The 127,882-nt window shown below is 40.6% G+C and overlaps 1 protein-coding gene across 4 annotated transcripts; it reads right to left on the bottom strand.

The window, feature by feature from the left end:
* Positions 1-21,520: 21,520 nt before the first annotated feature.
* Positions 21,521-96,364, bottom strand: SGK1 (serum/glucocorticoid regulated kinase 1; the record flags this gene model as incomplete). Of its 4 annotated transcripts, XM_079532564.1 has the most annotated exons (14): positions 21,521-21,688; positions 22,172-22,261; positions 22,373-22,528; positions 22,642-22,737; positions 23,040-23,163; positions 23,333-23,445; positions 23,740-23,871; positions 23,975-24,058; positions 24,524-24,628; positions 25,059-25,134; positions 25,768-25,843; positions 47,707-47,782; positions 71,337-71,552; positions 96,296-96,364. In XM_079532564.1, the coding sequence occupies 14 exons, from the start codon at positions 96,362-96,364 to the stop codon at positions 21,521-21,523; spliced, it is 1,581 nt and encodes a 526-aa protein (XP_079388690.1). The 4 variants fall into 4 exon arrangements, with proteins under 4 accessions (XP_079388690.1, XP_079388692.1, XP_079388691.1 ...); XM_079532566.1 differs by lacking the exons at positions 47,707-47,782; positions 71,337-71,552; positions 96,296-96,364 and adding an exon at positions 27,624-27,657; XM_079532565.1 differs by lacking the exons at positions 47,707-47,782; positions 71,337-71,552; positions 96,296-96,364 and adding an exon at positions 25,976-26,054.
* Positions 96,365-127,882: the final 31,518 nt, after the last annotated feature.

Here is a 127,882-nt window from a genome sequence, read left to right as displayed (position 1 = left end):
CACAATCCCAAATGCTGGAGTTCAAGCAGCTTTTGGTCACCACTCTCAGACATAGGGTTTGAATTTTGGGTAGTGCTGTGTGGAGCCAGGAGTTGCATCCTCCTTGTGGGTTTCTTCCAACATGGAATATTCTGTGATTCTATGATCTTGCGGAGGCACCAGGGAGTCTTCAAGGCTTTGACTTGCTCCCTCAGCAATACCACATGCAAAACACATTACATGAGGATGATAAACACTTTCCTATAAGAGGTCTTGGGGGAAAATGTATCCAGCAAGTAGAAATGTGAAATACTTTATTTTGAGATCTGCTGTGTGAAATTGACAGGAGGGATTTTTTTAATCATCGTTGGTAGCCCTCTGATAATGAAGAGCTGCAGCTCAGCAGGTGCAGGAGTCTTGTTTCACAATTATGCCTGGAAAGCTGAGATATTAATATTTTTGGTATTAACTGGCATCCCATAAAATGGACTGCAAATAGGTTGGTTGTAGCCAACAAAAGCAGACAGTAGGAAGGAAAGCAAACAGCTTACGCTGGTCCTATAGCCAAGGCAATTGCACAGGGATCTTGAGACACAGCAGTGGTGAAACACTTACTGGTAGTCTCCAGCACTGTGGTTCCTGAGCCCCACTCTATTTTCTAGTAGGAACAAACAAGCAAACAGCCAAGCAAAAGTTCAGCACAACAGCTACAAACAGAATAAGGTGGCAAGGGGCTGCTAGAAGATTTGCAAAGTGAGAACATCCATCATGACACCACTCTGTCCCTCTCATTGCTGCATGGATAAGGAGTCCTGATGAAATAGGGACTGTGGAATACTCCAGAAAGATTCCAAACACCAGGAGAGACCAACAGTGACACTCCAAGCAGTACATAAGCAGCTGTTCCACAACTGTGCAGTTTGAAGCTGAGAAGAAGGTCACACCATTCAGAATAAAAGAGTGGAAAAGATAAAACAGCCTAAAACATGAGAGAGTCAGGAGACAGTCCAGTAATGTGAGTGTAACATTGTCATGAGATTCCTCTGTTTGTTTTATCCAAATGCATTTGGCAAGAAATCATCTTTCTGATATTCGTAGAATTCCTTGCTTTCAAAACTGATTTAAAAGTTTATGATTAGAAACATGATGAGGCTGAAAAATGAATTCACATTAAATTACTGAATAATCTGCCCAGAAAACATATGAGGCTAAAGTCTGCCTTTTTTTCTAAATTCTCTGGTCCTCATCTGTGTTTGTCTGCATTTCCAGTGAACTAATACTTCAAATTTGGGATGGTGGAGAGATGGAAAAGTCAGTGTTTAGCCAATGGGAATGTGCCAACTGCTGAACAGCTTTCTAAATCAATTTTTCTCAGGCCATTTTTGTAAGTGGTGGAATAAGGAATATCATCTTAGTTCTCTGTAGATTTTATGACTCATGAAAAGAAGATAATGGAAGTCTTCCAATTCATTTCTTCTTAAATATGGAAGTAGAGATTAGGAGCAGAACTGTGAAAGAGATTTAGTTGACGTATCAGCTGAAGTTATGTTTCCTGAATCTGTGGTTTCTGGACTTTCTTCTCAGGATAGATAGTTCAGTGTTTACAAATGAGTTTCCTAGGTTAGTCAGCAAGTGACAGTGTGGGCTGGGCTGGGAGGAAGAAAGGAGGAAAAAGACACAAAGCAGAAAAGGAAGCAAAAGAGCAAATAAACAAACAAACAAAAAAATTCCATTTATTCCAGGAAAAAAAAAGGACTAATCTGAAAGTGGTCTTCCCATTAGTTGTGTTGACACATGGACACTCACACACAAGGGAGAAAAATTACCAACATTTCAGTCACAAAGAAATGGAAAACTGATTAAAGAGATAGAGAGAACAATCTTCAGAAAATGAAATGATCAGTCTTAAGATGTTTTGAATATAGAAAAGATAAGTATTGTCACTATTATGCAGTAAACAAATTGCAATTCAGAGTTGGCAGTGCAAAGAGCCTTTTTTATAAATGTAAGATAGATTTCATAAATGTGATAATATGTTCTTTAATTTGCCTCATTTTACAAAAGAATGAGCTCAAAATATATCAATAAATGGATAGTGTTAAGGAAATAAATGAATGAAATAGCCTGATGGCATACAGTGAGTTCATGTCAGAGCTGAGAGCACAAACTTCTTCGTTCCCAGCTCCATATTTTACTTACTATCACAGAACTACAGAATAGCAGGGGTTGGAGGGGATCTCAAGAGATCATTGAGTACCCCCCAAGGGTAGGTCATTCTCTTTATGTTTGGTCCTTACTTTTTGAGAGGCACTGATTTTTACCAACATATTTTTATCTAACAAGAAAAGTCTTTTTAAAAAGTTCTTGATTTCTTCTGATAGCACAAACAATGAATACAGTCCAGAGCTCATTGCACTTCACAACTCCCTCCAGTGCTTCAAGAACACCTACTGATTTGTTCCACAACTATTTATTCCTGCTATTCTTCTGTTAACATCTTCTTTAAAAGTACTCTGTAGAAGTGCAATATGACCAGGGCCAGCAACTTTAAGAATTATGTTTTGGCAAAGGCTTAAAATTAAACTGAAGTTATGAGTGGGAGGTTGACAAGTACAATACAAAAAAAAAATGAGATGGGGAAAAGGGAAGGGAGGGGAGGGGAGAGGAGAGGAGAGGAGAGGAGAGGAGAGGAGAGGAGAGGAGAGGAGAGGAGAGGAGAGGAGAGGAGAGGAGAGGAGAGGAGAGGAGAGGAGAGGAGAGGAGAGGAGAGGAGAGGAGAGGAGAGGAGAGGAGAGGAGAGGAGAGGAGAGGAGAGGAGAGGAGAGGAGAGGAGAGGAGAGGAGAGGAGAGGAGAGGAGAGGAGAGGAGAGGAGAGGAGAGAAATAAAAAGAGATTTTTACTTCAGATTTTTACTTTCACAGCAGTGAAGATTTCCCACCATAAATAAATAAATAAACAAAGTTTATTTATGTCATGCTACAAACTCAGGTTACAGATAGTGTGAATGGAAAGACCATTATGAAATATGTCTATTTTTAGAGTTAGGGGGATTTTGAAATTTTTCCAGCTCCATGGGAAAAGGATATTTCTGCTTCCTCATGTGAGGAATTGTTAAAAATGTGCAACCTATAGTTCAATTTGCCTGTTTTGGTTAGGGAAAAAATTGTGTATTGAGAAATGTGAGCCACTATAATGTATTTCTGGTTGCTGAGAAACATTTTATCCCGCGTGGTCTGTGTCAGTCACATAGGAAATGCAGTCATTTTCATGGTTTTAATTATTTCTGCTGAGAAAGTGTTGTGTTTTCTCCTGCAAATTTTGTTGTTGCAAAAATAAACAATAAAATGTCATTAATGCCTCAATTCTTTAATGTCTTGCTGTTTTTTTACCACAGTTGGCAGCCCAAAAGGAGTCTTACAGGCATTAATTAATACCATATGTCCGAGTAAAGCTTTCGAAAGCCCAGCAAAACACTGAGACCATCACAGGCAGATGGGGAATGAGACCAACTCCCAGCGTGCTTTGCCAAGATGTTACCATGAGTTGTCAGTTGTGCTTTGAAGGAGGTGAGTTCCTGGGGCATTTTCCTCACCACACAAAAAGAAAATAGCTCTGGCAGCTCCTATAGACAAACATGTGGCTGCTGAAGAAAGTTGCATTGGGTTCGTCTTTTAGCATCCTCACCCACAGCAGGAGAAACTTAAAGCTCAGAAGATGGGCTGACAGCTCTGGTATCTGCCAGGACAACAAACCAGGGACGACTGAGAACTAATTGACGCTTCTGTCCCAGTATCCTTCTCTGCATCTTCACCCACAGAAATTTGGTCTTTTCAGTGCCAGTTGGGGAGGCAAGAGCCTGTCAGGGCTTTAACAGGGGGTGGCCCCATGGAGAGTTCCTGTCCCTGCTGCCCAGGTATGTATATATGTATATATACATATATACCTGCACCAGGTATACATTTGACTAGCTTGGGAGGAGCAGGGAAACTGTGGCCTCATTTCTCAATTTAAAAATAAAAGGATTCCTCTTGGTAGATGCAAGAAATAATGAAGGTCAAATGCCCAGCCCCGTGACCTGATCAGTATAGGTGTAGAGCTGGTTGCTCAGGAGCTTGCTTTTTATTTGGTTTTCTAAAAGCTGCAGGCCCATGCCACCTCTGGGACAGCTGATGTAGTTACCTTTGGGGTAGAAGCAAGCTCTGTCCAGAGAATATTACAGTAATTTTCCCTTTGCTTTAATGATGTGACTTCTACAAACAGTGCCCTTGAGGTGCTCTGGACTTCCTCCCAGGCACCTGGGCACTGCTCCCCCCCCCCACCACAAGCGCAAAGCTATGCCCAAGGATTGTGCAATGAGACATCAGTGCTGAGGCTGGAACTTCCCCTCAGGCTGCAGCAGTCCTGGTGCACCCATTTGGCTTCTCCTTGTCTTGGTCTGCCAGCCTGTGATAAACCTCATCTATAAGAAACCTTCCTCTCTCATATCTTGTTCAAATTCAGATTCTGTGCTGCTAAATTTGGCTTTAGGCTCCCTGTTTCAGGTTAATCACTGAAAATTTATCGTTAAGTGTTTAAATTAACGTGGAAGAAATTAGCAAAGGCCAGCAGACTATCAGTGGTACAAAGTGTTGCACAAGATGTGTGGTGCTTTGAACAGACACAAGGCTCAGGAAAGCATTTGTGCACATGGAGTCAATAGGCAGGGATTACTTCACTCAGCTGAAGGTTATTTTCTCATTACAAAAAGCAATCATAAACCAGTGCAGCAGTAGGGTGGCTGCTTACTTGTAGCTGCCTTTATTAGAGCATGGGAACATGAGAGGCTTTTCCTAGCTTCTTTGGATCAGCAAAGCAACACTTTTCCTTCTCCAGTATCATCACAGAGAGATGATGCAAATCTTGCTGACTTCTGGGGAAGCCTGTGAGGAGTTTTGGCACTACCTTCACATTCTCCCTTGTTAGACAATGAAACTTGGAGCGTTTTCCTCAAGCTCTGCCTTCTTCATATCTTTCTCTTTCCTAGGTAATGACAAATACATACTATCCTGACCAAAAGAAATGTCCTTTTTTCCATGTTTGTGACTCCTGAATTGCACCTGGTCTTTCTGCAGTGGGTGTCTGTTCTCTCCTGACAGACAGCTCTGAAATTTCAGTTATGCTTCAGTGAAGACACCTTCACTCCCACAAGCACACACTCAGGCTTTCTGACTCCCAGTTCTCTATGTCTTCTTATATCTATCATTGTAGGATTTAGCTCCCTTGCAAATTCTAAAAACAAATGCACTTGGGCCAGCTCTCAAACATGCCACTGAGAACATAACCAACATGCTGAAGTGCCTAATTTCTGCAGTCTTATGGTTGTCACACTTATGCAACCCAACCCACTCTCTCAGTGGTAAAATCTTCAAAGCCTGAGCTAGTTTAATTTCATTCAATAGACACTCAAAAATGAGACTATGATCATAAAGAATTCAGGTTTTTTGTTTGTTTGTTTGTTTTTTCATTTTTTACAGCCAAGTTGTGTAGGTCAGTCCTTTGATTTTGGCTTTCAGAAAGGTATATAAAAAGTTTAACAATTCATCTTTAGCTTGAATATATATGACATTAAAATTGAGGATAAGCAAATCCATAGCTAGAAGAGATTTAATCCTTCAGAATTATGGCTGCAGGTGGTCAGGTGCAACACATGATATTAACTGTCTACGAGGCTCTACAGCCTGGGGTAGCTGCAGAGGTTGCACAGACTCTTGTATTTGCTGTGGCTGCTTTCTGAGGCCTCTTGTGTCATTCCATTCCTCTGCTTCTTCCCTGAGTGACTGTGTACGAAAAGAGGTTTGGCAGCTCTAAGTTCAGAGAGGAGAGATCTTTGAGTAGCCCCCGACATGGATGTGGTTCCTGACCGGGTTGCACAGCCCTCTGCACATTGTCTCCTGTTCTGGGAGATGGGGAACGTAGGGAACAGCGTTGCAGCTGTCTCAACAACAATTGTGTTGTGCTGCTCTTTGGGCCCCTTCATCTGAGCAGGAGAAAGAAGTAAATATTTCCTGTCTAGGCTGCCTAGTGATGAAAAGGCAGGTCTCTCAATAAATCTTGTGTATCTGTTCTTTATGTTCAAGTACTGCTTAGGTTTATTCCATGCACTCAGATACCTAGAAAGATTATTATAAAAGGCAGTTATGCAGAAGTTAGGAAATCCCAAACTTAGAGAGTATTCATGCCTCTGTACTTCAACTGTTCTGTGCATATGCACAGTACATTGTTTAATAGCTTTACTGCTTATGATTTCTTTCATACACCCTTACCCTGTTTACTACGTAGAGCAGATAGCAATTAGCTAATAATTGTGTTACATCAGAACTCAGACTGCAAAATCACAATGATTTCTGCTGCCCTTATAATGTGCAGTGTTACTCACTATTTTGATTCTATTTGTTCTGCCATATGGTCCTAAGCTGTCAAATGAGGATAATCCATCATGGAGTTATGATTAACAGCTTCCCTATAAAATCCTATATGGTGCTGTAATATACGTAAAAAAAATAATAATAATTAAAAAATCCTAAGCCTGAACTAATCTGTCTTCACAACATGCTATTAAGATGAGTAGACAGCATTATCTCAGTTTTGGGGTTGGGGAACTGAGACATATTATTAAAATACAAAAACATGCCTTAAATTTAGGTGCTCAGTCTGAAAACCTAGAGTCTGCTCTTGTCATTGAGCACTAAGCAAGTCTTAATAGGCTCAAAGGCAGTGTGCACTGACTTTCTTTGCACTTGAGAGTCTCAAACAAAGCTGAAAAATAAAGCTTCAGAATGTCAGCTCTTACAAAGAGAAAAGGATCCACTGTAGGCCACCTAGCCCATCCTCCTGCCTTAAGAAAAGGTCAGCTAAAGCTGTCTTCCCTGGATATTCCCATAGTTAAATTGTTCCTGCATAACCTGTTCTTAAAAAATCCTAAAAATAGACATTTAACTGACTTCTGAGGCAGGTCTCTTCCAGTTCCTAATTATGCTTCTTGTTAGACTGGTGTTTAGACAAAACCCTCTGTACAATATCCAGTCCATCTTTTCTTGCTCTGTCTGCAGGGAACATACAGAACTGCATGTTCCTCTGCTCTTTGAACACACTGAGGATCTGCTGCTGGCCCCTGGAGTGCTTGCTGGCTCACACCTCTCCTTGGGGAATGCTGCCCAGAGCTGGACACAAAGCACCAGGGGCTCATGGTGCTGTGTAAGACAGAAAGATTTCTTTGTGCCTCTTTCCTGCTACTTCTGTTTATATGACCCAGAAGTGATCTCCACTTCTCTTTCAACAGTATCATGTTCTTGCTCATGAATAACTTGGGGTACACTGTAACCCCTGATCTTTATTAGCAGAACTATTATCCATCCCATCAGGTCCCTTTTTATAATTTGAAAATCAATTACTCTTACTTAAATGTAAATCTCTGTGGTCTTCCTACCTGAATTATTTCTTCCTTTCAACTCGCTGCAGTCTGCTTCCTGCCCTCCCATGTGCCTGCGGCTCCTCTCCCAGTCGTATGTTCTTTGTTGTCTCCCACACAATTTCAATACGTGCATCTTTTAATGACATAAGCAGTGGAACAGAAAGCAGGAAAGAGAAGCAGATTCAGGACAGTCCACGGTGGAAGCTGAAAAAGGTTTTTGTACATTTTGATGATGATTTGTCAGTATTTCCTCAAGTAGTGATCCTACTATCATTACTAACTGTGCATTTAAGAAACGAGGCACTTGGAAATAAACTCCTGCAGAAAGCTTGGCATTACTTCTTCTTCATCACATTGCAACTCCATGCCACAGGCTGTGGTCAGATCTCAACTTCTATCCACCTCCAGGCTAAGGCACCTCTTGGCCTTGTTTGCTGGGCAGCTGGACAGGGGCAGCTCTCCCTTCCAGACAGAGACATGGGCAAGGTGCAGCTGGGATGGAAGGGTGCAATTATTTGTTCTCTATAGCACCCTGAGAGACTTCAGCCTGTAAGCTCTTGCACACCTGTACATGTCCGAACTCCTAATGTGACCAAATCCAAACAGCTTTTTGCAGGAAACCATGCATTCTTGATACAAAAGTTACTTTTGCTAAATTTCAAATAGTTGGTATGTGGCAGGATGGGGGAGGAGGACGTGGCAGTCATGCTTTTCTAAGTAAACATATTTTCTATCATTGGCAAACACATTTCTTTCCCTAGCACTGCTTGTGGAGAGAACATTGTTATACCGTGAGCAGATCTTAAGTGTACATACTGATCACCAGGGCTTCATTTGTGCAGGGAAGTCAGATGGTGCTCCAGGCTGCCACTCTGCCCAGGAAACTTGGAAAAGACTTGGGCAGGCAATCAAGGAGCCCGGACAGGATGCTTAGCCAGAAGGAAAGAGTAGGAACAGAAAATCACTGCTCAAAGGCCTCAAACAAAACAAGGCATAATTGTACAGTTACAGCCAAATAACATTTACAATAGCCATTGGCAGCCTCTGAGGTAATGGACGGAAAAAGGTAACTAACTCTTTCTGTTAAGTATATTAATTGGGTTGCTACCAGAAAGCTTGCAGTTGGCTCTCAACAGCAGCTGAGTTGTTTGCAGTGCCTCGCCTGCTATCAGTTGTGAGAGGGAAACCACGAGTTCTCCACCGTCTGGCCATAGAGAAGAACAACAGCAAGCACCTAAAGGCTTTGAGGGAATCATCCTCTGTGAATTCCTTCTTTTTACCCAGAGTTTAAATGTGCTTTATAAATGTCACATACCTCCTTTGTATTAATAATAACACCGTGATCTTACCAGTAACATGAATCACTTGGGATTATGAGCTCCCAAGAGCAGTTTCATAGTGTTGATTTGAGTTTTTTAAACACAAAAGAAGTGAAATAAATTCTGATTTTATGGTGTTCAGATTAATAAAGCTTGGGAAAAAAAATCACTGTTTTTAATATGGATTTTAGGGTCTGTCTTAAAGGATCAAAAGGTATCTATATATTTTTTTTATTCCACTAGATGTCACCAGCACAATATTTTTGCAAAGAAGGCTGTGGGAAAGACCGGAATTGTTTCAGTTTAAGAAATTCACTTAAGACTCTATGATGAATATGGCCAAGGAATCATTCTGGAACAATTGTTCAAACCCGGCTTTGAGTTTATCCCCAAGATCACTTTGAGGCCTGCAGCAGTACAGAGTTGTCTCAATAATCTGACCCCTAGGGGCAAACTCAATCAGATACCATTTTTACTGTTGTGCCTCTTCTGTGAGGCTGGGGGCTGTGCTCAGCTCATGATCATCACAACTCTGTTGCTGGTGGTTTTGCAGCTGGCTAATACCAAATTTATGTGATATGCTATGCAACACAGGGGTGATCAGATCAAGAGCTGGCAGTAGCAGTTCTTAAATCAACCCCATGTCTCTAACACATCTAGCAACAAGAGCATCGCACTGGGAGCACCAAACCTGCCTGCTGCTCCCTGCAGCAGCCTGAGGCCACCCATGGTTCTCCACCTGTTGCAACACAGAAATACTGCAGTGTTCTTTCCCCACAGCTGCATGGCACAGTTATCTCTTTTGGTGTCGTAACAGTGTCAGGTTCAAGCCTGATTTAACCTGTTATCTCAAGACTTGAACATAGCCTCGCCTTGACACCTCATCCTATAAAAGGATCAGGTCATTATGCAGAGCCACAGGCTATGTAGGTTGGTTTGGTTACTAGGAGGTTGTATTTTTCCATGAACAATGAAATTTCAGGCCTTGGCATGCTTTTCTGGGGGGAGCAGGCCATCACACATCATGCTGCAGCAGGAGATGATGGCATACAGTATCCCACAGTCCTGGTAACAGCCCTGAGTGCACCATTGCTGCCAGACTGTGTCACAGGCCATGCAATTTGAAACAAAATGAGTCTTTTCCCAGAAATTGTGTATTGCTCATGTATCACCTGATATCAATGGCAAACACTGCTGCCAAACTTTGTACAGTTCCTTGAGCAATGGCTTGCACAGAATGTTTAATGAGTTCATAAGCATCATTGCAGATATTTCCCTCTTCCATGTTTTGCCTTCAACTCTTTGCAAAGACTTAACCCCATTAATTTCCTGTTTGTTAGTCTATTTTGGGGTCTACCATCCTCATCCCCTCTGTGGGCATTGCCCTGGCCATGCTCCACCAAGAAGGCAAAGAGACAAGGGGTTATCTGTCTGCCTGAAACTGTTAGTCACCACAGATCCTGTGACTGTGGAGCAGTTCAACTTCTGCCTGCAGGAAAGTGAGAGTGTCAAGTAATAGTGGGTCATGATATGGTACCAAATGTTCTGACTGTATTGCCTCTGGTTATACTGTTTGCCAGAATGTAGAAAATCTCACTCCCTGCAGTTTGCAGCTCCGAGGGGAGCATGGCAGAGAACTAAAGAAGGTAGCTGCAGGACTTCCAGGCATTTCTGGCACCAAGCAGTGGTTCAGAGTTGACAGGAACGGCAAACCCCCACCTGCTTAGCTGGGCCACTCACGATTGGAACAGCTGAAGAAGGAATTGAAGCAGACTCTTTCCAGTGCTGCACTGTGCACTACATTTTTTGTATTGAACAGCTAAGCCACTGTGAATGTGAATAACTTTATTATTTACAGCACTTGACAGATATCAGTTGCCTTTAACCAATGGCAGCTAACACTTGTCAGCAGCAGTATCTCTGAAATGTAGTCTGTGTAGTTCAGGAAAAACCTGCTAAAGAGCATGACACTCCTTCCATTCTCTCAGTCCTTGCCAACATCATTTTTGCCCTTGTTCAGAGGCAAAAGAAAAAAAAACAAAACAAAGTAGTGTACATGGCTAAAGACTCTGGGATGGAGAAAAATTGGCCTCTCACGAAACTGTGGATGTTCACCCCCTTGGTAATTGCTTTTTCTCACCTTTAGCTGGTTGCCTATAAATCACAAGTGACGCTGAGAGGGATAGCAGGGACTGATCATTCACTATTTCCTTAATGTGACAACTCTAAGGTCATCGAGGAGAAGAGAGATACAAAGGAAGTCCAGGAGCGGAGACAGTCTGTGGCCACAGTCCAGCTCCCATACTGTCCTCTTGTGGCAGGAACTGGCATGAAGACATGAATTGTGAGGTATGACCTGGCACCCCTCTTTCTTATGAATCAGCAAAAGTGAGAAGTCTGCTGCCAGATGAAGGTAGGATGACAGAACAGTGAAATGTACTTGGTTAAAACCTTTCATCTAGTCAACTTTAATATATACAGAAGTGAAGAACAACACACGTGTTTTCCGCACAGGCTCATCGCTGAAGCAAGCATTGCATGTCCCCTGTAGGTTTGCTGAGCCCACACTGAAAGCCAGGCTGTCACGCCTTGCTTGCAGTTCCTGTCAGAGTTGTGTAGGATAAACATCAATCAAGTTAGCAATGTTCCCACGGCAGAATTTAATTCAGACTGCCAAACCCAGTTTAGAAGCAGAATACGTATTTGAGCAGTCAAGCAGCCTGCTATCAGAAAGAGCAGCCTGCAGGTACCTTAAATCTAGTTCAAGGATGCCTATACACTCGTGCAGTCACATCCCAGCTGCAGGGTATACATGCTCCCAGAGTGAGGCTCAAGTAAGAGGTTAGGAAACAGGACTTCCTATTTCTATGATGCAATACCATGCCTATTCCTAAATAAATAACTGAGAGTTTTGTCATGTAGTGTTGGGTGAACTCCATGAGGTAGAGTCTTCTCATCTCAGTTTCTTGGAGTGGAGAAAAACTGTCTGGTTGTGTGGCTCTGAATATTGCTGAGATATGAAGGCAGAAGACCAAACTCCTATGCTGAGAATGAGAAAATATTAGAGTACATCTGCAATGATTTCATATGTGTATTGAAAAATTCTCTTTCATTAATTTAGGAACATGAATTAACTTGTCATTCAAGTTATTACGGAGATGTCATTAAGGGGCTTTAATTTGGGAAAGCCAATACACAGTATTTTAAACAAATAGAATAAAAATGCCTTTTTGATCAAGAATTTATAGTGTGAAAAATCAATAATCCTCACTCGAGAATATATTGGCAGGCTGACACTGTGCAAAGGAAGAAAGTGGATGATGTCATCAGATTGGTTCTGAAGTAATTTTTCATTTTCGTAACAGTCCTTTTCCAGCTGCTTTTTTGGAGTGCAGATTTCAATAACAAAAAGAAGACACAGTATAGACAGCTAAGCTTCCTGGAAATACCACACTTACAATCAAAAGATTCTTGACATCCTTTTTATATCCTGATCATGTAATTGGTGTATTTTTGTCCTTAGGCAGTGAGTAATTTAGCATTAGAGCCTCACTTTATTTAGGGCTGTTGCAAAACAATCCTGTTCTATGGCAAGCATAAGAAAAGACTTTAAACCTGTAAAGACAGATATTCTAAATTTAGGATGGATAATGGAAAGCATTGTACTTAGAGCTAAAAACAAAAGCACATAGCATCGTGGGAACAGATTACTGTTGGGCTATTTTGTTCTTCAGCAGGACTCAGTTATTAAGTAGTAATGACCATGATGGCCAAACCTTGCTTTCAGTTTCAGTTGTGTAACCTCAGGTAAGCTCTGATGACTCGTTGGGGTCACTATAATTCAAGTGGGCGTAAATTACAAGATTTTTCCCCACCTTTTTTTTTTTTTTTTTTTTCTTTTTTAATGTCTACCTTTTTAAAAACTGGCCAGTTAAAAAATGACTGAAACAAAGTTTGTAGTCTTTCACATAGGAATAAGTTCCTGTTTGGATTTAAAGCTTTCTGGACTAATGTGGAACTTAATGATTCTACAGCAAGTAACTACCAGTTTCATGAAATTTCAAGCAGGATAAAATCTTTCCTATAAGTAAAAAGTGAAAGGATGTGGGAAAAGCTGTTTTGACCATGAAAATATATGAGTTCCTACTTCACATATCTGGCAGCATATTGTTTAAAATGTTGTCTACAGCTTAAAGAAAACAAACAAACAAACAAACAAAAAACAGGCTGTTAGGGCTTGCTGTGCCATGCATGATCAGTGGAGGACCTGAATCAAAAGCCTCGGAAAGAAACCTATCTGCAGTACACTGTAATGTGTAAGAAACTACAGCACTATCTATGAGAAGACATGATATTTCCTTGCACCATAGACATAACCTTGCCTGAATCTGAGGATTCAGAGAGACTGGGATCTGACACACAAAAGACTGTGCAGAGGGTCACAGACAGCTGGGCCAATGGGGTTTTAGTTGTAATCTTTGTGAAACAAAATTGTAATTGCAGTTTCATAGAATAATTTGCTACTAGATGCTGGATAAATAGAGAGATAAAATAGGTCCTGTTTTTAATATGTGGTCACATAGATAGCTGTTGCATTTTAAACTATAGGCATATTTTATCTCCACATGTAATGGCTTTGGGTACTCTGTGTAGCTGCATGAATAATACAGTATATGTGAATGTCATCCATCAGCCATGAGTACAGTACCAGGAGTACAACAGCGGTGAAAATTGAGTTCTTGAAACACTCATCCAGAGAAGGGTATTGATGTCTGTTTTTAAATGGTCTCTACAAAAAGAAAATTCTGGAACCTGTTCACTTTTTTTTTTTTTTTTAACTTGAAAAGGACTCATAAAATGACAAGATAATATGAAGGTATACTTGCTGCAACGTATGAAAGAGCATAACTGAAATGGAAGAAACACATAGAGACTAGATACTTTGCTACATGTGAGGAAAAAAACCTACCACTTGGTTCAAATCCACTCATAAAATAGATGCAAGTAGCCTGTTTGCAATTCCTCACACTTCACAGAGGTTTGGCATTTGTCTCCTTTAAAACTACGATCTGTCACATAAAACTGTCTCTAGCAGAAAAAGGTAAGTATATCTTGTCAAAATTTATTCTCACTATAACAACCTGCATGAAATTTTAAAAGAGTTGTAGGTCTATTTTTTTATTGCACAGCAGAATCTCATATTAATTTCAGAAGAGTCACCCTTGCTGTGCCAGAATCAAACTATCAGAAAGAGAAGCAAGAATTAAGCTCATTTGCTGTTGTGGGCTTTTTTTCTCCTTATTTCGTTATCATTGAGGTTTTCAAAATAATTTTGGCAAATTAAAATGCATACCAACACTTAATTTGAGCATTCCTAGATTTCTGGAGTGACCCAAGGCCTCACTGCGTAATGGAAAGGAAAAAAAACTCAGATGCATGAACACACTTAAGAGATTATCTAAATTCAATTTATACTTATTTAGAAGATCATAGAGTTTCCCCAAGGGCCCTCATGTGAGGACTACAGCTCAAACATGGGAACCCATTAAAAATGTTGCATCAGAATTGCAAGTATGTGCTGCAAAATTGCTGTCATAGTCCACAGCCTGGAGCCTGATATGTGGGCTCATAAATGAAACAAGGAAAGGCCTGCTGCTGCCCACAGCTGGCACCCACCAAATCCCATATTTGCCACCTGTAATCTCAAGTCACAGTCACAGAATTCAAAGGGATCAGTTTTCCATAGCCTATGGAAAACCATCAGTAGCAGACCCATGAGAATGGTGAGCCAATTTAAAAACTTTCGCTAAAATGGAGCCTGGGCTCTGCATTACAGCTTCCCTTCCCCACCTCTATGCTGGCCCCAGGGTATGACAGAAAGGAGGACTTACAGGAGTCCTCCCATTTTGGTTAAATGAACTGTTAAAGAACCCTCTAACGTTCACCATGCAGCTTCTAGCAAGACAGAGTGTAGGTTACCACAGCTCTTTTGATAGGCAATACTTAATTAAGGCAAAGTAATTCGCAAGTTCTGTCACCAAATGTTTCCTTTCAGACAGTTGCAATCAAAGTGACATGAAAATCAATAGTTGTCCAGCTTATCCATTATCACACATAGTTGAGATGGAATGTGGAAAAGCATTGAATCACACACGAAAAAAGGTTATTTGAATACATCAGCCAGTGCTATCAAATGTTCAGTGATGGGGCAGGTACTCACTGATGTTAACTTCTGTTCATGTAAACAGCTTCACTGAAACCAAAGGCAGAACTGGAGTGAGTGCTTTGTGTGCGTGATACATTGGCAACCTCTATAATCTGGCTAGTAGTAATTACTCAAGCATTTTATTAAGAACAGCTGGTAATTTATTTTTGACCCAGATGGTAATAACATGCCCTCATCAAACGTTTGGTTTGATTAGTTTGATTGGTGTTAGCAGTATGGCTTCTCTAACAACACTGTTATGTTGTATGAAAAAAGTAGCAGGAAGAAGTTTAAATGTTTGCACACACTTTTGGACATAATTTCACTTCTCCATGGAAAGCTCTGCAAATGATTTTCTAATGGAGTGTTGCAGTATCTTATTTATTTCCAGCATCTTACCTATTTCCAGCACTCTCCCATTATCTGTCACAATATTTTCCATGATGGAAACATGCTAAAAGATGTAGCGTCATGTGATTAATTTTTGATTTATCACATATATTTCAGGGCAGGCAGCTAACGTGCTTTAGAAAGTTCAAAAATATATTTTCCCCGTGTTTTCATATTTCTTGTTCTCCAGCACTTTTCATTTTGTAGAACACTTGTTCCCCTTCTTTCCTGGTTCTCAGCTGCTGACATTTCATTTTAGTGACCATGGAATAAGGAGTAATATATTACTAGTTACCTATAAACCAGAATTTAAAAACCCATGCTTTTCCAGTATGTTCATAGTCACATTTGATGCGACTTCTACTGGCTTGCAGTGATGTTTTAAATAAATGTAGCTTTTCTTTGTTAATTTTGTTTCAATGACTTACAAGACTTGCAAGCAACTGAAATGGTAAAATACTTCAGCTCCCTAGTGAGTTTCATGATTTCCAGTCCTGTGTCTTTTTTATATCAGTCTACCTCTATAGCTTCTAGTCACCAATGATAGTGGGTGAATTGCTTATAACTATACTACCCTCTTCTGGTTGTTGAGTTTAAGGATGACATCTACCCCAGGATACGCAGTGTGCTCCTAACCCTGACGCCAAGTGATCCTGGAGCACTGAGCAACTTTGTGCCCAAATTTGGAAACATGTCACATCTGAGACCCTCTTTACCATTATTCACTGAAGCATCTCCCATTATTCACTGAAGCATCTCCCATAGCTTGTTGTGTGACTGTTGATTAAAAGAAGTCAGCATGTTATTTTGTCCCTTTGGAAAAGCTGAGTCCCTATATACTCACACATAGGCTCTATTTCTTATTTCAGTGTGCCTTAGTACAGTCAGTCTTCAACTATGGCTGTATGGCATCTATTACTTCTGTTCAAATCCACTTAAAGGCTATTTTTGGCATATACAATGCAATTGATACAGCACGGTTCTCAGCAGGAAACTTCACTGAATAGCATATACTTTGTACTTGGAGATATCTACTCAGCTGTCATCACAGCAACATATTCATTTACCTGAACTAATGAACTGATCTCCTTGGGAACAGCAAAAAAAGTAACTGACTTAGAATATATTTTTGAAACAGTTTGATCTCTGTACTACATCTCCAATATACTAATGTTAATTCTGTGTTTTCAAACTCAAAAGACCAGAAAATCTCAGTATCAAACCAACGGAGAACAGTTATTATTATAGATCATAAGAAGCAGGAGGATGTTTATGAGTACTGAAAAAAAAGGATAAAGTTGAAGTAGTCTTAGGCCTTATCCTAATAACAACTTAATCGTGTGTTTCATACATTACATTCATAAGAGATAGTCTGAGCAGTGGGATATTTTCTCTTCATAAATGAGAGGCCTTGCATAAACCACTGGGTTCCTCATATTCCCCTGCACAGCGGAGAGGACCAAAACAGATCCTCCCTGAACAAACCAGTGCAGGCTATAGCCCATTCACTGAACAGTTCAGTTGTCCCACACAGGAGCTGCTGAAGGAGTCCATTGGCATAGTGCATGTTGTTTTCCTGTCACAGCTTGGGCCTACCTGCTAGAGGACAGGGAGGGAGGCAATAAATAAACAGTTTTTGTAGCAGTTGACAGTCTATGTACCAAAACACTAAAATGCGGGAAACACTTGGGAGTAATTAAATAAATGGAGGGAACACTTGTGTCAGATGGGAGCATTTCAAAGGCTGGTGGATCTACAGAGGGGTATTAGGTATTACAGAGGGGACGGCACCTGATTGAGGGAGGGGTTTGTCTGGGCAGACTGCAGCCTGCCCAGCTTCAGGAAAGAAAACAGTTTGTCATCAGAAGATGAAGCCCCTGTGGAACAAGGTCTGGAGTTCCGAGACCACTCTCATCTCTTGATAGCAAGTTAAAGCAATTGATGAGCCAGGTGCAGAATGACAGCAATCTCGAGATAGACAAGCTAACAGAGTGCTTACGGGAGATAGACAAGCTAACAGAGTGCTTACGGCCACTCAGAATCTAGACACTACACGACCTGACCACATGATGTCACCCTTGGTCCAGACTTATGTTGAGCCCAGACCACCTCCCTGCACCGAGACCCAAAAGAGCCCATAGCAGGGCAGCATGGCTTGAAGAGAGGCCTCCAGCTGTGTGCAGAAGCAAATATTGGCATAAGTGGTGAGATAAGTCAAAGGATTTCCCATTGAGGTACAGCTAAGCACTTACAAGAAAGTTCCACCATCACCGTTCTCATGGTACCATGTACAAAGACCAGAGACTGAATGGATGTGGATGCTGACCGCCTTCTCCAGACATGGCTATGGACCTTTGATATTCGTGCAAAGGCCGTTTGGCAGTGCAGCACAAGGTGAGAGCAGGTTGGGTTCTTTAGGCTGTGCTTACTCTGTAGAGAACAACAGAGGTTCACTCTTCCTTTTTTCCCTCTCATCACTTTTATATATTCAAACACATGGGAGGAAACTGCTGAATAAACAATAGACCCCATCTCTCTTCTGGGTTTCCAAAGAGCAAAGCTGGAAAACTTATTTCACAACTGCAGGTGATCGAGTGGAAATTTGTAGTCATTATATAAGAGTATTGTAGAGTACCTACCCTACCTTCACAGTGAGGAAATAAATTACTTAGCTTCAATCTCTTGAAGAAAAAAACTTTTATCTAATGCCTTACCTGACAATAAAAGAATCTGCTGACCAGATTGCCTCTAATTCAAAACTTAAGTGCGGCACTTATCTGCTTTTTTTTTAAAAAAAAAAAAAGTTTTGGAAGCATTTCCATGAAAACTTTCCAGAGACAGTCCCAGCCAACATGGAAAATTTTATCCCAATCTTTATGTGTTGGCTTTGACATAAAAAAAATAGTAGGTGTGGGGAGTGTCAGAAACTGCAATTAACATAAACTATTTTACTGTCTCTACTGGGGAAAACTGTCCACATGGTATCACAAAAGTATCTGTAGAGCTAGTGCTACAGCAAAATAGGAGAGTAATGTTGAATACTGCAGATGGGCCCTGATCCATGTCATCATGCTTTAAGTACCCCAGCCTAATTAGGACCACCATCAAATCTCTTTTCTGAGCCATGTCCCTCAATTTTTTTTCTAGTATTTGTAAAAAATTTTCACTTCAGGTACAAAGCTATACAGAAGTCTTGTTCTTAATTATTTTCTGGAAGATCTTTAAAATAAGTGAATGGCAGATGGTTATAAACTACTTTATAACAGCATTTGAAACATGTAGAGGCATCTCCTGCTTTAACTTAAGATACAGATAGCTCTCCAGAAGTGCCTGCCACTCTGCTGATTGCAGAGAGAGTATACGAAGAACGCCCTCATCACCAATAAGTTTCAATTAACTCCCTAAGGTTCATGAAATGAAACAAGGCTTGTAATGCATTGGGACAAACCATACAGAAAGGACTGTGTAAAATATCTGAACCTGTGCATTTTTATGTTTGTATTACCATCAGTACACACTGTCCAATGAGTGTAGAAGGACCCTACCATGCTCACTACTTGGGATATAATATGATATTTTGTTTCAGGTTATTTCTCTCAATTGCCCTGCTAACTAAAGCTTCCCAAGCCGATGGCAGTTATAGCACAGCTGACTCCAGTAGACTATCTCCTTTCAGGCATGCCTTTAGTATGTTAGATTCAGGCAGATTGAAAACACAGGCAAATTACTCACCCTTCCTACGCTAAAAAATGGAGGCGGTGTGTTGAATATTCATTGCTAACAGTCACAGACTTTTGCACAAAGCAGTAGCAATGTAATGAGTTTATACATGGTAGAATACTTAAAATTACAATCAGACCATTTTTAAAATGTAACCCATTAAAATTATACTATGTACTTGGCAAAGATTAAATGCACACAGTGTACATCTCTGAGTCACTGAAGTTCCGTTTCTTCATTATTAATGCCTCCAGTGGTTTGTTTTTTTTCTTGAATACAGTAGAAAGTATATTTTGTGTTGTTACATTTGGGCTGCACTTCTCTGCTTGCATATCTACATGCAGCACCTTGCCAGTGAGACGGAAACGGAAGGCAAAGATAGAACATATCACAGTTTCATGGCTTACCAAGTCCAGTTTCATTTTCTCTTGGTCTTTCAAGAGACCTAGGAACCATCAACACAAAAGATGTCTCAGGCACTATATAGCTGTGCACACACAGCTATATAGCTGTGGAAACTTTGCAAGGCCCATCAGAACACTATTCAAAGAATTACTGATGACATGAATTCAAGGGTTGTTGAATTTAAGGGGGAAGGTGGCTGCATCCCTTTCCTATCTTAACATGCTCTGAAAGGAGAGGGGTTTCCTGGCTGATATAAATTAGCATTTTCAACTTTGAGTGTGATCTCCCAAACACACAGTTCATAGCTGAAGCAACACACTGCTTTTCTCTCCTATATCCAATAATGAAAGATGGAAAGTTACTGCACACTTGTATCTCAGGAACATAGTGAACAGAAATATCACCCCTGTGAAACTATTGCAATGACCTGAGCTACAGCAGACTCTATCCAGGTTTTTCCAAGCAATTGCTTATTTTGATTATCCAAATTGCAAGGAACACCAACTGCAGTAACCAGAGGAAATAGAAACTGTAAACAAGGTGCAAGCACTCAATCCATCCAGAAAAAAAAAGAAATTGAATGGGATCACTCCAAAAGCTATCTTCATTCTTAGCTGAAAGTTGATAGCAGGTCCCTCTTGCAAGCCACCCAGCAGTAGTCAGTAATAAAAGTTAGTATTTAACAGCTGTTTTAAATTCAGATATACCCCATTCAAGTAAGCATATAGTCACTTGGTGAAATCTGCCCTTGTGGTAGCTTTTGTCACCACTGACAAGCTCAAGGCACCATGCACCCTACCATACTCTGCAGCAATGTTTGATGCTCCAAAACAGATGACTAGATAAGGAATTTCCACTGGCCTCAGTAAAATCTGCGTTAGCATACAACTGCAGCACAGTGGCAAAATAAATCTAGTCTTTGCTATGCAATTGGCTTAGTGACTTAGTTCTTGAAGTGTAGTTATGCTTTGTCTACATCAGAGACCAACTCAGGGATGTATTTTTTCAATATTTTACTGCAAACCAATGGGTTTGGTCACAAAAAAATATGATACATATAACCATGTTAATTATATTACATAACAATGATGGTATACATTACAAGTTAAGTCTTTAAGTTTAAATATACATCTAGAGTTACAACTGAATGTACAGATATTTTTTACAATACATACAACCAGGAATGAAAAACCCCCAAAACCATAAATAATGCCCATTTTACAGATGACATCTTTTAAACAAGAAAAAAAAAAAGAAAGAGAAACCAACAGCTTCGACTGACTGCAGCTGGGGCATTTTGGTCCATAAAAACCCTTTCTAAAAATAGAAATCTGTTCATAGCAGCAATGCTTTCTTCAAGCATTTGGATACAAGTAATTGAGAGCCCATTTCAATAATTTCAGTTGACTGTATAGATTTACAAAAAAAAATTTCAAAATTACACTTAATTTATCTTCCAAATATGGAAGAAACAAACAGTGCCCCACATTGTGGTATCCTGCAAGTGTCACATTGATGCATTACACTAAGTCCATCTGTAATACGCAGACCACACGCATACCATTTGTTCACATAGTAAACCCACATAAATGAACTGAGAAACACACTCTGCAACAGGGAAAGCTTTGGAGCTAACAAGATCTCATCAGAAAAAGGCACATTTCATAAAATCCTTATCACATTCAGAAAGATCTTCAGGCAAGGCTTTTCAGAGCTCGATTTCAAAACTGCTCATTCTTACTCTATAATCTGCCATAGCAGTCTATCGCAGCAGTCACTTTTGTTTTTCTTTCCCAAGGAGACAGCACCACTTTGGGGGAAGAAAAAAAAATGGAAATGAAAAGCCTGCAAAGCTCATTCAGAGAGTGATGTGCTCTTCAAAAAAGCTTCCAGCAAACAGTGTAGTTGAAATTAAGGCTGCAAAGCTGCCATGGTGGAAATGTGCAAATTCTGTTTCAAGGTGACCGGTCAACTGGCAATTCCACCAGAAGGCCAAACAAAAATAAAAATAATAGTTATTATTATTATAAAGAAAGAAAGAAAGAAAAATGTTCACAAGAAAGAGTCCACAGGTGGGGCATATGAGAAGCCTAAAAAAGCCTCAGCAGCTTCTTTGACGCTGGCGGTGATGAGGATGCTGTCTGGAGACTGGCCAATAGAGCTGGGGACTGGCTCATCCGTAAATTCAGGATCAAAGTGCCGCAGGTCATTGGGGCCACTCTGGTGAAGGAGACAAAAGGAAAAACACACTATTTAGACCAGACCTTCCTATTTTCTGGAGAAAAATAAATGCTCAAACAGTAAAAGACAACCACCTTCACAACCAGATGCCTGCACTTAGTTACTAGCTGACAAGCCAAATTTTGCTCTATGCATGGGAATCTACCAACTTTCTGCACCTTACCTTCCCCTTTGGTAACATGGGGATTAGTTTAAAATAGCCACACGAATTAAGTACTTATTTGTCAGAGAGCCCCTCCTCCCCCCCCCCCCCCCCCCAAAAAAAAAAGGCATCTAAATTTAGAAAATCCATCAGCAAAAAGTCAGCTACTGCTTGCTTTTAATCTTGTCTGGATGGCCATGAGGAAAGCTGTGCTGCACAACCACACCTCCATGTGGCCAGTTTCCTCTAGCTTCTGGGCACCCCATGAAGATGTGGGAAGACACTTCCTTACACATTCTATAATTAGAAGTGATACGTACCACATTTGGGTTAAAAGGGGGGGTAATCTTCTTATTAATGAGATCATCCCAGTTAATTGGGGAGAAGAAGATGTGATTCTTAATCTCCGTCTGTTAGGGAGAGAAAAAAATAGATTAATTCAGACCCCAGCTAATGTAAGTAATATGACCTAGTCATCTTCCTGTAGCGCACACAGGAAGAACTGCTCGTTTGGCACTTACAAAGTCTTCCTTGGCACCAAGCCTCTTTGTCCTGTCTTTCTGCAGAAGGCCTTCCAAGAGATGTCTGGCAGAGTTGGTAATATTTGGCTTCAGTTGCAATGGTTTGTTCAAGATGTTATCATACATTTCTGCCGTGTTTCTGCTGTAGAAAGGCGGCTGTGGGGACAGCAATGGAGAGATCAAGGTTACGGGGCTGACTCATGAGTATGCGCCTTCTGAGAGCGCAACAGTGAGCTTGTTTGATCTGTCAGTGAGGATACACTGCTTACCAGTCCATAAAGCATCTCGTACAAGACTGCTCCAAGGCACCACCAGTCCACAGTCCTGTCGTAGGGCTGCTTGTGAAGAACTTCAGGAGCAAGATACTGTGGAAGAGAAGGAAAAGAAGCACATTAGTAAAAGGGATCTGTTTAGTTAGTACAGTCCCCCCCCCCATTTCCGATTGAAAACAGCTCACTGAATCCCAACAGTATCTAAGCTACCAGGAAGATGCAAGTACTTTTAAAAACAGCAGCGGGCTTGATAGCCACTCTCCCCTCATCAACAAGCTGTCACAGGTCCTCGCAGTCTGATATCACAAGACCCATCCTAACCCCCACGTGTCCCACCCACAAGAAAAGCACATGGGAATGATGGGCTGTGACCGCAGGTTGAGGACTGGACGTACCTCAGGTGTGCCACAGAAGGTGGAGGTTGTGCCATTGTGCTCTATGTTTTCCTTGCAGAGTCCAAAGTCAGTCAAGACAATGTGCCCCTGCGAATCAAGCAGAATATTCTCCGGCTTCAAGTCACTGTAGGAAAAGATGAAAGAAAAGACGTTCATTAGAAGAGCTGGAGTCAGAAGATTGTTTACTCATTAAGTCATAAAAAATGATAAACTCTAGGCTAATATTGATGTAAACTTTTTAATGCTTATTAAACAAAAGGCATGGTTTGTTTTAGTCCAACAACATTGCTTACCGATAGACAATGTTCAAGGAGTGCAGGTAGCCCAGCGCACTGGCAATTTCAGCAGCATAAAATCGGGCCCTTGGCTCCAGGAAGCAACGCTCCCTCTGGAGATGGTAGAACAACTGCAGGAGACAGAAAGAACAAAGTTCTGTAAAGCGGCGCCAGAGCCTGTTAACAATGAGCTTAATTAGACTCAACATATATAGCCAGGGAGAACAATGGCAGGAAATGGCCTAACGATCCTTTGGTAGTCCAAAACTTGGCAGGCCGGAAACATTAATTCTAGTAACTTTTCCCCATGTTTTTTTCGCCTTGGAGCAATTTTTATTTAAAAGGAAGGGTGGAAAAAAAAAAAAAAATCTACCATATCACTGCACACATGATAGGAAATACTACCTGATTTTCTTACTGCTTACCTCTCCACCATTGATGTAGTCCAGGACAAAATACAGTTTGTCTGCAGTTTGGAAGGAGAAGTGAAGTCCGACCAGGAAGGGGTGTTTCACATTTTTCAGCAGGACATTGCGCTCTGACATGATGTGCTTTTCCTGAACACACGGAAATCAATGTTTAGTAACAGTATTTGCTGAGCAACAGCAGTAAAAATCAATCTGACAAACATCACAACAAAAACACTAAGAAGCAGCTCACCTCCTTCTTCTTCAGGATCGCTTTTTTCTGTAGGACTTTAACAGCATAAAACTGCTCTTCTGCCTTATGCCGTGCAAGAAGAACCTGAAAGAAGACAGATTCCCAGAAGTGAGAAATGCTAAACTACAAAACAGAGTAAACACAACAGAAAACAATCCCTTCTGTTAACGGCTGAACACTGCTCCACTCCTCTGGCTCATCATGCAAGCCCTGTGCTGGCAGCGCCTAAAGCTGTCAGCACTCCCACAGAAAAATCTAGTTTTTACTGTTAGTGGCCTCCCCTTCCAGAAGGGAAACACATACCCTCCCGAGCTGAAGAACCCCCACCCCTGCCTACTCTCTCCCTTGCTCTACTGTGACTCACAGAAATGCAGCACCCTGCTTCCCTTCCCTGCAGCCCAGAAGAGCCAGGCGCTGGGCAGCAGCACTGCCCATATCTGCTATAAATGACTGCCATTCACCAAAGGCAGCACAAACACAGCCCATATGCATCACCACATACACGAGCTGAAGAGCAATTCAATTACAGTAAAAAGAAGTTATGCTTACCTTTCCAAAGCTTCCTTTTCCAATAACTTTTAAGAAATGAAAGTCTGATGGCTTGGCATGTGGGTTGGATGATGGGCCAAGATTTATCTGCTGTGATGGACTGGGCTAGACAAACAAACACACAGAAAACAGTTTTCATAAAACAGTGAGACTTTTTTTTTTTTTTTTAATAAAGTAACTTTGAAAGTAAGAACAAACACTCTGCTCATCACTAAAATTTTAAACTAGACATCTACCAGATGACTTACACTCTTTGGTACTACTCAAGAGAAGTATAACAGCAATAGCCAATCCAAGAATTCTTTCTGAGGTCTTAGTCACATTGCATAATGAAGCTACAACTAATAAAAGTTAGTTTAAGAATTTTCTTCTCCACGTTGAAAACAAGTTCCAGGCTAACTTGATCACCTTTTCCCCCACCTACATCATTGCACTATAAACTGAAGTAACACTCGTGATGCTAATTTTGCTACGCTTCTATTATCAGCTCATTTGATGTTCTAAAAATGCTTCATGGAGCGTAAAATCTGCTTACCGGAGGAGAAGGATTAGCATTCATAAGTTCAGGCTCTTGAGGCTGGGAGATTTTCAAGATAGATTGAACTTCAGGGCTGTAATGATGAGAGTATGTGTTAGTCATTACCAAAAACATCAGGTGGATTTTTCCACCAGAGGGCAAGCAAGGACTACACTGGGGAAAGATGAGTTTGGGCTTGGTCTGTTACAGAAAGCAACAATCTGTTTGGCTTAAGGATTAAAACTAATTTACAGAATGTAAATTCTGCCATAAAAAGAAATGCATTTATGCCGTATGTACGGATCACAACAGAAATTCCATCCAACCAATTTCACCCAAACCCTGCTCAGGAAGATTTGCCGCAAGGTGACTAATACCGCGAAGAGCAATTAACTCTTCTGTAACAGTCATGTCAGAAGCACTACAGTAAACAATATTTTTAACCAACTGTGGGGTTTGTTAGAATCATAGAATATCCCAAATTGGAAGGGACCCACAAGGACCACAGAATCCAACTCCTGGCTCCACACAAGACCACCCAAAAATCAGATCGTATGGCTGAGAGTGCTGTCCAAAAGCTTCTTGAACTCGGCAAGCTCACTACCACGACCACTGCCCTGGGGAGCCTGCTCCACTGCCCAACCACCCTCTAAGGAAGAACCTTTTCCTGAAACCCAACCTGACCCTCCCTTGTCACTGAAACCCGTCTTAAATTGCTAATACTTACTGCTTGCATGCATAGGAGTTGGTGGCTATCTTCTGAATGAAATCATTAAGCCCCATTCTTCTCTGTTTCATGAAAGCTATAAAACAACAACAACAAAAAAGACGGGGAGTGTTAAAAAACAAAAAGCATTTAGCCATCTGCTTGCCCTGCCGAAAAAAAAGAAAAAAAAAAAAAAAAGCAGCCCGCGAGCATCCTTCCTCCCGCTCACCGATGAGAATGGCAACCATTCCCCTCATCTTCGAATAAGTCAAAGCGGGACCCGAAGCTTCGGCCGCCTTCACTGTCATTGCGCTGGGAGGGGGCTGCGGAGCCACCGAGAGCTCTGCTGCCAGCACCGCACTGCCCGGGAGCAGCACCCGACGGCGCTTAAGTGGCGGCGGAGCGGGGCGGGATCGGGGCGGGGCGGCTTCTCTTGTCCCCCCCACCCCCCACCCCCACCCCCACCCTCGCAACGTCCTCAGAGGCTGCCGGCCTCCGATAACGTCGCGGCGGGGGGGAGGGATCGAGCGGAGTCGCTCCGTGCTCGCTGCCTTCTCTGGCCGGGTGCAGGAGCCCTAAAGAGGCGCTTCGGAAAGTCGCCGGCCCCGGGGAGCTGCGATAAAGGCGGCGTTTGACGTTTCCTTGAAGGAGCCACAGTGAGTCAGGAGAAGGAGATTTCCTGCCCCGGGTTTTCAATAAAACAAACAAATGGCCCTACGCCCGGTTGCTCGGTCGGGACATTACTGAAAGGGAAAAGGGAATAAAATAAAATTAAAAAAAAAAAAAAAAAAAAAAAAGCACACGTTTCTTCTTTGTGCCAGAAAGGGAAATGTAGGGGAAAAAAAAAATCCCAGTTCCCTGAACTTGGGAGGAGGAGAGGGCCGAGTTTTACTGCTGGAAAAAGCCGGGGAGATGACGAAGAACCGCACGAGCCAAAAATTAACAGAAATGGGGGACCGTCCCTCCACTCAGTTTGTTTCCCTGTGCACCCGCCTCATCCGCTGCCCCGCGGGCGCTCCGAGCCTGGTCGGGGCATCTCCCCCCGGCTCCCCCGTGGGTACTCTCCGCCCGGCGGGCACTACGCACGCACTCATTTCATATCAGATCTCCAGGGCTGCCGCCAGCGGCTCCAGCTGCGCCGTGCTCCCACCACCCCCCCCCCCCCCATCTCCCGCCTGGGGCTCCTTTCGCCCCCCCCCCCCCCGTCCCGTCCCGAAACCCCAGGCGGCCGCTGGGCGGCATCCCTCGGCTGCTTCCTCGGGGCCGGGAACGGGGAGCAAGCCCGGCACAGCACGGCCCGCGGCGGGGAGGACCGACCCTGCGGGACGGTCACGGCTCTCGCAAACCGTTTTACAACGATAGAGAAAAGAGCGAACAGAGCCGGGAGGGCGGCAGTCGCGCTCCGGGGGACGGAGGAGACCCGGCGCCAGGGCAGGAAGGGGCGACAGGGAGCAGCACGGAAGGCTGAGTGCAGCCGTCGGGGCTCTGTCTTCTCCTACTTGTTGCCGTCCTCCCTCTGTTGCTAAAACTGCCGCTTTCAGTAGTAGAAAACAAATAAACAAAAAGACAGAAAAAAAAAAAAAAAAAAAGCCGGGTGGACAGCAGCAGGAGCGCTCCCCTCCGGGGCTGCGACAAGACCAATGCTCTACACTACCACCGTTCGGGCGGCCGCCGTTCCGCAGCCCCCGGGTACTGCCCCCCTCCGCACAACCGGCACCCCCTCCCTTTAACCCCCTTCCGCTGCCGCCTCTTCGCGTCCTGCTTGTGCCACTGCTCCTGACCCCTTCCCGTGCTCCAGCCCTGCGCACGACACTGGGTTTTATTTCTCCGTCGAGAGCGCTTTGCAAAAAGCCCCCACGGAGCGCAGCGGAGCCCACCTTTCAGTGAAGATTTCTCCTCTTTGCCCCTCATCGCCGCGGGGATGCGGGCTCTGCGCGGAGCCGTGCGCTGCAGCTGCGTGCGGGCTGCCGTAATCCCGACTGCGCGCCCTTCCTGGCCGGCTCCGGGACTGGAGGGAGGCGGCGAGCAGGGGGAGGCCGGCACCGTTCCTGCTGTCCCGCTTATGAGCGCAGCGCCGAGGGCGATTTACATGAGGCAGCGTTATAAAGTTCACGGGCCGCCCCGCACTCTCTGCCCCATTGCAACATCGCCGTCAAAATTACTGTCATCAGCGGGAGCCCGAGACGCGCGCACAAACCCCGGCAGCGCGGGGGGGCGGCCCTGCCCTCCCGGACTCACGGAAGCGGGCGCTGCCCTCCCGACCCCCCTCCGAAAAAAAAAAAGAAAAGAAAAAAAAGATGGCAGGGATCCAACGCAGGCGCTGCTCCTGCGGGGGGGGGGGGGGGGGGCAGCGGCCGGATAGCGCCGAGGCGGGCCGGGCCCCGCTCCCAGTTGGCACCCAGCGCCTTCCGCCGGCAGCGCCCCGGCGGCGCCCCCCTCCCGCCCGGCCCGGCGCCGCGCACCCCGGCCGCGCCCCGCTGCGGAAAGCCTGCTGTCCGCCCGCCCGTGCCGGCGCCCACCTGCGCGGCCCCGTGGGATGGGTCCGGGTACCACTCCTCGCCCCCTCCCCGCCGGCGGGAAGCGGCCCGTGCATCACCGAGTGGGTGTGTTTAATGCGATTCCTTCGCATGGAACGCGTTGCTGTTATTTCTCTGAAGTCGTAAACTGCGTTCTTAGAAGCTCGAGTGCCCCGAAGATGCATTCTACAACTTTTCTCTACAGCGATGTCAGCAAAACATCTTCCATTGAAATGGAAGATAGAGCATAGAGGAGCGAGAAGTAGCCAAGAGGTACATTACTCAAGAGCTGAGTTTTATGGAAAAGCATCAGGAGTTCTGGGAGCATCAATAAACTGCAATGGTCTGCACCAATGACTTATGCAGGTGGTGGGTCAGGAGTGTGCTGATAAGTACACGCAAGGGAAGAATCCAACAGTTACAATGATGTTTCACACTGTGTTTTTCTCTGGGACTGAACTTTTTGTCTATCTTCCTGAACTTCTAAATTAATACTTTTCTTTCTTTTTTCTTTTCTTTCTTTAAAATAATAATAATAATAATAATAATAATAATAATTAATGAAGTATTAGTACATTCAAAATTAAAAAGGAAATGGTGTATGAAAAGTTGCAGAGCTACAGAGCTGCACAAGAATGGCTGCACAAATTTAACAGAAAAAAAACTATTTGAATGCTGTAAGCTGCCAGGGCAGCATGTCTGACCCACCGTATTCCTGAACTACAAACTCCTGGGAGTCAGGGATGCTTCAGGGGCACATCACAGAGCAGTTGTCCAATCATAGAATCATTAAGATTGGAAAAGATCCCCAAGATCATCTAGTCCAACCATCAGCCCATCACCACCATGCCCACTAACCATGTCCCTAAAAGCCACATCCACATGTTTCTCGAGCACTTCAGGGATGATGAGTCCACCACCTCCTTGGGCATCCTGTTTCATTGCTTCACCATTCCTTCAGATAAGAATTTTTTCCTAGTATCCAGCCTGAATCTCCCCTGGTGCAACGTGGGGCCATTACCTCTTGTACTATCACTGTTAGCTGGGAGAAGCGGTCCTACCTTGCCACAACCTCCTTTCAGGCAGTTACAGAGAGCAATAAGACCTCCCCTGAGCCTCTTTTTCTCCAGTCTAAACAATCCCAATTCCCTCAGCTCAATTCCCCATAAGGCTTGTGCTCCAGACCCCTCACCAGCCTTGCCGTCCTTCTCTGGACATGCTCCAGAGCCCTTGGAAGTGCTGGTGTTTGCTGGTGCAGGTAACCCCATACACCGACTTTCATGGACTCAGTTCCACACCTTCATTATGATTCTCCCATTCCCCTTCTGAGAGACACTGTTCTCTGTCTGTGCTCACAATTTAACCCACTTACACAACCTGGAAACTGCTGCTTGCTGGCAAGAAGGCAAGTAACTGATTCAATTTTGTAACCTAGTACAAAGCATGACTGCTGAGTAACTCTGCTGCATGTAAGAGTATCAGCGGCTAAGCAAACTCTCGTCACCCCTCACACCATGCCAGCATCCAAGTCAGAGCCCAGCTGTGGGGCTGGCAGAAATGCAGGAAGGCACAGCCCTGCTGCAGCCATGGGTTTCCCAGACATCAAGGCAGAGCTAGCGCAGTGTGTCCTTGCCCATATGTGGCATCTATGGGTAACCCTAGGTCCTGTTACATAGAGGCTGGGACTTGCTCAAGGTAAAACTTATGGGGAATGTGGTTCAATTTATCTTAAAGGACAAACAACACAACACTGGTGGGATTCTGTGTTGGAAACACCTTCAGCAGATGCTGCCTGTGGAAACGTGTCTCCCTTGAGAAGTCTTGCTGGAGGAATCTCATCTGCAGTGAATGGATGCTTGTCCTGCTCAACTGTACTCGTGAGCACAGAAGCTTTTCCCTCTTGTCCTTCAGGAAGGTCAGATGCTCCCATAGCCCACTCAGTAATTGGATTCTGTGAACTCTCTTCCTCTGATTATGTCCCGGTGCTCATTGTGTGCTGTGGAATGATTTACGCCTGTCCTTCATGCCTCCATCCTTCAGGAATTAGATTCTCAGATAGCTTCTGAACTTCAATTTGGCAATGAGTTCAGTGCTAAGGGAATGAATTCCTGCATCTTATCTTGCTGGATCTCAACTTTAGGATGTGGCAGGTTGAGCTGTTCCTAGAATTTCTTGGCTGACTGAGCGGAAGCTTCACAAAATTCTGCAAATATTTTCAGCGACAATTGAGTTCAGGTTAATTAAACAAAGATGGGATTCAGGCCTTGGACTGCAGGAATGACACTATCCCGGATGCAAAAGGAGGCTGTGCTCCTGACAGCATCTGAGCTCAGAACCAAATACTCTCAAAAATAGCTTTTGCTTTCCTCCTGTAAATCCCCAACAAATGAGTCTATGACCCTGTAACTAATGTTCATGCAGAACAGCCAAAGCATTCAGTCAAGATTTTCAGGCTGTCCCCACAAATGGTGTCTATGAGTAGCAACAAATAGATAAGAATTGAATAAAAGCCTTAATAATAACCCAAATAGAGATTTTAAATCAGAAGGTTCTGAGTGCTGTCAACAGGTCTGCTGGCATTATTCTGAAAGGAGAGTTATTGACTGAAGCTCCTATTGATCTGGAAATATCTAGCTGATTTCAATGTCATGTTTTGCCAAACCCAAATTGGGAACATCTTTTATTTCCCTTTTCTGATGCTTGTAGAGCAGGTTTACTGCATTGTCAATAAGAGGCTTTAGTGTCAAGGGATTATGCTCACAGGATCACAGAGTGGAGCAGAGCTGTACTGAGAAAAAAGTAATTCCCGTCCTTGCAGAAAGCAGTGGAAAATTACAGCATCCTCTAGATGCACTGACCTCTAGCTAAAATAGCTGATAAATGATGCCCCTTGCTTCCATTTTAACTTCAGCACAGTGATTCCAATCTAACATAGATGTCCCTACCACTTTATGAGCCAATGTTGCCACTATTTGTTTGCCTTCCTTAGAATGTGCCCCCCTCGCAGCCCAGATTAGTGTAAGTCCTTGCATTGTTGTGCAGCCTCTCTGACTTACAGTCATTAAAACAGGTTGGGTGACAGAAACTTGAATTCATTATTGTTATTATGAACTTAAAATAATGTGCTGTGATGGTCTCATCAGAAATGAGCAAGGCCAGTATGGCAATTGAGGTGAAAATATAGGATGGGAAGGTGATAAAAAAGGGCTTGTGAGGAAGATTAAGATTCTTAATGCTGCTGCTCTCCTTTGGTCACAAGGCAGCCTGATGTGAGCAGCTGGTACATGCTCCAGAACGAAGAGTATAAGCATGCATTGTCTGCTCAATCTGAGAGATTTTTCCTTGAAAACTTCAGCTATTGAAAGATGATAGCAAAGATGGATTTAGGCATTTTCTTCTGAGAGCGCAAGTTGAACAAGTTTCCCTATGCCTCTCACTTAAATACATGTGCTAAAATACAAATGATATCCAGACTAACTGAATGATCATCTGACTTTCCCCTATCTCTTCATCTCGTGTTCCACAAGGTGTTTTCTACCATGATATCTCAGTCCCTTTTATGTGTATACAACACCCATCATCACCATTGTTGTTCATTATCTTAAAAGAAAGATCTCTTCAAGCCTGTAAGCCCTCCAGCAGCCTTGGAGTTAAGGTACCATAAATAGTGAGCAAATCAGACAAAGGGAGGAATTTTTGCTAGAGAGAGGCTCATTTAGCTGATAACTTGAAGCAGCAACGTGGATTCTCAGAGGTGAGCAGGACATGAAAACTGAGGCGTGCTAAAGTCAGGCTTACACTTTCAGGTCTTAATCTTTTCTCCTTGGTGATACCACTGTGTCTCTTGCCATCATGTCAACTGCTTTCTTATTCCTTACTGTTTCTGTGAGATTTTATTTTGGAAGGCATGAGGGGCTTCCTGGGCAGAAGAATGTTCAACATGTATGTTAAACAGGCCTTTATTTGGGGGGATTTATCTCCTGTGATCTATAGTTTCAGGACATAGTTATTACCTGGTTACTTGGTTTTGTTGCTTTTAGTGGGGTTACAGCAGTATTCCTGAGGGTAGAATAGTTAGTTTAAACTAGAGTATTAGAGAAGAAGTGTTAATTTTGCCCTAGGCAAGTGGTCCAAAGTAGAGTCAAAATATCTATTTATATATTAATTCACTGTACCTTCCTTAAGTTTTGGCACTTTAAGCGGGCATATAGTCACCAAAGGTACCCTCCTTGGTCAGAAGAGAAAATAAGCTCCCCAGAGGTGACTTCGTGAATATATGGCATGAGTTAGGCAATGCCTAATATTTAGTTGAAATAATTTGGGCTTGAAACTGACAGGTAGGTAGAGGTACTTTTGAATCATAATCAATAACAATATTTTTGTTATTTCTGAAATTTCACATGTAAAAGGTGCACAATTACTTCAGAGGATCATGTTTTCAACATACCAGGGGAGAGCTGAGACTCTGGCCATTTTTTCCCTATTGCTTACATATTTATATAAAAAGGTGAAAGCTTAGGGCAAGTACTATACATTATAAATTCCTGACATGCCTCAGTTCAGTCTAGCTATGAACCTGGAAGAAGCCTTGTAACATAAGTATAGCTCTCCACAGTGCTCCTCAAGGATCAATTACACATCTTGGTTTCAAGTTAGTATCCCTGTATGTTCTCTATTGTGCTGGGTAGACAAGACGTACCAGCTCTCTCAAACGTAATTGACATATCTTGCCTTATGCCATTCTTGATAACATGTCAGTGAGATCTGAAAGCATTAGTTATATTTTATATCAGCAGGAATTAAATCACAGGGAAGACAAGGTGCCTCATCCCAGGGAAGTCTGTGGCAGAACCAAAAATTAAATGCGAAGTTAACTTTATCCCACTGCAATAAACAGATTAAGATTGGGCTTGATGACTTCCAGAGGTCCCTTCAAACGTAAATCATTATGTAATTTTATGATTGCTGTGCAGCAATATCTATTCCATATCTGCCAACCTCATTTGCGCAATTACACATATTGTAAATAGACAGTTTAGGATGGTAAGATCACCATCAGCCAGTGCAGGCACTGTGAGTACATGCTGCACCTTTCTGGATCCCGCCTAGGTATCTGTCTAGCATTACTGTAGCCCTGGATCCCATCCCAGCAAGAAAACTGACAACAAAGAAATATGTGGGACTTAGAAACACTGTCACTTAAAAACTTTTCTTGTTATTAGATAGTTACTTGAATCCAGATTTGTGGTGAAGAGAAGCCTCCATAATTACACATACATTCAACTGGCAAATGGCAACATCACCTGTCACTGTTGAACGTGGGGAAACACCCCTTTTGCAGCACAGGATCAACACAAAAAATATCATAAGACAGAAAAGTCCCACAGCCTTTGTCACAGGCAGATGCAGAAAGAACAAGCCGCAAACTTCTGCATCATGACTTTCTTTCACTTCCAGATGCTATTTTCAAACCGCTCAGCCATTCACTGCACTCTGTATCTCTTTGTAGTACTCCAATTAGTCCAAATCTTTTTAACGTCTTAAGCCCTAAAGTAAGTAAGTAGGAAGCTTTGATATTGGTTTCACTTACTTTGATAGAAGCTGCTTTTATTTTTATTTTTTTTAAGTGGTTTACATGACTCCACAAAGAAGACCTTAACTTCAGGCATCCGAGCTTGAATGTTTTGGCCATAAGTTTACTACCCTTGAGGACCAAAAGGATCTACTAGGACATCTGGCCTGACTATCTGCATAATGCTGGCTTGTGTTTGCTACAATGTATATCAGGTCCAGGCTTCTTGCCTCTTCCCCTTAATGCAAGCTTGTCTATCTCAAAATTTTCTTCCAGTTCCAGGATAATAATCAGGAGATTTTGACAAGCATAGACACCCACGCATGCATAATCATGCAATGAACACCAAGCTGAGAGTACATGACCCTTTCAGCTTCCACCAAGGTCTTCCTCATCCCAGCACACCTGCAGCTTCTCATCAGCACCCAGGTGCTGGGCGGATCAGCTGGCAGGTCTCTACGTGCAACCTCCCACTCAGGTGCCTGAGTCAGCCAGGCACATCTGGGCACAGCCACTTCAGCTGGCACAGCTGGAGCTGGAGGCAGGCCTGCATCCCATCCTGCTCAGACAGCGCGTGACCTGAGCAGGGAGCATAAAATCTACTGATCTAAAGCACATTGGCTGCTCTGTCATTTTAGCTTCATTAAAAAAGGATGCAGATTTGGAAGGGTGCTGCTCCAAGTAGTTACTGATACTTCTGCAGCAGTTCCCATAAGAACCTTATAGCACTTTGATATTTTTGGAAAATATTTGCATTTAGGAACAAGGAAGAGCATGTCTGGAAGACAGAATTACTGCCAAATGCTGTGTGGTTGGTATATAATTCTCAGTGTGACGCTGAGATCTATACCTGCAGAGAGGTGCACACAGCCTTTCTCTCCTCTACCTTGCTGAATAATCACATGCTGATCTTTCATACAAGACAGATTTAATAAAGGGAAGGGAAGGGAAGGGAAGGGAAGGGAAGGGAAGGAAAAAGGAAAGGAGAAAGTGAAGGAAAAAGGGAAGGGAAGGGAAAAGGAAAGAAGAAAGTGAAGGAAAAAGGGAAGGGAAGGGAAGGAAAAAGATAATCAACTGTAATCTTGTATTTTTAACAGAACGTCAGAAAAATTAACCCCCGGAACTCAGGAAAATTCCAAACATGTCTCAGTCTACTCCAATAGAAAATATTACCAAGCAGTTCAGAAGTACAGATGAAGTGTCACGTGAGGAAACAGAAAAAAAAAAAAACAAAAAAAAAAACCAAACCAAACCAAACCAAACCAAACAAACAAAAAAAAAAAAAAAAAAAAAAAAAAAAAGCTAAGCAAATTACTGTGCAGAGAGACAGGGGATTGAAAGCAAGATTTTTAGCCTTCGGTATTGTACCACTTATACTGACAAGTTCACAACTGAGGGTGAATACACAGTTTAAATACAGAAAGGCTATGCCCAGTGTAGCTACAAGTGGCAGCTTCACTTACTTCCAAAGTATAATGCTGAAGAGTTTTCTACAATTACATGAAATTGTGCTGCTAGTGCTGATATTAACAATTCTTACTTTGCAATGATATTCACTTATGTGTGTTATGTGTGTTTTTATCTAAAGATCTTAAAGCCCTCACACAGTCAAATACTAACAGTGACGTTTCAAAGCATGAAGACATGGGGAAGTTGGATTACTTGGGTCACTGTCATATGATGAGCCCAAAATAGAATAAGCATCTTGTAGGGCATGTGACTTTTGGTCCTATGCTCCACACACAAAGCCCACCTCTTGCAAGACGCAGAATTAAACTGGCAGTAGTTTTGCTCATTTAGTGACTGAATCAGCTTGACTGACTCAAAACAGTCACTGAAGTTCCAATTATTGAACACTGAATCAATTTAATGCTGTTCTCTCTCACTCTCCCTCAGGTTTACAAATAAAGCTCCAGCTTTGACTTGTCCCCTAGTTTTGAAATTCTTAGCACCTTTCACAGAATTTCCATACAGGAAAGAGCAAAGAAAGCAAGCCAATTTCTCAGAAAGGAAGAAAATGTATTTGTGCCAGTGTTTGAGATATGAAAATATAAAATACGCAGAGCTGCGTACACCAGGTTCAAGTGAGTAGTAGTTCTGTATCTGCATAATCCTTTTTTGATTTCATTTTATCTACTTCAACATGGATAGTACGTGGTAGTAAAATATGCTCAGTTTTGTCTGGAAACAGCATTCTAAACTATTTTTTACAGAATACATTTTTCACATCTTTAGTTTTATGCAGTACGTTATAGCTGTGATCATTTTTTTTCAATTAATATGCACGTATTCTGTCTTGTTTAGGATAGAATAAACACAGAACTTCTAACTCTTTCATCCATTCTCAGATCACCATGATAGAAGATCTGTAATCAGTCAAACAGTCATCCTGACCCAAATGTTTTTGTCTTTGGTGCTGCAACCACAACTAGCAAGCTTCCAAATTGCTTAGGCTGTGTGACCTGAGTCATAGAATAATATAAAAGAACTTTTATTCATGCTCTTGTGTTCCCTGAAACGTACTCATATGTACAATAATGACTAATGAACAAGTGAAAGTGTTTGTTGAAGGGAGCTTAATAGGAAAGTGTGATTTGTTCTTGGAGATGTAGCTGTTACAGTGTTAGAAACAGTGGGAATCAACACTGATTCACTAATATAACGAGTTTGGGTTTTATTTCTTAATTCACACATTTATCCTCACATGTGGTGTTTTTAAATACAAAAGAATTTTATGTGACTGAGACGTCACATCCAATTTTGTTGTATATATCTATTTCTGGCTGTCAGGACAGGAAAAAACTTCTGAGTGTTTCTGAGTTTCTTGTATGTTCCCTTTTAACAGTGTCTCTGCAGTTCTCTTAGTTCATGTGTTCACTTAGGTTTGGGGAAAGGTATTTGCATGATAAATCTGTACATCTGTACAAACATTTAAATACAGCTACAATTAAGCCAAGCTTTAAGCGTTCACTCACTTTGCTTTTTCAGAAAAGTTTTGGAAATGTTATTACTTTGATTTCCTTGTTACCTTTGCTTGACTGATTACTTAGAAAAAAAAATTGTGACTGCTTTTCAGGTCACCATCTGATGTTTAATGGACTGCCAGCACTGCAAAGGCCACAGGCTGAGAAACACCTGTCAGTGACATTGCTGGAGATAGATCCTGGGCCAAGTGGGACTTTGATTGGATTGAAAAGGTAATTCAAATGTTTTTAAAGCAATTTAAGGATGCTAAACCAATTAAAAACTTTTTTTTTTTTTCACTTTTATCAGTATATTGCAGCTATTGGCTTGCAAAAAGTCCTCTTTCATCATTCATTATCATTTTCTCAGAGGATCTTTAAAAGCTTTCAAAATTGAATTTTACTTCAAGTTGGCTCTGCAGGAATTAAAACAGGCTTTCAGGCTGAATGCCATCATTTACCAGCATGGCTCTGCATCCTGGGCAGCCATCTTACAAGAAATGTGAAACTACTGAGATACTAAATTCTTTTCACAACCCAAAATATTTGGACTGGAAGAAAAACAGAAAGAAAAGATTTTTTTTAAAAAAAGAACTTGTGTGGGAGTGAATGGGAAACTCCGTATAGAAGCAGGAAGTATCATGCAGTGGATTAGGAAACAGGCACAAAGCATCTGTTTTGGTAGTATTTTCACTTGTTTGGGGGTATTTCCATAGTGAACTGGAAATTGGCCCTGTACATAGGTATTACTTCACTCCTGGGCAAGAGGAAGGCACTAATTTGGAGCGCAGCACAGCAGCTGTCAGCATTACCACATAGCAATAGCGCACAACAGCTGAAAGCTGGACATCTAAAACACAACATCCCATAGAAACTGATGATTGCTGTAGAGTTGCTCTGAACTGCCATAAACAGCCCCTCTGGTTTCTACAAAAAGAGAAAGCTGTCTTTCAGGCTGCCTTTTCTGATTGGAACTGCTTCACTTCTGCCTCTACAACTGCTGCGGTACTGCCCCATCTGCACTACAAAAACTGCAAGTCAGCAAGGTTTGAACATGATGAAACCACTTTCTGACCCTGTCTGGCAAAGCTCTTCTCTATCAGTTGTAGATTTGACAGGAGAGAAGTGTAGCCTTTCTTCTTCCACAGACATCGGCTGGTGGCTGATTTGGAGTCTCAAGACCTGTGGTGTCAGGGCTGTTTTCTCTTTCAGTTTTGTCATGAGATTGATTTTTTTTCACAGGAGTTGAGTCCAAAAATATGACTGTTTTTCTTGCGAAGTTTTGCCAAGGCCAAACTTGTTCTAGAGCTGATGGTTATTCATCAGGTCTTTGCAGAGTTGTGGGGAAGTTAGCATACTTCCCTCAACATGATGAAGTCATTTCTAGAGGAAGTCCTTTCATGGGGAATTTGTTCATTGCTTTGGAAAACTGTAAGTGGCATTTCCAGCAGGACTAATTCCTATTCCAGATCAGATTCTTCCTATTCAGGCATTCTTCAGTTAGCTGGGAGGTGGAGCTCAGCTTGGATATGCTGATGAGTGTGGGCAGCACCGAAAACAGACAAAATCCCTGACAGAAGGGTATTTTGGGGGTGTCATACTTTTACAGAGTTATACAGGGATTGAAATAAAGGAAAGGTATATTTCAGTGACTGTCATGGTAAAGCTCCTGGGCAACGTATTCAGTGAAATATGGAGCAATGCAATTATTTGGAAGACTCTTGCCATTGGCTTTCCTCTCTCAGGAGAATGAAACTTGCTGGCTTAAATGATTTCAAATATGGTCCATCCCTATCTGCTAAGTAGATCACATTAATCTATTTTTATCCTGGATCACAATGTAACAGTAGTGACATGGCATAAATTAGGTACTTCACTATTCTTTCCAGTATGACCATGTCTCTCATGTACTGGGGAGCCCAGAATCTGAACATTGATCTGGAAAGACTACCTCTCTCAACCTGCTGGCAATACTTTTCCTAATGCAGCCCAGGATATCGTCCACCCTCTTTCCTACAAGGGCACATTGCTGGCTTGTGTTCAACTTTGTCCTCATCTACCAAGCTGCTTTCCAGATGGGCAGCCCCCACCTCCTCCTCCAAATAATATTTCTTACCTAACTTGTTCCGGTATTTCACTTTGTCTCCTTTTCTCAGATCCCTCTTTCTTTTCTATTTCTTGCTGAAAACAGGACTCTAAAAGCTGCAGTCACCTTCAAAGGAACACTGTTATCTCAAAGTCATTTTCAAAATCCTTTCAAGTGAAAAGGTCATTTTCACATGTTCCATAAGCTGAGACAATTGTAATATGAAAACTGCCTCCAGCTCAAAATGTCAAGAAAATGGAGATATTTCAGTGAAGGACTATGAGAATGGTCACTTGGTCTACTGCACGGTATCACAGAGGAGACGCTAAAGATCTGGCTTTGTTTAATCTGATGAAGAGGAGGTTAAAGGCTGTTGAACAGCAGCCTACACCTACCAGATCTTGAAGAACTACAGTGACGCCAGAGCCAAAATTTTCTCAGTAACAAAATGTGCAAAAGGGGGTTATGGCAATGATAGGAGTATTCAGTCTGGATGTTAGGGAATGAAATCATCATGAGAGTAGCACAGCCCTGGAACAGACTTGCTCAAGAGGCAAAAGAATACATGTTTACAAACCTCAGCTAGGCAAGGCCATGTGGACCTGCTCCAGTGTTGATCATAGGCTGACCTTAGGATGGGATGGCTGCTCTAAACAGCACTATAACTTTGCAAAATGATGTACTTATCCTCTCAGATCACTTCAGCTAGCCAGTCCCTTCTGAACTATCTTCCCTTCCCTCATCTGGAAGAGGAGGAATTCTATTTTCTTTTGACGGGAAGGTAATCCAATCTAAAAAGTTTTGTTAATTCTGGGATTAGTGGGATTAGTTATTACTTACGAATACTTCTACATCTTTTTTTAAACCAAATGTACTATATGCAAGCAGTGTCCTTTTAGTTTTCACTTCCCTTCAGAACATTTGTATGTGCCAAAAGATGTTCAAACACAGAGCAATGCTGAGAGACCAGCAAACAAGTGCCCAGCATATCAGAACCTGTAGTTTTTGTGGTTAAAACTGTCTTGAAATTCTGATGGATCTGTCATGTAACAGCAAATGTAAGAGAAAAAAGATTGTGTGAATGCAGACTCTCCCATCTTGCAGTCAGGCTTCTGCTTCAGCCTGATTCTAAATGTAGTATTGCACATGATGTTATACTTCATATTAAAAGATACGTATAGACCTCAGTTCTTGGTAGGTTGTCCTGTATTAGAACTTACCTACTCTCAGATCTACAAACCAGTGTCTTTGTTTTTAGGAGGCAAGTAGCAACCTCAGTTATAATGGGATGATTCACATCCATGTGATGATGCATAAATACGTGTGCTTATGGAGTAAAAGTTCTTTATTTGTTGTTTCAATATTTATGACTTTTCTCCAAATTATTCTCATGAAATCTATGTTCAAGTAATTGTGTTCTTTTGTTTTCTGGGATTGTCCACAGGCATTCGATGCTTCCTGTGGGGAGGTGTTTGTTTTACAGTTTCTAATTTCTTCTTACATATAAATCTATTTATTTTAACTGGGATGCCTTAAATATTTGTTCAGAACATAAGCTGTAAGCCACAACCTTGCATTTGCTGCAATTGCTTTTAGCATACCAGTAAAACTCATTCTTTTTGTGCAACTATATTAAAAGTGGCAACAATTTTCCATGTTTTAATTTGCAGCAAATAAGTTTATGGTGCTCTGTTTTAGGCAGACAATGGAGATTGTCTTCTTCAATAATTATCTCCAGACAATGCTGGTTGAACAATGTGATAGGCTAAATGAAAATGATATGTATCTCAGGTAAACTAAGCAATTTTATTCCAACATATTAAAGCCTGATTACAATGAAAGGTTTTGAATTCATTTCCCTAACTACTGAAATGGTATTTACTAATTGCATTCTCAAGTGTGCAGTAACAATGAGGATATAAATATCTCTTTTAGACAGAGGATGTCAAGAAAGAAAATTATTGTTGACATAATTTAAAATAAGTCATTTTTTCCAACTGGCTGCTGGAATCACTTCCTTCTCCCCTAGTTCTGGGAAGTGGGAAGTATAGATATTGATACTTTTTAGGTTAAAAAATTGCCAACCCGTGTCTCCATCACATGAACAAAAGCATTCCATCTCCTGAAGATGACTTGCTGTGTAGGAAGTGGGAAAACAGCAGGTTTCTTTGAGGAAGGCATCGGGCAATCAATCTGCGTACAGCCATCTCTCTGTGTAGGGCCTTGACAAATACTAGGGGATAACAAACAGTAAACCTTAGATAGCCCTTCTCTCTTCTAAAATATCTTTACTTCAGAATCTTTGCATCTGTAGGAAAAGAGTTATATCCTCAGTCAGGTTTTTCTGTTGAAACATCAATTCTGCTGCTTGATGTTTGATGAATATCAACATGCTGGTATGCAGTGTCTGACCTTAGTTATGTTCTTCCTCTTGAACAAACCTCACGCTTTATGAAGTGTGATTGCACAGACTTATCTTGAAAAATATGTTGCAGAGAAATATAATACATAAAGTTCTGACACTTGTACTACAAAATGCTGTGCTTTTTTTTTTTTTTTTTTTTTGCCTGTTTATTGTAAGGAAGAAACGGGCACATTCCCAATTTCAAAGTCACCTTTAGAAACAACAATAAAAATACAGAAAAAAAATAAAACAACTGATTATTTTCATTTTTCTGTGGGGGTATCATTCGGTATGGCCTTTTTATGATTTTTGTTTTTGAAGTTTCCTTCGATGTCTATAAAATACATAACAATAATTCTCTTTGAGCAAGAGCCAAGCAATCCAAATAAATACCCAGGAGACTCCTGATACTCAGCTTCTCTTCTGCGCCACGTTTTCCTACAGCTATTATTCTCTATTACTCTTGCAATAACCCATGTTTCTGTGTGATTTATTGCTTATCTGAATAGCTGCACAAAAGGTTTGTGGATTATGCCCCTCATATTTCTCTTTAAAAACATAACATTTTTATATAAGGCCTAGGGTTTTCTCACTGGCAAGACTCCAGATAAAAGGCTTTCCATGACGTCTTGCAAGCCAACATGTGGGTCCCTGCAGCATAAACAGGATCTCAGACAGGAGAGAGCTGCAGTTTAGATACTGGTTTGAAAGCACAACTTGGTGAAGGAAATGTTAGGACAAGAGGAAATGGCAGATCTGGATATCCTGCTGGTACGTGGGAGAGTGGTGGAAGTGCCATCTCCTTGTCACTCTGCTATTTTCCCTGGTGGCCTCTTTTCTATTCTCCTGCCTTTCCTCACCTTTGTCCCACGCTACTGTGCCAATGCAGTAGTTTCTCTAGAAATCTCTGCCACAGTCTGGAAGAAACAGAAACACATTTGGGGCCCTATTTTGGCTAATTTGAATCTCATTTCCTTCACCATATTCTCTAATAAATCAGACCCTAGATTTACAATTCAATAGAATAAGAAGTTGGGAAAAAAAAAAAAGAAAAAAAAAAGAAAAAGGATAAAAATATAAATACTTAGTTCTGTATTACATCTCACAAGGTTTCCAAGAAAATGGGACTTCAAGGACAATAAAAATACTTGAAGGAGGAAAGAAAGGAGTAGAAGTACTGAGAAATCCTCACCCCTGAAGCATTTTAAGAAGCTAAACCCAGCTTGTCTAGCCTTCCTTCATTGTGTATGTAGAAAAAAGGACACAGATAGGAACTGATTCATTTTCTCCTCAGATAGTAGATCTCTCGCAGGTCAGAAAAACTATGGTTGTTCTCTATGCATTGCCATAAAAGACAGAATAACAACCTGTGACATCAAAATCCACTTTGCAGAGTTCTGAAGACTGGTGGTGAAATGGTTTTGGTTTATATGTGGGAAAAATTATTCAGAGCTAGGAGTACTGGGAACACAATTTTTTCACCAAAAATTTCAAATGGGCAGTCACTACAAATATTTCAAATTGCAATATTCAAGCCACAGAACTCTTCCTGCTACCTGCTGCTGGTGGCTGTTGATTGGCTCGGGGCTGTCCTACTGGTAAATCTGGAATGACTTCACATGCCTTCAACCTGGACTGTTACATTTCTTTTTTGGTGCCAGTTCAGTATGACACACAGAGAGACATTTATATTAACTGCAATTAAACTCTATTAGACCTTTGATCTGCTAACATGTTGCAGTGTCTAAACGAATACATTAAAGGAAAAGAAAATGTGAAATAATTATCTTCTGTAAGTTGCAGAGCTGAATTTCAAGCTGTGCTTTTAGATCAGTTTCATCACATTTTTAATTATTCTAGCTATTGTGTCAGGGTAAAGAGCTTTATTGGAAAAGATGAAGGGAAAATAGAACAAAAGCTGATGTTTCATTAAGCTGAGAGATGCCATGAGCTTGAAATTGTAACCTTCACAACTTTTGAATGAAGAAATCAAATTCCTCAATTGTTGTGTTTGAGTAACTAAACTCTTACTTTTCTTGAAGAGACCCATATTGGCAAGAACAATACCAAGGCTGGTTTGAAGATCAATTTTTAAGATATTGCTCTGAAAAGACAAAGTTAAACATGTATTATGATCAGCTGATGTTGGAAAGTGAGACAAAAATGACCACTCTGATAATCACTCTGAAAAACAATTAGTGTCCAGAGTGAGCTGAATGAGACCGAGAATTTCTTGCAGTGGTGTTATTACTCAAAGGGCAGCCACAGCAGATTGCCAAGGAGGAGAAAGAGTGGGTGCGAAATGCTGGGTTGGTGGGCGCTCCTCTTTCATTCAGGTGAGATCAGGGAGCTTCATAGAAGGACAGTGGGGAAAATGCTGTGCTTCTCCATTTTGAACACAATTTTTGGGGGGAATTAGGATTCTACTGCCAGTCCTCATGGGCAGTAAAGAATGATGGTTAGGAACTCCCAAATGGAGATAGAAGCCCAGTTTTCTTTAGAGCAAACTCCACAGGTGTAAAGTGAATCTTTTGGGTATTTCCAGACAGGAATATTGACATGAGTCTTCAGAGGACTTTTTTGTGCTCAAAATCTACACTGTATTGTAGAATAGCATTGTGTAGGTCAAGTAAACAACAGACCTTGGTGGAGGCTTTTTTTAGCTTCTCAAGGGGAAGAGAGGAGAAACAACGGCTTTCACTGCCCCTTCAGTATTTTGTGCACACAGAAGTGGAGTTATTTACTCTTTGTGGATACTGCACATCATGTTCTGCAGTGCAAGATGGAGCTACAATGTGAGGTGTAGCACTAGGGAAAATTTCTAGCAAGTACTCCAATTTTTATGTCTCTGTCTTTCTGGCTGCAGTTCCCCAGATGTACCATATGTTTTCATTGCAGAAGGAAACAGTTCATCCATCTCTATGGCAAATGTGGATCTCCCCATGCATGCACTCTGTAGATAAATTGACAAATAAGGGAACTACACCTCAGCCACTTACATCTCTCTTCCCACTCTGTTCATGGGAATGTTAACTTCAAAGTGCATTTGAGAGCATAAAGTTATCAATGTTATCAAGCGTGTTAACCAAACAGACATTATCTGTTGCTTCGCTTCTTGGATATGCACTGATAACTGCCAGAGTGAGCACCAAGGTATGTGCAAAATGTTATCAAATCTAAGCAGTAGCATTCTGCAGAGCTTTGGGCTACTCAGAAGAGAATCAGTCCCCGAAGGTGTGAATATATGCGAAAGTCTCATAAAAATCTCTTTTCCATTGTTCCTTCCTTATTTCCTTTGTCCCTTCCTTCCTTCCTCCCTTCCTCTCTGCCTGCCTCCTTCCCTCTTTCTGAGCTGAGCTCATGAACTGCATTATTTTGGGCCACCAGGAGCACCTGATTTCCTCCTGTGTGACACAAGTAAGTGTCCACTTCTCAGACCACAGCAAACCTGTGCTAGATATGCAGTTGGCACTCCCATCTCAGTTGCAAAATGAATTAAATTGAGTAGGCAGGAGCAGAGAACTGTAAATGAGATGGTCAGTGTGAGAACGGTGCTGCCAACATAAAGCATTCCAAAATCATGAGTCCAGTTACTCTGCCCAAGTTATAAAACTAGATTATACATCATTTTTTAATAAAATCAACAAGAGGTATGTTTGTTTTTCTTGATCTCTGTTTTCAGAGCTTCCAGGTGCTTCAATATCTCACATTTTTCTCTTCAGCCACAGGTATTAAATGTCTAAATACAAACAGGTAGGGATATGCAAAAGAAACTTGAAACATTGTGAGACTCATCATCTAGTTGCAAGGATTGTCAAGATTTCTGTAAGGCTGAAAATGCAAACTAGAGGCATTAAATATCACTCATTTTTTAGCTTTATTTAATAGGCACTTCAGATCCAAATTATTAAGAATAATTTGAGGTAAATGATGTAGAAAACTAAGAGCTGTTTCTTGCTAATAAGCATGTATTTGAGGTTGATGAATATGCGTGGAAATGCAAGGCACTGTAGGGACTCTCCCTCAGCTCCTGCAGCATTGGCACTGATGTGGTGAGGGCATTTACCCTCTGTGGTTCACGAGCTGGTAGAGCTCTAAAGAAGGCAGAGATATCAGTGAAGCAATGTCTTTTTTGCTGTCCTACTGTTTAGCGTTACACACAGCAATTACAGATTATCTAGTCATGGAAATCATAGCTGGTAGGTCTTTGTTTCTGTTTCCTTTGAAAAGCTTTCCTTTGAAAGCTCAAGAGATACATATACTTTTATAAGATAAATAATGGGAGAATACTGTAAATGTTAGCTGTGGTTTGAATCTGCCAGCAATTCACACACTTCTTTGAAAGGCTACAGTAGTCTTAGAACTGCTTTTCATTAAGACGGATAGATCTTTTATAAAGCTTTTAAAGATCATTTTGAGAAATTACAAAATTTCATGGTTATACGTTGCTCTTCTTTGCTCCTCATCCTTTGGCCAAGGAATTACTTCACCTGTTGCAATCATACTCAGGGGCATCAAACTTCACCATGTGAACACAGCACAAAATTTAAGAACAACTTCTAAGACATTCCACTTTGGGCTTAGAATCTGAGAATTCATGTTTTTTGCTTAAAAGCAGTTAAAGTCCTCTGGCATAACCAAGAGCCAATATGAAAGCAGAGTAAAAACATACAACTTTAGTCCTAACCAAAGGGATTGTGCAGATGCTAAGAAAGATTTCCTCAGACTGCTCTTGCAGAAGCTTTGAAAGAAATACTGCTATAGTCCTCTAATGTCATTCTTACAAGTGCCCAAGAATTGGCTGTAAGGTTTGTTATGGTGAAGTAGTTGAGTTTTAATTAAGTTTAATTGATTGATACAGTGAGGTACATGTTAAATGCTTCTTAAGCGGAACCATTGGAAAATATTAAAAATCAAAGGTGACTTAATGTGCTGTACTAAGTGTCCCCAGCCAGCCAGTTAGTGCAAGCTAACATTGAAGGTTTAAGGCAGCTGGGTCATGGTAGAAAGGTTCTTAAAATTCTGAGAGACTAGTTTCTAGAGCAGTAAACTATAAGAGCTATTTCTGCTTTAACTGAATTTATCCCAGATGCTTAAACAATCCAGGTAAGAGAAAGAACAGTACCCAACACTGTCAAGAAACTCCCCCTAAATACTGCATTTTTAACCAGGTCAATTTAATGTGTTGCCAGCATTTGATCTGAGGGGACAGCTTTTGTTACAGAAGAACGACCATGAGCAAGCGAGAAGGGCAATGCCAGCCCTTGCACTGCTCGTGCTGCTGACAGAGGAGCCAGGCAGACCCCTGCTTTTCAGACAGAAGAAAGCACCAGTTTAGTGAAATCAGCAGAGCTATCCAGTGTGGGATCCCATATTTTAGAAAAAGTGTTATGAGTATAGCTAAAGTTGGCTAGGAATCAACGCAGTCTGCAACATTCACATACCACAATAACATCACACACAGGACAGAGTGCTTACTTAAATGTATTTCTAAATTTTTTTCATAAAATATATCACCTAGATTGGCATTTCTTTTGTATGCATAGAAGCCTAGACTGGTTATAGGTCAAGGGAATTATCCAGGACCATTAAGCACTCAAAATCAGAATGAGGAAGTGAAAGATTTCCTCCTAATGGGGACAGAGGCTGCTGGGATGTTTCCCAGGGGGACAGTTGGAAAAGTGGCAGAGAGAGCAGGAAGAAAATCCCCAAATAGTTCAAGTGAAATCTGACTCAGGATCTGTCAGATACTTGTCATGCTGGGGCAGTGCTTGTTTATCAGGACATTTGCAGCCTGTAGCCACCACAATTTTTCCTTGGTTAAAATGCAATTCTATATTTCTGACATGCCGTTTAACCACAATACCAAGTATAAGTTAATCTGCTGCACTTTTAACTTCTAAATAATATCTATGCTTATGATAAGGCAAAGAGAAATTTTTAAAAAAGCACAAGAATCAACCAGACAAAACCAGCATTCCCCAAAGAAACAAAATCCCCAAAACAGAAATGAGACAGAGTAAAAAGTAATGTGGCCCCTTGTTGCACAGTACCCATATCCCCGGTTCCTGTGCACCTGCCAGGCAGCAATGAGAGCTCTGCCCACACTGCAGGTTGACGATAAAGCAAGGCTGATGGTTTACTCGAGGGATTTACCATAATACTTTTGTTTCTCCTCATGCCATGGCAGAATTCCTCAGGAGCTCTTGTGCAGCACATTGTGCACTTCAGCCATCCCACGCAAAAGCAGTGGTTGTTGTTGCTGTTCTCTGGAAAACGGTGGGCGATAGCCCATGCCTCATTTCAATGAGAAAAACAACTTCCACTGAAGCCTGGCTTTGGAAAAAAGCACTGCAACCCAAAATGAAGCTGTGGCCAAAACAGCCCCTTACAGCCCCCGCGTGCAGCCTGGTCCCTACCTGTGTCATCGCCACCCCAGAGGGGCAGAGGCTCAGGCCTGGGCAGCAGCTCTCCTCTTCCATGGAACTCCTTCACCTGCAAAACAGGAGGAACACATTGCATCACCAGAGCTGCCTTGTACACTGGGTTGTTGTTTTACAGCACTGAAGATCAAAATTAATTTCCATACCAAGCAAATGTGTCAGCTGGAAATGCAAGTCCCTACTCCAGCTGTTCTTGTAATCAGGGGCAGACTTATGAGGTGTCGGGTTCTACAATCTTCCAAAAAGGAGCTTCATTATGCTTTGAATTGCATTTTCCACACAAAGCATACATGTGGACCTTATGTTTGTGGACTACGAAGGTGGTCCTGCTCTCCTGCCTTCGTTCTGCTGAGGTGTGGAAGGGGTGAAGAAATGGCAAGTCCTGAAGGAGTTGTTTTCTGACATGGGGCTGTTTTCTGACATGGGGCTGCTTGCAGAGAGCTGCTCTATCACACAGGACTGATATGGCCTTAGTGGGGACAGGTTAGGGTGAGACACAGGAGCCCTTGGATATGTTCAGCCTGGGATCTACAGGCTCCTGTTCCTTTCTTAATTAACACATCCTCACCTCATCCTCATCCCTGCAAGTATGGTAGATCAAATTGTTTCTCCTCTGTACTTCCCTTACTCATACTTGAATAAGAGCTGCACAAGATTTTGGGAAAACTGAGAGCTGTAATGTCCCTCAGTAACACCTTTGCAAGAGCATTTGTCACTGACCTCAGTGCTCCAGTTTCTAGAAAACAGTCTGAGTGTGGAGACAGACAGTAGGACCTAACTGTCTATGCCAAAGTGCCTCACATGTTCTCCACCCCACTGAATTGCTGCATCAGGATGGAAAGCGGAATCTAAAGAGCAAATAATTTCCTACAGAAAAACAAGGTAAAGAATTTTCACTGTGATCATAGATCACATTTAGTATCCAAAGACAGTTTAATTTTTCTTGCTAACACAAAATTTAGATGTGTCTTCATACAGATACAATGTTCTCTAAGTCTGCAGTCCTGAGGATTAAAAGAGATTGTCAGTATGGATTTGAGGCAAAGGTGAGTCAGTCAAGTAGATGCTCTTCACATTGTTTAGTTTAAGAAATGCTTTAATTCAAAAGATTCCCAGCTCAAATGGCAACTTCAACTACTGTTACACACACTCCAAAAGTGAAGCTGGCGGGAGGGTGCCCCAGGCTGTGAAGAATTGAAGAGGTGGCTCACTTTTCTGATAACATATTTCTGACTATCTTTACTCTGGAGATTAAGAACTTCATGAATAACAAGGAAGAAGCAGTCATTTGAGGCAGCCTCTGTTACTGCCACTGCAAAGCTCTGTGAAGTTGAGCACCAGCGGGACAGTAGGACTGAAGTTGCATGGGAGTAGAAAATAAGTATGGGATGAAGGGAGAGACAAAGTGCTTAATTTGACATATTCCAGGCAGAACTGTGATTACAACCTAGAAGAACACCAGTTCAGAAAACTTGGTGAAAAATATTTGAGAGAAACCACACATCAGGCATGAATTGGTCCCTACAGGCAGATGTACACCTTTACATATGTGCAAAATGATATATGCAAAAAGATATTGCGAAGTTATGACAAGGACAGAAGTGTAATTTGTGCAGTATCCATTAGTAATAGAAGACTGAGTGCTGAAAGCTACAAACCCTGAACTCTGTCCATTAATGAAGTCCAGTTAAAAGGTAAACTCTCTCGGTCACCCTGACATGAAACAAGAGATACTGCAGTCAAAACTGTGCAAAGGTGGGGTACTGGAAAGCTGTACAGAGTATTTCCTGACTGAATGTGCAAATATCAGTGATATCGTTAAGGCCCTAGAGATATGCTGATAGCCACCATTCTCTAAATATTTCATATGAAGTATAAGCATTGTTGATTCTTATGCATTAACATGACAAAAAGTACAATGTCACCAGAACTGTAGAATAAAAAAGTATTTTTCAGGTACTTGATTTTTATTACTTTTCCCCTTAAAAATATTTGCAGATTTGAAGCTTTGCTTTTTTTTTCCCCATGACTTAATGAATATTAATGTATATACTTATAATAGTCTTGGAAAATGCTAGCTTGCCTGCTTCCCAGCCGACCTTGCTCAAGCCTAGACTTCAGAGAGGAGACAGAGTGGCCAAGCCTTTGTGCTAGATAAGTACACATAAGCCACAGTAGATAAGACCTAAACAAATAAAATATTTTTAAAAAAATCTATACAATAGTGACTAACTGTAGAAAACAGCATATTCTTTCATCTCATGAAGCAAAACTTCTCCCTTACCACTTTTCATGTTCTCAGAGAATGTGACCATGAAAAGCCAATCTCCCCGGTGAATGGCACAGCTCCCTCAAAGCCGTGCCTTAGGAGTCAGCTGTACTGAAGCCTCCAATTTGTAAGGGATAAACCACATTAGAAGATTTGTCTCTGAACCAGAGTTTAAAGGTGCTAATCTAAGTTTCAGGATTGCTGTGATCTCAGTGCCACTGGGAGAAGATACAGAGAAGTAGAGGTCAGAAGTTCATACGTCAATGCAAGCAACACTTGACTGATTTTTCAGCAATTTTCAGTCCTTTATATAATCGGTGCAAACGTGATGTTAATGGCAAAATCCTGCTTTGTTGTATTTTAGAAAGAGCAAAAAGACAGCAATCTTTCTGACACAACAGTAGCAACTACACCTGAAACGGTAGCAACTACACCTCCTTCTCTAGTCTTTTTTACTTAGCCACACTGTTGTCTTCAGCTGCAGCATCTTTTAGTATTTTCTAAGTCTGGAGGCTGCCTGGAAAAGAAAGATGAAAAAGAGGCAAGGTAGGCATAGATATTGCCTGTTCTTGCAAGTGCTTTTAGTGGGAGTACTGCTATATTTAGCATATAGCAAGTCCTTATCTCCTCTGCTGAACAGTTAGACAAATGTGATCTGCCTTATTAATCTAAATGGCAATTAAAAATCTGAAGCCTAATTTACACATCAGCGTTGTTAATTATTTCATTGCTGAACATCTTAACAGAAAGAGCTCATTAATGGCTACATATTCTGTATACTTGAAAGGACATCAGTACCAACAGTGGAAGAAGAATACATTATCTAGACTGAAAACCATAGCCACTTTGTATTTCAAAGGGAAAATTTTGCTCACAGATACCAAATGATACTCATTTATTAAAGTTATCTGTCTTTACTGGTGCTTTGTGGAGGGCTGTAGAAAATCCACTCTGTTGAGCAATACACAGTCTTTGGATCTAAAACGTTTCTACTGTGGGACGACAGTGCTTTCACTTCTTACTCAAATAAGCCACTGAATCCTGGGTGGCACATAGTATATCGAGATTTACAGCTTAATTCCTAGAGACAGTGCCTTCAAATGAAGAGAATGACAGGATGTGACAAAGATGAGCACATATTATCTCTTTGTGTTGTGCTTAACAAGTGCTAACCTAAAGTGAAAAGATTCATAATGTTTGTGACACTAAAATGTCTATAATTAGACTTTAAAGCTAATTACCCATTAAAATGAATGGAAGCCATCCACATTTCTCTTTGTGCAACTCCTTCAGCACTTCTGAAGTCTCAGCGGTGTCATCCTTCCCAGATACCGCTGTCTGTAGCCAAGACATGTTGCTACAGATCCTAAGCAGCTACCAAAACACCACCACTGTGCCCAGTGCCCAGAAGGGCCGCTACCACTTCAAGTGACTGCAGTTCAGCCACAGATTCTGAAATGAGAGTGGCCCAGACTGCTTTGTGCTGTGTTCAAAGCAGGAACCCCAAGGTGAGTCTGAGATCTTGCTTGTTAGATTAGGATATGGCTATTGTTGCATCTTTGCACATGTGCAAAGGTTTACATAGGTGGTGCTCTACCTGTGGGTGGAAGAAGCAGTAATGCAGATTTCCATAAAATAACCATAACTTGCAGTAGGATTGTCAAGCCAACTTGAAGGGGCATAATTAAGTGAGCTGAGAGATGTGAGAAGCCTGTTACCTATATTCCAGGTGTTACAATGCTGTTTCTCCAGCCACAATATTGTTTCTCTGCACAGCATTCTGCAGGCTTGTACTGCATCTGTACATGGGGCCCATGTCCTAAGCCTAATGGAGTTAGGCTTAGCACAGCTTTCCAGTCTGTTACAACCATAAATACATAACACTTGTGCTGATTAAGACACCTATCTACAATTCTATTTTCCTTTTCTGGACTAAGAAGGATTCAAGCCTATACAAAGTCTCATGCTTGTTTTGTAAAGGTCAGAAACTACATGCTTTTTAGACAGGCTTCTCCTCGTGTCCTCGTGGAAATCATCATTTCTGAAGAGCTATGCAGACAAAGTGACAAATCAGAAGCCTCACTGTCCTGGTGCTGTGCCATGGATGAAGAGGGAGTGAATTTATACTTTTTTACTTCTTTTGTTTCTCTCACCTCCAGCTTTCAGCTTCTCTCCTGCTGTATGATTTTGCAGAAGGGCTGAACTTTCTTTTTATGGGGAGTGTAATTTTTCAAGAGATGGAGATAAGATTACATTGATTCAATGAAAAAGGACTCTCTTAGTAAAATGGGAAGAAGCCTGGGCTAGAGCAGCATACACAGGAGGTGAAATTATTCATATCTGAGGAAAAGAGAGTTACCTAGCTTTTCAAAATACCTTTCTTTTTCTTTTTTTTTTTTTCCAGAATAGCTATTATACAGATCTGAAGGATTCTCTTTCAAGGAGAAACACCAACAATAGCAAGAATAATGTTCTTCAACTTCATTACTTATTTACTCAATCATTTCCCATCACGTCTTTGCTATATAACAAAAAAGCATTTGGCACAGGATCTTGTTATTGAAAAATGTCTTCATTCATAAAAAGGAATCTTTTATTCAGGCCACAAATTTTATTTCCAATAAATATATTGGCTTCACACTGGCAATTGTCAAATTTTGGATGATCATATTTATGACAACATTTTTTCCTTCAAAATTATCAGAGAAAGGAGAAACAGAAGTTATTGCTGCCCTAATAACTTATTTAAAGTTCAACATGAATGTCTAGCTTTTGATCTAATAGGAGAATTGCTGATAGCACAGGGTTTTGTAAAACTTGTGAATATTGCTACAAGCCTAAGCAATTTCTGAGTGGCTCCCACTTCACCTGCAAAAATGTCACCTTCCAAGACTTGCCTCACAGGACAGAGATGGTTAAATGTGTTTTCCATTTGTTTCTGAACGGAGGAAATCACATCCCAGTCAAAAGCCAAGCTCAGGGACATAACAAAACTTCATGAATCATAGGTTTTGTGATTCATTGCCTTCAACAATGCAAAACAGAGCTGTATTTAATGCTGCTGGGAAATAGATCTGTTTGAAGGGGATCAGTTGATGTAACATGTGGAAGGACTGTGTTGTATCCTTCAAGACAGTCACCCAGGGAACGAAGTTGTGAACCTGCAGAGCACTGCAAACACTGCCTTAAAGTAACTAAGGATTCATACTGATGTACATCATGCTGTATTTACATCACTAGCTTGGTTACTGAAAGAGTTCTTCCTCAGATATAAAAAAAGCCATGCGGGAGCATCAGCGAAAAGCTGGCTCTCAATTTTGATGAACTTGAAATCTTTCACTGAGAGCAAAACAATCTGGAATTTAGCACATGGAAAAAGCTGATGACCAGTTATGTGGTGATGCATGTCTTCCACAAATATCATGCCCACGGATTAATCACAGAATCACAGAATTGTAGGGGTTGGAAAGGACCTCCAGAGATCATCGAGTCCAACCCCCGAGCATCAAGTCCAATCTAATTATTATCACCATTTTATAGATGGAAAATCTAAATAAAAAATAGGTTGAAGACTTGTTCAAACTTAAATCTCTGTTCAAAAGATCTGGAATAGACTCTATTTTTCAGTTCTCCAACTATTTCTGACAGTTAACTGATACCCTACAATTCATTCCTATGTAAGTATGACAATCAGCTAACATACACAGTGGGTTTTATGCCAATGGAGAAAGTATTTTTCTTCTCCATATTTTCTAGATGCTCATCAAGCACATGGGAATCCTTTTTTCCAAGGCCTGTGCTTCTGTAGTATTCAAATAACATGAAACTGAATTCAGTTAAGAGAGAAGGGGTTCTCATAAATTTTCTTAAAATGACTAACAAACCATTTATGTGTATAGAGTCTGTTTTGAAAATGGGGTGAATTACTCAGGAACAGAGCTAAATTTGTCTCTGAATGATTACTTCTGTTGCAGCACATCTCCAGGTCTTTGCTGCTTAGTGAGAAGAGGTGAAAGATAACAGCTCCAATTGTGTGCTGGGCCCACACTGAGACAGCTGTGGTTTGCAGCTGTTGGGATAAACAGAAACAAGTTATATAAGGGTGCTGTGGGTCATACAAGTCTTCTTTTTGGCTGGTAGTGGCTAGGCTTCTAATTCTGGCCCTGGATGCCACCATAACCTAATGACGCCTAGTCCTCTGCAATGCCTATAAGAGCAGTGGTAGAGACCTCTCTGCAGAGATGCCTGCATATAAAGACATTGGCTGTTTTGAAGGGAGAAAAATCCTAGAATCTTCATGGAAAGGAAAATTTGTCTATATTGAATGAGAAGTACAGAAGGAGAGTAGAGGGGCAGACAAGTACTTTGGCCCACCAGGACCAAGAGCACAGTGCACCCATTGGTTATCCTGCTGGATCCAGACTTTTATTTACATTGCCAGAAACATACCTATTCTGAGAATACCTATAGAACTTTGGTACATGAACATCTTAGATGATCTATTAATTTTGAAAAGTTGATGTTTTCATAAAGATTTAGTTCAGCGCAATGACAACAAATTAAACTTGCATTTTCATAACAAAAGTCTATCTGTTGTGCATAACAGACCATAGTATATCTAATCCTTTTTTCTTAGTACTTGATTGTTCTTCCCTTCACTTTTCCTGCTAAGGAATCATTTGACCTGAAAATAAAAAATGAAATGAAGCTGGTTAGAAGCAATGAGTTTTTGGAGGATGACTTTCTACCTGTGCCATACTTTAAATCATATTTTCATTAATTTCTGACAGCTCAAGGACATAGCGAAGAACTGATCTGGTTCTCTGTTTAAGACAATGGAAAATACCATGCAGTCCTACAGGACAGAAAGATCGTCTCTTGGGGAAAAGAAAAATGAAAGAACACATTCTAGCTGGCATGAGCTATATTTTTATTCATGTTAAACATGAAAAATCAATTGATATTTTAGCTGATGGACCTCTGTTACAAACATCTGCAGAGAAGGAAAGCAAATTAGCAAAATGTGTCCTTTTTAATGCTTGGGTTCATTTAAGGTTGCAGTGTCAGTTGTATGTATGTGCAGAGAAAGAAGTGAAGTAAAGCTTTATTTCTGCCATTACAGTCAAGCTGTATATGGGATATAAATGGAGGTCTTCATAATGTCAGAGAAGTCTGTTGCGTGTAAAACTAGAAATGGAATTGCATGCAACTAGTGTAAGCCTATGTTATCCTACACCCACATTTTGCAAGAGGTGGTGGAGCTGGAGTGATACTGGCTTGGAATTGAGGGCAGTGATTGTTGTTTGCTATTTAAAAACAGGAACAGAAACTGAAATAACTTGAGCAAATAAAAGTGGTCAATGCCTACGTCAGAAGGGTGATTAGCTCTTATCAACCTGTTTCTTCTAGCTCTCATGACAAAAGTGGCTAGGTCACTCATGTAGATTAGAGTTAGATAGATAAATTTTGATGAGCTTTAAGGTGGGAGTGAATAGGTCCTGTGTTCTTCACCATGGTCCTTGCAGTCTGGATTTGTGTTTGCAAAGAATCTTTTTTTTTTCTGAACACTTCATGGTTTGATACTTGATAATGTAATTATTAACAGGACTTGATCTTGCACAAAATGACTGTCAAATAACATAAAAGTTTGGGAGTATTTAATATTCAAGTTCCTGCAAGTTTACTGACCATAGATGTTGGTCCCTAACCTCTGCTGCCGTGGGCTGGCTCTAGCCATGGGTCTTTAAGAGAAGAATAAGGGACATAAACTTAACTGTTTATTGCAATAAATAAAAGCATTAAATAGGTCTTTTGGATGTGCTTATACTTTGTCTTCCAATTCTATCTCTAGTACTAGCGCCAAGAAAAAGGAGACTTGTTACAGTGAAAAATACTTATCACACTAATAGGTGTAAACAGTTTTGCAGCTCTGGAAGGCAGTTTCTCCCGCTTTCACAGTACAAGTATTTGCTTGCATTCAGAGTTACATAATCAGATAAGCGAGTAAGGACTGCCTGTGTATTTTTTCATAGCTTTTCATTTCATCTCTCTGATTCAAAAGAAGGTCTCCAATTGTGCTTGGAGAGTCAGATTCAGGTTTTTTTATGTTCCTTCAACAATGTAGATAGTCTACGGATGGTTTTCAGTAGACATTGTACAACTTTGATCATTATGGAGACTTCCACCAGAATTAATTAGTTTGTGAATTGTGGCTTTGCTCTGAGAAAAGTCTGTATTCTCTCCCAAAATAAATGAAACAGTGAAAGGATAAAATGTGATCCTAAACCACCCAAATACGGCAACAGTTAAGCTGGAGCTGAACAGATTTTGAGTGAAAATGTGACAGGATTGAACAACTCAGTTATCATCAGCCTCACCACAAGGCTGTTGCCAAGACACAGAGGATTCAATGTTAACATGCACTGCAGTTTCACTGAAAGAAAAAGAAAGAAAATACAAATAAACTGTAAAGGTACCAGGCACAAATATTTTTTTTCCTTAAAGTTCCTTACAAAACTGAGAAGTGGTCAATAGACATAGTGACATCTGGCTAGGGAAATTGGCATGGACATCCATATCTACAAATATTCCCATAGGTTTTATTTCCAATATTCTTGATATTACTGGAATGTCATGAATGAAAGAATCGAGCTCTGAATGAAAATCGGGATGGTCAGTGGGCAGAATGATGATATATTGGCTTTTGAACTAGGTGATGATAGTGGTCTTTCTTCAACCTTAACGATTCTATGATACAAATATAGTTTTGTCCTGAGAGACTTGGGAGTGTCCAAATTTTTTTCCATCCTTCTATGGTTTAGGCAATGTGGTTTAGGACAAGTGGTAAATTCAACATAGTCTTCAGTATGTGCAAATGTACAAATAGATTCACAGTCTTTAGGACCCTGTAGATTTGAAAGGATGAAGGGACTAAAGACTGAAAACACTGTCATCAAAGGCAAGCCTGGAAGGACAGGCAGGATGCAAATCTGTCTGTAGAGTATCTTCTGAATTGGGTGCAAAAAGCCCCTTCAATGCAGAAGCAAAACAATGCAAGTAGCTCAGGAAATGGCCAATCTGCCCTTGAGTTTCATATTCCAGTTATGTCTGTAATGCAGAGATGGTCCTACCGGAGCCATACTTTGAAGGGGTAACAAGTTTAGAGTAACAATTTTTTATTGACTATTATCCATATCTTCGAAGCACTGTGTCCAGTCACTTGTTTTCAAAGAATCCACCTGAAACTGTAGTGTGGAAAATCACTGCCAGTTGAAATGTGAAGTGATATCCTGAATGTGTGATGTGTCAACAGCCACATAACCTGTGATAAGAACCTTGTTTTCTGAACTGTTATGTCAGCCCCTTTTCACATGGCTTTTGGAAGCTGGTGTGGTAACAAATCTCTGGTCTTGCACGTGGAACAGTCCTGCACATTAGCAGGGTTTTTTTTCATTTTCATTTCCTCTTCAGGACAAAATTGCCCTAATCAAAATGGAAATATTTGCAAAGCCATTTGTCCCCCCAGAATACAGGTACTATATTATCTAAAAGGAGCACAAACCAAAAGAAGTCAGTGAAAACCAGTTATAACTAAGTAACTTCAGAACACTCTCTTTTCATATTATTTCTCTGTGCATATCCAGGGAGGAGATGATATGAAGAAAAAAAAAAAAGTATAAACCTTGGACATCACCACCAATTAGCTTCAATTCCACCTTTTAAAAAGAGGATATTATGAGATCTAATAAGCAACAGTTCCTGAAAGAAATAACAGGTCCGAGTGCCTCAATTTCTAAGATCCTGGCTTGGGATCCAACAAAGATCCCTGGCACATAAGCAGTGTGTTTTTTACTCACTTTGTGTGATGGTTTTAGAGCTCAGAGCATGTGTGTCCAAGAGTAAAATCACCAAAAACTACTGATCTCTTCTTACAAATTAGCCAGTATCATTGAACATAAATCAAACATTTATATAAAAGGCTGCTTTGATGTGTTATGTACATAATAAGCTGGCAAACTGATGTTTCTTAAAAAAACAAACAAACAAAACAAAACAAAAAAACACCACCTTCAGAGAGAACTGGAAAGCTTTTAGCACTTTGGAAAAGTGAAATCTAAGCTAAATAGAAAAATAGTGGAAATTTTAGAGATTCAATTATGAAAAAGAATACCTGGTGGCTGAAAAAAAGGCACACAGATTTCTGAAATTCTTCCAGCTACAGTAAGCCGATTTTAAAGATACTTTTCTTTTTAGATATATGATATTTATCTTGACAGAGTCTTACTCAACAGATTCATTGTTCCATGCATTTCCCTTTAGTCCTTTGAAAAGAAAGCAGGTTTGTGCTTTTCATTTGTAGCCATTCCCTCTGTGGCTGTCACTTATTATCTAAAATATAAAAAGGATTTTATTATTTCTGTATGCATTTGGCTGTGCATGCAGCTATATTCTCCTTTCAGTTCATGTATCTTGGGGTTTGGAGATTTGCTTTGACAAGAATGTAGCTTTTCAAGCTGAAATAGCTCTCTCATAAAGCCTGGGTTACTGTTGGCTCAATTTAAACACCGACAAAACTTTAGAAAAAAATTATCATCTCAATAATGCTGCTGTTAGATATCTGTTTTCAAAGATGGAATCTGTGTTGGTAACTACACAAGTACCTTTCCAGATGCATTAGGTGCTTCATAGTAGGAATAACAACAACAGAAACACTGTCAGGGTAGAGGGAAAATCTCTTGGCATTAGTTATCTAAATTTTCCCTTTTGAGAGTGTTTTTTGAAAGCACTTCATAGACATCAATCCCTCTTTTAATCTAATAACTCACAGAACTGAATGTTCCAGTTGTGACAGATCTTGGTTTAGTGTCTCTCCAACAGACAGAAATCAAATCTGTTTCTCTCACTCCCCATGAGACTACTTACCTGTTGTTAAAACCCTGACCAGACTAAAAAGCAGACCTTTGAGAAGTAGACAGGAGACATAGGCTTCCTTCTCATCTACATCAGCACTTCAACCAGCAACTGCATGACATAGAAATAATCCTTGAGGCAGTAAATGGAATCTACGAATACTCTAACCTCAGGGGAGTGTTCAAGCAGGCTACTGGGTTCTGTGTACGCACTTATAGAGTAATACGCTCTTATAGAGTAATAAGCAAAAAAGGATACATTAATAGGACGTGTTAAATCCTCCACTTTCACCTGAACAAACTCATTACTGATTAGTGAGAAGATTATTTGGGAGTGGGGAGTTACAGTCCCTTCCTATTGGAATCTGCACAGGTATTTTAGTTTTCACAGAATCACAGAATCACAGAATTGTAGGGGTTGGAAGGGACCTCCAGAGATCATTGAGTCCAACCCCCCTGCCACAGCAGGTTCCCTACAGCAGGTCACACAGGTAGGCATCCAGGCAGGTCTTGAACATCTCCAGAGAAGGAGACTCCACCACCTCCCTGGGCAGCCTGTTCCAGTGCTCCGTCACCCTCACTGTAAAGAAGTTCTTGGCATGTTTGTGCGGAACTTCCTATGCTGCAGTTTCCAGCCGTTTCCCCTTGTCCTGTCTCCACTCACCACTGAAAAGAGTCTGGCCTTGCCATGCTGCCCCCCACACCTTAGATATTTATAGACCTGGATCAGGTCCCCTCTCAGTCTTCTCTTCTCAAGGCTGAACAGACCCAGTTCACTCAGCCTTTCCTCATAGGAGAGATGCTCCAGGCCCTTCACCATCTTCGTGGCCCTCCGCTGGACTCTTTCCAAGAGATCCTTGTCTTTTTTGTACTGGGGAGCCCAGAACTGGACGCAGTACTCCAGATGAGGCCTCACCAGGGCAGAGTAGAGGGGGAGGATCACCTCCCTCAACCTGCTGGACATGCTCTTTTTAATGCACCCCAGTAAGCCATTGGCCTTTTTGGCTACAAGGGCACACTGCTGGCTCATGGCCAACCTGTCATCCACCAGGACACCCAGGTCCCTTTCCGCAGAGCTCCCCTCCAGCAGGTCATCCCCCAGCCTGTACTGGTGCATGGAATTATTCCTCCCCAGATGCAAGACTCTACACTTGCTTTTGTTAAACCTCATCCGGTTTTTTTCTGCGCAGCTCTCCAGCCTATCCAGGTCTTGCTGAATGGCAACACAGCCTTCAGGCGTGTCAGCCAATCCTCCCAACTTCGTATCATCAGCAAACTTGCTGAGGGTGGCCATTATCCCCTCATCAAGGTCATTGATGAAGATGTTGAACAAGACCGGACCCAGCACAGATCCCTGAGGAACACCGCTAGTTACAGGCCTCCAACCGGACTCTGCACCACCAACAACGACCTTCTGTGCTCTGCCAGTCAGCCAGTTCTCAACCCACCTCACTGTCCACTCATCTATCCCACACTTCCTCGGCTTTGTTATAAGGATGTCGTGGGGGACAGTATCAAATGCCTTGCTGAAATCAAGGTAGACTACATCCACTGCTCTCCCCCTGTCCACCCAGCCAGAGACAACATCATAGAAGGCTACCAGGTTGGTCAAGCACGACCTCCCCCTTGTGAACCTGTGCTGACTATTCCTGATAACCTCCTCTTCTTCCAGTTGTCTGGAGATAACATCCAGTACAAGCTGTTCCATCACCTTTCCAGGGACAGAGGTGAGGCTGACTGGCCTATAATTGCCTGGGTCTTCCTTCTTGCCTTTTTTGAAGACCGGGGTGACGTTGGCTATCTTCCAGTCTTCAGGCACCTCCCCCGTCCTCCAAGACTTCTCAAAGATGACAGAAAGCGGTTCAGCAACCACCTCTGCCAGCTCCCTCAGCACCCGTGGATGAATCCCATCGGGTCCCATGGATTTGTGAACATTGGTGTTGCCTAGGCGCTCCTGGACCACCTCTTCCCTGACAGAAGGGAGGTCTTCCATTCCCCAGATCCTCTCACTCACCTCCAGGGTCTCAGATTCCCGAGGGGGAGCTTTTTCACTGAAAACAGACGCAAAGAAGGCATTCAGTATCTCCGCCTTCTCAGCATCCCCCGTTACCAGAACACCCCCGTCACTTAGCAGGGGAGCCACATTCTCCCTAGTCTTCCTTTTACTGTTAATGTACTTGAAAAAACCTTTTTTATTATCCTTTATCCCCTTTGCCAGATTTAATTCCAGGCGGGCTTTAGCCTTCCTTGTCGCATCCCTGCAGACCCTGACAACATTCCTGTATTCTTCCCAAGTAGTCAGACCCTTTTTCCACATTTCATGGGCTTTCTTCTTTCCTTTGAGTTTGTGCACGAGCTCCTTGCTCATCCACACAGGTCTCCTGCCACCCTTTCCCGATTTCTTCCTCACAGGGACACACCGATCCTGAGCTTGGTAGAAGAGCTGCTTAAATGCCCACCAGCTCTCACAGACCCCCTTGTCTTCCAACACCCTAGCCCATGAGACAGCTCCAAGTAGGTCCCGGAAGAGATCGAAGTCGGCTCTCCTGAAGTCCAGGATAGCAATCCTACCTTTTGGTTTACTTCTTCCACTCAGGATCTTGAACTCCACCATCTCGTGGTCACTGCAACCCAAGCTACCCCCGACCTTTACTTCCCTCACAAGCCCTTCTCTATTAGTGAGAATAAGGTCCAGCAGTACCCCTCTCCTCGTCGATTCCTCAACCACCTGCATCAGGAAGTTGTCTTCAACACATTGCAGGAACTGTCTGGACCGCGCATGCCTGGCCACATTGCTTTTCCAGCAAATATCTGGATAATTGAAGTCCCCCATAAGCACCAGCGCCTGGGATCGTGACGCTGCTTCCAACTGTTTGTGGAAGGCCTCATCAACCTCCTCCTCCTGATCAGGGGGCCTGTAGCACACACCCACAACGGTGTCAGCCATACCAGCCCGCCCCTTGATTCTTACCCACAAGCTCTCCACTGCTACACCACTCTCCCCCAGGTGGAGTTCAATACATTCAAGCTGCTCTCTTACATAAAGAGCAACTCCACCACCCCGCCTCACCGGCCGATCTTTCCTAAAAAGCACATAGCCGTCCATGACAACATTCCAGTCATGCGAGCTGTCCCACCACGTCTCTGTGATCGCAATGAGATCATAGCCATGTGACCGCACGCAGATCTCCAACTCTTCCTGTTTATTTCCCATACTGCACGCATTGGTGTATAGACACTTCAGGGAGGCAGCATTCCCCTGCCACACTCCATCCCTTCGAACTCCACCCTCGTCACCCATCAAGTTCACTTTTGAACCTTGAACTACCTGAACCTCAGCAGTCCTCATTTTGCCCCCTTCCCCCTTCTTACCTAGTTTAAAGACCTTTCAATGAGGCCCGCCAGCTCCTGGACTAGGATCCTTTTGCCCCTTGCAGGCAGTTGAGCTCCATCTGCAGCCGTCATGCCAGGAGCTGAGTAAATTGCCCCATGGTCAAAAAAACCAACGTTCTTCTGCCTGCACCAGCCTCTAAGCCATTTATTGATGAGGAGGGCTTTTTTGATCCTCTCAGAGTCCTTCCCCGCCACTGAAGGGATAGAAGAGAAGACCACCTGCACTCCCGCACCATCCAGTACCCTCCCCAGACCCTTGAAGTCATCCCTGATAGCCCTTAGGCTTCTCTTGGCAGCATCATCACTGCCAACCTGAACTACCAATAAGGGGTAGTAGTCAGACGGGCGAATAAGCCCAGGCAGCTTTCTAGAGATGTCCCTGACCCGTGCCCCAGGGAGGCAGCACACTTCCCTCCGGGTGGGGTCAGGACGACATATCGGGCCCTTTTGCTGTTTTTCTCAGTAGAGTATTGGAAACTTTCAGTAGTAATACATGGGAGGGTACCCACTCTTTTCTGTGCTTTGGGGAAGTACATCTATTCCCATTTTGTGTTTCCCACGTGCTTGCTCAGCACTGAATTCTGCCTCTGTAAGATAGAATATTTAAGTACTTAATTATAGGCAATAATTTTTGCTCCAAAAGACAGGTATTGTAGTTAGGTGCTATCATACCCTCTTAAAAACATTTACTGATGCCATCACTTCAAAAAAAAAGTAATAATCTCTCCTTAAATTCATTGTCTACAAAGAAAAACATTGTTTGTTGCATGGGAAAGCAAAAACAATGTGGTTTCATGTGGCAGCTTGCTGCTAAGGATTTCTTAACTGTAAGGGTTTGGATTTATTTTCAGTTCCTTAAAACTGGTGATTTCTAAAGTCCCATGGGTGTGACTTCCCCTACTTCAAGACTGTCTTTCATAGGGGATTGGATGGGATGATACTCCGACAACGATCTTTATCAGGAAAATGTGACATTTTTCTTATTCAAAATAAATTCCCCAACATAAGCAAAACCCATGCCTTTTTTGCCAATAAGGCTCTAAAACAATTTTAAAACAGTGTATTACAAGTCTTGAGCATTTTTGTTGGCTTGTTTCAATAACAATATCAATATGGTGTTATACAACACAGCCATACAAATTCCTTTTTCAGCTGCACTGCTGTTTGGAAATAATTATGTTTCTGTTAATGCAAATTTTTAGAAGAGTTAACTTAACTTGTCTTCTAAATCCAGAAAGCACATTACAGAGACTTTTAAGACATCCAGTGCTGACTACTCAAAGAGGGGGAAAGACTTAATAGAAGGGGTATAATTTGGGTGCATAGCAAATGCACTGAGGTGTCCTGGGATGTGGGAATTGCATTGAATTACCTTAGGTGAGCTGTATTAACTAACATTGTAATAGGTTTTACAGAACACATGACTTTACTTAGAGTTCTTAGCCAATTACAACTTCTTAAAGTGAAAAAATTCTAAACAAAAGGTTATCTGGAAGTTTTATACAGAAAAGAAGTGATATTTATAAAGTACAGAGGAATGCAATAGATGCCATGCTAACAATAACATGAGAACAAAATTATTCATAGTGTTACTCATACTGAGCAAGACAGTTTGGATGTCTTGTGATATCTGTGTCTTCTAGGGATAGACAGAATGGTGTATATAGAGTAGCTGGAGGAACAAATAGTCTTTTCTTTATGAAACATATTTTTGGGCAGAAATGCATTTCTTTAGAGGGAAAAGGCATATGAGCCTTGCTGATCTTCTAAAGCACTGCCTAGACAGGCCATGAAATTACCTTGGGTGAAGAGAAGGGTTGTGAACTGGCCCAAGGAAGTACTTCAGCAGGGAGGCTTCAGCTCAACCCTTCTCTTCAAGCAATCCTCCTGGTGGCACAGATGGCCTTGCAGGTGGTTCTACCTTTGTGTCTCTTCTCTTCGTGCAACCTCTGATTATGTTATAGTATGGCCGAATTTTGTTTTAAGTCCCACTTAGCTTGCTATTTTACCAACCTAGTCTTTAGCTGCCTGAATTCAGACTTATGTACCTGCATGTGAGAGCGTTGTTATATCTTCAGTGCTGTTGCTCAGCAAGGGAGGAGTATTAATTGCCTGTCAGGTTTTTATGACCTTGTCACACAGTGCAAGAGACTCCCTTGTTTATCTTTTATGTAGCACTGAATTATCTTTAAAATGAGCTATATGAGGCAATGGCTACAAGATGGGTAATAAACAGATTGGTATCAAACTCCAATAGATAACTGCAATTCCTGTTGTCCTCACTAAATACAGCCTTTGAAGACCAAATGGATGTAATACAATGTTATATGGTAAAATATATTCTCTCTTTTTGCACTTTTTGACTGCTTTTGTTCACCTTTAGCATCAGATACTAGATAATATCATAAGAAGGATTCTGAAGAAATAAAGAACATTGTTCACTTTTGGTTAGTAAATCTCAACTTGAGGTGCTGTGTCTGGCTGGTTGCTTATCAGAAGTGAGTCTTGTCTGTCCTGTATGCCCCAAATTCTGTCCTACTGGGTCTGCCTCATATTTCTCACCCCCAGTGTGCTATGGTTTTGCTGGTTACTACCACCAATGGAGGAATGAATACATTTCTCCAGTTTCTCTATTAGCAAAGCTGCTTGAATCTGTGTGGAAAAGGTGCTAGATAAACAAGATCTAAAAAAACAAGAGAGCTGTAATTTCCAGACTAGGTACTGTGGAAACTGTGGAAAAATACATCATTTTGCAACTGCAGATGTCCACAGGGAAAACCTCTGAAAATTAGTTACCTTAAAACAGGAATTATTTTAATTATTATCAGTAGTGTTGAACCAGCATGCAGAAAGGATGAGAGCTTATTTTTAAATTTTGATATTGACTTGTCCAATTAATTTACTAAATGTATGGCATTTGAACAGGCCTCCAATGGATGTACAAATGACTGATGCCTCACTGCGTATTTGTAAAGCAGATGATTGATATATCGTATCTTCTTCTTTGAGTCATGGAACTGATTTATATGCTCTGTGTTATAGATGTTGCTTTGTCAGTTGGGACTGTAAAAACCCCTACAGGCAATTGTCTGCTATTCAGTCTTTGCCATTCACTGAAATTACACATAATTTTAGCCTGTGTATTTGCAAACTGTGCTTTGCTATTTCCATTTGAAAATGCTTTTGTGTTAAACATTTTTGACTCGTCTAAATAAATATTATCCATAATAACCCTATATCAATCCATTACAAAACCATGAAAGTACATATTGCATTTAGATTTAATCCCTGAAACAAAGCCTGTTCTCACCTCACTTGCAAGTAGCTTTTCACAGCTGATCCTCCCAGCTACTGAGACATAAGCAACAGACAGATCTGAGATTGCTTTTCATTCTGGTAAAGCTATAGGTTCTACAGTGAAATCACATTTGAATCTCCAGTCTTCAGGTATGTACAGAAATTCCTAAAATAAGACACCTATTGGTAGATATATAACCATCTGCATATGGGCGGGGATTTGTATTCAAATGTACTTAATTCCAAATTCCATTAAAAACCCATTAGTGGCACATTTATATCAACAGTTAAAAGAGCTTTAGTGCAGTCAGCTAGAAACAGCTATTTAGGAAATAGCTGTAAACTGTGCCAGTGAAAATGAGTTTTCCATTTGGAACTGTCAATTTGCAGGATTAAACTTCAACTCGTGATGATCCAGAAAATATAAACTTTGTGCAGACAGAAGATGCTGACTGGAGAGAAGTATAAAATACCATCTACGCTGTTCTAATTGCTCACACTGAACAACTCACTTCTCTGAAACCCTCTTTCATTTTCAGACAGTGCTATAACAAATTTCTGGAGCTTAATTTGATTTGTGTGTTTGCTTATATGTGAAAAGTAAAACTGAAGCTATAGAGGTCCAGTGGCAATGGATTCAGAAGTTAAACTACATACAGTATATAAATACTTTCTTCAATGGATTTGGCATCCTTCTTCCTTTTGTCTATATTGGAAACACAATATGGACAACAGAATTTCCCAACAGATTACCTCTCTATGAGTACAAGGCACAATTCCCAAACTCAGTAGGCTAAGCCCCCATCCTCCAGTCTTTATATAAAAATACATAAATATACAAAAATGTAATAATATAAAATGTACTCTGAAGTATGGAATAACTAAGTGTAAAGGCAAGAACATCCTACACATGAGTATATCATACTCCAGAAATAAGTTACTTTGATTCTTCTGTTTTGACAGGTAGTTCCAGATCCCTGTAACTCTTGTATTTAAAGTCTGCTTATAATGTTCAGTTTTCTATACTGTATAATAACACATTTTGTTATTCAATTTGTGCTGTATGGTAGCTTAAATACTACAGTAGTGAGATACTTGAACAGAGGAAGTCCCGACCCTGGGGATATTCAATGCCAGGTTGGACCAAGCTCTGAGCAACCTGATTTGCTGTGAATGTTGCTCTTCATTGCAAAGGAGTTTGTCTAGATGATCTTGAAGGGTTCTTTCCAACTCTGATTCTGTAATTCTATTACGTGATTCTATATGGGCTAAGGGAAACTAACACAGTTTGGACTGCAGTGCCTTTCCCAGACATTAGTTACACTGATATTGCTAGGTATATAGGTGAGTTTTGTTTATTTCCTGTCCCATCTGGGGCAGAAGTAAATCCAGCATTCCTCAGTGAACGGGCACTGCTTTGCTGTATGTGGGTGCTATCCGCTGAGCTACGCTGAGCTGAGATCTTTACAAAGATCTTCACAGTGACATCCAGGAATGCCTTCTGGAATAATCTCTGTTAATCTAACATGCTGCAGTGTGTACCAAGTAGTTTTAATTATTCCATCAAAGTGCGTTACGGTGTTTCTGTCTCTATCAAGTGTAATCTGCCATCAGGTTGTTAATTTGTCTAGGTTTATTAAAGCCTCTCACAGTCTTCTCCACATTTCATTTGTCTGAATAATTCTATTATATGACCTTTTTTTTTTAAACCTATTTTCCCATTCAGATAATATTTGTTGTCGTACTTTACTCATATATTCATTACAAGATTAATTGGAATCACATACTGGGCTTTCAAGATTTTTATTTCCTCTGTTGTGCATGTGCATATGTTTGTATATTAATTAGAGCTTATCAGGGTATAAATTACATAAGTTAGAAAAGGTGCCTCATTGCCAATGCAGATCATTAAAAATGGAGAACTTCTTTCCATAATGTGTGAGAAAATAATCTATATTCTTTTAAAAGTCCAATCAGATCAGTTCCCAAACTCCTTCTTTATGAGAGTTAGTCAGATATTTCCTTTTCTCAGCTCTACATTTTCTATTCAATTGAAAGGTATTTATTTTTATAATGTCCCTTTTTACAATGTATTTCACCTGAAGCATATTCTTACCTCGTTTCATATGCAAGTTTCTAAAAGCCATGTATTATTTATAGGAGGGAATTGTAAGTAGAACGACCTCAAATAATTTCCCAACCTTTGCTGTGGGTACCTTTTTCAGCACTCCTTATGTCTGAAGCAAGATTTGAACTATAATAAAGTACTGAAATCTGACTTAAATAGAAGACTTCTATTACCCACAGGAGCTTCAAAGGTTTTCTAATAGTAAAATAAATTCCTGCTATCGATCTGGTAGTTGGTTCCAGAAGCGTCCTTCAGGATAATGATTTTCCAGTAAGTTACAAAGAACTAATCCAAATTGGTGGCAACACTGAACTCCCCGCAACTCTAAGCAAGGCTTTCTTGATGCTCCTTGCAAAAGATACTGGGCATGGATGTACTTCAGAGGGTGGAGAAAGATAAGTCCCTCAGCAGCCTCCATCTTCTTTCCACATGTGTTCTCAGTGCATTGTAACTGCCAGCTATGCAGTGAAGTGTGAAGAGACCAAACGCATTTGCCAGCTTTGCCCTTCAAACCCACCACACCACACCTGATGTGGGGACAGATGCCTCCTTGGGCTGGTGTGTCTCAGTGCGCTGCTCAGCACTGTCATGCTGTGGTGGCTGTGCTCCCAGCAATGTAAAGTCACATTACTCAAAACACATTCATTTATTCTTTCCCTCATCTCATCTCTTAGCTAGGGGCAGCACAGGGTTTTTGTTAAACTCTGGGGAGAGAAGATAGCTTATAACAGCAAGGCTTTGGTCTACTAGAATGAGATGTGTCCATGATGCTTCAGGACACATGGCAGCTGACAGATAGGACAGCAGGAGCATTTTTAGAGAAAAAAAGAGGAAAGAACAGAACAAGTCTTGAACCTAGTCACTGGCTGTAATTGAGGGAAACAAACAAACAAACAAACAAACAAATATTTTAAGATTGCTAATCTTAAAATCTGCTATCTTTTGTTTATTTAGAGGAAGGTTTGAAACAAAGGCATTACAATTCAGCCTAAGCAGTGTATGCATATTATGCAGGGTATGAAGGATTTATTATTATTATTATTTTTTTAATAAGGAAAGCCTACCTTGAGCAACTTAGCTTGGTAAACCTTCACTTGAGAGATTTGAACCACATCCAATTTCCTTCATGATCACCTCTCCCACTGTAAGAGAATGTTAAGCAGGTCTAAAAGTGTCCAACCTGCCCTTTCAAAACCAGATTATTTGCAAATGATACTGCGCTGCAATTTATTTTGAAAGGAAATTTACCCTTCTCATCAACCTGGTAGCATTTACACAATGTGAAGTATGTAGATACACATGCAAAGAGAGGGATAGCCATTGTAAATCATTACCCTGGCAGTGATCCAAGGTCTCACAGGGATTCAGCTCTTGCACTGATAGAGCAGATATAAACTTTACATAGAATTAATCCAAGACAGTTACAATAATACACCTATGCAAGTTTTGTGAAAATTGCCTTTTTTTTCCTGGGAATATTTGAAAATTATCTTGTAACATATATACAGAGATAATACATGATCATACAAATAATAGAGAGAACTTTGAAGAGGCTATATCAGTAATCATTTACGAACTCCAACTGACACATACTCTAATAGAAAATCTTTGGGAGGTAGAAATGGAAGAATATAATAAGAAAAGATCTCAAGACACTTTCTTTCAACATAATCTTATTTATGTTAAGTGAATTTTAAAGACTACTACAAAATTAGCATCACTGTAAAAAAGCAATAAAGACTTTTTCTCCTAGTTTTTTGCCAGAGTTAAGACTAGATATACAGACACATGCTCCCTTGGTGATGTGATTTTATCAGATCGTTTTTTAAAAGACTTTTTTCAAACTGATCAGAATTACTGAGACACGTCAGAGAAGGTTTGTTGCCATGAATAAGTCCTTAATAATATTTCACAGCTGATTATTTTGTGAATTAATTTGTCCTTGAATGAAAGAAGAGGATCAGTGGGACCCTTATATGTGTCTGGGCACAGCAAAGAAGCAGTAATCACCTGGTGAGAGCACTGGAAAAACAGAGAAGGAAGAATGAAGAGGAAGAAGAGACAGGAATTACCCATCAGAGACAACTGGCATGCCCCAGACTATCTGCTGGTTTAAGAGACAACCTTCTCTTCTCTTTGAAATATAGACTGCCTCTGCTCAAGTTCCCTGGTTTAGAGTGAAGGTAGTTACCTCACATTTATGCATCTCTTGCAGTCGTAGCTTCTGAGCATGTCCTGACCCAGCAATTCTCTTTAAACCTGAAAAAGGTCAGGCCCTAGCTCCTTCAGTCTTTATTATTAAAAGCTTCCTGTATGGTTTACTGGAGAGAAAGAGGCAGTGACCTTACATTTAATCTCATCAAAGTCTCTGTGCTGTAACTTACTTAAAAGGCTCCTTATGCAGCGTAGCTTTAGCCAAGGAGTCTTTTGCCAGACAACGTTATTTTTAAAGCAGCGTGCAAAATATCCCTTTGCAGCAGACTCCAACTGCTGACTAAGCAGACTCTTCACTGCCTGCAGAAAAGAGACCGAGAGAGCACTGAGGGAAAATGCCTATAGACAAATCCATCCCACATGCGTGCAGAACCCAGTGGAAATCAGTTGTGAGGCTGTGTGGCTTGTATAGCGATACATGTGATTTCTGGCAAGGCAAAAGACTCGCAGAATCCCCTCTGTTTGGTGTTTTATTTTTTAATGCTTCAGGTTGTACAAAGTTAATTTTCTACTAATGAAGTAAAATAGAGGAGTAATTAACTCCTGAGCTTGTGCATATATTTCCCCCACATGCTATTCATGGATTTCTAGAGTGCACAGGACTTCCTCTTTTACTCATTTTTTGAATTTCTCTATTTAAAATGCAGCAGACATATGAAATGTTTCTGCTGTGAAATCTGCACCCACAGTCTGATAAATCTCTTGTCACATTTGCTCTGCTTTGTGCTTGGAAAGACTTTGCTTTTTTATGTTTATGCAATTCTCTGGTGTTTTGTTTTTTTTTTGTGTGGCACTCTCTGAATAGGGATGAGTCCACTGATGAGGATGGTTTCCGAGCACAGCTTCCTGTTCTGCATTTGGCTTTTCTCCACAGGGCTTAGGTGGAGCTGGATGATGCATGAAAAGTCCATGGTCTCCCTCAGTAAAGCCCCTCCTTGATCGTTTCCAGGGAAAAGAGGCACTGCATCATTCACCTCTTCTTAGGAAAACTCCTTAAGCCAAGTTATTATTTCTAAATAGGAAATGTCACTGGGGGTGTTTAAGGTTGGATGGGTCCCAGGGCAGACATATCCAGTGGGTGGCAACCCTGCCTATGGTGGGGAATTGGAACTAGATGGTCTTTAAAGTCCCTTCAAATACATTCTATGATTCTGCATTTCTATGAAGTAATGGGTAAAAAAATGTGGTCTTTTACCAAGTACAAAACAACAGGTTCTGTTTCTTATAATTATCTTGGAGAGATAGCATCACCTCTCCATAGTTTGTGTAAAGGAAAGAAATGCTGCTTACTGTGGTTACCAATCAGTTCATACACTGTGAGGCTAAATCATGGCTGTTTGGCCTTGCACAGCCCCACTCTTAGTGAGAAACATGCATACAAGGAGGCTTGGCTCACCTTGCTGCTCGGCTGGCTCTCCCAAGAGCAGGACTCGGTCTCCTGTGGCATGACACCCCGGGAGAAGGAGTGGTCACCCAGACAGGTCTGGCACATGGGAGCGTCCAGCTCCGCATCCGCTGGCGGCATGTGCATCACAGTGGGTCCTGGGTATTTGAGGCTAGTATTTGGGTGCTTTTCCACGCTGACCATTGGGCTTTTAATCCACCTCCGTACCTGTTGAGAGAGAAAGAGATTACAGACTCCTGTTGCATGCTTTATGGCAGCAGCTAGTATAGAGCAGCAGGGGTTCTCATTTGGATAAAGGCACAGAATTGAGAAAATAATCAGATACCACGATGGGGTCAGATACTATGTAGACTTTGGTCTGTGAATACCGTAGGACCCTTTCATGCTAAGATTACTTGCTGCCTTGTGCAAGTCTGGCATCAGTTTATTTACAGCACCAGCTTCCTGGACTTAATAAAGATATTAAAGTATAGGGTAGACTACCGAGAAGAGGAAGATAGCTACCCAAAGTGAGTACTCCCAGCCTACACTGTTCAATTCTCCTTGTTGACAGAAGGCAGTGAGTTTTTGCAGGTATGCAAGAACAATCACGTAAGTTTACTGCAGTCCCTTTTCAACAGCAGTATCTTTTGTTCATCTCTGACTTAACGTATTTTCTCAGCCTTCTCTGTGCCTGCTGTCACCACATTTGAGGTCATTATCTCCCTCTGACTCACTCTGGAGTTTGACACTGGCCCCTGCAAGCCTCCTGCCCTGCATTTCCCTTTCCCCACTGCTCCCTGTGTAGAACGTTTTGCGCTGTATAAGGAGGGTCTGACTCTTCTCAGAGTGTCACATAAGCCCTGTGCACACTGTCTGCTGGTCTTTCACTTCTCCCACTGTCTCTTCTATGCCATGGGAGTTGAACATGCTGGGCTTTCTGAGTGATAAGACAGAGACTCTCTTGAGGAAGTGGAAGAGACACTTCTCTTGTGGAAGCAAAGAGACAGCCACATGTTTTCTGTTACATTTACACTCAATCTGTTCAAAGCACAGTTGACAAATATACATTTATCTCCCCTCCTATTTACTCTGCCTTTTGGACTTGGGAAATGGGAGCACATGAGGACACATGCTCATGGACTGCATGCTAGAGCAGCCTCCTGTTTGCTTTGCAGCTTGAAACCTCGGCACATGAGAGAAAGGCAGTGTGGCTCTGCCTCACCCTGGGATCTCATGGCTTCCTGTGAGGGAAAGCCAGGAAAAGCAGTTGGCCTCATGCTTCATTAGGAGGTGATGTTTGCCATTAGAGGATGCCTTACATCAGGAAAATAAACATTTCACGTTACATTAGTCATGATTGCCAAGTGTTTGATTAGCAGTGGAGGTCTCTGTCACAGCCACTGGTTACCATGATCACTTCTGATAAACAAACAGAGTGAAACGTATCTAACCAGCCTTCTTCTGGTGACTCCACAGTGAGTGATATACCCGCAGCTGCCCTGCTATGCTTTTCTGACGGAAATCTCAAGGCTAGGAACATTTTCCTTTCCTCTCTATGGAAACCAAGCAAATAGATGTCCTTCTGTGGGCAAACGTGCCTCTACTCACTGCATTCTCCATCTGCCTTATCTGCTGATGTCTGTATGGACTGTATCAGCCCCAAACTCTGTGCTCTGGAGCATCTCTACAACCTCAGCCCCCCATCCACCCATCACAGCTATTGGATGCAATGGATGGCAGGTCATGCTTTGGTAACATATTTTGTGGAATTTAAATCCAAATGCTTAAAGTTATGTGGAATCATTTTTCCAGGATGTTAAAACCAATCTGTGGGTTCTATTGAAATCTTCTGCTTTCATAATTTCTAAATTAAATAATAGTGCTGATAGATTGTTTGCTTGCTATTTTCCTTATCCAGACTTTTTTGTCCATGTCAATGGGTTGAAGTTGCAGGGATTAGGAGTTATATTTTTCAGATTTTGTTTAAATAAACACATTTTGAAACCAATGTTTCGACTCTTGCAGGTTTTAACCACATTTATTTTGCCAACTATACTTGTTTATATACGGTTGTTAAGCACATCATTAAATATATTACTCTCCCCAAGTAAATTCATGGCTGTGTGTCTTGATCAAATTCCAGAACTTGATATGTTGAAAAGAAGAATTATGTTTCTGATTAAAAAAGAAAAAAAAATTTAATTTTCCAGTGTAGTCAGTGTAGGTTTATAACACGAAGCATTCAGTGCATTGAATGTAATTTTGAAAGGAGTAAATAAGTGTTCATTTTGACCTTTTAAAGTTACTCCCAGTGATGTTAAGTGTTTTCTGACCTGGATCTGCCTTTCTTCCACAGCATCCTGCATCTTAGGTCATATATTTAAGGTGGAGGCAACAAGCATGTGTAAAAGAAGACAAAGAGCATAGAGGAGGCTGTGTTTCCACATTGTACGGGGTACAGGTTCAGTTTTCCTCAAAATTAAAGGGACATGGACCAGTATTTTGTTCATGACTGCTTGATTGCATATAGCATCAACCCAGGCAGGAATTCTACTGCAAATTGTTGAAGTTTGAGGTTTCCTTAGTCTGAATGATGTTTGATTTTATGTTTTCAATTTCATGACTTCTGCGGTACACAGTTATTCACTAATTTCTGTCACAGTGTTATCTGCTCTGTAACTATCTTGTGTTTCCACTTACAAATCTCTGGTGTGCCTGTGTATTGGGAAGCATTCAAAATGTGACCTGTGTACTCCTGATACAGCAACTGTTGTCTGTTTCAAGTGATCTAGTAGCTATTCCTTTTAATGGCAACAAAATATACATTTTAGTGGCATAATGGTCATAAGTTAAAAATTACTGATGAGTGCTCTTGCTTGTGTAAATGGTGATGAGAGAAAATAACAGAGTGTGGATTTTATCAAGCCGCATGCAATCTAGTGTAGGTGGCATCTTCTGACTGCAGCATCAGCCATCTCCTGGGATGGCTCAGAGTGAATGCTAAATGATTTCTCTTGCTGTTGTTTTTTGCAGGCTGACTCCTGGTTTTAACTTAAATTTGCACCTTTTTCTCTGAATGACTTTCTGTTGCTTAAAAACATATTAAATTGATGTTTAAATGTGTTACCTTTATAATGAAAAATGAAAAAGAAGTATTATTACACTCATTGGTCTGGTCATATTGTTGCATTAAATACAACAGGTTTTGGGAGAAACTAAGGTGAGAAAATTTCTGCAGGAACCAGCTTTGAATCTGAATAGATTAGCAGGATTTTTTTAATACTTGAAAGCAGTTCAATTAGGTTAGTCCTTCCAAAGTTCAAATGCACCTGCAGAGAAGAGATTTAATTATGTTTCTCATTTGTTGAACTGGGCAACATTCATGCCCACAGACCTTCAGCCACATTCACTCAATCTGTGGTGGTGCATTGATCTGGCGAAACTCAGCAAAGCCTCAAACCTGTGCTCTGCACCTCCTGGTGAGATGCAGGCCTGGGGATGAGCTGGCTGAGGACCTGTGGTTGTTACGTTTAGGCCTGGTCTACACAGATATGTTAATGTTTGTTGACCTAAATATGAATTAGTCAATTACACAGCAAAGCATTGTGTAGATGGTTTGTTCCAGCATTAACACAGACTAAATGTAGCCATTTACTTCATTTATCTAGCTTAAAATATCTGTTCTCATTCAGAATTAAAAGCTCCATGAGGACCTTAATAACATTTTATTAATCTTCTCTCATGTCATATCTTCGGCTGATTCAGACTAATGTCCTTCAGCATCCCTCTGCAGACAAACTCTTTGTTTGGCTTTTAAATATCACAGAAAATGCAAATGTGCACAGAAGAGAACGATAATAGCTACCAGTACTCAGACTGAAGAACCGTATGATTCACGACTGACTTTGACACATATGCCCATCCAAAATCATTGAAAATATTGACTTGAAACTGGAAGCACAAATTGGCAGCACCTCCATTTAGCCGGGCCAAAAGCAAGCTTCTGAAGAAAAACAACTTCCCTGAGTTTAGCTCTGCATGTCTCAGGTTTCTATTGAGGTTTGTGGATTATATATTACTTCTCAGAGTGACTCAGTTAAGTTTATTGAAAGGTTATGAATACACGTTAGTCATTCAATTTTAAGTCTACATTATAAGTTTTTGTCTAGCTTTAACCTTATTAGACCTCAAAGATTTTTATATATTTAATATTTATATTTACACTAGACAAGAGTCTTAGATCTATTGATCTCTATTTGACTTGGGCTATCTTAAATGTCAACAAAGATTTCAAAGTGCAAAACTTCCTTTGAGTTCCCACTTGAAACCTTCAACACTAAATTACATGCACAAAAAACCAACATGCTTTTGAAGAAATTTCTAACAATTGCTTCCCTAAATGGCAAAGACAGGAAGATTAGCAAGAAGTGGGCAGTAGTTTGTTATTTGGGACAGTATATGATGCTCAGATGCCACAGAACTAGTTGCATAATTCTTCATGGCAATGTAAGGTGTATTTGACTATTTAAAGGCTTTTTTTTTTTTTTTTTTTTTTTTCTTAACATGGTATCCGAATACTAGTAAATAAACTAGAGCCTGCTCCCAATTACAGGAAGCAATTCTGTTCTGAACTGCTTCAGAAGATTTCTGTATTTTCATTTAAAAGGCAAAGCTCTTTAAACCCTCCAGGCAACGTTATCCACCATTACAGGGTATAAGCAGCTGGCTGAAATAATCAAAATAGAACTGAGTGGAACAGAAAAGTGCTCCCATTTTCTTGGGCTCCTTCTTGACTGCAGCTTTGTTACTTCTTTTTTACATCAAAAACTCACATCCGCTAGAAATGACCTCTACTATATGTCTATAGTAGAGCACCCAGCAGCTTCTGGTTAAGCTATAATTGTGTTTATGAGATTCACTGTTCCCACAGTAATCCTTTGAACATGCAGCTTCCTAGGTCTGTGCAGATGTTTTTGAGTCTCCTTTGCTGGTAGCATGAAAAACCTTAGCAGACAGTCAAAGCTGTTCACTATTACTTTTTTTCTTGCAGTAAACAAAATTGATGATATTTTTGCCTATTCTTTCAAGAGAAGTGAGTTCAAAAGAGTGTTGCACGCTCTTCTGGGATGTAGTCATCTGTCACTAATCTAGACTAATCTGTCACTAGATTGAAATATGGCTGTTTTTATCATAAATAAGAGAGTTACCTAAAATAGTCTTTTCCCAGCTGTGGCCTATAATATTGCTGAAAAGTGCACAAGTATTAAAAAGAAAAAAAAGCTCTTTATTTCCTGAATCTTGTTTGCTCTAGTTTCTGTTTGCATTACTTGTTAAAAACACGATATCCAGCATTGATAATTGCTCAGACTAGAAAATTGCCAGATGTGATTAAATGAGATTTGCCAAGTTCCAACTTGAGTTGGAAAAACTAGTTTTTTCCACTCATGGCTTTTCCTCTTACGTAATAGCAAACAGATACAGCTTTTAACTTCATGTGGCTCTATTGTCAATGGCGTCAGTCAACTCAGCACAGTTTGTTCTTTAATCAGGTATTCATAAGCCAGTCCTGATCACTTTAATAATGGGCAATATTTTCCACAAAAGAAACACCAGTCTGCTCTCTGGGGGCTGCTACTGGTGCAGATGTGGCTTTGGCTGGAGTGAAGCAACTGCCAGTGGCACCCGGGCATCATCACTTCTTGGATCTGGGAGCTCTGGAAAGGTCACTGATTCTCAGGATAATTTTGGACTATCTTGCTGACTTCCCAGCTGAAGGCTTGAGTCTCAGTGGTGCCGGAAAGGAAAAGACACCTTGTGCAGAGACCTATCATCTTGCAAGATTAGGCCTGAATGTGAGGATCACTAAATCCTAGTGCCTGCTGCAGACTTCTGATTTTAGTAGGATTTAGGAATGTGAATAAATGTATTCCGGAGAAGAAATTTTATAGGCCATTGAAGAATGTAAAATTTCAAATATTTACTAAATACTAGGGGTAAGCGATTCTGGAATGGGTTAATAGAAACTGCTGAAATCCACTTGGCAGTCCAGTAAGTACCAGCCAGTTCTCAGTGAAACATCACACCTGTCAACACAACAAGTATCATGTTTTATCTGACTGCCTGTGCTACCAGATGCTCCTTACAACAGCATTTTCTTCATCTGAAATTTTGGGTGGACTTTTTTCCCATTTTTGTGTAGGACTGGAATAAACAACTCAGTGTGTGTTTGAACTCTTCTGTATTTACATTTCCATTTTTCATAAATGTCCCCGATTGCATCAGTTCATAAGGTTTTATGGCTCACAGTCAGCTACTATTTAGTTTACATGTTGCCCTGCAAAGTCTCTGGGTATCCATTCCCTACCAGACAGTATCAAATTCCTTAGCTGTGATCTAGGTCTGTGCATGTGCATGTGTTTGCTCTAGTTTTGCCTCCGAGAGATATCAAATGCACTTTTCTCCTTCTCTGATTGCAGTTCACCTGATCCGTTCTTTCCTCTTCTTGCATTATCTAATTGCACCTTGAACCAAGATCTGAATTTTCATCCATTATGTAAACTGTAGGTGGACGCAGAGCTCTCGGAACTATCTCCCAGCAGCCTTGGGGGCGACCGTCAGGAAACCTATTTAAATTACAATTAGGGAGATTATGGCATGAAAAGCTCCATTGTTTAAACTGTATGCAGTCATCCACTTAAATGGAAAGTGGTAAACGAGAGGCAGGCTGATTAATGCCCAGGCTGAGATATATCACTACTCTCTAGCTGGCTTCAACATTTAATTTGTCATGTCCCCTAGGAAGTGCAGCACAGCAAAAAAATCAGTTTGTCGAATCACCTCAAGCTATTTTCTTCCCTCTGGAGCCCTGAAATATGTCACTTTGTTGATTAATAATCACATTGCATTTTATAAGGGAAAGTGAAGGGCAACTCTCTGCTTAGTCATCATTTGCCACTCTGCAAGCCAAAAATATGCTTGCTAAAAGCAGGCTGATGCCAAATAACAGAGTGCATTGCTTCCACTTTGGCCTAGATGAACGTGGTCTGGATTCACAGAGTTCAGCCATCCAAATGTGAGAGGAGAAAGACTGCCTGCATGCAAAGGAAATCCTGGGAAGGATGAACAGTCATGGATCAGGATAGCAAGATACAGGGAATTATGATGATGTTTACATGGATGCCAGTGCGCTTCGGTCACCAGCAGGACAAGGCAGTATAATTCCAGCTGGCATGTTTCCTCTGAGCCGTCGGGAAAAGTGTGCCAGTTTCCTGGGGTTTGCTTTCTCCTTCCATCCTTCTCTTCCTTTGCTGTTTTATCATAAATTCTTCATTACCTTACTGTGGAGAGCCTCCACCTTTGTGGTTGCCTGTAGATATTACTCCTGTAAATATCACAAAGAAGAGCACATGACTGTGTATGTGGTGGTTTTGAGAGGATGTCCTTCATGATCATCCTGGCATCCCAGTAACTACTTCAGTCATAAAGGCTGAATTAGAGGATTGACCTGTTTTAGTTCCTTTTCTTTAAACTGTCAGGTATAACAATCTTGTAAAGTCTCCATCTGCCTCTGCCTACATGGATTTATGCCATATAGCCATTGGGCAAGCCAGTTTATCCTAAGTGTCCATTGCTATACAGAGCTCAGTACCCTTCAGCTCATGTCTGCATATTTCCTTCCATGGAAGCCAGCACGCAGGGAGGATGATACATTTGTCATAGCATGACAGGAACTGGGATATATACCTGGGTGAGAGGGCTGGAACGTGTTTGCTTGTTCTCCAGTATCCAAGTATACACCTTTGGTACATGCTGAGGGTTTGACCTGTCCTGTGCCATATCTTTGTTCATGTTCATTGTGTAAACATCTCAGGCTTTTGTCATGGTTTTTAATCAGCATTTCATTGCTATTTGCACGCACACCCACTTTCCCACACCAGAATATTTCACTTGCTGTAACAGCATCTGACAGAAATCAAATTCAGAGGAAACATAGTAAATGCTTCTATATTTTTTGTCATCAAAGTTAACATCTGAAGTAAATAAGGCATATTTTTACAACCTTAGGTGTGAACAACATGTCTCAAGTCAGCTAAGGTGAGATTCTTAGAAAATTATGTCAGCAAGTGACTGCAGACAGGCACCAATCCCAAAAGATGTTGAGTACCAATGTGACTTGAGAAATGTGAGCTCCTCTAAGCATGTGTTTAAGTGTTCCTGCTGAACAAGTTGAATACATGAAAGACAAGGCATGAAGAGCAGCAGGAAGCTTTGGTACACCAATAATATCAGTAACAAGGATAAAAACAGTAAAAGCACACAGACAACTGCCTGGCTGATTTTCCTGTTCTACTCAATAGGAAAGTTCTTGCCAGCTCAAATGGTGCAGGAGAAAGTCTGTAATGCTCACATTTCACATTGATTGCTAAATTGACTTTTGCTCTGTCCTCTTATTGAATAGTTGATTTTTTTGCAATGTGGCACAAAGAAATTTATACAACTGAACATGCACCACTTAGGATTTTCCGCTCTTCCTTCCTCCTCTGTTGTCCTTGATAACAATCGTTAGCCTCATGGGATTATTTTCTTTGTGAATAAATAAACAACTGATGTGTTGGAATCAGGTAAGAGTTCTTGGTTCAGTTGTAAGCACTGATGGCACTTGTTTCTACAGGACATAACACAATAGATTCATTGTCCACACTGATGTATAAACACCCTCTCTCTGCACATTATGTCAAAGAGGAAAACAAAACAAAATGGGGTTTATTGTGTATGTACAAATCTAATCATTCCAGGCTACCAAGTTTAAAAATGCTTTTCATCTAGATGAAATAAAAACAACATGAACAATACACCCCCAAATTCTATTCAAACCACTCAAGACTTCTTATTCGTACCTTCTCTTCTCTATTTTAACTTCAGTAAACCTAGGCAATGTTTATTTTAATTCCTTCACTGATAAACACCACATCCCATGTCTATGAGTCAAAGTCTCAAAGCAGTTTTGCAAAGTCTCAAAGCAGTTTTGTGATCTTCTAACTCATATATAGGGGCAGGGGATGCAAGTTCAGAAGAGGAAGGGCTGCAAAGGTAAAAGCATGAAAGCAAGCCAGAGGAAAACAAAAATATCTCACTGTATTTTTTCTCCTTTAAATACATTCCTTCAGTTTCCTCATACAACAACTGTTTAGCATCCTTCAGTAGTCTAGGCTGAAATATACAGCACTGTAAAACTTAGCTGCAGCATAAGAATAATGGCTGCAGTGGCAGAGCACAATAAATGCTGGATGCAGTACCAAGTCCCATTCAGTAATCATGCTTAGCTATTCAGTCAGGAGTATCATGCTTTTCAGAATAGTGAAGCACATTCTGCATGGCCTTAATTTAACAACTTTGTTATTCGTAATTTACATCTGATACTTCACTTTGCTTAACTTATATTTAATTGGGCAGAAGTTGACTGATATGACTTCTTATTCTATATTTCATACCATCCTAATTTTTTGTAGATCTTAATGGCAGCCAGGATAATTTGATGAGCTGTTTTGGGATACCTAGTCCCAGCCCTGAAAGATAAACATTTCAAAGTATCCACAGAGCTGCAAGGAAAACTGTGTGTCACAGAAAGCTGCAATGTATCTGTGACAGCTGCAGGTGGGAGATGTCTGTGTTTGTCACAGATAGACTCCCTTGCCAGATAAAGCTGGGCTGAGACTCGGCAGCTGGGACCCAGACAGGCTCTCCTGTGCTATGCTCATGGAGGCAGGTGGCTTCACCCCTGCCAGCAAGCTCTGGGGTGGCCGTTTTCACTGGCAGACCTGTGTGTAACACAGACAGGCTTTCTTCTTTCTTTCCTGAGTCAAAGGAGCCATGTTTGCCCACAGATATATACGCCAGGAAAACACCCACTATTTCTCCTCCAAGCTCTTTCTAGTGGTTGAGCTGCCCTTGCTTTTGAGTTGCTGAGAATAGTTTTCAAGCTGAAACAGAAAGTCCTAAGCAATCAAATTAGCCATTTTAAAATGACACTGACAGATACCTGAACAGCAGCATGTGAGGAACCAGCTCCTTTAAATCAGCTTTTAAAATATCATTTTATTCTGAGGTACACAAGAACTGCCTTAAACTACTATAGTCAGTGGGGATTTAGGCTAACCTGTGATAAAGAAGATTTTATAATGAGAGGGTTTTGACAAATATGTCCAGTGCCAAATGTAATCAGTTCTTTTAAGATTGTTCATTGATTATTCTTTTTAATTTTTTCCCAGCAGAGATGATCAAAACGAGTTTACAGGAAGCAATACTATTTGATACACACTGTGTCACTTTAGGAAAACACATGGTTGTGAATTATTTGGAAAGAAAGCATGCATATTCCTCTAACAATTGCATGGAGTGAAAGTAAAACTCCTAAATACTAACTACAAGAGACTCTTATGTTGGTTAACTGCTCAAAACTTTCTGGGCATGATATTTTTTTAAGATAAGCAATGAAATCTAGCTCAGCTCAGTCCATCTGAAAGATGCACCTGAGTTTTATGGCTTTTTCTGCTCCCAACGATGCACGTAACGTTTATTTTTAGTCGCGTTAGGATAAAACTATTATTTTCCAGTTACTTTTCAGTCTTATCTGAAATTTGTTTGATTTTTTACCAAGTTTCCCTTTTTCTCTTTGGAGACTAGTTGCCTCCATCCACTTGACGAATGGGTCTTAGAGACTCTATTGGAGAGTGAGAAATGACTGTGCTTCAAAAATGAAACAAAAAATGCAAGAACAAACAAATGTGAAACCTCTTCCCATTGCAATTTTCTTTACCTATAAAACTACAGCTGTTTCAATTTGTGAAACCTAGTAATTTCTCCTGCACTTGTCAAACCTGCCTGGCATTTCAATAAATTGCTCCACATGTTATTTTTCCTCATATTTTAACATACCTTGAGAAATATGGTTTTCAAATGGGCTAAGTACAGACAAAAAACAGTTAGTCTGGGTAAAAAGACATTCTCAAACTACCAGTCATAAACAGTCAGTCATTAAAGAAATGAATTCATGTATTAAAGAAATAAAAGTTCTTCAGTGAAAAATGTAGTAACAGATGTAAACCAGGCACATATGAGAAGTATGGAAACAGGAGAAGCTTTCTTACTGCTGTTTACATTATTTCCCTTTCATAACTTAGTTTTTTTCCACAGGCACACTTGCATGCACAAGAAATGTATTGCCCAGCACTTTTATTCTTTTGTGGTCTTCATCTCGTGAGAAAATGATTTCCATAAAGATCTTTGTTTTAGAAACACAACTTGAAGTGTAAGTCACGAATAGTGACTCATCAGCTTGAGGGCTGGAGTCTCCCACATGCGAAAGTCAGTTTTGGGAAGCCTGTGACTGAAGCAGCTTGTTTTGAGTCTCATTCCACATGCTTGGTTGTGTGTGGGTTTTCTTTTGCTTAATTCTTAAAAAAAAAAAAAAGTGAAGTCATTTCAGGCAAATGCCACTGGAAGCTAACACATTTTTCCTCTTAGGAAGTCAAATTTTTTCACGGTTTGAGGCTGACCCAGTTAAACAAAAACTGACATCAGGGAGAAGTACCTTCTGGGGAAAATACTCTGCAGGTAGGAGGATGTATATGATTTCAATTCATTTTGTAGATCATTTTTCAGGACTCTTAGTCGCCAATGTAAACTGTTATGTCAAAGGAGTAAGTGGAATAGTGAAAGGAGTACCATTTTGCTTAAAGAAATACCTTCATTTAAAGCAAATAGAAACTGAATAAGGGAAGTAGGAGGAAGTGCCTCAGACGGACATGTTAGCCAGGTTTTTAAATGGACTGAATAGTTTTTCTTGTAATGTGACCATGAAATAAGGGAATTCAGACCACAGCCTAACGTTGTAGAGCTGGCCAGTGTTTCCTTTGACAAAGAGAACATTTTCTAAAGTAGTAATTGCACCGAGCTACATAGCACTTGGCTCCTTCCAGCCCCTGCAACTCTCATACCTCACTGGAAATGTGGGGAGCCTGGGTGCCTGGCATATCTGCCTTCAACTAACCTGGATTACAGTGGATTACTTTTTAGGTGGCATACCTATGACAAGGAAACCTAGCACATGTGTCTGTATCTCACATTAATGCACAGATCTCAAAGACATTTGGGTTTTGAAACTGCTGAGATTTTCTGAAGCTCACATAAGTTCTTCCAAGAACTTCATACAGCATAGTTCTAGGCTAGATTCTCCATCAGCAATGAATGAGAAACAGTCTTTCCCTTCATCTCTGTATGAGCCTATTAGTCCACAGTCTAATAAACTGGGAAGGTCCAGGTGGGAGAAATTTGGTGAAAAGGAAAAGATTTATTTATGTACCTAACTTCTGGAGGACTGCCAGAGTGCTTGGAACTAAATAGAAAGAGAACCTCTTAAGGCTCTTGTCATATCTAATTACAGTTCTCTCAGGCTTTGCATACACCGAATAATTGGGACGGAATGAACGATCTCTCCATAGCTCAGATCTTTTGTTTCACTTTCGCATTTTAAAATTAATTTAAAATACAGAAGGAAATAATTAATTTAGTCCGGGCAAGATGTCCTAGAGAAGTCACCTTGGCTCCCTTATCACTGTACAAGTGCAGAACAAAAGAAGAAAAGCCAGAAGAAATTTTTTTTGAGTTTGAAATGAGATTTGTTCTTTCATAGAGGATGGGTGCAGAATGTACATGGGGAAACTGTGGGCTCAAGAAGAAGTGTGCACTAATGGAATCTTCTGACAACATAAATCAAATCTCACAGTCTCCTTATCAAAATAATAGATTTTCCATCTCCTCCAAATGCATTGTTACTCCAGATATGCACTAGAGAGACACTGTCAAATTGAAATGCAGGAGATAAGAGAAGTGTCAGGGCCAAGGTAATGAATAGAGACTCCAAGTTTCCTCCTGAGGCCTGCATTTCTTCTTGGCTCTCCATCTCTCAGGGGGGCTTGGCAGTGGCAGAAGCCTTAAGCTAGGGGATGATTGTGCCTAACATGCTCCATGAAATATTGCACCTAAAATAACCACAGTAAAAAGAGATTTTAAGAAAAATGTATGGATCCTGTTGTGATTCACTTCAGTGTGCTCAGATACAGCACCATCCACGGTGTGGCATCAAAATTCATTGTTTCATGGGGCAGGAAGGAAAGTAAGTAAAGCAGCATATGCATATATATATATGTATGTATACACATACGTATCTATTTACGCATACTATGTGTTAACCTGCTCATACATACACTGTTAAGTTAAGGTCTTGGACCCCTTTGTAAAATCCAGTGAGGGTTGTGGATTGTTTTGTTTGTTTCCTTTTCTTTTTTTCTTTTTTTTTTTTTTTTTTGTCTGGAAATAATTTGTGAAGGAAGTACAGAAAAATTTCTGCAAGCCTCACTGGGGAACTACAGTAGAATAGCACTAAGCTATTCGGTCGCTTTGATGGGGCTCCAAAGGTGAGTCTACACCAAAGCTAGCAGACATTTTCCCAGTTTGTCATATACTTTGAATGATCTGTAGATCATTGGATGGAAGAGAAGATACCTTGTTCCCTATATATATCTAGAGAAGTGATGCCAGAGATGCTGTGCCTAAATACTTCAATGCGGCCAAGAATTTGATTGCAATGATGACTGGTCTAGACTGATGCCAAGGCAGCAGGAGGGTCTTTTCTTCCCCACCAGGTAAAGATATATTCTGTAAAATCCATTTGCTTGAGTAAGCTGGTTGTTTCATTTGAAGTAGAGCCAGAACCTGGGATGAAGACAGAGGAGTATCTGTGGAAATCTATCTATGGATGGATCAAAAGCTCTGTGTCATTAGGTAGGCAATGGAAATAGTGATGTTGTTTGATTCTCTGAAAATGCCATGAAACTGCTAAACCTTTAAAGCAACTGCTTTAAATGACAAAGATCTTGCCAACGTTCACTGTGCTGTACTGTGTGTAAAGGAGTCTAGTTAATCCATGCCAGATCTTGTGAGTTTGGAGACCATTGAACACCTCTGGCTGAAGGCTGTATCTTTAAGATGCAAACCCACAGAACTCTTAAGCACTGAGATGTATTTAGGTTCATGTGTTCTTTGAGAGGTCAAAATTAACCCTGACCAGCAGTCTTAAAAATCCTAATAATTCTTGTTTTTAATCATTGTCACTTATTAGTTTGCTATACAAACTAGACATCAGGTTGAAGTCAGTGATATCACTGTAGAAAGGGGTAGTATGCCCATGAAGCAAGAGAGATAATAGTATGGAGACATGATTCAAACTGAACACACATCTTGGAGGTGCAATATAAGTACATTGCTTTTCATTACATCCACAGTTTTGTGGCCTAAGAAGGAAAGGTCATACTACTGAGCTAAAGATAGTTGTGGTTTGGGACACTGAAGCTGAACACAAGCTGATATGACCGAACATATCTCTGAAGGTATTTCTCACATAGAGATTACTGCTTCCATTGCTCCATGCATGCTCTGGACTAGTCAGTATTTTGGAATAGTTACTTCTGTGTCACAGCTGAGTTTGCCCAACAAAGTCAGTTCAGACCAAGACAATTGCAGGTGTGCATTTCAGGTACATAAATGCAGATGTCTTGCTCTTTTCCAAGGTTCAATATAGTAGGGTGAGATCCTGGTTACATTGTCAGGCAGCAAGGTTGTTGTATCAAATAATGAAGACTGAAGGACTGTGAGTTAAAAAAATAGAAGTTTGATAAATATTTCAGCATTTCATCCTGATCATGGTATGTAATCCTGAGCATCTGATCAGACGACAAAGTTTAACTATGGGGAGGTTTAGGTTAGATATTAGGAAGAAGTTTCTCATTCAGAGGATGGTGAAGCACTGGTTGACCAAGGAGGCTATGGATGCCCTGTCCCTGGAGGCATTCAAGGCCAGACTGGATGTGGCTCTGGGCAGCCTGGTCTAGTGGTTGGAGACACTGCCCACGGCAGAGGGGTTGAAGTTAGATGATCTTTGAGGTCCTTTTCAACCCAGACCATTCTATGGTCATTCTATGATTATGAGACAAATCTTTCTCAATACGAGATCAGGTCTCGATTGTGTGACTACATATTCTTGTAGAACATGGAGATATCACTTTATTTGAGGGTCAAAAATGATGTTTTGGATGCTGTGCTCTGTATGACTACCGCCACAATTGTTTTTATTACTATAATAATCTACATAACATTTAATTTCTAGTATTCTTACAGATAAACAATATAAGGAAATTTTACAAGAGTTCAAACAAGAAATGAATCACAGTTTGTAATCACTAGCTTCAAGTTATAAGTTCCTAATACTGGGCATTCTTCCAAATGCATAACTTCAGCAGCAGCATAGCCATTAACTTTATTATAGGTTTTTATATCACAGGCTGTCCTCCTCCAACATTACTTTCCATTATCTTTTCTTAAGATGTCTTATAGCTCTTCTTTGTGTCACAGCCCAGCAGTTAGTCAGAAAGGCTTTACACACAGGATTCCCACAGTGATTTTGTTCCCATAGTACAGAGGTTTTGTCCAACACTACAACCAGAAAATATGAGATTATAATCTCTGTTCTGATAAGGAGAACTCCTTTAATTTGATCTTTTAGAAATGATGAATCTGAAGTTTTGCATGAATTAGAGTATGTCAGATGCTATTTTTCAAAATGACATTTCTTTTGAAGCAAGAAATAAATTATCATTTGTCAAATTCCAGCTCACTTATAACGTGGAAAAGTTTAGCAGTTTTTCATCAGACAAATGCAGGAATCTTTAAGTAGAACAACAGATATTTTAAATACGAAGTGAAACTTCAGGCCAGTTTTAAGATGTATTTTTGGATAAGGTTGTTGCAATACATCTACAAGTTGTATTGCTGACCTGCAGTTCAAGCATTCGTATTGATAATCTGTTTTACTTACTTCTGCTACATCCCCGAGGACATTTAACCCCCAGAAAAAAAGCAGACTTTGTAAAAAGTGGCAGAAGCAAGATAGACTAGCAGATATCAAATATAAACAGACCAAAAAGTAAAGTATAATATATCTTTCCCATCCATCGTTGACAAAAAATAGCACTCCAGATCATCCATGCAAGAATCATTTTTATAGAAACAGTAGTCTGATTTTCTCTGTATTATCTATGTTCACGAAGCCTCTACTAAGATTTGAATGTGACAGCTTTAATCTGTGTAGATTAAATCTACTCAATCTCAATCTACTCAGTCTCTTTTTCTCTTCCTCAAAGAGCTTGCAATCTAGGCAGGTGACCAAAGGATGAGAGTGAGAAGCCTGTTCTCTTGAGTCCGATCTCTTCAGCACCCAGTACTGGTTCAAGGTGGCCCCTTAAAAATGCCATCTGAGAAAGATCCAGCCCCCTGAGTTGCTGCCATCATGCTCTAAATGGGTGAGAGTAGAACCTTCCTGTAACATGGAACCTGGGGCATCTTCCAGCTCCAGGTCGCATCTCTATGCGGCTGGTAGCAGCACGGTGGATGCAGACCCCCCTCCCTTTTCTTTTTAGGGGCTCTTGAATGTTTTCAGGGAAGTTCTGATGTGAAGTACTTAGTTGGCAGACACTTTCATTGATAGATGTAGTCCTCCGGAACATTTCAGAAAATGACTGAACCCCCACTGCATGCTTTGTACATATTCAAATATATACAGCCCAGAAAAGCACAAGCAATTATATTGTGCTATTATGTCAGGGAGTCTGAACAAATGGTCCCTGGCAAATGAACTGTATTTTTGACAGCATGCACTGCTTCTAGTTGGGAAGTAAAATTGGGTTCCATTGGTGATTGTATGCATCTTAGAATTGTCTACCCATATCTACAACAAAAGGAAGCAGCCCTGCCCCTGTACACAGCTCATCATCTGTGCTTCTGATGCTACACAGAAGTTTGCATACTGGGGGGCTGCCTGTGGGAGACATGAGAGGATTGAAATAAGCAATGTGTTACAGAGAACAGCAGGCTCCAGTCTCAGGCTGTCACCTCTTCAGCCATATCCTGATACATCACAGTATGGGAACAGGCTTTGGCCATTCTGAAAGATACTTATAATATAAACACTCCTCTTGACACTCTTGACTTTGTAGGGCAGAATCTATGTTTGTCACACATTTTTTCTCATCATTCAGCTCATTAAGAATGTTCTTATTCTTGATGAGCTGAATGGATTGGAAATAATGGCTTTTCAAACTTACCACTGTATTTTACCATATTCTGTTGCCACTCCCACGTGAGCAAAACTGTGTCAGCTGGTAAGAAGGCATTTCTTAGCATTTGAAAAAAGTATGTTGTTTTGGTGCTTGTCTCATTAAGCTGCTTAAAGCTCCTGAATATCTCCCTGTCAAAGTTTACCCTACCAGATTTTCACTGCTGTCATTTCAAGAAAAGGAGATGTCTTCTTTTTTTCTACTAGGGAAAGTTAGAGTGAAGAGCAGTAAAGAGCAGTAACTTCTGTCCTATATAATAGCTAGTCTAATTGATGGTGTTATCTATTTCCTCTTTATTCACTTATTTATGAAATGAGAATGATTTTTCTACCTCATCAGTATATTTTGAGACTTGGTTAATTGCCTGAAAGCTGATTTGGAAACCTGTCAATGCTGTATCTTCAATAAACATTAAAATGTATTTATCTCAGAGATATTCCTTGCTTTTTTAACAATCAATATTTAGTAATCTTTTTGGAAAAACAGTTGTTGCAAATAACATACACTGGGAATCATTTCCTGGTAGCATGTTATTTAAGAAAAAAGCCACCTGTGTTATCAATTTGATTTTGCAAGCTTATTTCATGCATTTAGGTCTTGCATGTTTTCCTGTTGCATTAGCATGTCCATTTACATGTTTTTCTGCAGAGATTGTTGCTCCCCTTCCATTTTAGCCTTCACTACCCTAGCCAAATTGTTGAAAGGATATAAGCTTTCCCCTTACTTTTCAATTCTCTGACTCCTTTCTCCACAGACATAACCTTTGATCTCTCCCAATCCCGTAACCTTCATTAAACCATGTCTTTAAAGTACTTTGTGTATTCCTCTGAATTCTTAGTGCTTCTCAGCCTCTGCATATCATATTTATTACTCTCGCCATTTGGCAGAGGAACTACATTGATTTTTAAGAAGATACAGCTGTTGGCTCTATCGGTAGCTCACTTTGCATCAGCTCTTTCCAGAGAGACAGGGGTGTCCAGTAATGTTTGCACTGCTACTCTTGCTGGCAATTTCTTGCGTCACAATGTTTTTCAGACAGTTTGGATGTTCAGACTGAAGTTAAATTGCACAGAGGGTGCTGAGTTGAGTTATGATAGTAATGACATCATTGTATAGATTGTAAGATTACTCTAAGAATTTAACTCCAAATGCTAAGGTCTTTACACCGGTGCTAATATGAACTTGGCAGAAGAGTCAGAGATCTCGTGGCTGGTCCTTCTTCAAACAGAAGTCATGACTATGAAGTACTCTGAAGGCACATAATGAAGAGAAAGCAAAATCAGGTTCAAGAATATCTAATCTGATCTTGAAAGGAATGATCCAGAGCAGGCCCTAAAAGAAACCTCACCCCCACTGCTACTTCGTTAATGATGGTGGATAATGAGAATAAATATGGCAGAATAGCTGTGAGTGAATCTGGAAAAATCCAGTAAGATCCTGAAATTTAAAAAAGAGAGGAAAAAAGAGAACTGTTTCTCTGAAGACTTGAGCTGAGATAAAGGTAAATCTCAAGATGAACTCTTTGCTCTGTGTTTTCCAGGAGGATTACGGGATACAGCATGGGAGAAAAAGCCTTAGGAGACTATGTGTATAGACACAAAACTTACCACATCTGAAGAGGAAGCAAATCTCTAAGAGTTCGATAGAAAACGTGATAAAATGCAACATACATTTGTCAGTATGCCAGACTTGCCTGATGCCTTCCTTTGAAGAGGGAAATGTGGCTAATCTAATCCACAGTCTTCAGTAATTCAAGAAGATAGTGAAAACACATGGGAATTAATTATTTAAATTGGAAAACAAGAAAACTTTCACAATAAAAAATACTGAGAAAGGAATTAGGAAAGGGGAAGGCTAGTACTAAGCTGGGTTTGACACAAAACATAGGCTAGTAATTATAAATTTGCCAGTGACCCACAGGAGAAAACTCAGCAGAAGAGGACCAGGGTAAGAGGACATGAATGAGATGGAGGTTAGAAGTGTGAAGAGGACAGGAAAAAGATAAATATATGAATAGTTTGCTAACTCAAAAGAAATATACAGACCAGGAAATATGACAGCTTCTTTTGTCTATTAGGGTGGCTAGGGAGTGGGAAGCTTACCTTAAGAGTCTAAAAGATGATAGCTTGTTTAGCCTTAACTAAATACAACTGAGTGAAGAAATGTCTGCACTCTAGAAATACACCTGTGATCACACATATGAGGGAAGAAGAGCTATTTAATTTTTTACTTTTTGTTGGCACAAAAGAAGACTGGAATAAGTTGGACACGTGTAAATATAGACTGAAAATGAGAGGAGAATTTCTTGCTTTTCAGATGGGATGATTTTCCCAAAAGTGATGTGGGCAATTTCAAGCAGCAGCTCAATCAATTTGTGATGGGGATTATGAGACATGTTTAGCAATAAGAAAAAGAGACTAAAATTAAACAGTCAGAAGTTGTCCTCTAGTCCTACATTCTAGGAAAGGGAAAGAAAGAGAGTATTCTAACATAATTCCATCATCCTACGTTCTTTCTTTCTTTCTTTCTAATTCATTTTTATTTATGGAAATGGCACTTGGGAGTGCTTAAAGCTTCGGCTGATATAAAGCAGAGCCATGGATGCTCAGCACCCCTCCATAGAGAAGAAATGGGATAGGAAAGAAGTCTGTACTGCAGCACAACTCTGTCTCACTTGCAGTAAGCCAGGATTCCTGTCTAGAAATCAACTTCAAAATGTGCATAGCTGTATGACACTGGACGAAGTAGCAAAGAAAAGCTGCAGTCATCCCTTATAAATCTGGCATTTTCCTGCAGTACAGTCAGCTTCAGATCTCACTTATTTTCTTCTAGGTAAGCTCCCAATTACTCTAAAAAAAATTAACTCCAGTCCTGAAATGGACTTCTAGACTCATTAAAGTGGCAGAACAGACAGCAGCCCCTACAGCACAGTCTACCAGAAGGAACATAATCTGTAGGAGGTCAGTTGGAAATACAGATTTCAGGTGTTATCTTTATCAGTAAATTACTGTAATTCTAAAAATGGTATTCAGGTAATTCTGCAGACCTCTCAGCAGCTCCTTGCCTTGAGCTTTCATGCAGGCAGAGCTGTCATCTTCATGCACAATAATGTTTATGAGTTAGCCTCTTCAGCATGTATACGGAGAAAACTCCTGATGTGCAATGACATAAAATATCCACCAAGAAAGAAGGATATGGTTTTCCCAAACTATGTATTTGGAAAAGCTGCATAGAAACAAGATACGGATTTTCTCTTCTTTTTTTTGTGAACTCACTTTAGCTTGACCTAAATTGCTAATTAATGCAAATTTTCTCAGTGAAAAAAGATTACAGATACTCTTTCCCTTATCGGGTTTCAGACAAACACATCCTTAATCTGCGCAATAAATGTCTCTTTGAGACATTCCCCATTATTTTTTATCTTCTTTTTTTTTTTTTTTTTTTTTTTCATTTTATGGAAGACAGCAATTTCATTTTCCATTTATCAGTCATTTATCTTCTTCCCATCCTGAATAAATTTGTATTTGTTCTTGGTCCAGACATAAGAGGACAATGAATTTCCAGGCTCACTGAGGTTACCATATCATCAGCTAGTGTTTAAGTGGTACAGGCAGTTCATTATTCATCGTTTATCCTGGATTAACCATTTTTTTGTGTTATATAAAAGGGTAATTTATTTCAAGATGAGTGAAGTCATATATTGCAAAATGTTATCAGAAAGGTTTATAAAGGAGGCAAATGCCACAGAAGAAAGCAGTGCAAATACCACAGACCCCTGCTTCCCAAAACCATTTGGCAGGGACAGCAGAAGGTACCAATGAAAGATCCCTCTGCTCTGGGATAATCCTTTTGGCTGACAAGCAATATTACATTTGCAAGCTTAACCCATTCTCAAAATCAATGCAGTGCTGTTGGTAACCCTGCATAGTTCTGGAGGGTGAGACCTCTGACCCCTCATACAATAAAGACATATCTTCTGCCAGTTAACAAAACCTTGTAATTGAAATTTGGGAAAGTCAAAATGCATCTAGTATATGAAAAAGAGACTCCCCAACCACTTGTTACTAAAGCAAGTTAGTAGGGGATTTATACTGGAATTCAGTATGCAACATCAGTGGACAGGACAAGGGATGGCAGCAGAGCAAAAGTCCTCACAGTGAAGGTAATTATTTGCTGTAAGATGATAATGTGTTTTAATCTTTCAGCCTTATCAAATGGAGATACTTACATGCCATGACCCAAAATCATGTGAATATTGGCTTTTCAGAAATCACCACAACTGGGGAAATTTTGGATTCTCTCTTTATGTCCATAAATGCCCCTCCTTCTTCTCCCCCATTCTTTTTTAGATTTCTGTGTCATCATTAATTAAAAAAATAATATTTAATTAAATATCATCTTGATCTTAGTGACACTGAATTATTATACCTCTTGCAGCCAAAAAAAAAAACCAAAAAACAAACAAACAAACAAAAAAATACAAAACCACAGGCATTGTCCATCACTTGATTTGTTTTTACAGAGTGTAGATTTTAAGTGAATGGGATCCATACAAACTTGTTCCAGCTCTGCCAGCAGTGAATGCTACAAGTCATTCAGAAAAACTAAATAGTTTCAACTTTTTATTTCATCTGTGGGCTGCCTTTTAATTTCAGCCTTTCCTTCCTGTTCTCCAACCTCCGGATGTGATTAGCCCATACCCTGAATCATCTGACACAGCAGGCAGTGTCCCAGAGGGTCAGTGCTTTGTCATCAGAGAATATGGAGGGCTTAAAAAAAAATCTAAACCTCAAATTCAAGTCAATATGAATGCACTTTCAGCCCACCCTAAATCCACAGAGCTCTGTCAGTCCTTTCTACACTTTCTACACTCTTGGTTAGAGCAACAGAAAGGATTGCAATTTAACAATAAACATTAGGCTAAAATGAAAACAATGAAGATACATTTTGCACTTTCTTCATTAAAAAAAAATCTGAGTTGAAAAAGTAGCAACATTTCCCACAGTTTAGGGTGTTTTAATCTAGATTGAAACAGACTTCTTTGAATGAGACTAGAAATGCGGACTTTTATAGGAAAAATCCACTGTGACTTTAAACTGGAGCTATTGGGGTCTCAGCTCTTGTTTCATTAAAGATCCTGATGGTGATCTGAGGAAAGCCTATCACAACAAAATCATCTATATGAGAAATCTGCTTCTGGGGTCCAGACATTATCAAGCACAGCAGGAATAACAATACGTCATCCCTGCAGTCAGATCTGCTGAGCTGCCCAGAGCAAGACCTGCCTCTCACTGTGAGTAGAGGATGTATCCAGTAGGTTGATGGCGTTCAGTTATGGCCCACAGGTGCTCTGTTTATGTAACGGTCAAGCAACTAACAACTTCACACTCTAGATTCAAATCAAGAAACCTAGCAGCTGTAGGCACAGGACTCTGGTGGACAATGAGGAATGGTTTTAAACTGAGATAGGGGAGGTTTAGGTTAGATATTAGGAGGAAGTTTTTCACAGAGTATGGTGACACACTGGAACAGGTTGCCCAAGGAGGTTGTGGATGCCCCATCTCCGGAGGCATTCAAGGCCAGCCTGGATGTGGTTCTGGTCAACCTGGTCTGGTGGTTGGCCACCCTGCGCATAGCAGGGGGGTTGAAACTAGATGATCATTGTGGCCCTTTTCAATCCAGGCCATTCCATGATTATGATTCTGTGATAACTTTAAAACACCTTGCCCCAACCTCCCAGTAACTAAAACCACTATTTAACTCATCCAACAAACAAAATCTATGTTAGTGGAAGCCAGTAACTCTTTATGAACATGTTGCTCTTCTTGCTTGTATACGTTTCAAGCACCAATGTAAGAACAATGTGGTTACTACTTGAATGCTTGATTTGTTATAAGGAGGATAATGGGAGTAAGTGGAATGTCAGGGAATGTATGTATCTATTGACAGAAATGTATATAGAGAGAATTTCCTTCAGTTGTGTCTGTAAATTGGTTTAACTGATTTCATCCATCTTTGTCACAACATCAAGAAGTCAATATCTAATAAAAATGAGAACATTCAGAATTGAAAAATGGCTATTTTCTTCTAATCCTCTGTCCAGAACTGTTCCAGTATTATATCTTCAGATACGACTATAGCTAACAATCTTTTCCAATGAGAAATTCACTCAACACTAGTATAGCTTTGAAAACAAAACTATTCAAAGCTAAAGTTAACTATCTTCCCTGATTCTAGATGAAAATTATATAGAGGCTTCCAGAGACAACTTGTCTTAGCTCTGAACAGAGATAGAAGGCAACTGACAGTAATTAGCCTGGTACAGGAACTGCAAGCTATCTTGTTTCCTCTTTAAAGATACATTTCTTTTTAAACATTTGGACAATTTTTGGTGAGCTTAGTATCAAACATACATGCACCACGAGCAATGTACCTAAATGAGAAGCTACCAGAGACAAGAACCATTAATACGGACTGACTGTGAGTGGTGTCTGAATTGTTTCTGTGAGTCTTAAAGAAACCACCTTGGAAACAACAAAAAAAAATCATCAAAGACTGCACTTTTTTCCCCCAAGTGACCCTGCTAGCATTTTGAATGTCAGCCCTTAAATATGGCATCTCAGTGCCCAGAAAGGGCTGACTCTGGATTTTAGGTAGTAGCTGCTACGGGCTTCACTCTCTTTGCCTGAAGAGTTAAATGGACTGACTGTATTCTCGGAATAACGAAGAGAGAGAATGAATGAGAATGAATGAATGAATGAATGAATGAGTGAGTGAGTGAGTGAGTGAATGGAGCAGCTTATCTGCTTTTACTGTAGTCTATTTAAATACAGTGTTCTCATTTTAATCATTCAGGAAATCCTTTCCATAGAGAAGTCTTTGCTACCAATCTCTTTCTGATGCTTTGCTTCTGTCTGTGTCTACACAGGCATATTCTGAATACCTGTCCTGCTGCCACATTGAAGTGACTTTGTTGCTCAAGTTAAATGGAGAGTGTGTGTGACTCTAAAAGAGTTGAGAAAACAGAAATGATTTAGCTAAAGTGATAACATAGAGCAATGCATGCACATTACTTTAAGAGAACTAGCAATCAAACAGAATACGCAGTAGACTTCTCCAAAACTTGACATATTTGTCTAAGCTAAAAAGTGTAATAGAAAACAAAATCCAGGTGTACCTCTCTCAACCTTTGTTCATGTGTTAATTGCAATTGCAGGCAAATTACAGGCCGTGGAATATTTTGCTGAGTTCACAAACTACTCTTTGTTCTCTCTTTTTTTTCCCCTCTCTGTGAGATGATGAATGGAGGTTGGTAATGCTGCACTTTAGGCAAGTGAATGAAAGGTGTGGAGGGAGTCGTACCCCTAGGTGCATGTGGAGGAGGCAGAGCGCAAGACAAGCTGCAACAAACCTGCACTCTAATTTGTATTGTATTACGCCACTCTGAATAGCTGCTTGTATTGCATCAAGCCCTGTTGTAGTCAGTCCTGATCGAGAAATACATTCCTCAGCACAGAGTGCTTACGTAATGCCTTTTGGACCCTGTCCCCATCTCCAGCTCCCCTTCAGCCCACAACATTATCTCCCTTGGTGTTTCATTGAACTGCCCATGCAACGAGCTCCACGCATACGAGACTGGCATAAAAATACATTCCCTCCTCAGTGACATTCACACAAACCAAAATAACTGCAACAAAAAAAGAAAGTGAAAAGAAAGAAACAATAAAAGGAAAATCTTACCCTCTTTTTAAAGAATTGAAAGGCTGAGCACTTCTTGACTGGAAATCCATTCATGTCTTTGTTGACCATTTTCCACAAAGAAGGGTGCACATATAGATCCAGGGTGGCACTTGCTTAGTTCATCTGCTTTCCTCTGTAGCCCTTCAGTTAATTAAGACAGAGGAGGATGGGAGCCTCACCGGCACGGCTAGGGCAGCTGCCCTTTACACATTCATACTGCTGCACCAGATACTGCAGCAGCAGCAGTGAGAACCAGCCTTTCCCAGCCTTCAGTTGCAGCAGGCTATTCACGTTATAGAAACGTCCTCTAAATACACACACTCCTATAAAAGCCCGTGACAGCTTTCACATCACGAGCTGCAGTTCTGAGGCTGAGTGAGTCTCACACAAACCTGGGTCCTTCCATCCGGCGGGTGCTATTGGTATCACATGCTCCATAAGCAGCAAGGCTACTGGGCTCGATTTGCTATTCCTCCTCTCCAGGTGATGTGATTCACTGAGATGAGAGCAGGTTTTGATTGTGCAAATTCCAGTGGGAGCTGCTGTTCAGCAACAGCAGAGAGAGAGAGAGAGAGAGAGAGGGAGGGAGGGAGGGAGGGAGAGATGCACAGTCAGACCAGCTGAGCACAAATAACCATACAAAGGATAGGAGGAAGGCTCAGAGAAAGAAGTGCTGAAAGGCAGTGTGTTTCCCTTAGGAGAGTGAGAATGATAGGCTATCATTTTATATATAGACAGTCTTTGAGTGAAAAGAAAGATGGGTCAGTTCATTTTTTTCTTTCTTTCAATTTACTTTTTTTTTTTCTTCCCACTATGTTGCTCTTGTTGCAATGATTTAGACTGTGGTACTTTGGAAAAAAGCCTATCCAATGATCAGTGCAACACTGGCTTATGTGACAGGGCATACTGTAGACAGGGAAGCATTGGAGCTTCATTGTGAAGTTCAGTGAGCTTAAAGAAAGCTAGTGGTTCCCATAAAGTACAATGACCACATATGATGCAGATAAATGTAAAGCAAGCAGACACAGACAAATCTGTTCAGACATTTCTCCTTATTCTGCATTAGAAACAGGGATATATAGCATTAAATATGGAAGAACTCCTTCATTTCAGGAAAATAAGGCTGAAAGGCATCTTGAAAAGACACCTTGGCTAGCCTCCATTTATTAAATTTGATTGAAACACATTTCACCAAACCCAGTGATTCCAATAACACATGTTTAACTAAACTGTAAAATATCATTTAATTATGCTGTCTTCTCCAACAAGGTCTGGAAAATAAAAGAGACTTATTCACTTCCTCTTGTCTTCTGTTCCAGACTAATAAATCTCAGCTTCAAAAAAAGACCTTACCTTTAATATTAAACTGGTTTCCGATTCTAGCTGTGGCTTCCTCCTCAGCCTTTCTCTGTGAGATCAGTCAGCCTCAGGGTACAGAGATTTTTCCCCTCATTTGACGATTCTGCCTACTGTAAATTGGTTACTTCTCAAGTGTCCCTATGATAAGGTAAATAAAATGAGCATTTTGCATTTTTCAGTGGAATCTGCTTCCACAAGTCCTTGAACACGTTCTGTCACTCTTCTCTGTTTCTTTCATTTCTTTTATTTTTCAGAAGATCCTTGAAAAATAAGATCACCTAAGCTTTGTGTCCTACATCAGTACAGGTTTCTCCTTATTATATTTACAGGTGAAACCATGAACTGACTCTTACTGTCACCACTGTGGCTATTTCACAGAAAATCCCACTGTTTCTCTGGTCTGCATACCTAACTAAGACCCCATGTCACAGCGCTTGCAGGATATGACCTATTTTCAAGCCAGTAGCATGCAGGATATATTTCCTTATTTTGTACTTCTAGCCTGCATTCGTTATTTGCAAACAGCTTTTTTCTGCACTGCTATTAGACTTGGGATTTTTTGAGTAAACAGTTATCTTAAAGTCATGTCATTTATTCAAAAGTCTCTTTTTTTTTCTTTTTTCTTTTTTTTTTCCTTTTTCATTTTCTTCCTTTCCCCTTTGCCTTCCCCCCTCAGCCCCTCCCTTTCTCTTTCCTTGCCACCAGGATGAAAATTCTAGTCAAAACTGCAGGGGGAACGTAGAACCCTGCCATGGATCAGAATTCAGAGCAGTTCCTTGGAAAGTTACAAGTTCAAGGTCCAAGTCACACAAAAGACATAATTTTGCATTTTGGTGCCCTTAATGAACTGTCCAAAGCAGTGAGCTGAAGAGCCAAAATCTTGTCAGAATTGTTCAGCTTTGGAGAACTAGTAAAATAGTCACTGGAGCAAGGAGAAAAGGAATTTTCCACTCTGCCCCTTTCTCTGCAGCTAATGTATTTTACCAAGCAGTAATTCAGCTCAGCTTCTGAAATCTGACCAGCAGTTCAGTTACCAGAGTCATGCTAAAGGGTTTTTCAGAAAGTCTGGAATTCTCAACACATCTCAGTGAGAGCTTCCTGAACTGAGTACCCCTTACACACAGTCACTAGCAATTTGGGAAAAATTTTTCCATTAATCCTTTCATGTGCCTTAGAGCTGCCAGGCTTATATTTCTGTGCTTATAGATAGAGAAGTAGATGATAACGAATTTCTACCAGTGGCATCTGCCAGTGCTCTGTTCTGGGCACCATGTGCTTTGTTGGCTAATCTGATTGCATATCTGATTGCATAATAGGAAACTTTTGTTCAGAAATGGCTTTCACTTGGGTTAACCATCCAGCTTGCTGCGCACGCACATTTATTTTTGAGATCTTTGATCTATTCAGCCACAGCTTTGATCTGTCTCTCAGCCTCAGATATTTCTCCTGAGGGCTCAGTGCAATCTCCTCTTTTATGAATGCATTCGTGATGCCTCTATCTTCTCTGTTGGATTTCCAAACTACTGGCTGAAATGTCCTTCTCCTTCCCCCTTCCAGGACTATGGCAGTGCTGACTGCCCTTGTGAATATATCGCTTGGGTCCTAGTGTCAGGGCCTTCGCCTCCAGATCCTTTTTACTATTTATTTTATTAGTGTGTTGACCTATTTTCAGCTGGACAAGTTATGCACTTAAGCTTATTTCCATTAGAAGAAATAATAATAAACTGTCTTCAAAGTAGCCTGATACTTTTAAAGTACTACAGGAAATGTTTTTGGAGGCAGGTGCATTCATGCTTGGGGAATGTGCTAGTATGCTTCTACTGCATCATGCAAAGCCTTCTTGCCCTCTCCAGGATATCAGCAATTTGATTTCTTCTGAGCTGAAATTCTTTTTGGCAATGTGGCCTCGAGGGATTTTATTTGCTGGATTCTTTTACCACAGTATCAGAAGTGTGACTCAGTGGCTGCAGAGCTTATATCTAGCACATGAGGGCAAAAGTCTGAAGGAGGAGCAGAAGTTACCCCACACATTTGTTCTTCCACCAGTAGGCAAAGATTTAAAGTCAGAGAGATTTTCCTGAGAAAAAGTGCCAAAATCATGGCTTCGTAATTATATCTGAAATAAGCATAAAACTCCATTTTGACTGCATTTAGCTACAACCAAAAAGCATAAAAATTGAGAAGGAAAATAAGAATCTGAGCCAAACCAAGCCCCTCAGAGATTCTTTATTGTGACTGCCACAAAATACCAAAGGCTTTCATCAACTTGGTGACCAGCCAGATGTACCAGGCACTTTAAACAAGTCCTACAGGTACTTCACGCTTTAACGGACTTTACTGGTTTTGATTAAACTGCCATATACTCACCCAGTGATAAGTTTTTTATTAGTGCAGTCAGGAAAGAAATGCAGAAATTTTCTAGTGGTAAAAATTTGGAGAGCTGAACAGCATACAGTAATATTTAAATATCTGTGAGGTGGCCCCTTGGGAGATCATATAAGTTCTTTCACTGCAGATCTTCCTGAAGGAGTACTATAAATGTAGAGTAACACAGTATGCAGAGGAGCAAATGCATGGACCAGCATTGCTCCGCTGGGCCTTTTACAAACATAACATGCTTGTAATTGTCCTTGCCTTTAAACACAACTGCAATATAACAAGTGGTAAATCAGACCAGGGTACATCAGGGAACAAGTAAATCATACTGATAAGTTTGATCAGTTACAGATGTAGCAGCTTAAATCTTCTTCTCGCCCAGCCTAAGAATTTTCAAGTCTCAGGTCACAGCCCTCAGTGTACTTTCAAAGCTGCCCACACCCCTGGCATGAGGCAAAAATATGTTGCAGATCATTTATAGCATCCTATCAGCGGTGAGTTCTTACATAGCCACTCAGTGTTAGTGGGTGCTCCTTCCCTGCCCTCTCCGCCTTTGCAGTCAGGAAAAGTGGGTATTTTCCAGCAACTATAGTTCTGACATTTGGTCCAAAATTATTGACACAGCTTGTTTCATGGAGTATCATTTTTTAACAGCTCAGAGTAGAGAAAGTTGAACAGAGAAGAATGAGCATTTGACCCTTCGAGTCTTCATCCAGTCTTCAGAAAACTAGCAGTGTATCCACTCTTGGTGTTTCAGCCATGCCATTTTCTTTTGAGGTATTTCTGGGGCTCTTCTCAGTGCTGATCAAGATTTCTGGAGTTCAAACTTGTTTTCATTTGGGGAAAAATTAAAACATAATACAACCGCAAGAAAGCTATGGTATTTTCCTGAGGCAAAATAACACCCACGGTATCGTAAGAAGAAAGGAAGAGGGTAGGGGAATTTCCTCAGCCACAAGAAATGACAAAAGAAGATTTCTCTGAAAAGTGCTATCTAGAAACATGGCATGACCAGAGCAATGGGTTGGCCACTGTGAATGCTCCAGCTCTTCCCCATTAGAACTGACTGACTGTGCCATTCTTCTGCAGTTTGTGGTGGCTCATTAAGAAAAGGAAGCCTAACTGATCTCCAGCAGTTCAAACTTCTTAAAAGTGACTTACAACAGGGTTTTTTTTCCACATACAATATCAAAAGCAATCTTAAGGTGTGATAGTTTGAAATCCTTCCATCCCTGTGAGCAATTATTCCATATTTCATAAGTGAGCCAAAATCTCTATGAGATGTACATAGTTCTAATATCTAGCCCACAGAGAGCTGGAGAAATAAAACCATTCCAAAAGAAGAAAACATCCATCTATATCCTATAGGCCACAATACAATCACCAGAAAATAATGAGTTTTGCCTGATGCTGACCTGAGCAGAATTCAAACACTGCAGATTTCCATGACTGCCATCAGTCAGTTTTGCTAAGTAGCTTGAGTAGCTGCTTTTTAATTTTTCCATACTTGATTTTCACTGTTTGATTATTTAAGGCTTCTCATTTCCTTGAGTGTTACATAGAAGAGGGATGAAAAAAATGATACACGAAACCATGAAATAAAATAAAATTGACTGAGAGGAAGGGCAGATTGGGTTCAAAAGCAAACAAAATTTCACTGTAATAGACAGAGATGCTTTGTTTACAACAGAACTCTGTTTTTCCCAGAAAAACTCAATCTAGAATAAAACAGGATAGAGGAAGGTCATCCTTATTACCACAGGCATTTAATTAGATTTCCTAACTGTATCTTGATTGATCTGTAAGATTTAAAGAGATAGGGGAGCGAAAAACACTCGGGGAAAAATATTTGATGAACACCTTATCAAGACAATAATTTTCTCTAGATCCTTTTGCATTCCTTAAATCCATATATAAAGCAAAACCTCCCTTCAGCCACAGCAGTGGCTTCACTACACGATGTGCTGGTTGATGCTGAGGCTGAATGAGCTCTCCGTGTGCTCTCCCTGCTGTCTCTCTCATTCATCCGAGCTCATGGGCTGAGGCTGGTGTACATGCACAGCTCTGCACTGCATCTCTGTGACTGTGCCAGTGGGATAGTTCTGGCTGCCAAAAGAGTGCTGCTGGGTCTATGGCCACAGAGGAATAGACAAGCAAGCATGCAGGGAATTTAAGTCCTTTTAAAATAAATTAAAAACAACAAAAACAAAAACACATTAATATTGAAATAAATGTTTTGCCATATTTGTATTCTGTTATTTCATTCATTCATGCTCCTACTGTCCTCTGGGACAGGGCCATGTCCTAACATTTCCAGGTTTGGGGCTTTATGCATGCTCTGTCCATGTAAACTATTCTTTTCAGAAGTAGAAAGAAATTAAGGCCAATCTGGGAGAGATTTAAACAAAATCTGTGATGTTTGAGGGGGTGGAGGTTTAGCAACTTCCCTGCTTATTTGAAAGAATAGAGATTAAATCATTAATAATACCTGGTTACAGACAGAAGATATGGTTTCCATTACCATCAATGACACCTTGAGGCATGGAAGCACTGGTATTTTTAGAGGATGGTTAGCATAAGCAAGCCCTATGGAATACTCTGTCATTTTGCCTGATAAGTCTCAGTTTTCTACTAGGTTTATTCAAAGGTGTGCATTTTATTAAAACAAACAAACAAATAAACAAAAAGCCACAGCAGGATGCACATTTACCTAGGACATTTCCTAGTGCTGTCAAGGACAGTTTTATGGGAAGGTACAGACAAATCCAATGTGGAGAGGCTGTTCATTTTCCTCAGCAGGCTCAGCATGCATGCTTGAGCACTCATGCTGTGGAAATCTGCTCACTCTGGCTAGCAGGTTGAGAAATGAATTATATCAGCCATCCCTCTAGGCAAAAAAAAAAAAAAAAAAAAGAAAGAAAAAAAAGTATCTCCTGATTGTTACAGTAGCTGGGTTTGAGCTCCCATTGTTTTTCAGTTTTTGGGGGGGTTATTTTTGGCTGCAGATTTTCTACTGTTTTCATCTTTCGCTTCCCAGGGTTTTCTGTCTGCCCTGGTCACTTTTTCTATTCATATGACAAAGACATTAGGCACAAACAGTATGATGTTGCCTGTAAGAAACTCAGCCACTGGCACACTTGGCTGCTGCTGTGCCTTCTTCCTTGCCAGCTGGACCTTAGGGACATCTCCTGACACTCTTCTTGATTCTTCCTCATGGTTAATTCTAGCTCAGTGTTAGAGCTAGTATTTTTTTTCTGTAGCATTTTTTTTTCCCTCTTTATTTAAAAAATCAATTCAACTAGAAGTTTTCCTATTATATTGCCCTTCTATATTCTGTCCTGTTTATTCTATATCCTGTCAAGTGGATAACCACATTTAATTTGGGACCCAACATTCCTTTATTTCACTCTGCCTCACTGTACACAAAAAACACAAATAAGTGTATGTAGCCCAGCTAAAACGGGCTTGCTTAAAGACTCTCTGGCACAGAGGTGAGGAAAAGACTCTGATGGACTAACACCAACTTAGAAATATTCCCAAAAAACCTGATCCCTCAGAAGTATCAGATGAGTCACAATTACTCATTTGATCCTTCAGATGGCTGGGGAAAGGGACATGGGGTAATGACTTATTAATGTTAGCTCGTATCATCTAAAATTTGCAACAACCCACATGCAGCTCAGTTACAGTGGCTGCCATGTAGAGCAGACTGAGCCAAGAACCACCCAGCCTCCATTGCTTCACTCTCAAACTTTGCTGACTCCTGGTCGCAGTCAGACACAAGGTATGAGCTGTTTGTGTAGGAGTGTTTCCAAGTAGTATTTCTCCAAGGCACGGTAACGCTGATATACACACTCTGCTTGTCCAAATCATTACCCAGCCCTGCAAAAGGGCAAACTGAGTAGTAGTGCTGGCTGATTTTTTCATTACATCTAAAGGTCTGCCAAATAGTCCTCATCTGCATTGAAGACCTGGGCTGAGCAGTACTAGGGTCCACAGGAACATCTGACACATTCTCAAGGAGAAAAGGAGATGAATTTGGTTTCTAGCAGACAATGCTTTTGTTGGTTTAAAAAAAGGAAAAGGAAAAGGGAAAGGGAAAGGGAAAGGGAAAGGGAAAGGGAAAGGGAAAGGGAAAGGGAAAGGGAAAGGGAAAGGGAAAGGGAAAGGGAAAGGAAAAGGAAAAGGAAAAGGGAAAGGAAAAGGAAAAGGAAAAGGAAAAGGAAAAGGAAAAGGAAAAGGAAAAGGAAAAGGAAAAGGAAAAGGAAAAGGAAAAGGAAAAGGAAAAGGAAAAGGAAAAGGAGAAGGAAAAGGAAAAGGAAAAAAGATGCTTTAATCAGAAAATATTTATGCATGGACAATTTGAAAACACTCAGGTAACATTATAACTGAATTACCTGACTCGCTCTTCACAGGAAACTAAGCTATAGCAAACCTCCATTTATAGCAAAGCAAATTAAACTCACTAATTGTTTCATGTGTGCAATGTGGGAATTGCGCTTTCATTTATAATGAATCTTTGATTACACCACAATTATTCTGGCAGGAAAATGTCTCCATTTTCAGAGGCTTCTGCTGTGTTTTCAGACTGTGCCCACGTCTGCAGTAGTTTTTCTTTTTACATTCCTTGACTAGCATTGTGCAATCAAATCTCTTTAGGCTTTCCCAGAATTGTGATTCATATTGCCTGATTCTCAAAATCCTGACAAATCCAACAGAAACGCTCTTCTTTTCACAGAGCTAATAGAGATGCAGTGTTATGGAGAGCATAGTGACTCCTGACTGTTCTGTGGTGAGCTCATGCTTTTTACTTTGTACTGCAGATTTTTGCACTTGTCATGTCCTCTAATGCTTCTCCTCTTCCAGAAAACCACTGTTCCCTTGTAGAAGGTGTTTCTACTGCTTGCCACTCAAGCTTATCTAGTAATTGCATACTGAGTGTATGTCTGCTCTGAACATATGGAATTAAAAAACAATGGAAAAACCTTCATGAACTTATTTCTAAGGTAATTAAATGCACAAACCACATTCCTTGTGACTTTCTCCATCCTGTAATGCATTTTTCTTCATACTCATCTGTGAAGATCAACTGATAATGTGGATATCGATATAATTTTGCATTCTACAGTTGTTGGGATTTCTCCAATATGTTTGCACTGGTGATTTAGTGATTTAGGACTCTAAACAATTTGTAGCAGGAATCTCATTTTCTTGAATTTCTTTTCCAATACCTACACACCTCAGTGCTTTACACAATCATACACAATAATAATAACCAGAAGCTTACCAGTTCTTCCCTTTGCAATTTTTTTAATGACCTCTCCTATCATAAGTGAATCCTGTAGCTATTGGGTGGTATAAGAGAGGAACAATTCTACACCTGTCATTCCATAGAAAGCTTAAGTAGCTATACATAGCATGATGAAGGAAGAAGCATTTGTAATGAATGTCAGCAGATTTGGGCATGAAAGAACTGACAACACTGTGGAATTGTAGCCTAAAGCAGGGAAACTGCTGCTGAGACCAAAGGTGTTGTTTATATGTCAGTGATACTAGGACTGAACTGTGAAGTGAATATTCACATCACTGGAGTGAAAAATATTAAATTTCCTCAAGATCAACTCTGTGTAGTCTGAAAGTGTGAGGAAAATGTGTCAGGACACATTTTCTTTCTGTGTGTACTTTTGTGAAATAAAACAGATTTCCAAGATATGAGAAAATTAACACCTCCAAACAAAGCTGTTTTGCCAGATGACTTCAGCTGTTCCATATTAACCACTATTCCACAATAATAGTTGCATTTTTCTGAGTAACACTTGTAGGCATCGGTAGTAATATGTTTCAGTATCTAGCTAGCATTACTAATGAATTGTTATGTGTGACACACATCTGCACAGAAAAATACCGTATTGATAGACACACACACAAAAGAAGTCATTTTAACTTGTATAATTTAAAAGCTTTTTCTGCTTACATCTTATCAGAATTAATTGCTAGGCAGTCTGTGAAAGACATATTTCACCACTCATGTTATGAGTCTCCTGTGTGACATGGGCATTCACTTCTTCCATACATTTCAAGAGCACTGCACTGAAAAATATGTGTCACTGCTTTATAACCCAGTGTTCTCAAGTGGAGAAACTGGTACATCTAAAAGTCTGTTTACTCCTACAGAAGATGTGCCATCTTCAGGAAATCTGAGTGCTGTGAGATTTTGGTTCAACAGCAAAAAATAATCTGTCTTCAAACTTCTTTCTTATATTTTGTATTTTTTACTATTTCTGTAATGGTCTTTCAGCGATCTTATGTTTCTCTCAGTTCACTTTCAATAATTCTGCATTAATTAAGTATGAATATATGGCAAATATATCTGCACGTCCCAGTATGTCATGGAGTTTCAGGTAGGCTAAAGAACTCCTTCAATCAGTTATAAGAAATGCTTACATTCAGATAAAGAAAAAATACCCATTAACAGTTAGCATTAGTGCTGAGACACACCCCATAATTGATTATGTCAAATAGCTTTCTTGATCAAATATACAGAGATATCTGATGACACTGGAAAAATATAATTAGCAAATTTGATTGTAATCTATATAATCCATCCCAAAAATCATTTAGATAACACCTTAGGAATCTAAAGAGAATTCTTATGATGTTAGAATGTCGTAAGCCAGATATCAATATGAAAGCCATTAAAAGAAAGAAAGATAAAACTAATTAAAGCATTTCCAATAAAAGGCATTATTTATTTCAAAATTTCATATGTCAAAACTGAAACTGTTCACTCAAAAAAAGGTTGATTTTAGTGAATTTTGTGGTAATTTAAATTTAAATTGTCAAAATAACCCTGATTTGTTAGAGGAAAAGTCTTCTTTTCTGACATAAAATTCCTTTTTTTTCCTCTCTTGAACATTTTTCATTAATGCATCATTAAACAGATTTAAACAGTAAATCGTCAGAAAAAAAAAACGTTTTGATTGCAACAGCATTTTTTTATTATTATACACAGAATTTCTTTTTTTTCTCTTTGCCCTGAGTCAGCTTTGAAATCTCAAAAATTCCTCCAGACGAGAAAACTGCATTGCATTCAGCTCTTGACAAATGTCAGCATTTGATTATCTCAGCACACTGTACTTTTAGTTTTAGTTTGAAGTCACAAGACAATGTCAACATCATGAAACTTATGCAAAATTTCCAGCTATTTCCTTTGGAGCATATTTTTCACTGTGTTTTTTTTTTTGTTTGTTTGTTTCAAATAGATATGTTTCTAATGTTCAGCATTTTGCACATTTTCTCTCCTACTGACCTTCTACATTGTATAAATAACTGTTGTATGATTTTAGGCTTTTCTCTGTCACCCAGTGATAGATAGTTGCTCCATTAGCATGTATTACAGTTTCTGTTATATGCTTTCATTAATTCTTCCACTATTTTATATGCAAATCCTTTTATGATAAACGTATTAATTTGAAACCACAAGAAATTGATTGAGTTCCCTACAAAAAAAAAAAAAAAAAAAAAAAAAAAAAAGCCACCCTTAATATACTACTTTTTGATCTGTATCCTCCCATAAGTTAAAAGAAATGTTAAAATTCATACCATATTTATCAAGGCAGCAAATCTGGGTTTGGGCACATTTAAACAGAATTTTTTAATATCCATGCAGGTAAGTTCTCAGCCACTCTCTCTTAACTTAGATGTCTTCAGTTAATACCATGTTGTCATCACGTCCAAAGAGAACATACCTTTCCAATAACAGCTCTGAGATCACTGCAGGTACTAGATAATAAAAGCAACACCTTCACCCAGATTTTTATCATCAGCCCAACCTAAGCATCAAAGCACCTGTACCAAGACTGTGAGTCAAAGGCAGCTATCTGCTGCATCAGCTTCAATTTCCCAGGAGATTAGGCAGCAGGTTTTGTTGTGGACATGATAGCAGCCTGCTCCCAAGGTGACTAAGACTTTTTGGTGACTAAAGCAACACCTACACTGTGTGTTGAGTCAAAACATAAATGCCTTCATGGTTACTGGCCAGCAAATGCTGGGGTATAACAACTTTATTTCTCAGCTCTGAGCTCAAGTTCCTTACTGGTCAGTTTTTGGTTTATCCGAAGTGCAGACAGAGTTAATGCCCTATAACCTATGCAGATGTGTCCAGTGCAAGGATAAATGGCACCCTTTTCACCCCAAGCAGCTGGAAATGCTCTCTTCTTAAAGACAGGCACTACAAGAGCAGGCACTAAATGCATTGGGCTGGTGTCTTGGGACCAGCAGCACAGCAGCACTGTTGCCAGGTTTGTCTCATACCATCCGTGTAACATTACTCTTGCTTTATCGAGAGGAGGACTCAGTCAGTTACTGCCAGCGTGCAGACGCCTTGTCATTGATTCCACTTCGTGGCAAGGGTCGGAGAAAATGGATATGAGGAGCCAGGGGTCATTAGCAGACTGATACATAGCTAACACTTATTAATGAAGTAAGACTTGCATACATGTTCAGCAGGATGATTGAGAGGACACAGTGCTGCGTGAGAGTGCTCTTAGGGCAAACTTTGACCCTCTGGGACATCTAACAAAGAGCAGAACAGACTTCATTAATAGCTCACCCTACCGGGAACAAAAGGTCGCCGTGCTTCTTTGTTACTCACTGAAAAATACTACAATTGGTTATGCTTAGCTGAATTAATCTAACTGACTTTGGCCAAGGTCTCCACTTCTATCACTAATAGTGGAAAGTCTCATATTTAATCTGAGAATATTTGAATCTGACAGAATTTCCTGCAGGATCTGGTCAGACTTAAATTAGAGGTAAGCAGCATTTAGGCCAAAATACATCCACCAACTAAACAGCCTTGCAAATCTTCCTGCAAGTTACTTGTGAGTATGAGAATTGCTTTCCTGACACTGTAACAACTGAGGAGAATTATCAACAAAATGAGTAACATATGACCTCTATATTTTCTGAGTTCCAATGTACAAGCCCAGGGCAGGCAGGACATGTGATGATGCATACCTGTGGAGCATGTTCCATTCCAACTCACATGAATGTAGTTGGCTTTGGCTGCCATCATTCAGGATCAACCTAAACTCATTAGGCCCCAAACTTGCTTCACTTTTTTGGGATATAAATAAGAAATAATGTAACTACAGTCAAAAGATTGTGTAGCATACACAATAAGGAAATCAAATAGTTGTCTGATCTATTGTTAGATGACCATCTGGATCATTAGCTGGGACACTTTTCTGATGGGATGTGAAGGGTCCTGAATACTATGTGCTTTCTTAATGTACTATATTCTTAACAGAATTTCTCAGAAGTGGAACAGCTCCATTTGAAATGGCTCACACTTTAGTAAACAGTTTCCTAGAAAGAAGTACCACAGCAGTCTCTTCAGATTACAGGCATCCAGTTTGTGGCCAAATTATTCTAATAGCTTTCATATCTCTACAATAACTATCTTAATAACCAGTCAGAAATCAGATGACAATAAAAGTACATTGACTCTTATCTTAGTGGGATGAAGCTGAAGGAAAGGAGAATATGCAGCTACAATGGCGTCTCTATGACAGAGTTAAAAGAGGTAATAATTTAGCAGCTCAGTCAGCAGTAACACATTAACAACAGAATCCAAAGGTAGATGCCTTTGACTGTGTGGCCTTGCAGTACGAAGGTCCACTTCCAGCCAGTCAGTTTGCTATCACAGGAGATGGGATTTCACACCTTTTACTCAAGCTGCATTCAGGACAGATATCTCTTTCACACAAGCTGTGCCATGGCCTTGAGGTTATGCTAGATGTATGAAAAGGATTTCAAGCCAGTAGCTGCACAGGAGCTGTTAGAGGCTTAGCATGCACATCTGTACACCTGTATGCTAAACCATGCATCCAATAGGTGTGCAAGCAGAGAGGGTTCTGACTGGAAGTGGTCATCCACTTCTGCCCCTGCATTTTGGTATGTGTAGACCTGGCCTTTGCTCACAACTATTTCCTCTGAGCTACAGTGTCAAGAGAAATGAAGGTATGGTATATCTCAGGTTAATGCTAAATGATTAGTTAGAATACAAGGTGTTCTTAATTATGCATCCAAAATATGAGTCAAAGAAGTCTACGACAGTGAATAAAAAGTTTGCCATCTGATACAGGTCCAGACACGAGGGTGAGCAAGAGCCATAAGGTTAAAAAAACTAATGACAAAAAACATCATCAAATACCCAGGCTTCATTCAGAACGATTGTTTTATGTCATGCTGTGTTATTTTTCATAAAATCAAAATTCTACATGTGCTTGGATGAAGTAAGATGAAGTTTGGCTACTTCCTGCAGTTGTGCATGAAAATTCCATTTAGTGATGATAAATACTCAACCATAAAACACTGCAGAGTTCAGGAAAGATTTCTTGCTCTTAGGCTGTTCTTCTAATGTTAGAGCAGTGTGATTTGGGACTTATTACACAACACTGTTTCTTTTAATCTAGTGTATTTAGCTTCAATGTCAATTTTACGTACTCTCCTTGGAGCTACATGAAAAATCAAGTCTTGATCATTGCTCAGCTTTATGGAAATTGAATGAGCTGAACCCTGAGAAGGTCAAGTTAATAAGTCAGAGCAAAATAACGGACCTTAGTGAGAGCAACTACTCTGTGAGCAGCAGAGACAACAAAATGCAGATATACTGCACTGCTCACTGCCTCCACCATGCTTGCTGAATGAATGCCAGCTACCGCCTGCACTCCAGGATAGCCTCTCCATGCCATTGCTCAGAATTGCTGCTCCACTAGACAGCAGTTCTGCAAGAGCCAGGCAGGTCAAGGAGCAGCAACAGTGGTCACCCTGTAACCTGAGCGCCTTTCCAACTGGAAAAGATTCCCATTTTCTCCCACTGATCTCCCTGCCATTGGCCAGCTTCAGCTTGTAGTAGATGTGAGATCTGCTTACCTTTTCTGAAAGGTTTTTGGTTGGAAGTAAAAAAAAAATAACAACAAGGAAACAAACAAAAAAAACCCACATCAATTCAGCTCTTATATTTATTGAATAATTATGTCAGTAAAGGAATTAACACCTCTCTTCCACCAATTTTCTTATCTTGTATTGCCGGTGTTTCAGTTCTGCTCTGTTATTGCATTTTCTTTTTTTGCTGCTTCGCATCATAGCTTTAATGTTCTCCCTTATTTTTGGAAAAGATACCAAAAGGTAAGAAGTGAAATAAGGTACTGCAGTCCTGCAAAAATTGACTTATTCCAAAAGAAAATGTTTTTGATATTGTATGATTTTCAAAATAATCCTTTTTTTTTTTTTTTTTTTTTTTTTTCCCTGCCAGCTCCACTATTCAGCTTTGCAGGGTTGAAATGTACTGATTCTTAGATGTCCTGCATAACTTCAGAAAAATTGTGATTTACATTTTGTTATTTTAATCTCACTCGATCCAGGCAATTCTATGATTCTATGATGATTCTATGATTTATTTTATCAGTCTTTATGGAATATTTTGGTCAAACATCCATAATTTATCACTGATGAATAGGCAGAAGAATCATTTCCCTCTTTTAGACTACATCACAGTTGGTCATTAACATAAATCAATGTGCTGAAATAACTACTTTGGAGTCCTAGATTTAAGGGGTAAAAATCTCAGCAGTTTGAATATGGGCAAGCTGACTCCACATTTCCACAATTTGTATATGTTTGGCAACCACGGGGATGATATTGGAAAACGGAGAAGTATCTGTCCATATTCAGATGCTCGTATCTGCCAGAAGACTTAGCATCTAATATTAGACAGCTGATTTCATATTTGACACAGATTAGTAGCACCTCAGACCTAGCATCTCTCAACTTACATTTGTCCATTAAATTCCTTCGACTCTTTTGTAATGCAAATTAGCTGAATGTTAATTTCATAAGCTTATAGAATTGTTCATTATGTCACCATCAGTATCTGATTTGTGCTCTTGGTTGTGGCTGTAAAAGGACCTGCAATTCCCCTCTGTGCTAGCTGAGTCTTTTCGAAGGAAAAACACAGAGGGCTTTTTTTTTTTTTTTTTTTTTGGTTCTTTTCATTTTTATTTGTGTTATTGTCACCAAAGAGTAGCTTCTACCTCTGTGCAATAACACGGAAATGCAGCTAATTAAATCCAGAGATTGTAAAATATTCAGTGCTGAAAAGGAAGCAGCCACAAAAATCCATTTGCAGAGCATATTAAAAGAGCGAGTGTAACTGGAGAAATTAATGAGCCTTGACCAGTGGAATCTCTTAGATAAGACTCAAAAGGCTATGGAAATTCTCCAGGCCCTGATATATTGAACAAAAGGAACCTTTGAGGTTATGACTTAGCCCTAAATGAGTAGGATAATTAAAATCATCATAATATTTATTCAACATGGATTCATTTAATTTAGAGTAGGAATTAGTCGTTCTCGAGCACCACAGAAGTGAGAGATGCTGGACGTGATTTAATAAACCGTGTTGGGGAGCTCAGTGTTTTCAGTGTTTCTTTTCAATTGTTCAGGTGTGCATCCTCCTTACTACACACTGGGAGTGCAGGACAGATTTGTCCCAGATGATGTGGAAAAGGAGTGGGCAGCTGTGACACTTGGTGAATACCTGCAGTAGCAGACAGTGCCAAACTGCAGATGTGTGGGAGCAGCTAGGGCATGAGCCATCAGCAGTATCTAGATGCAGACAGGCAGCAGTTATTTTCCCTCTCACAAACACTTAGCCAGTCTATCTGGGAAATCAGAACACAGATTTAAGGAAAGAAATCACAAAAATCTTATTCTAAAGGTTATTCCTAGATAGTCAGTAGTATCTCTGCATTGCACTGGTATTTGGAAGTTTAAGTTCATAGTTCTCTAAAGGTGTTGTGTCTTTTTTCACTTCAGTCACACGTTCATAAAATGCCTTCCCTGCCTTGGTAGAGAAATACACTCCTCTGCTTTTCCATGCTAGATTATCAATTATGTTAAAGCCTCCTCTGCCTACTAATGAGAGAAGATGAGCTTTCACTGAGAACTTTTCTTTGAAGTGAAAATCCTTAATAGAGCCCTCTCACTTCTAAGGAAACTATAATCATCTTGATGGGAGAAAGAGGATTCTGGTTCTTCCCACCCCCTCCCTCATTTTCCCTCTCCTTTATGCACGTGCACGCACACACAGTGAACTGCTGTGGAAGTAGCAACCTACAATGCATGTATTTCCTGAATTGCATGCTTACATTCATGCAGATGCAGTTATTTTTTCCAAATGGACCCTGCTTGTAACACATGCACACCAGCACAGTCACGCACCATATTTCAAGGACTTTAGTTTTGTTCTCTTCAGTTCACTTCTATGGTTTTGACCTTTATTTTCTGCATACATCCTGTTCAATCTTTTGCAAATGAATTTTACAGACACAAATATTTGCTCTAAAGGAATTTGGAACACCTACACTCAGGGAGATTTTCCTTTCAAAAGGAGTGTTTTGCTATGGGAATACTTGCATTCTCCACTCAGGGAATAAAATCTGCTTCTTGTCTGACTGCTTCCAAAAAGCCAGCACAGCTTGAGTCACAATTATGCACAGTAATTCCCCATGATAGAAGTATATTGACAAAAATCAATTCAAATGCATTCAGATAAATGAAATAAATGCATATTGCTGGAAAATGCCTGGTCAGCAGAAAAAAAAGAAAAATCCTATAGCCTCATTAACTTGGAGGAATAGCAATGTCTGCCCTTATGCTGATATATTCTTTGGGTGCTTAAATTTAGTGCAGTTCCTAGAATTAGCTAGCATTTCATAATCACTTTCTTGGGAAGGAAATCTCTATAACACTCAGGTGGACTTTGCAGGCACCACAGTGTAAACGGCAAGTGTTCAGCAGAAGGTAGGGTGCTGAGAGGGCTCTAAAACTTTTCTAGGAGACATCAAGTCCCTGTAGCAGATGGCATTTCTCAAGTACAAGCGAAAGCTCGCTGAAGCCTGAGGACACTCTGACAGCACCTTGCCCTGCAGCTCAGAAAAGGAAACAGCTCCATATTCATGGTGTGGGGAAGCAGTGGAGTGTGTAAGGACAGAGTCAGGTGCTCTGTTCCTTATCCCAGTCACCTGTGAGCTGGTCTGCTAGGCAGCTCACTTGTGCCGGCCTTAGCAAAGCCTCCAGGCCACCTGTGTTCTGCTCCATACCTCTCTGGTGGTCACACCCCTAGGCAATTATATCTAGAGGCAAAATGTGTTCTTTTAAATGAGATTAACTACCTGTGATAGTCAGGAGAGATTACTACATGTTCTTTAACCCTTTAATCATCCTGGGACAACTCCATGGAAGACCCTGTTGCAAGCAGGGTATTGCCACTGCCGCTTGCCAGCACTTTTACTACTGAGATGCCATACTGAGTGACATGATGACTGAACAGCCATCTGATATATTGTTATGCTTGATAATTATTTTGTCAAGTGTCTTGTAAAAGGAGAGAGTAGTAAGAAAACTGGACAAGGGCTGCTGCTCTTGTAAATATCTTTGAGCTTGGTATTCAACAGCTGTTAAGAAGGACCAGAGCTTTTAAGCCTTATTTCATTTGACTGTAGAACCCACTGAGTGAAGGAAACAACTAAAAAAAGAAATTATGTGAAAATTGCTGACTTTTAATTTTAATGCAAATGTTTCCATCCCTTTTCCTTCTCTGCAAACTTAATTTAGATAAGTGAGGGCTACACACTTATGAAATACATTAGTTGATGACAGTTTACTCTCTGGACCCCACAGATCCCTGCACCTCTTCATGTTTTTCAATTTGAACCAGAGAAGGCTTTTTACAACATTTCATGCTAAAATGTTTACCTGAAATAATTGCTCAGAAGCAAACTATGGGATTTAGAGTGTAATAGCCAAAGGATTTACACTATGCTAGTGCTCTGTGCCTCAAAAAATAAAGCAAAGTTTTATCTCAGTTTAATATAATGTATAATCATGTAACTTTTTGATTTCCTGTAGAATTTCTTACATTCTCAAGTTATGGTACTGTTTCACAATCACTGGAATGCGTGGAGTGAAAAGTTGCAAAAAGTGGGCATTACTTCTGAGAAATTCAATGAAAATGTGGAAGGGGGCTATGTCTTTCAACTACCCCAAGCCAGCTAGTTAATAGGGTGATTTGTTAATTGCTGGAAAGGTGAGAGGAGGAGCATTTGTTAAAATAATGTCTCATGCAAGGAAAAATTAGATTAATGCTTTACAAAATGTTCTGTGGCAAGTAATTCTTCTACCTGGCGGCTTTTATGTAGGCATGTGAGAGGTCTGTTTGCAGTACTGCAGGGTTGGCATTCACTGCTTATTTATATTCATACCTGCATTGCTATAGTGATTTGATGGCATCAGATTAAATTTGGAACAGATTTATTTGCTTTTTCCAAGAGAGATAATCTGTGAGAAGCCACCCAGGGGGAGGTTAGGCTTGTTCTTTTTTTCTTTAACCTTCACACCTTTTGAACCACATGTTTCTGTAAGAATGTTTAAAAGGCATTGAAGGACTTTCATCAAAGATTTGGTCAAGAATCCTAATTTTTATATTATTTGTCTGTATGTAGCACAGACACCCTGTGCAGCCTAGAGCTCATCGTCTAACTTGTTCCTTGGACTCAATCACTCTGAAATTGTAAAGTTTGTCCATTTCCAAAAGAGGTAGCTGAGAATTTAAACATCTTTTTACACTATGACAAGATATGTTATATGGACAAGTAGGGGCTGGAATCTTCAGTTCACCAGTCCTGAGAAATACCAAGCAGCCACCCCATCTTCTGATTGAGGTGGCAATAGACAGAACTGAACTCCTGGAGAATCAAATCACTCTATAGAGCAGAGTCAGCAAAGATATGCATACATGTATACACATATATATGCATACGCACATATCACATGTGTCAATCAGCCTGTTCAATAGCTAGCATTCAGGCAGAATTGTATTTGCTATGAGTATAAAATGACTTTATAAATCAGCTATTTCTCATTTCTCTTCATTACAATTCCAGCCATTGTCTGTGGAAAGATTCCCTTAAGTGGTAGGAGCTCAGAGCAGTCAGCACTTTCCCTGACACCTAGATTGCATTCCAGCAAGTTCATGCCATAGGAAACTCTAATTTTCAATTCCAGATGAAGGCAAATGGGCGTATCTTACCATCTGTTTTCTTCTTTCACAGTGTTTGATCTTACGCCTTGCAAAAGTTACAAGGATGTTTCTTAGGCCTCGTGCTTTGGCTTTGGTTTGCCATGCGGACAATAGCCCTGGGCAGAAGCTGCTGGAACCTCCATTCTATCTTGCAACAAAAGGCTTTTTAATCATATGTTCAGCTCAGTCATAAACAGGTCTTGACCATGTGGCAGTGTGAATACAGTCTCCAGATGTTTGGAAATGAAATTCTCTTTAGATGGGAACTGTCAATGCACAAGCTTCATAAAACCATGAAAATATATGCTCAATGTCTCTACAGAATAGAATTTTCACAGACACGGGGCCAGGCTAGACTTGGCCTGGTTCTGGCTCTTCTTCAAGCTCACGCAAAGAAACCTATTGCTTTCTTGTTATCTTTTTTTTTTTTTTTTCCTTTGTTAAGTATACAAACTATAAACTAGCCAAAGGACCAAAAACTTCATAAACACAGTAAAATTGGTTGAGTACAGAGAGTTAGACCCTATATAGAGAATTTTCTGCAAGTAAATTATGAAAGGACCTTAGAAAAGTTCCTGTTCAGTTACATTTATATATACTATGGTAAGATACTGTCTGAAGTCATCATTCCCTGGTTGCTGTTTTCAAACTAGGCCCAAGGGTTAGTCCAAAGTGGGAAAAAAAGAGAGAGAGAGAGGGCTGGATCAGAAACCCAGTAGTACCACAGACTAGAGCACCTGTGCAAAAAAGGCAATGGCCATTGCTTAATGGTTGCTTGAGCACCCACTGGAGATGAGCATGAGATCATTTGATCATTGTTTTTTTTGCACTAATTCTTTTGAAAAGAAGAATAAATTAGTTGTTGTTGTTACAGGGAAGTCAGACAACACTGTATGATCAGCCCTTGATTATATATGTTCAGAGCTCATTAAACTCCATACACCTCTGCACAGGCTCCTCTTCGTAACTGGGGAAAGAACATGTTCCCTATTACTTTTCCTACTAGAATAATTACAGTATAGTAAGACACATGAGGCAAGTCACAGCAAAGCCGGTTTGGACTTTGCATTTCAGCTGCACATTATGCACTTGCATTGTAATAGATTCAAATCGACAGCATCGTTAAGGTGAATTAATCTAAATTATGTCTAGACGTATATTTACAAAAACAAGCATTGCAGAGCTTGCTTGGTGGCTGACTACTCAGTGGAATTAACCAAGAAAATCCCAGGCACAAACCTTATGAATAAATGACTAAACTGATAAATAGAAGAATAAATGAGTTTAAGACCATGTTTCAGGACCAATACCAAGACCTTCTCCCTAGAATTTTATTAGCTTACATGTTCTTTTACCACTTTACTCACTTTAAATGTCATCACCTCTGCTGGAGACACAACCCTGCTGTAATGCTGTCACAGGCTCAGAGGCCAGCACAAGGAGAGCGCAGCGAAGTCACAGCAATTCTTAGGAAGCTCTGCATGATTTCTGCTTCTGTGCAGTAAAAGTGCCCAGAGATATCCACATTTTGAAAGATTTTCACAAATGTCCTATGTTTGTTTGTTTGTTTGTTTGTTTTTTTATGTCAGCTGTGCCAACAAGCTTAGCTATCATTTCAACAGTAGTAAATTCATACATTAGCACTGTTCCACCATTAGTGGTAATGAGGGCAGAAGAAGGCTTGCAGTTCATGCTGTTATTATTTATTATTTGTAAGAGCAAAGGCTTTAGGAGCAGGGCTGAATACTTTTAGCACTTTCCACCTACAGATAATCATTTTATTACCTAGCTGTAATAAATCCACACCACTGCCAGTGCAGCATGTAATTAACTGCAATTTTATAGACTGAATATACACAACTGTTTCACCCTTTAAACTCACTGTAGGGTAGAACCTTGCAACGGTAGGGCAAGGGAAGGCATAAGTGAGGTTTGTTTTTTCACAATCCCCAAAGCTGTGGCTCTCAAGGTCACCAGGCTCACAAGGGACACCTGACTCAGCAACTGTGTGGCTGAGGGCTCCCCATGTCACCTGAAAGGACTGCGCTCCTGTGTCATGAAAGAGTTCCCTGGCAGCAGCATGGGGACAGCATGTTCCCAGTTCCTGGGAAAATGAAACGCTTTCTCCCCTAGCTGTATTCATCATAGCTGGCTTGGTTTTGAGATCTTGATCTGCTGCAGTATGCAATCCTCATATGGGCTGACCAGGGGGACTGTTGAGGGAGGGAGGCAGGAATGCAGGTGGAGTGCAAGCAGGGGACACATAGTTGCTGTACAAAGGGAATGTGAGACCTGAGATTTCTTTGACAGGAGAGCTTTATGTACTGGAGAACGCTGGTCATTTTTATGCTTGAGCCCAAGAAGAGTTAATTCAGCAAGTCAACATGCCTTTTTTGTCTGTGGAGAAAAGAGAATGGGCACAGCCTATAGCTTCATGTCTAAACAGTTTCTAGCTTAGAGAAGGCTTTCACTCGGCTGACTCAGGGTGCAGGCAGAGTCGCCACTTGTGCAGATGTGTCTGCAGATAGACCAGATGGAATTAGAGCAGTGCAAGGATTGCACACGCCTTACAGAAATGGGGCTGAGGTAAGAGAGATGGCAATGCAGAAAGGTCAACTTCATTTCTTAAGATTGTCCAAGAGTCCATGCCAAACCCTCCTGAATACTGTGTGATTAACTGCAAAACGCCTTCAAGGGGGACAGCCTGAACTTGCTCCTGAAGGCTGAACTCTATCTGCAGGTACATTATTGCTCTTATATTTAACAAATGCTCAGTGAAGTGCTCTGACAAATAGTATCTAATAGTTATTTAGAAAGAAAATATAGAGATGCGAGCTCTGCACAGCGCATTAGTTAGCAATTGCTAGAAGCTGGGATGCTTTCCTTGTTCCCACTCCTAAAGGGAGGCTGAAGAAGTACTACAGAGGTTTTAAATGGGAATCACAAAGCTGTCCTATGAGCTGCCATGCAAATTGTAGTGGAGGAGATGTAAGAACCATAATTTATTCACTTAAAAAAAAAAAAAAAAAAAAAAAAAGCCTGAGGTGATTTGGGTATTTTGCATACGTATTAGCACATGGGATGGATATTTGGGAGTAGAGAGCTTTTAAAATTTTACTGATAAAGGAATGGATATCCAGTCATCGATAAGCATCCTTCAGTAGGAGAACCTCCAAATCATAGTCTGCAATCAGTCCTGAGGACATCACATGATTGCCTTTGGGCTGTGAAAGAATTCCTTCTCTCCTTTCTAGACATACTTTGATTACTTCTCCTACCCTTCTATTACTTCCTAAAGTATCAGACATTAGCCACCAGCTGCAAACAGACAGCAGTGGGATTAGACCACTGATGGAAAGCACAGAGTCACGCCAACTGCCAGATTTGATGGTAGAAAAGCAGTTTGCTCTGAGATAGACTGGTAAGAATCTGTAAGACTTTTGCCTTTATCTTCAACAAGAGGTGAAATTTGCAGGCTGGAATTCTTTTGTCCTGGGACCTTCAGGGTACAGATACTTTGTTCTCTATTTTTTGCACCTGACGTATGGCTTTTTCTCCCAACAACAGAAACACTTAGTATAACTGCAGTCTTTGGTGCATGAGGAATTCAGTTTTCAAAAACAGAGACATCACTACCTGAGTTAAATATTTAAAACAAAGTCCCAGAAAGTCCTTCGCAGTCACCCCACCATCCTAGCAGTGCCTGAACTCCTCGTGAAAGTCCCCCAGGCTGGCGGCTCATGAAGCGTGAAGTTTTCCTTATTTCTCTTCCTCATCAGCATCAGCAAAGAAAAAAGAAAAAAAGAAAAAAAGAAAAAAGGAAAAAAAAGGTGTAAGACAGGAATTATTAGCGTGCTTCCCTCATTTAGTCTTTTAGCATTCTTTTTAATGGAAACACATCTCAGTGAGCTGCCTGTGTATGTAGCTCTGCTTCCCCATAGCTTTTGAACCTACTTGTTAATTTGAACAAAATTTCACATAAGATTAAAATACTAACAGAACACTATTCTTGAATGGAGATAAAAGGAGAGAAAGGGCAGGAGAATATGGAGAGAGGAGAGAAAAAACTCATTTATAAACCCCTGCAATAGCTGCCTGTTCTTGTGACCCTTACAGGAACTTTGCAGGAACAATATATTTGGGATTTGTCAAAGTTCAAATCATCCAACAAATTCCATGACTACTGAAGAAGAAAATATATGCAGAGTGCAGTCCCAACAGAAATGGGAAAGCTTGTCAGCCTGCAGCCATACATGGACACCACCACCTGATACCAACCAGAACTAATGAAAGGAAAAGGGCTCAGTCTGCGTTACCCATTCCAACATGTCCCCTTTAAAACATCAGGTTGAACTGCAAGCTAGTAGAAACTAGCTTATTGCTTTTAAATGCTTCAATTGCTGCTGTGATTCATCAATAGAAGAGCGGGCTACAGCATGCAGGAAGGTTTGTTTGGCCAGCTGTGAGCCTGAGCAAGTCCAGACTCATGTAACCAGTCATCACTTTCTCACTGTTAATATATCCATGCAAAGATTCAAAGATTCCTGTTGTTGTTCTTGGGAAAAGTGCATGAGGTTGAAGGGAATATGTGGATGAAATATAGTTCCAGGACAGCAAGTGTCATTTGATCAGCATGTGAAGCCGCATGGGATAAGAACATTTGCAATGTGCTATCTTATATGGAGACCTCTAAATCCTGACTGCTTGAATATTCCAGACATACTTAAGAAGTTGCAAACTGATAATTAACTTTTGTGGTGTAAATATATCCCATTCTAGCATGTAGTAGAAATTAATTTTAAACAGTTACACGGCTCATGTAAGGTCTCTGATTCTGTTTTCTGTTATTAGCCAAGGAAGCTGTTTCTGTATAAGCTATTGGTTCAGTGGTAACTGTGGGGGTCAGTAATTACATAACATACATTATTATCTCAGTGCCACATGTCAGCTAAGGCATGAAGCGTTTGAACAGGAGTCACTGTGTGTTTGATTGCAGTGCGCGATTAGACTTCTGCTGAGGAAATTTCTGCCAGCTCTATTTGCATTTTCAAAAACCCTTTCTACACTGCTAAGGCAGGAAAAAGGAGCCCTTAACTGCGTATAGTTTTCTCATATTCTCTTCTCTAGGTCTCTTCACACATTCTGAGCTATGTAATTGTAATCTAGATATCCGGATATTGATCAGGAACATCTGAATGCTTTCATCATCCAGATTATATCACCACAAGTACACACATGAAGCACAGATTATCTCTACACACACACTAGTCATACATTGGCTGGCATGCTGGATTTACTGCTCAGCTCTGACTCACAGTAAAATAGGTATGTAGAAAAGTTGTGCAAACACAGCAAACGGATCCAACCCTGTGTTGATGCTTTGCAGTGCTTGCTTTTCTGTCTAGAAAATCCCTTACCCCAGTGTACAACTTCAATGCTGCAGCCACAGGTGAGGATTGGGACCAAGTATGAAGTAAGCTGAGTGCATATGGCAGTTCCACAGTGATTCATTTAATGTAATTTAACTCAATTTAACACTTAAATCTCCTTTCACTGCTGGGATATTACTTTTAATACAGTGTACCCACATTTTCCTCTGTACTTTGTGGCCTGCTTGCAGCTTCCCATGATGATGAATTGCTGGGGTCTTTGACAGCCGTGTCACTTTCCCTGACATCTGGATAAACAGGCATTCCCTTCACTCCTGAGCAGCAGCTTGGTAAGCAGTGTGGCAAGAAGATGAAAAGGTGGTGGTTGTTTTTTTTTAATGAGGAAAGTATAGAAAAACTGTAACAAACGCTGTCCCTTTTGCTAATCAGGAGCCTCTCAGTTGGATTCGGCTAATGTAGCAAGGCTGTAAAGCTGGAGTTTGCCAGAAAGTGAGGAATAGAGCTGGCTAGGGGCAGTGAAGGAGGTGCCTTGGCAGTGCCAGCATTGGCAGGTGGGGCTGCACAGGCTGTTATACACAGTGTGGACTCCTCATAACAGAAGTCTTAACAAGGAGCAGCTGAGAGAACTGGGATTGTTTTATCTGGAGAAGAGCATGCTATATAGTGACCTGAAAGGAGGTTGAAGTGGGATGGGGATCTGCCTCTTCTTCCAGGTAACAGTGATAGGACAAGAGGTGATGGCCTGAAGTTGCATCAGGGGAAGTTCAGGTTTGATCTTAGGAAAAATTTATTCTCAGAAAGAGTGGTGAGGCATTGGAACATGCTGTCCAGAGAGGTGGTGGAGTCACTGTCCCTGGAGGTGTTCAGGAAACATGTAGATGTGGTACCAAGGTATGTGGTTAATAGACATGGTGGGGATGGGCTGATGATTGGACTACATGATCATAGAGGCCTTTTCGAACCTTAATGATTCTATGATTTGGTGATTCTAAGCTGTGACTTTAGGGCGGAGGTTGATTTTGGGAGTGCATGGCATACAACATGGTGGGACTGCTGCTGGTGCCACCAGCAGAAAGCAAGGAGCTTTTTGTCAGGCTTCAGCAACTTATATTGAGTGGCTGTAGCCCTGGTCTTATATTGTGGATTTATTCACTTGATCTTTTGCCTGTTGGTTTATCCCCACCTCTGGTCATGATTTTAGCTAGCATTCAATCAGTTTAGCTATAAAAAGCAAACATTTAGGTGAGAGGAGTGAATGGTAGCTCAAAACCCATCAGCCCTCCTAGCTTGCTGCAGGGTTGTGGAGGGCCAGGAAGCACTGCCAGGTGGAAACCACTATGGCCATAACCCTGCACCCAGGAGTGAAGACCATTACGGGTCTGGCTTTTCCAGTTGTCTTCCTGGAACCTGCTGGGGGACAGAGCAGGCACTGAGGCAGGAGGAATTGCAGGGACAGGTGGTATGTAGTGGCAGTGGTGGGCTAGAATTAAAGTGGCTGGGGGTGGCTCATATCAGCTACTTTGGGGACCAGGACTTGTTAAATGCTTTCTCTCTGAGCTCCCTACCCGTGATGCACAAGCTGTCCTGGTTTTGCACCCCCTGTATACAAGATTTGGAGTGAGTCACAGTAGTTTTCTGCTTTAAACCCACTCGCACCTGTTTCTTTCCCTCACTGAACATTATCAGCACTGAGGGCAGCCTCATGCCTCTCGCCTCTTCAACTTCAGCAGTTTGCCATTCACGTCTCAGCTGAAATGATCTCTTCTGCCTCAAATGGCCCTAGAAACCTATTTAAGAAAACAAATTTTCAAAAATGCTTCCTCTTCTCTTTAAACTTTTCTTAAAATTCTAGTTTTATCCTGTAGGGTCTTAAGGCAAAATCCTTACACTTTTCCTACCACAGAATCTCACCAGAAGCACAAACTGAGTTGCTAAATTCCTAAACATATTTAGTACAGAGGGTTAATTTGTTTCCATTTAATTCATTCTACTTAGGACCAAATACAAGTAGGATAAACTTATAGGGGAGGAAAAGACAACATCTCTGATTGCAGTTTTCTTCTATTGATTGTATGTTCTCATGGACACCAGTGTGAGAGGGTAGAATAGTTAGTTAGCAGAATAGTTAGAATAGTATTGGAGGGGACCTTTACAGGTAATCTAGTCCAAGTTCCCTGCAATGAACAGAGACGTCCACAGCTAGATCAGGTTGCCCAGAGCCTTATCCAGCATGGCCTTGAGTCTACAGGGATGGGTTATCCCTTTCTCTGAGCGATCTGTTTCAGTGCCTCATCACCCTCACTGTAAAAGACTTTTTTCTTATTTCAAATCTAAATCTACCATTTCCCCTTGTCCTATCACCACAGACCCTGCTATAAAGTGTCTGTCCTCTTCTTTCCTGCAGCTTCTCTTTAAATACTGAAAGGCCACTATCAGGTCACCACAGAGCCTTCTCTTCTCCACGCTGGACAGCCCCAGCTCTGCAGCCTGTTCTTGCAGGAGAGGTGTTCCATCCCATGTATTATGTTTGTGGCCCTCCTGTGGATGCACTCCAGCAGATCTATGTCCCTTCTGTATTGAAGACTTCACATCTGGACATGGTGCTCCAGGTAAGGCCTCACCAGTACAGAGTGGAGGAACAGGATCACTTCCCTTGACCTGCTGACCACACTTATTTTGATGCAGCCCAGGATTTGGTTGACTTTCTGAGCTGTGAAGACACGTTGCTGGCTTATGTCCAGCTAGCCAGTACCCTGAGGTCTTTTTCAGCAGGGCTGTGTTCAATCTTTGCATCCTCCTGCTTGTATTGATAGTGGGGGTTGCCTCAACTCAGGTGCAAGACCTTGCACTTGGATTTATTGAACCTCATGAGGTTCTCCTGGGCTCTCTGCTCAAGTCTGTCTAGGTCTGTCTAGGATGGCATCTCGTCCCTTTGGCATGTTGACTGTACCATGCAGCTTGATGTTATCTGCAAATTTGCTGAGGGTGCACTCAAGCCCATTGTTGATGTCATCGATGAAGATACTAAAGAGTATCGATTCCAGCACTGACCCCTGTGGGACACTACTTGTCACCAATCTTCATCTAGACACTGAGCCATTGACCACCACTCTCTGGATTTGATCATGCAGCCAGTTCTTCATCCTTCAAGCAGTCCATCCATAAAATCCGTATCTTTCCTATCTGGACAGCAATTTCTCCTTCTTAGGCTAAAAGTAGTTTTGCAATGCTGATCTAAAAGGTAAGTTTTGTTTATCAGATAATTTATTCAAATCTATCTTTAAACTTTTCTTAAAATTCTAGTTTTTTCTGTAGGGTCTTAAGGCAAAATCCTTACACTTTTCCTACCACAGAATCTCACCAGAAGCACAAACTGAGTCCATACAATAACTAAGATTTAAAAGTTAATTACACCAGCAATGATGTAAGCATAAGTCTACAAAGAGGGCAGGGAATCAGATACATAATATCTTCTATTTAGAAGTCATGATTTCTATCACATTATAATTACTTTTCCCTGTGGTGTGCATAGGAAAGACCTGTTTCTAAAAGAGGACAATTTCAATTAAAAACAGCACAAGAAAGGTTCAGACATAGAGGACTTCATCTGAAAGACTGATTTTTGTATGGCAGAGCACTGGCACAAAAGTTTATTTACAGGTGTGTGAACAGTTGTACTTCCTTTGATGCCACCATTTCTCCTCTTGAAGTTAGCAGTGCTTTTAAATGTCTTGTTTGATCAATCCGAGAACACTTGCTGGGGTTTTGTAGGTTTGGCAAAACCCAAATCAAGCATTTAGGAATCATGGACTTCTGGATTAGTGCGTTGAATAGCCAAAATTTGTCTAAAACCTGAAGAATCTGGAAAACATATTACAAAAGTATGGTGAGCAGAAGATAAGAATAATACTCATTAAAAACACAAATTGCAAAATATTTCTTCAGCTGTTTGAAGTAAATTCAAAGTTTAGATAAAGGCATATAAATATGCGTGTATCAACAATATCTGCTCCTTCAAGGTGCCTGCCTATTCACTTGGTTTATCAGCTTATCCTGAAGGGTAGCAAAAACAATGCTGCATGAATTCCATGAATTTCTGGGCACACAGTCTCTTGCTAACCTACCTGTTAGCAGGAATACATTTCAAACCTCTCATTACCTTAAGCAGAGATGCATGCTGTTAATATAGGATCTAACATTGCTGACTTAACAGTGCAAGAATAAGTGCCACTAGGACACCCTGCCTGGGATCACTTAGTTGAAAACAATTGGATAGAATCATCTGAGCTTTTCAGCCCTGTTGTTTACATATAGGTATACTTTCTGTCTTTGAGGGGTACTGCATCTTATTGTAGGTCTCCACAACAGTGTTGCTGTCTTCCTTTGGAGGGAACAGCCTGCCCCTTGATTGCGTCTGGAGTTATCAGAAATTATCTAAATTCCAGGCTTGTATAGAAGGACACGGAAGGTGACAATGAAGTGAACTCAAGTGTCTCTTCAACGACTCTTCTTTGGGATTTGTGATATAGAGTGGTCTGAGTTTTGTAGTGCTAGCATTTGTTTTTATTTTGCAAATAAGCTGGTTTCAGATGTATTATTACATCTGAAAATGCAATTTTTAAAATTTTTTTTCTTTGCACCTTTTGAGACCTGGTAGGGATGGAGATTACAGAACTGACTAAAACCTGAGTGTGGATGCGAGAGAAGAAAGGATATGCAAAGGTTATGCACAAGACCATCTAATACAGAGGGGAAACTGCATGAAAAGCAGGGACAGGCTGGTGGCAGAAAAGGGCAAGAGACTTCATGTTTGTGGATAGATGTGCATCACTGTTTCATTCAGTATCCCGATGATCACAGCTTTTCTGCAGAAAGTATTCATTTTCAAAACAGTTGGCAATGGCTCTCATACCTCAGCAACGACCAGTTAGTCTCCCCAGCAACCCTGCCAAGACTTAAATTCTCACCAGTTAGGGGCCACACACATTTAGTTTCACGTTTAAGACTCCTTGACAGCTGCCTACACACATTTATTTGCACCTGCACGCAGGTATATGCACACAGCTACATAAGGAAAGCAAGCAGTATTTTAGTTTTGTAAGAAAAAGAATCGCAGAAGACTGCCAGAGCAGAAGAGCCCTCTTCAGCATGAGGATTGTATCGGGCCTGTCCCTGGGACCTGCTATAGGCAGATATGCATGAAGTTATATGGATGAGTCATTCTCCCCTTTCTGTCCTCCTCTGCCTTTTGACTCCCCTGCTATCACCTCTCACTCTGTGCTGGCAAAATCGTTATGGATGTAAGCACATCTAGGCTGGGAGGATGCAGTGGGAAGACAGAGATTTGCGCTTTTTTTCTCTTAAATTAGTTTTCAGTCCATACCACCTACGAGACGTAGTGTTCAGGCAGAGAAGGTGATACGAAGAACTTGAATGAGAAGGTGTGTCTTTCTGATATAGTTCTGGCTTTAAATGACCGTGAATTCTATGTTTTTTGAGTAACATATTTCAGGAAAACATGGCTGATTCTACTCTCCAAGCTACATTTATGAGAAGAAAAGCAAGAGGACTGAAAAACAAAGCTTCATATTTGACTCTTCTATCTTTACTGTGAAGAAATTATTGCTATTTATTCATGCATCCATCCTTCTCTGCAATTAGTTTAGCATCTGAATGCATCCTATACTGTGGTCCCTAATATTACTTTTTTTTTTTTTTTGTCATACAAAAGGAAAGTGGTCAGATTCTTTGATGAATTTCAGACAAGTAGGCAGAGAGTGGCATGAATCTGTGACTTTTTTTTTTTTTCCCTTCTCAACTGCTCTAATGTTCTTAATTTAGGAAAACAAAAATGGTAGTATGCGAGGGGGAGTGAGGGATGGTAAGTCGAGCATTTCAGCAATGCCCTTGAATTCTTGTTTAACCTGTTTACCTGTAATTGTATCTTATCAGAAGCACATCAGAAGCCTGAGGTAGAAATACAAACAGATCACTGAGCTTGAAAAAGTGAAACCATGGGCTCCTAAAGTACACAACAAGGCCAAAACCAAGACTGTGCTTTGCTCCAAACATAACGAAATGTATTAGTCTCTCTATAACAGAGAGATAAATCCTTAAGCTGTGTAGAGAAATGTCTTTGAAACTTTTAGTGTGCTTCTCTGCTCAGCAAACATTTATTTCCTAAAGTGGAAAAGAAACTAACTTTCCATCTGCATCCAGTCCTCTGGCTTACGGCTAGAAGTGCCTGTCAGAATAAACACATAGACCCTAGTCATCAGTGTAGTGGAGCTAGGCATCTCAGTACATTTGAGCATC

Source organism: Tetrao urogallus, assembly GCF_951394365.1.
Source record: "Tetrao urogallus genome assembly, chromosome: 2".
Classification (NCBI taxonomy): domain Eukaryota; kingdom Metazoa; phylum Chordata; class Aves; order Galliformes; family Phasianidae; genus Tetrao; species Tetrao urogallus.
This window is presented reverse-complemented; position numbering and strand designations above follow the sequence as displayed.